The sequence below is a fragment of the Equus caballus genome, chromosome 9 (genome assembly GCF_041296265.1).
Source record: "Equus caballus isolate H_3958 breed thoroughbred chromosome 9, TB-T2T, whole genome shotgun sequence".
In the NCBI taxonomy this organism is placed as follows: domain Eukaryota; kingdom Metazoa; phylum Chordata; class Mammalia; order Perissodactyla; family Equidae; genus Equus; species Equus caballus.
In genome coordinates this window covers 68,039,288-68,161,183 of record NC_091692.1, presented here as the reverse complement: position 1 = coordinate 68,161,183, position 121,896 = coordinate 68,039,288, and the positions used below count along the sequence as shown (strand labels likewise).

Below are 121,896 nucleotides of genomic sequence, written 5' to 3'. Positions count from 1 at the left end.
GCAAGATTCATCAGAATAACATTATACCACATTAAACAACAGCCCACCAGAATGCAGAGTAAAATCCCACTTGACACTATAAAGAGAGTCAAAATCATCTGCCAGCATTTTGTTCCTGCGAGCTATGCATGCTATGTATTTCCTATTACCAAAAAAGGGAGTAAACTAGAAATTGAGTTCTAAAACAATACGTTCACTATTTGAGTATAACAAAAAGAATCTAGAATCTTCATATGCAAGTTTATTAAATCATCATGGTTTATTTAACAAGGTTATTTCTACATCAGATTGTGGTTTAAAAGCAGTAATATATGTGTGATATGAAGAGAATGATGTACAATCAATAAGAGTTTTATTAAGTCTCTCTTCCATGGACTTTCCCCATCTTCCTGCTTAGCAGTAAAAGGCATTTTTGGGTTTATATAAACACATTCTTTACAATTGCCTTCTTAACAGAAAACTAGTATATAAATAGCACTGGGCATTTAGTAAATAAATCACAGGCCAATAAGTTCAATTGGCAGTTGTGAAATGTAATGTGAAAGAGTTTTTGAAACCTTAAGACTGGGTGATCTGCAGTGTTTCCAACATGTCTTCGACTGCCTTAAGAGAGTATTTGGTTTCCTTCTTACTGCGACCTGCAAACTAATTTAAAAAAAATGCAATTAGACTCAATTTCAGTGGCAGCTTCAAAATCATAATCTTACCTTCACATTACTAATGAAAGTTAACGTTATCTATTTTATCACTAGCATGAAATCAAATATGTTCTTTCTCTTCAATAAACACAAAATATGAGTTTTAAGGACATTTTCACTAAGGTTTCATCTTTAGTTGAAGTGTACAAAAATTTCACTGCAAAATTGTCCAGGTTAAACACTTAAGTAGCATGATAATCTATAAAACCAAAGATTTGATTTTAAAACTATTCTAGGCCAGCCTGATGGCATAGTGGTTAAGTTCACATGCTCTACTTCGGCGGCCCAGGGTTCACAGGTTTGGATCCTGGGTGCAGACCTACACACTGCTCCATCAAGCCACGCTGTGGTGGCATCCCACATACAAAATAGAGGAAGACTGGCAATCTTCCTCAAGCAGAAAGAGGAAGATTGGCAACTGATGTTAGCTCAGGGCCAATCTTCCTCAGCAAAAAGAAAAAAAAAAAACCTATCCCCTACACACCAGAAAACTTTTATGAAATAAAAAGCACAATTTATAAATGAAATTTAGCTTATAGAACATGGACCATTTCTACTTGTCTGGTCTCTAAACAAACTTTTATAATTTCAAACAGAGGTAAAATATAAAGTATTTTTTATTAAACATTTTAAAGTTGCAAGATATAGCTACAATTATTTACAGTAGGTCACAATTTTAAAAAATTTTCCAGATTTATTAGCCAACTAGATAATATCATGTTTCTGCAGCAAAGAGCTGCCAAATAAAATTCTATGCTACATATTAAAATGATGTAAACATGTTTTAGAACATGCATCTCTTGTTTATTAAGTTGTCATTTACTTTATAAAACCAAACTGAAATTGGATTTTATCATGAAAACAAAATATAATGCACTAAATACTGTCTTTGTATATTTAAAAGCAAATTCATGGCATATTATAAACTCAATATAGTGAATACAATCAGTGAGGGAAACATTGTTGAATACCCCATGCTGATTTCAAAGTGAGTTTTATAATTAGACTAACAATTTCCAAGATTTATCAGTTTTGATTTAACACTACAGCGTTACTAGATAACTAAGAGTTCCATGTGGGGCTAGGGAAAGTTTATTATATCTATGTTACTCTTTTTCCCCTGGTTAAGGTATTGATTAATATTTGCAATTAGCAACACATAGTATTCTCAAGTTAACATCTAAGCACTCAATACATTTTCAAGTAACTGATCTTTCCTTCAAATACCAATGCTGTCTTAAGTACTTAGTACTTGATTTATGATGTGTTCCTTCTCTTTCTTAATTAACTTAATTTGGCAAACTTCTCGTGACCTGTTGAGACAGATTACATGATCAAGCACAGGTAACATCATTGCTTCAGGAACTGCTAACCTGCTTCTGACCTCTCTGGCTGCAGCTTACCATTATGATTACCCTACTTCCTAAAGCATCAGTTTCTGCGGTTGAATCTTGATTTGATAGAGTAATTAAAGGAGATTTCTATAGGAAGTGCCAAGGAAAGATTCTCATAGAAATCAAGATCACTTTGCCTTTCATAAGACACTACTAATTTAAGGAATTCAAATGTTACATATACAAGTCACAATTACAAAATATGGTAACAGCAACACCACATTCAAAACTTTGCTTTTTCATAATTTCCCATGGTGAGTAAAGGACGTGGGGTGTGCTTATTACTCACATTATCCTGCTAATAAATTCACTTTCACAAGGACAACCAAGAACAGAAAGCCTTTTCTTTTACCATGGCCTATCCAAAGTAAACAGGAATGGTCCTAATCAGATACTTAAAGGTCTAATTCTGAGAAAAAGCTTTGAAGGGCTGGGGGAGGGGGTACAAAATTGTATACTACCTAGTAACATTTACTCTACTTTTTTAAATAGCAAATAAAAATGAAAACTTTCCGTAAAGCTGAAGTCATAAGGATTTTAAAATACAGCACTTTTCTTGGTTTGTATCTAAACACATTAAAAATAATAATAAATATGAATGTGTAATTTTAAAAAATTTGCTAATCAAAAAATCACCTAAGATTGTGTCTCACTACTACTGACAACCAGTGCAATTTAGAATAAAACTAACTTATTTGTGTCAGAACAAATAAAAAGAAAGTTGGAAATATAAATCTATCACTTCAAATTTAGCCTGACATGCAATTATTTTGTCTATTCCAGAATTATATGGCAATTTAACTGATTAAGCCGGAATCCTATTTTTCCCTCAAATCATGATTTAATTTTCTATTTCCCAAAAGGATAGTAACAGAATCACCTCTGCAATCATAAATAACATATGGATCACTAGCACAGACAAATTTAACAGTGTACCAAAAAAGCATTTATCTGGAAAATTATTTGAGTAGGCTCACATTAAAGTTTTTCAAGAGCATTAATCAAACTTGCCTGCCTCTACTGAACATGCTAAACCAATTACCTAATTGAAGAGCAAATAGTAGCTATATTCTGTTTCATTATTAAGTAGAAACAAAGAAGGAAAAGCAGTTCTTAAAATCTCATTTTCTCTAATTTATAAATGCCTAGAAAAACATTACAATAAGGAACATTTATTATATACTTTATACATGTCTATATGCCTAGACATGAGTCACAAAGTTCTCAATTACATCCCAGAAATGTATCTAATTAATAAAATGTCAATTTCTGAAACTTATACTTTTCCACATTAATCACAAATTCTGCATTTTTGTTTTCATGGACTAGGTTTTGGTTAAGTAAACTCTTCCTTCATATTTCCCCATTGGATCTTAAAGAAAATACACCAGAAAGAACACTCAAATAATAAAAACTTATCAACTTCAAAGTCCAATGATTTATCCATTGTGATAACTGGGATGTAAGATAACTAAAATTTACCTTTATATAATTTACGGAAAATAATATGGGGGGATAACATAATAGGATGAATAAAATGAAATAATGGATAGATGAATCTCAGAAACATTATGCTGAGTGAAAGAAGCCAGGCACAAAAGAATACATAACCTATGATCTCATTTATATAAAGTTCTAGTATAGGCAAAACTAATTCATACCGATAAAAATCAAATCAGTGCTTGTCTGCAGTGCAAGGTAGTGTTGACTGCAAAGTGGCAGAAAGGAACTTTCTGGGGTGATGGAAATGCTGTATATCTTGAATGAGGTGGTGGTAAGAGGGGAGCATATATTTGTCAAAACTCAACTACACACTTAAAATGTGTGCACATTATTCTATAAATTATACCTCAATAAAGTGGATAAAAAGAGAAAAATAAACAAAAAGAGAAGGATGGGACTATGGAGGTATACAATAATGTAATAAATTGCTAAATGACCACATATTTCTCTCTCCATTGAGAGCTGAAGTACTGCATCCCCTACATCTGAAATGACCATGCGACTTGCTTTCCTCAATGAATATCAGCAACATGTGACACCACCAGTCTCAAAAAGCCCTTGCACACTGGAATTTGCTTGTTTGCTAATCTTGGAACCCTAAGACCACCACATGATTAAGTCCAAGTTAGTCTGCCAAATGACAGGCACAAGGCCCAGCACTCTCAGCTGACAGAAAGCCAACCGTCAGATATTTAAGTGAAGCCATCAACCACTAGCACGGGCAGAAATATAAATTAGACCAGTCGAGATTAGCAGAATTTCTCAACTGAGCCCAAGTCAAACAGCCTACCTACAGAATCAGAAGCAAGTCAGTCGTTATTTTAAACAACTAAGTTAGCAAAAGCCAATGGATATGAATATTTATGGAATCTAATTCACAGAAAGAGAATCCACAACCTCTGCTGAAAAAGCACAGAATACGAAAGCTTCAAAAACACCAAGAGATTTTATTTAAAATCTGTTACTGCTGTTTAGAGGCAAAATAAATTTTGTATGATGGGTGATTCCTAGTTGATGAGTACTGGAAGTTGCTATATAGAAACCTGACACGACAAACTGGGAAATGTGTTATCTTCCTGGAGTGGTATCCAAGGTGACAGAAACTGACAAAAATACCTAATACTAGTCTTTCCTTTAGAGTCAAGAAAAGAAGGGGGCCGGTCCCGTGGGCGAGTGGTTAAGTTCGCTTGCTCTGCTATGGCGCCCAGGGTTTCGCTGGCTCGGATCCTGGGCACGGACATGGCACCATTCATCAGGCCACACTGAGGCGGCGTCCCACGTGCCACAACTAGAAGGACCCACAACCAAAATGTACAACTATGTACTGGGGGGATTTGGGGAGAAAAAGCAGAAATCAAAAAAAAAGAAAGAAAGAAAAAAGAAGATGGGCAACAGTTGTTAGCTCAGGTGTCAATCTTTAAGGAAAAAAAAAGATTGGCAACAGTTGTTAGCTCAAGGTGCCCATCTGAAAAAAAAAAAAGAAACGCAAAGGCAAATCATATCTTCAGTAAAGATGTGCAAAACATCTCTGGGGACTATGGAGTTTACAGTGCAAAACTCAAAGACTGAAGAGCACAAGTGACGCTATAAGAGCTCTTTCCAAAGAACATTGATAAAATAAGTCTGTGAAAAGAGAATGGAGCTAATAAGATACAATAGAATTTTCTTTTTCTTTTTTTTTTTTAAAGAGGATGGCAAGAAGAGCAAATATTACTAAGAATAGGGTTTGGATCTGTCAACAATGGCTTAAAATACTGAAGTGATGAATTTATGTCAAATGGTATAGGGCATCTCAAAAGCAGGGAAGGGCATGTTTGCCTGGTCTTATATTTCTGAAGAGACAGAGAGAAAGGAAAAAAAAAACCCAAAACAAAACAAAACTGAATTTAGTTACCATTCAGAGTTTTAGGTCTGAAATGAAAAGAGCAACAAGTGAGGGTAGGACATCAATTGTTCACATGAGAAAATAACTGAGAGGGAGTTGGAAACTATAATTACAGCCTCAGATACATTTATAATCTGACATCTCCTTTTACAGGCAGTATATTGAAGCCATTAAGAGCACCAACTTTGGAGTCAGACTGCCTGGTTCTGAAAACAGCTCTGTCATTAACCAGTTTTGTCACACTGGGAAACTTATTTAATCTTTCCACGATTTAACTTCCTCATTTATAAAACAGGAAAAATACCTAGTTTATAATAAATTGTCTATAAATGTTTGCTATTATAACTCTTATCGTTGTTATAATTGCAATGAACATAGCAGGCATGACAAAGTGAACTTAGAGCACATGATCAGTAAACACAATATAATGTGTATTACTATGATTTAGTGAAAATTATGTACAAACTTCTTTAATCCTCAGAAAACTTTTATTGTGTCCATCTTTCAGATAAAAGCTAGGGCCAGAGATAGTATGTAATTTATCCAAGGTCACATAGCTAATAAATGTCACAGCCAAACTTGGAAGTCAAACAATATGGATCTAGCATCTGTGTTCTTCGTTTAACTACTACATAGTACCAGCTTCCATGGAATGGGACTCATGACAGAATATGGAGATGGACAGAAACACTCTGGATAGCCACATGGGGGGAAACTGACCTCTATCTCACATCAGACATAAAAATCAGTTCCAAATGGACTGTGGATCTAAATGCGAAAAGGAGAAGGAAAAAAATTCTACAGACACGTATGATTATCTTTATGACTATGAATAGCAAATGATTTCTTAAACAGAACACAAAAAGCACAAACCATGAAGGAAATGAATAATTAAATTGAACATACTTAACTTCAGACCTTTTATTTAGCAAAATCATTTGAGAATAAAAGCCAGTAAGGAGTTGAAGAGATATGCTTCACATATAATGAACAAAGGGCTCATAATCAGAAAATTAAAAAACAAACTAAAATGTCATAAACCAATGAAAAAGATAAACTTCATGAAAGAGGATATCCAAATGGCCAATAAAGACGAAAAAGTATTCAGCCTCAGTGTTCACCAGGCATCAGGGATATGCAAAATAAAACCCCTACACATACACCAGAATGACCATAATTACAAAACTGACAGAACCAAGTGTTAATGAAGATGTGGAGTTACAAGAACTCTCAAACACTGCTGTTGGGACTATAAACAAATAATTTGAAAAATAAGCTTTATCTATTAAATAAATATACATACGTCCTATGACCCCGTATTTCCACTCAAAGGTATACAATCTTCAGAAGTACACGTACATGTACACCAAAAGACTTGTCAGCAATATTCATTGTAGTATTATTCATAATAGCCCCAAACAGGAAATAATCCAAACACCTATCAACAAATGATTAAAACTGTAGTATGTTCATAGACTACAGTATGATGAAAATGAATGAACTACAGACATAAACCAGGATAAATCTCATAAACGTAATAGTGAAATAGGCCAGACAAAAATGAATCCAAACTGCATAATTCCTTAAAGTTCAAAAAAATGCCAAAATCATGTGATTATAAATCAATACTCTTGGGGAGGATAAAAGAAGTAGAAATTGAGAGGAGGTACCACGAGAGCTTTGGGGTGCTGGAATGTTTCTATTTATTGACCTGGATACATTTACCTTGTATAATTCACTGAAATGTACATTTATGACTCGAGTTCTTTCTTCTATGTATGCTATAATTTAATAAAAATTGATTTTAAATATAGTCATACCATTGCAAAAAATGCACTGTGAATAGCTGTTTCTCAAAAATACCTAAAAAACAATGATGTAGTTTGCATACCATTAGTTTTATATTATCCAAGTCTTATCTTTCTTTCTCTCTCTCTCTCTTTCAGCTTATTGTGTGGAACCCCATTACAGATCTGAGCTAAGTTGAACTGCATTTGCAGAAGCACAGCCTAGCTAATAGTTATAAATATTCTGACTTACATGCCAACAGAACTAACATTATTATACATAATAAAAATACATAAAAGTGACTTTAAATGATCATGGGACACTGAATTTTTTAACCTCCCCAACTTTCTCCAACCAGGAGTAAAAACACAAAGAAACAAACAGCACCAAAACCAAAATGACAGAAAACAAGCCCAAGGAAGACATCTTCAAAAAACACATTGCAAGCAATCCTCCAAAACCCAAGAATATGGGTAGCAGGACACATAAAAGATCAACAGCTATGTTGCAGGAGCAATAGGAAGTAAAAGAAGACAACCTACTACTCTACAAGCCACAGAAATGAGAAAAGTACGAACTGATGAATCTGCAAATGACCTGCAAAAACAGGTCAGTCTCAAAGGCTCCAAATGAAACACAAGCATAAAAAATTGCATGCTAATGTGACATTAAACAAGTCTAACAGTCTAGGGCTTCAGAATCTCTGAAATATCCATGAAACACCCTGTTCCAGAAGGAAAAAAACCTTATACTCTGAATGAAAACTACCAGAAACTGAAACCAAACTCAACAGGGTAGGAACACTGGAGAGATGGTTGAGAAAAGGAGGGGTGAGGAAGGTAGCGATGCCCAGAGGCAGCAAATCCCAGAAGAAAAAAAAACTAATAATAAAAAGCAACATTCAAAACTGAGACAACATCTCAAAATTCAAGATCTATAGAGCTCTAGGGGCAGAAGAGAGACTGAAACCAGAAAATCTTTCTGAACTAGACCTACTTCCCAGAAAGACTGGATATACAGACTGGACAGAGCCCAGGAAAACCATCTCATTTAAATGTGGGGAATAAGAAAAAGAATACGAACTAACCCCATAAAAAACTATTACGGAGAAAAAAGAAGAAAATAAAATATAGAAAAGGATTTGAAAGAAAATGAATGATACAGGAGCTGGGAAAGGATAGCCAATAAACTTGTAATTGGAGACCTGAAAAAGAAAACTTAGGCAACCAAACTAAGAAATATTTAAAACTGTAATCTTTTTTAAAATTTTTTTTTTTTGAGGGAGATTAGCCCTGAGCTAACTACTGCCAATCCTCCTCTTTTCACTGAGGAAGACTGGCCCTGAGCTAACATCCATGCCCATCTTCCTCTACTTTATATGTGGGACACCTACCACAGCATGGGTTGCCACACGGTGCCATGTCCACACCCAGGATCCGAACCGGCGAACCCTAGGCTGCCGAAGCAGAACGTGTACACTTAACTGCTGAGCCACCGTGAATGTGAAAGGAGAAGGAAAAAAACTGGCCCCAAAACTGTAATTCTAAAAGCAACTTTTCTCGAAATAAAAGAGGACTGAATCCAGATATTGAAAGGGTCTATTATGTATTTGGGAAAATTGACCTCAGAATAATCAACAAAACATACTGTGGCAAAACTACTGGACTTTAAAGATCAAGAAAAAATCCCTTTGGGAAATCAGACAAAAAGTCTGTCATTTATTAGAGAAAGAAAATCAAGATGGCATCAGACTTCTTAACAGCAATATTTTATCCTAGAAAAAAATGGAACAATACGTTTAAGATACTTAAGTAAATGTAAGCCAAAGTTTGTATAAAAAGCCAAATTTTTCTTCAAATATAAAGACTATAGATAGTAAATTATAAACATGCAAGATATAAGAAGATACACTTTTCCATGAGCCCTTCCTGAAGAATCTCCTAGAGATGAGCTTCAAAAAACTCAGAAATGAGTGAAGAAGTTTCACATAAGATCTGACATGTAAGGAGTATACAGGAACTTTGTTATATAAAGTCGGGTTAGTTTACTTTTAGGCTTTTCTTCCTCCTTTATTACTTGAGAGACCTCTGATTAAACTACAATCATATACTGAATCTGCTTCTGAAGTGCATCATGCAACTTGTTTATTCTTGCTGGACTTTTAGAATTACTTTTTATTTGCCAAATGCAAAACTACTGAGATTTCCAGATGATAAGGCTAATTTATGGGGTCATAATAGCAACAGACATCTTTTAGGAAAAAAAAAATGTGATCCTATAACTACAAGTTAATTCTATATGGTTAAAACAGATTTGATAAAGGCCCTAAGGCTAAAAGTCCAACGACAGACATCTGTCTTTGTAGTCTGTAGAAACAAAAACAACTAAGGAAAACATTAACTGACCTATATGATAATATACAATTATCAATACTAACCTGATAAGCTCTGTTGATCTGACTAGCTGCCCAACTAGCATATTTCATGTTGTCCTTTTTCATTTTTGCACTTGCTTTTGGATTAGAAGCAATATGACTTGCCGACTAAAAGCAAAAAGAAACATCAAAAACAAAATTATTTTTTTCTAGTCAAGATAATCAAAAACACATATGCAACAGTCAGTTTCAATGGGATGATAACAGTTTTAAAAATTGTACCAAAACAATTTTTAAAATAAAAATAAAGTTGAATGAAATTAGTATTTAGAGATGAAAATATATTTTAACATATAGAATAATCCAAAGTAATGTGAACAGAAACGATATCTTAAATAATATCTGAAATTATTTTGTAAGTTATCTACCAAGGCTCTTAAAGTAAAATTCCATTACCACTTAAGTACTTTAGAATATTACTGGTGTTATTTCTTGTTACTGAATTACTTCAGCTTTCCTGTCAGAACTATAGAATTATTGAATACTAATATAAGGAATTCCAAAAATAATTTAGTCCAACCCCTACCTTAACAGGTAAAAAGAAAATTTAAGTCCAATAGGAGTTATCTGACTTGACTAAAGCAAGTTAATGAAAGTCTTAGAAACAGAAAGAGATCCTCACTTTCAGTCTACTTTTCACCATACCAAGTATTTCCAAACTGTGTTCCATAGAACCAATTAGAGTCACTATAATTTGATCCACCTTCTCCTTTTCAAAAATGTATTTAAACAAGGGACTATTAATCTGAGATCCATGAAAGAATCTGTAAACCCCCAAAATCACATGCTAATTTTTAAGTGTGTATTTCTGGGGAGAGGAAGATATAACTTTTATCCTATTCTTAAATATATCTTATTCTTAAGAGGATCTGTCCATGTGACTCAAAAAAAAAAATGTTAAGGCTTTCTTCTATACCTAGCTTGTGTTACAGACTTTTCCCGTCTCCTCCTCTGTCAGTGAGGAATTTATATGCAAAATCTGATTCATGTATCTCTATGTCTTTAATGTCACCTTTTTGATATGAATTTCAGCAAATGCAGTGTTAAGAGTATGACTGAGTCAACTGCCTAGGCTGGAATCCACCTCAATCACTTAGTAGTTCTGTGTCCATCCTTGGACAAATTAATTAGACCTCTCTGTGTTGTAGTTTCACTTTCTATGAGAGGGTGGTAATAACAGTACCTTCTTAAATAGGTGATGTGAGAATTTAATGATTTAAAACAAAAAATAGAGGTCAGAACAATGCCTGGCATATAAAGTGCTATGTATAAACTATTATTAATCATTTACTTATTATAGATCTTTAAAATTAGTATTGTTAACTTATTTGGTAAAAAGAGACACTGCTACTATTACTGTATCTCCAAGCTATTACACTTGGCACTGGCAGAATCCAGGAAAAATTTCTTAAAATTCCTTTGAACTGTTTTCCAATTATATTGTGCCATTCCTCTTCCAAAAATTATTTCATTTACGCTTCTTCCAGCTTCCGTTTCTGTAATCAATTCTTTTTCACTGAGCCCCAACAAGACATTCATCCAAAAGTTCATGAAAAGACTAGGATAAATTAAAATTTCAAAGAAGTGGACTACTAAAAAAAGCTTACTTTTCCAGTCATTCTGATTGCAGAGAAGGGCTCATTTTATATATATTTTAAAGCTCAGCAAGTTCTTCCTATTTCCTATATTCTTGTTAATTGACTTTTCTAAATCAGTCATTTGGCATACATATACAACAGAAATATTCAATTACATGCTTCCCACAAACAATTTCCACTATTTTTCTATACCATAAAAAATGTTTTAATTTGACATCAGAGATTTTATTTCTAACACGTCTCTTATTGGCACAGTTTAAAAACATCTCATACAACTATAATTTAAGTAAGAAATACAATAATGTTGGGCATAAACCCAAGAATATCAAAACAATTAAGAAATATGTAATATGGTTTGTATCTGTTATTACTTAATTTTATAAGGGCAGATTTCAATTCTAATACATTAAAAGATATTTTGCAATGAAATGTTAAACAGCTAGGATATATTAACATTCAAAAATAAAAGTGCCTTACAACCTATAGCTCATAATTAGCTAGAGCAAAAAAAATCATATTCTTACCAATGAAATACAAATATAAGAGGCAAGTAATTGGATGGGATAGTTAATGGATTTTAAATGACAGATTTCGTAAAATAACATTAAACATACACTTCAACTCACCATGTAAAGCCCAAACAAAGCTCTCATATTTCTGTTGTTCAGTTTCAATGCCTGTGCAAAATACTTTCTTGAAAGTTCGAGGTTTTCAAGTCCACCTTGGGTATATTTAACCTGTTAAAAATTGCAGAGTGCTGAAACCTGTTTATTTTACTACTTTGAAATATAGCATGTTTCATCATGCTACAGGCATTAGTAATTGAAACAGATATTCTGTAAACAAATGCAAGATGTTAAAAGACTTCATCTTAAAATTGTTAAAACTAATCTAAATTTTAAAGCATAACCTTCTCCAAAAAACTATTCTGTTCTATGAACATTAAAATCATTGAGTAGTTTTTAAAACAAAAATGCTGCCAATATAAAGAAGTCAGTATAATTTCTATTTCAAGTGCCTTGCAAATGCTTCACAATTTTATATATTCTATTACTAGCCTTACAAATCTAGACTTAGATACTAAATTGCCCTTTTCAAAGTTGCACTGACACTCCTTAATGATAAAGTCCTTCCAACTTTACAGCATTCAATTGCACTGCTATTCTTAATAGTAAGCAAATAAAATAAATACTTTCTACTTCCCAAAACATTGACCTTAATACGAATTTCCTAGAATATGGATTTAAAAATCACAAACATTATAAACGTCTTGGAAACCAGTAAATGATGACAAGTGGGGAATAATTAATTCATAATTAGGAAAGAAAATAGTATAAAAAAATACAAAGAACTTCAGTTTTAAATACAAGCTTTTAATGGAGAAATCAGTAGTTCCATTACAGTATTAAAAATTTAAAACTTTTACTCCAAGTCAATTTACATCATATGTTTTAAATATTTATATATTTGCCGAACATTAAGGACCTATTTTTAGTTCCATAATAATACCCAACACCAACAACAAAAAAATCACATACAACTGTTTTTGAAAACACTTACTTCAGCATACTGCTGAGAGTATAAGTGGTTGTGTGGATTAGTCATCATAAGCTCCTCTAAACAAAAGGCTGCTTTAGCATAGCTGAAAAATATCAAGAGGAGAAATTAATTTTAAAAGTCACAAATTTTATCTTAGTTATACCTTAAGACAATTTAAAAACAATTTTAGTGACATCACATTTTATTCCCAAAATAATTTAAATAGTTTTATTAATAAAGTAGTTATCTTAAATACGAATTATGCTAATTTTTTTAATGAAATGAATAAACAAACAGAGGTCTAAATCCTAAAGCAGCCTATGAACAATCAATAGGTATTACATTTTTAAAACTGGGTCAGTATTATGACATCCAAACATTATTAACAACATAGGCTTTCAGACCTAGGATGAGGTTACATATAAAATAACTTCTGGTCCACTGATCATTTACTAAAATATTTAAATAGCTAAAGGGTAGGAAGGAAATAAATATTTTATTAAATACTCTCTATTCAGTAAAAATCCTTTACAGACATATATTTAACAACATATTCTATTAAAAAGACTTTTCATTACATAAGTTTACTGTCAAATACAAAATCATAATGAAGCTATAAATTTCCAAACTCATGAAAAATAGATCAACTTAGCGGTTTAGATACGCACTCTACTTAATTTAATCATGTTGTAGAGAAACAAAAATCTTGCTGAAAACCTGAAGACAAAAATGCTGCAAAAGGTTCTAGAAAAATGGCTTTACATCATGTGACTCTAATTCTCCTTAATGTATTTCCTATGTTTAAAGCATATGAATGTCCTCAGTATTTACAGAAAAGCCTAAGAACACAGGTGTTGTAAGATTTATTTCCAATGAGGAGGTGATAACAGTACCCAACAGAAAAAGGCTACCTAAGAGTTATTTTTGGCTTTTGTCACCAATATACAAAGGTACCTATCTTTACACTAATGTCTGATGTACTTACTTTTCAAAATATACATGTTGCAGTTTCACACATGTGTACTGACTACTAGTAGGTAACTTTTATTACCTACTTATTATGTATCATGCACTACTCTAGGTGTGTAATATGTGTTAACTCATTTAATCCTACCAAAGCACTAGGAAGAAGGAAATTCTCACCATTCTATAGTTGAGAACACTGAGGCACAGAGATGTAAACTGAAACTCAGGCTGTGCCACTCCAGATAGCCTACACTCTTAACCGCTAAGCATACTGCCTATATGCACTACACACCACAGTGAAAAATCATGGTGTTGACAGTAGTGATGAAGATGTGAATGGTAACATAAAAATGGGTACAGCAATCAAACCCAAAGGGCCCAAGGAACCAAAAACACCCTGCAGATTACCCAAAAACCACAGCATTTTAGATTTATGAATGACCTTATATACAGATTCTCAAAGATCATGCAGCTATGTAGCCCTTTTCATTTTTATATCCAAAATGTCACACTGGTTTTTGACATAGGACAAGTACATAATAAACGATTGAATAAATGATTGAATAAATATCTAGAACAAAAGCATTATGGCCACCTATTTATTTATTATTCCATAAGAGAAGGGAAAAGGGTCTCTACCTCAAAGACGCAACTTCATCAAAAAGACAGCTCCCGTGTAAATTCGTTCCCTTAACTAGGATGATGCCAAAAATTCAACATAATGCTAAGAATAAATATCCTTAGAGATTTAAATGGGTCGAGCACAACTGTGACTCTGGTTCATACAAGGCATAAAGTAAGATAAAACGGGCAGGTACAGTTTCTACTGAAAAATGAATGCCAAGATATTTTTCTCAGAAATGATTTAGCATCACATATAAGAAAGGGATCGCTTCCCCTCAATTTTACAAAGTATAAAATCAAACTAATTTTGTGGATAAAATATAGAATCAAATAAACTTAGAGCTGAAATGGGCAAGAGCTGGTCTAATGCAGTTTTTTCTGAGCCAGGGTCGCCCAAGTGTATTAAGCCATACGTAAAGTGATTTAAGTGATTATGTACTCAGTCCTCCCAAGGATGGTAGCATTCCAGATGCATAAAGAAGTAAAATTCATTATATACAATGACTCAATGAGACTAAGATTAGAGAAGTAAAAACAATTCGAATCTATGTAAAATAAATACTATTATTACATGGTAGAGTCAGTAACCAAATAAAGTTTTTGAAGTTCTTCTCTTCCTCCCAAAAGCATATGTATACGTTATAATATTTGTCCCTAGATTGCTTTATAAACATTATTTTTCCTGATAGGATTTTGATAATTTCATCTGTTATACAATTTTATAGCAAGACTGACCTACAAAAAGGAATCACAATCAAGATCACAATTAATTTACACTACTGGCTGCTCCTTGTGGATATAATATCTAGTTTTAACTACAAATCAAGTAAAAACAGTAAGTGTCTTTGTTTAAAAAACATATTTTTGTTTATAATATATACTCGTGGTGCTAATGGATAACTAATTTTTTATATTTAGAACAAATAAAGTGTCTCAATATGGTCAACTGGTGTAACATATACTACTGGAGTAACTAAAGAGAAACTAGAACTTATAAATCAGAAGGAATGTTAAGTAAAACTCAAACATAAAAAAATATGTGGCAGAATTCTATATCTCCTTTCTATAAAAGTACTGAGTATGCTTATATGAACATTCTACTGTGGACATTTATTTGGAGTAAAAATTCTAGATCTAGCATAGCAATACTGCCTGTGACCTATTATATTTAAAATAGCTTGTATCTATTCATATGCAGAAAAGAATGTCAAAATGTTAAATATGTCTAGCAATTCCTAAATTGCTACATTTCTGCCACTATGTCCCCCAAACTGTGCTAAACTGACATTCCACAATAATTTATCACTTCTGCCCAAAAAAATCCTTTCTATTATAACAACTTGCCCAAACAAATCAAATGAATTAAGAGATTCTGATTTTCATATCATTTCAAAAAAACCTAAAGATATTTATTTCCACTCACTCTAAATCTGAATATTCCTTCTGTGTGCTCAATTAGAAAAAATAAATGGTCACTTTTTTAGCTTTAAGACCAAAAAGAGTTTGTGATATAAGACAAAAAGGTAGCCTGAACACAATTACCATTGCCCCTGATAAGAGATTATTTTTTAGGTGCCTTTCTGTCTATACTTCTTGATTTTTGGGGATTTTTCAGTTCACTTCTCTTAAACGTACATTCAACCCTATCTCAATAAACTCTTTAGAGACTCAAAACAAAGCAAAACTGAATGTGGCCATTACAAGGTGAGGCAAATAATAATAATAATAAATTTAATGGTAGGTTAAAAATAAAATATAACCTATTTGAGAACTAATTAAAGAAATACTAGAAACACATGCAAAAAAGTAAAACAGAAAGAAACAGGAAAATAATTGACATATTTACATAGTTTTAGAGGACAGAAAACATAAAAGCAATAAAAATTGACATATCTGATTACCTAATATAAAGTTTCTACAAATCAAAAAATCAATATTAAAAAGACATAAACAAGGATATATTTTTGACAGGACAAAGGTTCATATCATTTATATAAAGAGTTCTTAAAAACTTTTCTAAAAGGTGTAACCAATTTTCACCTATCAAAATTTGCAAAGGTTAAAAAGAATGAGAGCACCCAGTGTCGTTAAAGGGACACTCTAATAATTGCTGCTGTGAGAGTAAACTGATATTATCTTTCTAGTGAACAATTAGGAACAATTTATCAAAACCACTAAAAATGTGCATATCATATAATCAAGGAATTCTACTTCTAAGATTTTAGCCCAAAGAAACAATTAAAGACAATCAGAACAGCATTATAGTGAACATGAAAAACAACCTTTATATTTCCCTAGGAAATTGGTGAAGAATACTAGGGCATATTATAAGATAAAATAATATAAAGCGATTAAAATCACGTTTTGGAATATTTATGGTGATAAGGAATTTTTGACAAAATATAAATAAGTGAAAAGCATAAACTACAAAAGATAATTCTATTTTAGGTTTCTGTTTAAGAGTTACTGAGGGAAAAAAATCAACTATGAACTGTAGTTAACTTAGGATGATATAACTACACATGATTTATGTCTTCATCTTTATTCTTTATTGGGTTTTTCAAATTTTCTGCATTAGGTATTACTTTAATTAAAACATTTTATTGATGATTTGAAATGTTTTAAAATGCTTTTAATCACATGACCTTCAAAAGGCATAGAAACATTTTAAATGACTGCCATTTTAGGGACAAAATAAAACTAATGTTAATTTTGTTACTGCACTCCAAAAATTCAGTTTCATGTTATTTACATTATATACTGCATATTTTATAAATGTTGACTTTCAAACTATGAAAAATGGAACCATTACCATTTAAACCAAACACACTACCACTCTCACATACATAAGAGAATCATGAGTATGTTTACATATGTGAACATATATCTATAGTGAATATGATTCAGGAAATAATTTCCTAATGAAAAACAAAGAGAATCTGACAGCCAGAGTATAGTAGAGAACTGAAGAATGGTTCCCAGAATACAGTACATACTCATTAAATGACAGCTACTACTTTTACTTTAGCTCCCACTTTTATTAGAATTATGCAGATAACTACCTTAATTCTCCATTTCACATTACATACACAGCCCTGGGCAAAGACAAGAAAGAAGTGTCTTCATTCTATTTTATTTCCTGTGTCAGCTATTTGTAGTATAAGAATGAAGTTAACTATTCATGCACTTTAAGAATATGTGCATGAGAATCTGATTCTATTCTCTCAAAAAGAAGGAAACAAACAACGTGATATACTTCAGATTCAGAAGAACTAAGCAGAAAAAAAAATCGTGCCTCTAGAGGGAGGTTGGCGTTAATGCTGTGATATTAGAAAACTTGCACTAAGACTGGGCTAATCCTCTCACACTGGGATTTCCTCCTGTCACTACAGCAATAAAAAAGCTAACAAAAACATTAAATATCCAATAAGCAAGTTCCTACAACATTCAACATTCTTGATTATTCTTGGTTTTTTACCCAGGCAACAGAATGCTTCTACTTTGGAAGAGTTGATTCTCTTAGTACTAAGGCTAATAAATGCATTCACTTGACAGAATTTTTAAACAGCAGGGAGTATAATACTCTTTGTATATAAGAAGAATTTAAACTCTAAAAATTCACAATTTTGATTCATTAAAAATAACCTTAGCTTTGCAAATGCAGGCCTTTCTAATTCCAAAGAATGCCATCCGTATTTGAAAGAAAAACTCATTTCCCAAACAAAACGACAAATGACTTAGTTAAAGCAATTCACCTATTATAACCAACAAATTGTGGATTTATTTGTCATTTGTTTACTTTTTTGTTCATTTAAAATGACATGTAATTCATATCTTCTCACCAATCCTTCAGAAACCATTATGCCTTCTTAACATATAGTGATGAAAACTGTACTCTAACAAAGTTTTATGTGCATCTAACAACTTACTCATGTTCATTGATATAAAGTTCTGCGAGTTCATGCCAGGCTTCTTGGTCTCCAACAAATCTGGTAAGAGGAAAGGGAAAAAAAATAAGCGTGTAGATATTCTGTAAATGAACAGCATGGAGGCGAAAAGGAAAATCAAATGCAAATTCCATTTTAATTAAAAAAGATTTATCAGAATAACAAAACACAATCCTCTTGTAAGACACTCACTGTTCCAGATACTCATTCAGCTCCCGAATGGCCTCCACATTTTTCCCCTGGGCTTTTCGAATGGCAATCTTACGCTTTCTTGCAGCCTATGGGTTGACATTAATAAAGGATTAGGCCTTCATGATTCCCTGGGTTTTTGTAAAGAAGGTAATTTGACTGTGCAAATTATTATCTCAATGCCAGTGAAATACCATTGTACCACTACTGCTTAGTGGGAGTTTATAAACATACTCCATGACATCCCACTGGGGAATTCAAACATTCCTCTAACAATCATATATGCTTTACTTTTGATGTACACAATGTATGCATCATTTCATTCAAATAAATAACCATCCAGATTCTGATAATTACAAGCCAGCAGGGAATCCTAATCTTTATCCAGCCTAAAGTCCTTTTACTCTGTTTCATTCATAAGATCTGTATCTTAAGAGATAGAAGGATAGTGGAGATTAGAAAAAAAATCTCACCATGGGCACTTGAATGTTATTATACAAATATGGCTTCTGAGAACTTTTTTCACAATTTTAAGAGAAAAATCTACCTATGAGTCTTTCAAAAGAATAACATAGGTCCTGAAAGACATATTTTATAATAATCAAAGCATTTAAAACTTGTATTTTAAAGATTTTTAAATGATAAATATAAAAATCAGTGCCATTTATTTATGTAGTCATCATTTACTCAGCATCTATTGTGTTCCAAGTACTGTGCTAGACAATGAAAATATAAGCATAAAAAAGGAATAGATAATTCCTTGCAGGAGCTCAGTCTCATGAGAGGAAGACATATCAAATAAAAAGACAATGATAGAGATATCTGGGGTGTTGTGGTAACATGGAGATCCTAACACAGGCTGCGGCAGAGTAGAGAGATGGAAGGGCAGGAAGCAAAGTGAGTCCCAGATGTGATACATGTACTGAAATAAAAAGGGCAAGCAGACATTAAGGAAGCAAGAGAGGAAATTATATGGAGGACACTGCATAGTAGGAGGAACACAAGAGCAAAAGCATAGGAGAGAGTAGCATTGTGTGTAATTACGACTATATGTTTGAGGGTGGAGTGAATAGTCAGGGACTGGAGAGCACTATATGAACTATTAAATTTACATCCCCTCCATCTCTGATTAATTCAAAGCTGAAGGATAAATAATAAAATACACTATAACTAGGGCCAGGTTAAGCTTAATAATTAGGAACATGATTATCATTGTTTTATATAATACACACTCCACAAGATGCAGACAAGAGAAGTAAAATGAATGAGGCCTCTTTATACTAACACAGCTACCTGTCTTGGGGTGGGAAAGGTGGAGGTTTTTGCTCTGAAAAAGTAAAAGTCAAAAAATCAGAGAGAATCAAGAGATTCCCCAATAAATAACAAGAGCAATATTTATAATAATAGTGATATTTTGGTAACAAAAAAATCACATGTATTAAAAACATATATCCTTGATTATTCATCTCAGGCTGAAGGCCTAACACAATGCCTGCCACATAGTTGGCATAGAAATAATTTTGGAATAATTTCACTAGGTAAAACAATGAAAGCACCATAATGAATTCAAAGCTTAATCTCAAGAGTTCAGAAGGAGGGGCCGGCCCCATGGTCAAGTGGTTAAGTTCATACGCTCTGCTGCAGCGGCCCAGAGTTTCGCCAGTTTGAATCCTGGGTGCGGACATGGCACTGCTCATCAGGCCACGCTGAGGTGGCTTCTCACAGGCCACAACTAGAAGGACCCACAACTAAGAATATACAACTATGTACTGGGGGGGCTTTGGGGAGAAAAAAGAAAAAAATAAAATCTTTAAAAATAATAATAAAATAAATAAAATATAAAAAAGAATTCAGAAGGAAAGTAAAAAGCTCTAAAAGTAACTCAATCCTTAAGCCTTCAGGAAGAATTACTAGATTTCAAATGTGAAAGCCTTATCCCAAGTCCTTCTCAAAACAGGTGAGGGATGAATTAATATATAATTAAGGAACTAATTTCTTTTAGACATATAATATCTGATTTCACCAATCCAACATCATTTGAAACAGAATTGTTTATTCCTTTCATTTTTCATGATACTACTTCTTCCAAAGGCAATACGGTAAAGCAGAGAGTCCAGGCTTTGAAATAAAAAAGACAAGAAACTGAACCCCAACTCTTGTCACTTACCAGCTTTCTAACCAAGGGCAAAATATTTAGCCTCTCCAAACCTCAGTAATACCATCAATCTCCAAGTATCAATGTAAAGCAACTGACACAATACATTGCCAACAGAGGGAAAACAGACTTCCAGGCACTCCTGCCTCCAAGGTTTATGCCGATGACCCTGGGAAATGTGGCATTCTGAAAGCATCTTCACCCTTAGCACAGAGGCAATTATATCTATAGTCATGTGCCACATAACAATATCTCAGTCAAGGATGGACTGCATACGTGATGGCAGTGTCATAAGATTAGCACCATATAGCCTACCTGTGTAGTAGGCGATACCATCTAGCTTTGTGTAAGTACACTTTATGACATTTGCACAAAGAAATCACCTAACAATGCATTTCTTAGAATGTCACCCTGTCATTAAGCAACACATAATTGTACTTTCCACGTTTTATGGCTTTAAGACTGGCTAAAAGAGAAATCCAAATGGCCCCTTATAGACTATGTATGAGGAGGTAGTAACTAAATCTTTACGTTTTAGGTAAATATTTTAGAGCAAGGTGACTAACATGAGCGTTGCCATATATTATTCTTTCATCAAATAGCAGTTTTATCTAATCTCCCCTCAGTACCTTCTGTCCTTCTGTAAATGTTTATCAAGTATCTGTTGTGAGCCACCATAGTGTTAGTGTTACTAAGAATTAAGACTGTTTCTGTTACTCTATCTGTAGAAAGCACTGTGGTAGACGTTGAGGGAAATAACAAAGCCAGATAAGACCTAGAACTAATAAAGACTAGTAGGGGAAGACTTTCACTTAATATGAAACAGTTAAGTTACTATATAGAAGACATCATAATTTCTTTTTCCAAAGCAACTTTAATGTATTATCTCAAAAAGATGAGAAAGCCCAGTTTCATCCTTTTCCTTAGTTATACTACTACAAAGATAGAGCAATATTTAATTACATATTATCTTAGACCTTGAAGTGAAATAATTTACTAAAAATAGTTCCAACTTAAACTGGTATAGAAGTACGATGTTTGACTCCTAATTCCAAGAAAACAAATTACAAGCTACTGATTTTTAACTTGGTATTAGAAATATACATGAAACTCAAACTTTTCTCAGAAACTTGATTTCATTTTTTCAATATATAGCTGTTTGAAAAATGAATACCTTTGAAACTGTGGTGAAATCTTATAATTGAAATAAGTACATGAGAAAGTCTTCAGGAAAAGAAAAATGGTACTATCTATAAAGGATTGTTTTATTAAAACAGATGGCAAGGCATTAGAATAGTTAAGACTAGAAAAGTATTCAAAACTTTCTGATTTTAACTCTTTTTATTGAGAATATCTAGATAAAATTAACAGAAGCTGTTTCTTTTTTTTTTTTGCTGGGGAAGATTAGCCCTAAGCTAACATCTGTCACCAATCTTCCTCTTTTTGCTGAGGAAGCCTGGCCCTGAGCAAACATCTGTGTCTAGACTCCTCTAATTTATATGTGGGACGCCTGTGACAGTATGCCTTGATAAGCAGGACATACATCTGCGCATGGGATCTGAACTGGCAAACCCTGGGATGCTGAAGCAGAGTGCATGAACTTAACTACCACACCACCAGGCCCGCCCCCACAAGCTGATTCTTACTTTTATTTTTTATAATAGGTAGGCTTGCAGCTCTGCCAAAACTTTTCCCTGAACTCTCTACATTCTGAGAATCCTCACAAAATAATGAATCCCTGCCATTCAGACACCAAAAATTAAAAAACCTAGGAAGTTTCCAAAGAAAATTTCCCTGGGGTGGGATAATATTAAAAGCAAAACTCTAAACCATTTCACAATATATACATATATTAAATCACCACATTGTGCAACATAAACTTTCACAATGTTGCTAGTCAATTACATCTCAATAAAGCTTGAGAAAACTCTACCCTTTAAGCAATAGATGTTAAGTATTACTATGGAGTATCAAAAGAGGCAAGCAGGGATCAGGGATTTATGACCAATGAATGCCTGGGACAAATGCTATCCAGAAACTGCACACTTCAGTATTGCATAATTTCCCAACTTAGCACAAATAATTTATTTAAAATGAATCAAGTTACTAACGTTCAATATTAAGCATTTCTGGATCTTATAAGTGACAATTGTACATTATGACTTTTATAAAATGTGCAGTTTTAATGAAATACTTGCCAAATAAGAGAACACCTTCAAGTATTTGTATTATGTGTTAATATAACAATTTCTCCTTTTATAAAAGGAAAAAACAAACTCAAACTGGTTTCTTCTTTTTAATTGGTTATATTGGTTCATGTAACTGAGAATTCTTTTTTTGGCTGGGAATGATTCACACTGAGCTAACATCTGTTGCCAATCTTCCTCTCTTTTTTTTCCCACAAAGCTCTAGTACTTAGATGTGTATTTTAGTTGTGAGTCCTTCCAGCTCTTCTATGAGCCACCGTCACAGCATGGCTACTGACAGACAAGTGGTCAAACTGGTTTTTGTTTAAAAATTCTAAAAATATTTCTCTTTTAGAAGGCACATGTATGGACATAATAACATAAGACATCAAAATACCGGATGTTATCTAAAGTTTCTCTTTACCTCTTCACTTAGTAAAAGGTAAGTCTGAGGGAAGTCATTATGCCAATATAGTAAACCAAAATGTTCTCAACATTAAAAAAAATTTTTTAACCAGGGTATTTTTCAAACAAATAATACTATACATTTGTAACAAATACTCTGCCCAATAACTGATACAAAACACTTGTTCAAAATCAGGATAAAGAGAGAGAGAGATATATTCTTATTCAGGTAGAAGGTAGAAAAAAGCAAAACCAAACAAAACAACTTCATAATTCCCTATATTAACCACAGAGATGATTTCTTTCATTTTTCATTCAGACAAATAAGATATAACTACCCCCCAAAACAAGTTACTATTTCATAAACTTCAAAATATCACAAAAACACTGAGCTCTGCTGGGCTTTCATGTAAGTACATAATATTCTTTCCTTCCAAATTTCAACTAACTTCTCTCTAATAAGATTTAAGTCAAATTTTGCCAAAGAGTTTTAAATCTATAAAAAAAAAAAAATATGGCTCATAATGAAATATTTGAAATAAAAAGATAAAACCTGGCTCTGTATGCATTTTTCCATTATTTCAAACTGAACTGATTTCGCCTTCTTTTAAAAGTTGGGGTAATATTGGTTTATAACATTATCTAAATTTCAGATGTACATCATCATAGTTCACTTCTGTATAGAATACATCATGTTCACCATCAAAAGTCTACTTGCCATAATTTTGCCTTTTAAAATAAACTTTAGATGATCTTCAGGACAATCAGCTAACTTACAGTGTTGGTTGGATCTTCTTGTAAAATTCGATCATATAGCTGAATAGCATCATCATATCTATTTAAAAAGAAAAAGAAACACCAGGAATCATCAGCTTAAAATTTAATGACAAATAATAAATACAGAAAAAGATTAAAGTGGCAAAGATTTGAATGCATTTACAACTGCATTCCAAGTGTCTTTTGATCTTCACATAACGGTAAAGGTTTGCTACAGTGTCAATTTTTTACGGAAAAAAAAATCATGTATAAGGTACTTATAGAAAAACTTACTTCAAAAATACACTGATTCAATTTGGCCTAAATACAAAGGTAAAAACTAGCAATAGAAAGAGATTATCTCTGTGATCCTAGTTATACATAGAATTACAGCCAATAAAACATAATAAAAAATTTAATTTTAACAAATACACTCACAAGGAAATGATCTATGCATTAATTCTCCTTTAATATTTACGACAGCTTTTCTTAGTTGTTTCAGTTCAATTTATTAAGCACCCATTAAGCATGCACACACAACACTTCTCTTTGCTGCATTACAATCTCATAAGGGAAACAGTTAACAAATTTATCAAGTGAAAAAATAATCAAATATGACAGCATACAACTAAGAAGCCAAAATTAACATTATGTGATAGTGAATCGAAGGGAGGGATACATCAGAAATAACATAAAGAACTTTACCTAACTATGTACTCTTATATACAATAATCTTGATTGGTATGCAAGTTAATTGCTGAGTGATTCTGAAATACCTTCCTACCCATATCAAAGACCCCCAACACCCTTCCACTCAGTTTCTCCACTTCTGGATATAAATCTACAGAGAAAGCAAAAATTAATATTTAAAAACTTTTACAGTAGTGTTTCTAAAACGAGGAACAACAAACAGATTCTTAAGATCCATTCATAAGTTCCCTATGAGAATTTTTTAATTTCATATTTTCCTCTTAATGATAGTCAACATCTTTTAACTGGACACTATCCCACAATCTTAGTGTCCAAGTCTGTACTTGTGATTACAATCACGCCAATAGGTAAGAATACTTTAACTGTAGTAAATAAAATAAAAATACTGAGAAAAATAAAAGCAGGCTTAGTTTGTAAATGTGTCCATATCATGTGAAGGCCAAATGTCATCACTGTACACTAAGTCAATCAGACTTAGCAGCAGTTCAAATAAAGAATATTAGTTTGGACATCAAATATATAGTAATACAGTAGGCATGCTAGCCTCACGATTATATGGTGAAACAGAAAATAAAATTATTAAATAATAATAAAGCAAAATAATAAAGTACACAAACAACAGCAAAATTAATGCTATAGAGCAGGGGTTCTCACAAGGCACTGTTACATGAGAATCACCTGGGAATGTTTTATATAACCTCTAGGAAACAGATCAGAAATGACAGAAGAAGATAGGAATCCATTCATTCATTTCATTAACATAATAATCTAAATTTTAATAGTTTTCTCATTTTGGTATTTTATAAAGAAACTTACATTGTTTTTATAGTTGTACAAAAATGATACACACAAGGCATTAATACTTAGTTTTATATTGGAATATATTTAAGATATACCAAAATAAAAAAATAGTAATTTATGTAAAAACTGAGTGTGATGGTTAATTTTATGCATCAACTTTACTGACCACGGGGTGCCCACATTAAACATTATTTCTGGTTATGTCAGAGTGCGCTTCCAGATAAGACTGGCACTTGAATTCATGGACTCACTAAAAGATACTGTCTTTCCCAATGAGAGTGGACATCATCCAATCCCCTGAGGTCCTGAATAGAATAAAGGCAGAGAAAGGAGTAATTCACCCTTTTTACTGCCTCACTGCAGAGCTGGGACATCTCATCTCACCTCCCCCTGCCCTCAGACTGGGATATACACCATTGGCTCCCTTTGTTCACATGCCTCTGGAAGTGGATCTGACTGAACTACAGCACCAGCTTTCCTGGGTCTCTAGCTTACAGATGGCAGATCCTGGGACTTCTTAGCCTCCATAATGGCGTAAGCCAAGTCTTCATAATAAATCTCCATTTATATCTTCTATTGGTTCTGTTTGTCTAGAGATTTCTAACTAATATACTGAAGGTCCACAAATATTTACCTTTAGACAGCAATTTCTCAAACCTACCTGTCTATTCACCTGCAGGGCTTTTTAAAGAAAGATCTAGATTCAACCCTTACAGACTGATCTCAGTATAGTGGGGACTAAGCAACTACATACTTTTTAAAATGCCACAGATCCTTCTAACTCACATAGTCATGTATGAGAATCAATGGTTAATGGTCCTATGTGATGAAGACATGTAATAGTTACTCTTTCAAAAAAAACCAGTAAAACCTTATTAGGTAAAATGATGAAGTAAGTTTCAATTAAAGAACAAGAGTTGAAGAAATAAAAGATCACTAGATTTCTTAGAAAACCTCAGATAATACTTAAGAATAAATTAACCATGTCAAATTACCATATCAATTTTTTGTATGGTTGGAAAGGGGTTAGAGGAAGAGTAACTACTAAAATGTGTGCTTTGCAAATTAATACCTCTCAAAACTTTACAAGATAATTTTAAAAATCATTCATGTTCGATGTGTTTTGCTAGTCATATATTTTTAAGATGGTCTAGGAATTCATACCACTTGAAATGAAACAAGAAGTGATATTAGAGTAGAATATTGATTCAGGAGCAATTCTTTGCAGATTTCTTCCATTCTGTCCTGATTCAAAATTATTCTCTGCTAACTTAAAATAACAATATTTTATCTATTTTTCTTTACCTATGCTCTTTGTTTACTTCCAGAGAGGATCCAAAGAGATGAAAAGATACAAACACAAACACAGAAGCCAAAAGCAAAGGAGTAAAGGGGTTGAAAAAAATTGCATAAATACATCCTGCTTGGAAAAAAAAGCTACTATAACTGAGGTACAAGTTAATTCTGTCTTACCTAAAACATCAAGTTAAAAAAGTAAGAAGTAATAAGCTGATTCTAAAATTCATACATAAATTCAAAGGACTCAGAATAGAGAAAATAACCTCGAAAAAAAAGTAAAAAGTTGAAGGACTTACACTTTTGAATTTCAGAACTTACTACAAAGCTACAATATAAATACAGTATAGAATCAATATGGTGTGGTATATGATAAATATATAGATCAATGGAATAGAACTGAAAGCCCAGAAATCAACACTCACATTTACATGCAACTGATTTTCAACAACGGTGCGAAAACAATTAAATGGGAAAGTATAGCCTTTTCAACAAATGGTGCCAGGACAAGTGGATATCCATGTGCAAAATAATCAAGTTGGACACCTACCTCACAACATAAAAAAATATCAACTCAAAATGGGTCAAAGATCTAAATGTAAAACTAAAACTATAAAAATCTTAAAACAAAAGGTATGTGTAATTTTTGTGACCTTGGATTAGGCAATGGGTTCTAGATATAATATCAAAAGTATAAGCAACAAAAGAAAAATGAACTGGACTTCACAAAAAAACAATCAAAATCTTTTATAATCAAAGGACACCTTTGAGCAAGTGAAAAGATAAAACACATAATGTGAGAAAGGTTTTGCAAAGCATATATCTGATAAGGGACTTGTATCTAGAGTATATATAAAGAACTCTTACAACTAAATATAAATAAACCAATTTACAAACAAAGAATATGAATATACATTTCTCCAACAAAGATATACAAATTGCCCACAATTTTAAGAAAAGATGCTCAAGATTTTTGGTTACTGATCCGGCATGTAAATACCTTGGAAGTCATCACTCACAACCTCATAAGACAAAAGCTGAACAAACTGAACAAACTGAACAAACCAACAACTCATCTTACATCCATCAGAGAATTAAAGTCTTAGGGTGTACTGCTGCCCCCAAAACTGAGAGACAGGTGAATACATACAATCACAACTTACCGGAGCACAAAACTCCACCAAAACCTGTTAGAACTAACCAACTCATGTAGTAAGGCTGCAGGATACAAAATCAATATACAAAATCACTTGTGTTTCAATACATTAATAATGAGCTATCAGAAAGAGAAATTAAGAAAACAATCTCATTTACAATTGCACCAAAAAAAATAAAATCCCCAGGAATAAATTTTACAGAGAAGTGAAAGCCCTGAACACCAAAAACTATTAAACATTGATAAAAGAAATTGAAGAAGACACAAATAAACGTAAGGATATTCTGTGCTGAAGAACTGGAAGAATAGTGGTAAAATGTTCATACTACTCAAAGCAATCTACTGATTCACTGCAACCCCTATCAAAATTTCAATGCATTTTTCACAGAAATAGAACAATCACAAAATTTGTATGGAACCACAAAAGACTCCAAATAGCCAACACAATCTTGAAAAGAACAGAGCTACAGGTATCATGCTTCCCAGTTTCAAACTATATTTCAAAGCTATAGTAATCAAAACAGTATGATATTGGCATAAAAACAGACACATTAAGAGAATGACATCAGCATCATGGCAGAATGAGCTCTTCCCTTAGTCTCTCCCGGCTAAGACAGAAGGAAAAGCACATTCATAAAACAACAGAGGACACTCATGAAACACAATACATGTCTGAGAGATCCACGCAGCCATATAGCTGAAGATGGGGGCACTGGACGTGCCATAGGAGACAGTGGAAGGAGATAAGAAGATCTCCTCTCCCGCCCCGAGTGGCAGCAGGGCAGCGATGTAGGGTGTGGGGCCACATGTGGTGGCCAACACGCAACTCTGACAGGAGAAGGGGGAAAAAGTAGTCCTCCGCAGAGACAGTCTTGCTCTCGGAGTTGCCTCACAGGCCACAGGAACACTGTAGACTGAGGCAGCTAAGCAACTGCAGGGGCGTCCCCACCAAGCCTAGCAGCCCAGGTAGGCAGACAATGAGTGTAGGGTGGGACTGCACAGGATTGTGCATGCGAAAGAAAGCACCCCACTCTCCTCCTACCTGGTGCAAGAGCTCAGCCAGTCAGCCAGAGCAGGGGATCCCACCAGAGCTCCTCAACCTATGTGTGTAATGCAGCGGTCAGCAGGCAAATGCAGATGGGCCGTGTTGGCATAGCTTATAATGGACAGGCACAGTTGCCAGGGGTCACAGTGGGTTCGGAAAACAAAGCTCCTACCCAATTCAGTGGGAGCAGGTGGAATCTGTGACCAAATACTACCACTATGCAATGGCACAAATGCACCCCATCAAACAGTATGAAATATATTAACACTCCAGACCTGAAAGAAAATGACAAGTAGAAGGAAATCAAGCCTGAAGCCACAGAAATTTAGAATCTAATGACACAGAATTCAAAACAGTTATCATAAAGAAACTCAACAAGTTACAAGAAAACTAACAAAGACAGTTCAATGAACTCAGGAATAAAATTAACGAACAGAGTGAACTCTTCAGAAAAGACACTGAAACTACAAAAATAATTCATAAGTATTGGAGATGAGAAACACAACGAATGAGACAAAGAAAAATCAGGAATCTTTAAAAAACAAAGCTGATATTGTGGAGGACAGAATTAGTAATTTAAGGACAGAAATATATAAGTGCTTCAGATGGAGGAGAAAAGACAACTAAGACTAAAAAGGAATGAAGAAATTCTCTGAAAAATAGCAAACTCAGTTACGAAATGCAACATAAGGAGTATAGTATTCCAGAGGGAGAAGGGAGGAAGAAAGGAGCAGAGAGCTTGTTCAAAGAAATAACAGCTGAGAATTTCACAAACTTGGTGAAGGAGCTGGAATTACAGGCAAATGAAGATAACAGAACTCCTACTTACATCAATGTAAAAAGACCTTCTCCAAGGCATATATTAGTAAAACACACAAAAGTCAATGACAAAGAAAAGATATTAAGGGCAGCAAGGTTGAAGAAAATAATGTACAAAGGAACCTCTCTCAGCCTTCCAGTCAATTTCTCAAAAGAAACCTTACAGGCTAGTAAAGCATGGAATGATATATTCAAAATTCTGAAAGACAAAAGCTTTCAGCCAAGAATACTCCAGTGAAACTATCCTTCAGATACGATGGACAAATAAAAACTTTGCCAGATAAACAAAAGCTGAGTGAGTTGATTGCTACAAGAACCCCCCGTACAAGAAATGATCAAAGCCCTCATACCTGAAAGAACCCCCCACCACAAGAAATGATCAAGGCCCTCATACCTGTAAAAAAGGAAAAGAAAGGGTTTACAAAGCCTTGAGCAAGGAGATAGACAAAATCAGAAAATTGCAGTTCTCTATCACAACATGTTAGCAAATATTTAATTATAACATTAAAGTTAACAGGGAAGAAAGCATCAAAAGTAACTACAATCCCTTCATTTTAATCACAAACTCACAACACAAAACAGAATAAACTGTGACAATACCTTAACAGGGAAGAGGAAAGGGATTGAAGCTGCGTAGACAAATAAGAGGCTATCAGAAAATGGACTATCTCATCTATGAGATCTTTCATACAAACCTCATGTAACCAATAAACAAAACATTAGAACAGAGACACAAATGATAAATACAGAGAAAAATGACAAAACCATCATAGAGAATCATCAAACTGAACTGGCAGTTGGAAATACACAGGTTGACAAACAAGTGAAATACAGAACTGGAAAACAAGTGATTAAATGGCAGTAGTAAGCCCTCATACATCAATAATCAATCTAAATGTAAATGGATTGAATTCTCTAATCAAAGGTCAGAGAAGGGCTGGACAGATTAAAAACAAGAAGCAACAATATGCTGCCTCCAGGAAACACATCTCAGCTCGAAAGACAAACACAGGCTCTGAGAGAAGAGATGGAAGACAATACTCCAAGCTAATGGCAAACAAAGGAAAGCAGGTGTTGCAATACTTACATCAGACAAACAGAATTCAAAATTAAAAAAGCAATGAGAGAAGAGAGGGGCAGTATATAATGATAAAAGGACACTCCACCAAGAGGACATAACACTTATAAATATACATGCACCTAACACCAGAGCACCAAAGTACATAATGCAACCATTAACAGACCTAAAAGGAGAAATTAACAGTAACACATAATAGTAGGGGACCTCAGCACCCCACTTACATCAATGGATAGATTATCCAGACAGAAAGTCAACAAGGAAATAAATGAAATTTACTTATGGAATTTAATGAAAAACTAGACTAGATGAACTTAATAGATACAACACTCCAACCACATCAGGAGAATACACATTCTACTCAAGGGCACATGGAACATTCTCGAAGACAGATCATATGTTGGGAAACAAGGAAAGTATCAATAAATTTAAGACAATTCATATCAAGCATCTTTTCCAACCGTAATGCTATGAAACTAGAAATCAACTACAAGGAAAAAGCTGGGAAAGAGACAAATATGTGGAGACTAAAAAACATGCTACTGAACCACCAATGGATCAATCAAGAAATTAAAGAAGAAATTAAAAAATATTTGAAGACAAACGAAAATGAAAATATACGATACCAAGTCACATGAGACACAGCAAAAGCAGTCTTAAGACGGAAATTCATGGCAATACAGGCCCACCTTAACAAACAAGAAAATCTCAAATAAGCAATCTTAAACTACACCTAAAAGAATGAGAAAAAGAAGAAGAAACAAAGCCTAAAGTCAGCAGAAGGAAGGAAATAATAAAAACTACAGCAGAAATAAATGAAATAGAAACCAAAAAAAAACAGTAGAAAGGATCAATGAAACGAAGAGCTGGTTCTTTGCAAAGAGAAACAAAACTGACAAACCGTTAACCAGACTAAGAAAAAAAGAGGGAAGGCTTAAATAAATAAAATTAGAAATTTCTCCTAGGAGAAATTACAAGAGATACCACAGAAACACAAAGGACTATAAGAGAATAGTATGAAAAACTATATGCTGGGCTGGCCCTGTGGCCGAATGGTTAAGTTCACGTGCTCCGCTGCAGTGACCCAGGGTTTCACCAGTTCGGATCCTGGGCATGGACATGGCACCACTCACCAGGCCACGCTGAGGCGGCATCTGGTGTACCACTGCTAGAAGGATCCACAACTAAAATATACAACTATATACTGGGGGGCATTTGGGGAGGAAAAGCAGAAAAAGTAAAACTATATACCAACGAAGTGGACAATCTAGAAGAAATGGATAAATTCTTAGACACACACAACTTTCCAACACTGAATCAATAAGAATAGAGAATCTGAACAGAACAATCACAAGTAAAGAGATTGAAACAATAATCAAAAACCTCCCCCAAAGTAAAAGTCCAGGACCAGATGGCTTCTCTGGAGAATTACACCAAACATTCAAGGAAGATTTAATACCTATACTTCTCAATCTATTCCAAAAATTGGAGAAGACAAAACACTTCCTAACACATCCTATGAGATCAACATCACCCTGATCTCAAAGCAAGATAAAGACAACACAAAAAAGGAAAATTACAGGCCAATATCGCTGATGAACATAGTTGCAAAAATCCTCAACAAAATATTGGCAAATCAAATACAACAATACATTAAAAGGAACATACATCATGATCAAGTGCGATTTATGCCACGGATGCAGGGATGGTTCAACATCCACAAATCAATCAATGTGATACACTACATTAACACAGTGAGGAATAAAAACCACATGATCATCTCAATAGATGCAAAGAAAGCATCTGACAAGATCCAACACCCATTTATGATAAAAACTCTCAATAAAATGGGTATAGAAGGAAAGTACCTCAACATAATAAAGGCCATATATCACAGACCCACAGCCAACATCACACTCAACAGGGAAAAACTGAAAGCCATCCCTCTGAGAACAGGAAGAAGACAAGAGTGCCCACTCTTACCACTCTTATTTAACATAGTACTGGAGGTTTGAGCCAGAGCAATTAGGTAAGAAAAAGAAATAAAAGGTATCCTAATAGGCAAGGAAGAAGTGAAACTCTAATTGTTTTAAAATGACATGATTCTAAATATAGAAAACCCTAAAGAATCCACTGGACAACTATGAGAAATAATCAACAACCATAGCAAAGTTGCAGGGTACAATATCAACTGATAAAAATAGTTGCATTTCTATAGTAACGAACTAACAGAAAGAGAACTCAAGAATACAATCCCATTGGGCCGGCCCAGTGGCCAGTGGTTAAGTTCGCACACTCTGCTTCAGTGGCCCAGGGTGCGCCGGTTTGGATCCTGGGTGTGGACATGGCACCACATGTCAAGCCATGCAGTGGTAAGTGTCCCAAATATAAGGTAAAGGAAGATGGGCATGGATGTTAGCTCAGGGTCAGTCTTCCTCAGCAAAAAGAGGAGGATTGGTGGCAGATGTTAGCTCAGGGCTAATCTTCCTCAAAAAAAAAAAAAAAAAAAAAAATAGAATTCAATACCATTTACAATCACAACAAAAAGAGTAAAATAACTAGGAATAAATTTAACCAAAGAGGTGAAAAACCTATACAATGAAAACTATAAGACATTATTGAAAGAAATCAATGATGACATAAAGAAATGGCATGATATTCCACACACATGGATTGGAAGAATAAACATAGTTAAAATGTTCATACTACCTAAAGCAATCTACAGATTCAAAGCAATTCCAAACACAATTCCAATGACATTCTTCACAGAAACAGAACAAAGAATTCTAAATTTCACATATGGCAACAAAAGACTCTGAATAGTTAAAACAACCCTGAGAATAAAGAACAAAGCTGGAGGCATCACAATCCCAAACTTCAGAAGATACTACAAAGCTATAGTAATCAAAACAGCACGGTACTGGTACAAAAGCAGACACACACATCAATGACACAGAATTGAAAGCCCAGAAATAAAACGACACATTCTTTGACAAAGGGAGCAAGAACATACAATGGAAAGTCTCTTCAATAAATGGTGTTGGGAAAACTGGACAGCCATGTGAAAAAGAATGTAAGTAGACCATTATCTTTCACCATACACAATAACTCAAAACGGATTAAATACTTGAAGGCAAGACGCGAAACCATAAAACTCCCAGAAGAAAATACAGGCAGTACACTCTTTGACATTGGTCTTAGAAGGATCTTTTCGAATACCATGTCTACTTGGGCAAGGGAAAACAAAATAAAAACTAAACAAATGGGACTTCATCAGACTAAAGAGCTTTTGCCAGGCAAAGGAAACCAGGAACAAAACAAAAAGACAAACAACCAACTGCGAAAAAATATTTGCAAATCATATATCCGACAAGGGGTTAATCTCCAAAATATATAAAGAACATACATGCAACTCAACAACAAAAAACAAACAACTCAATCAAAAAATGGGCAGAGGATATGAACAGACATTCATCCAAAGACGATATACAGATGGCCAACTGGCACATGAAAAGATGTTCAACATCACTAATCACTAGGGAAACGCAAATCAAAACTACAATGAGATATCACATTACACTTGTTGAATGGCTACAATTACCAAGACAAAAAATAACAAATGTTGGAGAGGATGTGGAGAAAAGGGAACAATCATACATTGCTGGTGGGAATGCAAGCTGATACAGCCACTATGGAAATGGAAATGGAGATTTCTCAAAAAATTAAAAACAGAAATATCACATGACCCAGCTATCCCACTACTGGGTATTTATCCAAAGAACCTGAAATCAACAATTCAATGAGACTTATGCACCACTATGTTCACTGCAGCATTATTCACAATGGCCAAGATATGGAAGCAACCCAGATGCCCGTCAACTGATGAATGGATAAAGACATGCTATATACACAATGGAATACTACTCAGCCATTTGCAACATTTGCAACAACATGGATGGACCTTGAGGGTATTATGCTAAGTGAAATAACCCAGACAGAGAAAGACAAACACTGTATGATTTCACTCACATGTAGAAGATAAACAAACACACGGACAAAGAAAACAGATTAGTGGTTACCAGAGGGGAAGGGGGTTAGGGGGTGGACATAAGGGGTAAAGGGGCACATACCTATGGTGACTGACAAATAATAATGTACGACTGAAATTTCACAATGTTATAAACTATTATGACCTCAATAAAATAAAAAAAAATAAAATTTTTAAAAACCAAACAGATCAATGGAACAGAACAGAGAGCCCAGAAATAAGCCCATGCATATATGGTCAATTAATTTACAACAAAGGAGCCAAGAACATAAAATGGGGTAAGGATAGCCTCTTCAATAAATGGTGTTGGCAAAACTGGACAGTCCCATGCAAAAGAATGAAACTGGACCACTGTCTTTACACCATACACAAAAATCAACTCAAAATGGATTAAAGACCTGAACGTTAAGACCTGAAACCATAAAGCTCCAAAACGAAAACATACGAGGTAAGCTCCTTGACTTCAGTCTAGGCGATGATTTTTTGGATTTGACACCAAAAGTAAAGGCAGTAAAAGCAAAAATAAACAAGTGAGACTACATCAAACTAAAAAGCTTCTGTATAGCAAAGGCAACCATAAACAAAATGAAAAGGCAACACAGAATGGGAGAAAATATTTGCAAATCTTCTATCTGATAAGGGGTTAATATCCAAAACATATAAAGAACTCATACAACTCAGCAAAAAACCAAACAATCTAAGTGAAAAACAGGCAGCGAAACTGCAAACACATTTTTCCAAAGAAGACATACAATGGCCAACAGGTACATGAAAAGGTGCTCAGCCTCACACATCATCAGGGAAATGCAAATCAAAACCACAATGAGATATCACCTCATATGTGTTAGAATGGTCACATCAAAAAGAGAAAATATAAGTGTTGGCAGGGACATAGAGAAAAGGGAACTCTTATGCACCGCTGGTGGGGATGTAAATTGGTACAGCCACTAAGGAAAACTGTATGGAGCTTCCTTAAAAGATTAAAAACAGAACTACCATTTGATCCAGCAATTCTACTTCTGGATATTTATCCAAAGGACACAAAATCACTATCTTGAAAAGATATGTGCACCCTCAAGTTCACTGCAGCATTATTACAACAGCCAAGACATGGAAGCCACCTAAGTGTCCATTGACAGATGAATGTAATGGGGGCCAGCTCAGTGGTGCAGTGGTTAAGTTCCCACATTTCATTTCCACAGCCCAGGGTTCATCAGTTCCGATTCCCAGGTGCGGACCTACCCACCACTTATCAAGCTGGTTTGGATCCCGGGAGCAGATCTACCCACTGCTTATCAAGCCATGCTGTGGCAGGTGTCCCACACATAAAACAGAGGAAGATGGGCATGGATGTTAGCTCAGGGCCAATCTTCCTCAGCAAAAAGAGGAGAATAGGCAGCAGATGGTAGCTCATGGCTAATATTCTTTAAAAAAAGGAAAAAAAGGAAGTTGTGATATACATACAATGGAATATTACTCTTCCATAAAAAAGGGAAATTCTGCCATTTATGACAACCTGGATGGACCATAAGGGCATTGTAATAAGTCAGACCAAAAAAGACAAATACTATATGATCTTACATGCAAAATCATAAAGAATCCGAACTCATACACAAAGAACAGATTGGCAGTTCCTAGAGGTGGAGGTGGGGGGTATGTGAAATGGGTGAAGGTGGTCAAAAGGTACAAACTTCTAGTTGAAAGAGAAATAAGTCCTGGAAATGTAATGTACAGCATGGTTACTATAGTTAAAAATACTGTGTCGTATATTTGAAAGTTGCTAAAAGAGTAGATCTTAAAAGTTGTAATCACAAGAAAAAAAAATTTTAACTGTGTGGTGATGGATGTTAACTTTATGTTGCAATCATTTCACAATATATACATATATCAAATCATTATGTTGTACACCTGAAACTAATAATGTTTTGTGTCAATTATATCTCAATAAAAAAGAAAGAACAATAACCTCTATACCTTGAGTGCCTGTGAAGGTAATATATCATTACTAATTCCCAAAACAACCCTGAGAAGTTGGTAATGTTCTCTTTTTACAAAGGAGTGAGGCCGAAAGGGCTTAAAGAAGTTAAATAATTTGCCAGATCAACAGGTAATAGATCCTAGCACCACAATTTGAAGCCAGTTCTCACTTCAAGCATGGTTCCATTTCACTAGACCAGAGATACTAAATGGATTAAACTCCTATGTCAAATCCTATTTACTGGGAAGTAGCAGGATTTATAGTGAGAAGCACTCTGACACTATTCCAAAGCTCAGTCGCAAAAGATCTTACAAAATTAATGATGCTCCTATGGGTATGGGAGGGCCTAAATGTAGGCCCCATGTCTGCCATTTTAAAACAGGATTACCCTGTTTACAAGATTCAGTTACCTTTCCATGGCTTCAAACCTCATTCCAGTTAGTCGCTTGACCCTGTGACTTCCGGGGAACTGTCTTCTCAACTCCTGAAGACAAAACTGAAAAAGTAATTGGTAAAAAAGACTTGAAGAGTAGTAATTACATTACATACACTAAATGAGCTAGATGGAATGCCTACATTGTTTTCAATGTATCTTTTTAATTTCATTAGTGTGATCTAATGACACAAAGTGAAATTAATCAGTAATGAACAATAGGGTAGAAGAATAATTCTGAAATTACAGAGAGGGTAAAAATCAGTTCTCAGAGACTAATTATGCTTTTAACTGGGAAAATGAGCAGATCATGGGTCCCCTAATAATTCTTCAAATCCTATTACCATATTACTCCTCTAAAAATTGCTTCCATAACGTGTTAGGCCCTACTTAAATGCCTGTAAACAGTTTCCTAGCCTTTTCTTCCTAACTACTGCATAAACATTCTCCTGATAAAAATTAAGTTCTTTCATAGTATTCTCAAGTCCCTAGCTAATACCATTAATTCTTTGTTTAATTTTGCCTTGTTGAAATCACATATTAATCAATCATGTTGTCAGCACACATGTCCTGATTTGGGGTCATAAAATACAGGCACAATATCTATGGAGGACCAATCTCCTTAATTCACCCATCAACTCAACCTAATAAATAATCAAATAGTAACTGAATACCTATCACGTCTACAGCAACATATGAGGAATTATAAAAGTCTTGGAAGTGCTAGAAATGGTAAGGATTATAAAAACGGTCCATTCTAGTGGCCCATAAGTGACCAAGAGATGCCTTTAACTAGTGAAGAAACTATTAACCAGTAACAAAATAAGTTTTAATACAATCTGGAAGTATAGCTTCAAAGTCTGTGATTGAATATTTGCCAGGCTAAGAAAAATATTCAAGTTAGTCAAAACTGAAGATAATATTAAGTTATTTCTTTGACATCATGCAAAACTCATACAACTTATCAGCTAAACTGTGCACAAATTCTGAACCATTAAAAAATAGTGTGCTGTAAAAAAATCATTTAATTTGATCTCCTGCTTTATCAATATTATTATCTAATTTGATCTCCTACTTTATCAAATGGCATTTGGCTATTTCAAAAAAAAACAATGCAAAATTTCCCTCAAGATATAAGCTGGTACCTCTGTGAATACTCAAAAGACTATGTGTGTCTCATAGGTTCTGAAGGTAATCCAAAAAGGTTTTGTGGAATATTTTTTACCACTGGCAGTACCACTGGAATTATATGTATAACCAGCTAACGCAATTACCCTGAAAAGGATAATGCTAACTCAGACATGCATGTGTTTTCCTGGTATTTCTACTTTCTGTTTTTGTGTAAGTCTTTTTGGCTTAAATGAGGAAGCAGCATGAAGTAGTACTTAAGAAATCAGGATAATAAGAACAATAGAACAAAAGAATAGAAACCTTTGTTTCTTGATTAATAAAGTAAATACAATGATAATATCAAAGACAAATCAAATTAAGAAATTATTGTGAAGATTAAATAAAGCATTTAGCATAGTGCCTAGCCAGTAAGTGTTCAAAATATACCATTATCATTCTTTTATTTTAAAAGCAGTATTAGTATTTTAAGTCATGTTCTGTACACGTTAGAATTTTCTAATAATTTAAGATATATAATTACAATATTGCAAAATAGTATTTAACATTATATACTATGAAAGTCATTCAACAACCCAAAAGATAAACTTGTTTTAAACTATCTGCTTCTTAGTGTAAACTCTATAATATAGCATAATTCACCTATTAAGTGGATAACCTTCACCAACTAATTTAACCTCTTCCGTAAAACTGGGATACTACCTAGTTCCCAGAATTACTAAAAAGATTTAAGAACACATTGTGTCCCAAAGTATCTAGTTAGTCTCACCCACTCTTAAGAGTAGCATTGAAAATGAGCTATAGAAAGCATTCAGTACAAGCCATATACTAATTCTTAACTGCTTACATATAATTCATGGAACAAATTAAATATAAAATAAAACATAATTAGTTTAAATACCTACCAATGCCAAGTCATCTCGACCATAGTCTAGGGCTGCAATCATCACCTGCTCATATATGATCCAAACTAGATATACATATAAAAAAAAACTCAATTTAATATAAAAATATCCCAACAGAAATTAAACAATGAATTCTTCTTGTTCTGTTATTTATACTTATAACTGAAAATTGATTTATTGTATTATATCTGGAATTAAGGAAAGAAAGCATCCTTATATGTTTTCAACAATGTAAAATATTTTAATATATTTTTACGTAAAAAAATTTCCAGTTATTTAACACCTTTACTGTTTTAAAAGATTCTTTATGAAATACATTTTCACGAGACCAGAACTGCAGCCACATGAGCTTTAAAATAAAAATGCCTATTTGGGGATTTGGGGGGTCGGCCCTGTGGCTGAGTGGTTAAGTTCACGCACTCTGCTTCGGTGGCCCAGGGTTTCGCAGGTTCGGATCCTGGGCATGGACCTAGTACCACTCATCAAGCCATGCTGAGGTGGCACTCCACATAGCACAACCAGAAGGATCTACAACTAGAATATACAACTATGTACTTGGAGGCTTTGGGGAGAAGAAAAAAAAGAGATTGGCAACAGATGTTAGCTCAGGTGCCAATCTTTAAAAAGAAAAAACTCTCATCGACTATTCCAGTTAAAAACTTTAAAAAAAAAAAAAGCCCATTTGATAGCTTCACTACTACCAGCCACAATAAATCCCTCTTAAAATAAAGTATCATTAAACTTCCTGAAAAGTTTTTAAAAAGGTGATAAATCACAGATAGACTGAAATGAACAGCAGAAAAGACGTTATAAAAGATAGTTTTAAAAAAAAAACTAAAAACCATATATGGAACATGTGCTGAGCAAGAATACGATAAATTAAATAAACTTACTATCGTCTCCAAGCTTAGAAGCATATTCATTAATTAATTCCTCTCCAACTTCCACAATTTGCTCACTATTTCGTGAGTTTTCTTCTCTCCATTTTCTCATTTTATCTCGCATTTCTGGAAAAAATAAGCTTGTTATTACACATATATAGTTGATCACTGTCAAAATATTGACAAGATGAAATCAACTTTTTAGGTAAAAAAAATAAACACACTAATACACAAGTCTATGGTATCTCAAAGTTCATAAAGGAAAAAGTCAATTTAAAAAGAGCAACAGATCCTTTAGAAGACTGACAATACATTACAACTGATATTATAACTATCTTAATTTAAAAGTAATGAATGGCTTGGGTCCATTACAAAGATCCTCTATCCCTTTTAACAGCAACGACAGATCTTAACTTTTTGGAGGTTACAGACAACAGTCAGAATTTGATAAAAGCTAGGGATTATTTTTCCAGAGAAATGCATAAAATTGTACATAGAAATCTCAAAAAATTCAAGATGCTCCTGAAGTTCATCCACTGACTCAAGAACATAAAATTTTCATAATCACGCTATCATATTAGGCTATCACACTGAAGGAATATTCATCACAACACTACTACAAGAGTACATATAATGTATAAAGATATACAACTATGCAAGGACATCAACAGCAAAAAAAATTAGAACAAAGGAAATCTTTTGATTATATATACAAGAAGGAATAAAATGAATAAAGTCAAGTCAAGTCAAAAGCATTAGCAAACAACAAACATCTTTGCATATTATAATACAATAGGGTACTCTGGAGCTTTTTAAAGAACAGCATTTTGGTAATAGCAGAAATAATAACTAGAAAAAAAGAGTACCTAATCCAGTAAACAAAAGAACCCTTTATAATAGTTAAGGTACAATCAACTGTCCAATTCACCAATTATACACATGCTCTCTTATTCCTACCTCTGAGAATCTTAAATATATAACTCATATGAAGTACCACCTTCTTCGTTCTATAGACACAGATGTTGAATAGATTCAAACAGTTGAATTAAATTGTGTTGAACAAATAAGTTAAATAAACAATATGCTAGCCCCCTAGAGAATAAAGAGAAGCACATGGGATCTTCACCACTTTTATATGCATCATCTGAGTTCCTACAGTTCGAAGTCTACAAAAGAAAACAAAAATCATGAAAATAAGATGGAAATGGACCCTAGCTGAATTTGAAAAATGGTCTTAGAAAATCATTACAAATTAACATACAGTTAATTTCTTCTCTGAAACCCAGAAATCAGTTTGACTCTCACTCTTCATAGGAAGTAACCTTGAACTGAATCTTAAAGGTTGAAGAAGAATTCAGTAGGCAAACAAAAAAGCAGGTTATTCCACACAGAAGGAACTCCTGGTAGTTAGAATTAGAAAGCAGAATGGAATCAGGAGATGAGAGGGTAGGAAGTAAGAAGAATGAGTTTCTAAAGGGTCTTATATTTCATACTAAAAAACAGAAGTTTATTTTTGAAGGTGCAGATAAACCAACCAAAAAACGTTAGCAAAAGGAAAGCAGTATGATTAGATATGCATGTTGGAAAAATCATTCTGGTCCAAGAAAACAAAAACACACAAATAACAAACAGAAGATAAACTGGAAAAGAGCAGAAAAGAAATCAGTCAGGGAGGATGTATAGCATAATGGAAAGAAGATGTACTTAGACTTAGTTTGAATCTGAACTCTGTTACATGACTTCCTACAACTCACCTAATCTGTGCTTAGTTTTCTGCACCTATGAATGGAGATAACAATACTCATAGTTCAGGGATGTCTAGCTAGAATTAAACAAAAATACATATAAAGTTCCCTCAGCAGAATATCTGGCACACAGTGGTGACTTAGTAAGCACTAGTTTCTTCAATGTCAACCAACAGTCTAAGGGAAATATATGCATCAAGCAATGGCAATAGATATAGAATAAGGGAAGGAATGAGAGGCAAAAATTATGTATGAACTATTTTACTTCTTTTTAAAAAACAGATTGGAGAGACTATGGAAGGATGGTGGCAGATATAACAGCAAAGTCAACAGTTATAAGATCGGCATAGTAGCATCATCTATGCAGAAGAAAGCTAATGGAAGCAAGTATTCACTGGAAAGCACCATGAGCCAATCTGAATAGCAACTGAAACAAGGAAGGGCTCTGCCCTCTCCAATCCCAGGCAAATGTATACAGACAGTAGTAAGTAGGACTGAAAAGGCTGAAGCAGTTGAATCTATGTGAATTCTCAAAATTGGCCAAGGCTCCTTCTAAGACAAGATTCCAAACTAAAGAGAGAGTGATGGAAATCGAATAAAAATTCAGCAGCCCAAGGACAACAGGATATGTAGCCAAGAAATCTCAGAAAGCAAAAACACTACACAGAAACAACAGAAGAGGGAGTGCTCTGAAGTTAAAAAAAAAAAAAAAAAAAAACTTTATACTGAATCCTACCTCATTTCAAAATTTCAGGAAAACTAATTTCACATAAAAATGAGCAATAAATGCACAACAGTATTCAGGTCAAGTTATCAAAAGCAAAAAGAGAACAAACAGTTGAATATCCTTGCAATACACACTGAAAGCATGCCAGAAAGACAAGCCCACAAAACAGATCAAAACTGTAACATTTTATTTCAAAGTAAGCTAAAAGACATTAAGAAAATGATATAAAACATAAAATAACAACATGCATCAGAATTAGAAGAACTGAGAAACGAGGTGACAGGACTCAGGACAGAATGAGAAATAAAAGGAAAATAACTTCAGAAACTAAAACTAACTAGAAGAAACATAGCACAAATAAACACAGAGTGAAAAAGAAAAAACATTTTTTCTTTCAGGTTTGAGATATAATTGACATACTGCATATATAATTTAATGGAGTACAACACAACTTGACTTACATATACTACAAAATGATCATCCCAATAAGTTTAGTTAACATCCATCACCACATATAGACACCCAAAAAAAAAGAAAAGAAAAAAATATATTTTTCCTTGTGATGAGAAATTTTAGGATCTACTCTCTTAGCAACTTTCAAATATACCATACAGAGGTGTTAACTATAGTCATCATGTTGTATATTACATCCCAAGTACTTATCTTATAGCTGGAAATTTGTACCTTTTGATTACATTCATCCAATTCCCCCACCCTCTACCCTTCACCTCTTGTAACCACAAATCTGATCTTTTTCTATGAGTTTGGTTTTCTGATTTTTTTTTCCAGATTTCACATATAAGTGGGATCATACAGTATTTCTCTTTGAAAAAAATTTTTTTTAATGAAGAGATAAAAAGGGATTGAAAAAATAATGATGAATATTGAAGACAGGCAAAGAATATCCAACATATGGATAAAAGGAGTCGCTGAAGAAAATCAAAGAAAAGCAACAGAACAAATTCTAAAACCTGTAATTCAAGAAAACGTTGCTGACACAGAAAGAAAATGTGAATTTACATACTGAAAGAACACACCATGTACCTGAGAATATTAACCCTGGATAACCAATATGAAGGCATATGCTAGTAAAATGAACGGAGGTTAAGGGGCAAAAAATCCTTTGAGCATCTAGGAAAAAAAGACTTCTAAGACAAAGAAGGTTAAAGGATTACTAAACTTTTCCACAATAATGTTTTATGCCAGAAGAAAATGGATTAACACAATTAAGATACTCAAGGAAAGAAGGTATGAGCCAAAGATTTTATATTCAGCAAAACTCAGTTCCAAGTATACAGGATTCCAAGTATACACAAATTGTGATCAACATGCAAGAACTTAGAGAATATTGTGCCAATATACTCTTCCTGAGGAATCTACTAGAGAAGGTTTCAAACAACCAAAATGGTTAGAAAGACACCAATCTAGACTTGTGGTGATCATTAATTATATAGTTACCTGTGGAACTAAAAACACATAATGGCTAAAAGAAAGAGAATATCTGTTTTATGCTCAGAAAATGCAGACATAATACAACAATTTTAAAAAATGGGTGAGAATAATAGCATATGCAACAAATTTGTTTTAATAACTTCAGTAATAATATTGGTGGTAACATTAGTACTGTTTTTCTAAGACTCTAGTAGTTGTAATAAAACAAATGAGTAATTATGAGATATTCTAGTTCTGTCATCTGTGTCCTTGAGAATCAGGAGTCTCTTGTAAAAGAAAGGAGCTACAGATGTAAAAGAAAAACAATTCAAATAAATCTTCTGTACTCCTGAATTTAAAAGCATCAATATGAATTCATTAGGTATTTTGTCCTTAAATATATACATACACATTTCCTTTTTTTGTTAGTGCCCTCGAGTAGATTCCTGCTCCTAGTGACCATGTGAATAGCAGAGGGGAATTCTGCCTGGTCTTTTTTGCACCAAACATCCTCTCACCTTCCGGTGCTCCATGAGACAATGCTCTGCTGCTATTCATAGGGTTTTCATGGCCGAATTTTTTGGAAGTGGGTGGCCAGGTCCTTCTTCCTAGTCTGTCTTGATCTAGAAGGCCCACTGAAACCTGTCCACCATGGGTGACCCTGCTGGTATTTGAAATACTGATGGAACAGCTTTCAGCATCACAGCAACAATATGGTCACCAGAGTATGACAACCAACAGATGGGTAGTGTGGTTCCCTGAACTGGAAAAAAACTACGTTGTAGCAGGGAGAGTACGGGACCTTAACCACTAGACCACCAGGGCTGGCACACACATTTTCTAGCTATGAGCAATTCAATAGTAATGAGCACACATAGCATGCAAATTGTGGTCTTAAAATACCATTTCTCACTAAAAGAAATCAAGACTTCTTAGAAAAATAGCTGATTCCAGGTATGGGACAAGAAATGTATGATGATCCTGGAACATCTTCTTATATCAGATATCAAGGAAGACTACTAGGGTCAGGTCAAAATGACCCAGGAGCCAAAGTGAAGAGTTCCCACTCATCAAAGAGGTAACAATTTTGGGGGCAGCCCCATGGCTGAGTGGTTGGATTCGCACGCTCTGCTTTGGTGCCCCAGGGTTTCGCTGGTTTGGATCCTGGGTGCTGACATGGCACTGCTCATCAGGCCATGCTGGGGCAGTGTCCCACGTGCCACGACTGGAAGTACCCATGATATCAACCCTGATATCAGTTTCCCCACATTAAACCCAGCATATATGGGGTTAAAACCAAAACACTCATTCCCTGCTGACTCTCTGGCTTCCTGGCTCCAGAATCCACTATCCTCCATGGAGACAAACACCATCAACGACAAGCACCTGGACTATCTCCTCCCTCGAAGAGATATGGGCTGGTGGGAAAGCTGCTGACCAGCAAGGTCACAAGCTCCCTCCTCTCTGTAAGTGTCTCAAGGCCAAAGACAAGCTGGTGGGAAAGCTCCGACCAGCAAGGCCATATGCTCCCCCTCCCCTACCTAAAACCCCAAATAAAAACCCTTCCTTTTAGCTTTTCGGGGAGTTTGGGATTTGAGCGTTAGCTGCCCTCTCTTCTTGCTCGGCGCTGTGCAAAAATAAAATTCCTACTTTCTTCCACCACACCCGGTGTCAGAGAATGGCTTGCTGCGCAATGGGTGAGCGAACTCACTTCAGGTTCAGTAACACCCACAACTAAAAATACACAACTATATACTGGGGGGCTTTGGGAGAAAAGGGAAAAGTAAAATCTTTAAAAAAAAAAAAAAAAAAGAGGGAACAATTTGAGTTTCAATACAATGCAATGTACTGAAACTCATGAAATATATTTAAATCCATGAATTCATAATGATGCAGAATAAAAAAGAATTGGTTACCTTCAGAGGATGAGAGGGGACCAATACCCTATTGAAAACAGGCAAAAAACATTGATTCCAACCTTCCCACATGTACCTCTATGTAACCAAATAACAGATGAAAGGAAGTGTTTCTTTATATTAGTGCTCCAACTAATAAACGAAAAAGAAATGATACAACTGGAATGTTACCATTTTGCAAACTCAATGAATTACTACAGGCAGTAAGCATCAATAGCTGCTAAAATAAGAAAAAGAGAGCCAGACGTTATGTGCCTTAGATAGCCTTGAAAAAAAGATATAACCTGAGACTATTCCAGTCTCTGAATCCAGCTGCCACTTTGCAAGAAATACAGGGGATAGAGGAACATGCTGAATCATACCATGAATATTCAATCAGGACAATGTAGACAGTGGCAAACTCAAATGGCCCAAGTTCAACAGGTAAATTTTAAAGAAAACAGAGATGGAACGGGAACCTATAGATCAAGAGATTTTAATAATTTATCAAACTTTATAAAAATTGGCAAGACTAACTTATAGTGTCTAAGGATAAATATTTGGAGAATAAAACCATATAAAATGCAAGAAGGTGATACTAGAAAAGTCAGGATAATAGTTACTGATGAGACGAGAGCGGGAGTTGTGAGTGGGATGAGGCAGGTGGAAGGAACTTCTGGGAGGAACTACAAAGCCCTATTTCTTGTCCTGGGTGGTGGTTTCAAGGGTGTTATTTTGTAATAGATAATTAAGCCATCCATTTGTTTTGTGTGACTTTTTCCGTTTTATTTTACAATAAAGATACTTAGAATGAAAGAACGGAGGGAGGAAGCAGAAAGAAAAAAAAGCAGGGAAGTCCATTAAAACAGAGGAAAGAAAACCTGTCTTTTACCAAATAAAACATTGGGAGGTTCAAAAACTTTTTAAGTTGAGTAGCAACATAATTTCTTTGAAATTCTGACACAAAAGTTTATTAACTAAACAGTTCTAAAATAAACAGCTTATGTTTGCTGGAAATGATCTCAAATCTCTCATAAAACTGTTACCGTATAACACTTTGTAATCTGAAAATCAACCAAACCCACGATGGGGACATATTTCCTGTGCCTGGCTAAAATACATGGCTCTTGACATGAAGAAGCCAAGAAATAAAGTTAAACTGCAAAAGCATTAGTCAACACAAATGCGTTTCAGACAATGGCAGCTTAAAAACACACAAAAAGATCCCATACAGCTCCAAGCTTTAGCCCATTAATTAAGTCATCGAATTTTATAGCTTGCATAAAGTTTTAACTACTTAAAAGAAGAATGTAATAGCAACAGTGTTATCCATTTAATCACTGATACAAAACTAATTTTGGAAAAAAATCAACAGAATTCTATTCATTTAGTGAACAGAAATCAGAAAAAAAAAAGAAGGGGCCATTGTATTTAAATCCAATGATGAATATCTGACTAAAAATATTCTCTTAAAACTGAGGTTAGTTAAGTAGGATTAAAACAATGCAGCAGTATAATGCCTATCTGTAAAGCTGTGGGGTTTACTGTTTAACCCTAGTGGCTTTATCTAATCTAAATTTTTATCCACAGTTCAGTAAACATACTTTTAAAAAGAATGTCTATTAGTAAGATCTGTTTCTACCCACAGAACATTTCTGACACCAAATGTAGGGGGAGGGGCAGTTTCTCCACACCAAGCAATTCTCCAACTCTCTGAACACCAACTTAGTGTCCAATAATTCGATTCAATTCAATTCTCTCACAAACTACCAGGAGTTAGCATCACACCCCACAGGTTAACAGGGCTCAGTTCCACAAGACTGCCCCCACTTAAGACACCAATTACAAGTCAGGGCCACCTGTACTTCTCATCAACTGGCTGTAAAGCTGGAGTTTCCCACAACTCCTCCTCAGGTTCTATACTTTGCTAAACTGGCTCACAGAACGCAGTAAAGTGCTTTACTTACTATTACTGGGTTATAAAGGATACAACCCAAGAACAGTCAGATGGAAGGGGGAAGCAGAGGAGCTGCCATGCCCTGTCTAGGCATGACATCCTCCCAGCACCTTGATATGTTCACCAACCTAGAAGCTCTCCAACTTCCGTAGTTTAGGGGCAAACAAAGGTTTCCTTCCGTAGGCATGACTGACTAAATCATGGGTGATTAGCTCAATCTCCAGGTGCTCTCCTCTCTCAGGACCTCTCAGGAGGTCCAGGGGTGGGACTGAAAGTTTGAACACTTAATCATGTTTTTTGGTCTTTCTGGTGACCAGCCCCGATCCTAAAGCTATCCAGTCACCAGTCATCTCATTAGCACACAAAAACACACCCTTATCACTCTAGAAAATCTTGTGTCAGGAATCTAGGACTAAGACCAAATATTATAACAAAAGATGTTGCTATCAACCTTACCACTCAGGAAATTACAAGGGTTTAGGAGCTCTGTGCAGGAACTGGGGATGAAGACCAAATATATATTCCTTATTATATCATAATATAACATTTATCTTTAGATCCACAACTTTAGTTTTCAAAACTCATTCAAACCATAGCCCATAACACACTTCACATACACTGTCTGAAGCTCACATTCTCTTTTAACCCGACATTAATTTAAAAGAAGAGCCTTGGGAATATAAATTACTTAGTGTTCTGTAGATCTGTTCCACAACACTGCACCCCTTACCCATATCCTAACACTCAAATTCAGAAATGCTAGCCCAGATGAATTAATAAAATGTACTGTTTGAACTGACGAATTATCATTTAACCTGTTAGACTGGGAATTCTCCACAGCAGCCTTTAAGAAGCAGAATTCCTGCCCATAAACTAGAGATTAAAAGAGCAAACTTCATTCCCATCCTCTTTTTTGTCAAATATCTCATTTACCAACAGTCTTCAATTTTTCATCAGTCTCTTCCTGATTCATATTCAAGATATTATTGAAATAACTTTCCAGGCCCAAAATGGAGCTGCTCCTGCCCAAGGTGCCACATCAGCAAACCAAAACTTATATGACTTTTTTGTCCCTGTAAATGCTCCACTTGACCAGGAATGTAGTACATCCAGTCAATCCCTAAACACCAAGCCGACTCTGGGCCTTCTCACCCCAAACAAAACTGACTATGTGGCCCCAGTCAATAAGATACTTTGTATTTGTGTCTTCCTTGTTTTTTATTCCTTACCCTATAAAAGCTTCTTGCCCTCTGCCACATTTTACAGTTCCCCCAAAGGAGACTGTCTACTTTATGAAGTATTAAATAAAATTTGTTTGTATTACCTAAATTGTCTTCTTTAATCATTTTTTTAACAGTATATTATTGGGAAATCTCTGATTTTCAAAACATTCTCCTTTCACCTATTAATATATCACCCATGACTTCTACTTAGTCATTCAAAAATATATTAATACATTATTTCTATAACATACGCTAAAAATATAAAGATAAAAAAATTATTACTTGTGTCTGAGAATTTGACAAGCTCACAGAAAAACTGTAAACAACTGCAAAATAATGTGATAAAAGCCAAGAAAGTGTTATGTTCAGAGCAGTAAGAAAGCAAGGTAAGAGAAAGATTAATGTCACCTGGCAGGGAGAAAAGGTTAAAGATGACATCTGTGATATATGAATTAAATCCTAAGGCTCAAAGGGAGTTTGTTAGATGAGGTTTAAAGCAAGAGAGCATAAGCCATGATAGAGGAATGAAAGTATCTGATGTGCTCAGGGTGGGAAATTGCCCAAACCATTGAGATTAGGGGAAAAGGGAGAAGGCAGGCAAGGTAGTTCTTCCCGGCCATTGCAGAATGGAGCTCAGGTTAATTCTTCATTGGTGTAACCTGAAAAAGGGTGGGGAATACACTTCTCTGTCAAAGAATACTCCCAAGGACCCCAAATAAAAACCTGAAGGATCACCCACCAGAAGAGGGAAAAGTAGGAGAGAAAAGCAGTTTTTCTAAAGACTAAATGGGGGGAAACAGAGCTCTTTTACCCAAATATTTCCTTACTTATCCATGCTCTAAAGTTTACAAGAAAATCAAATTAAGTATAATGTGTATTTCAAGGTATTCTTTAAGTAAGGTAAAAAATAAAAGTACAAGTATTATCTATATATTGTTATGCCTCCTTCAAAGATATTTTTAGTGTTAGATACACTTCGATTTTACCCCACAATTCTTTTCATTACCCAAAGGCTTTTCCTGTGTTTCAAATTTCCACAAGTTTTACATTTTCATCTTCTTTCTCCAGTTTCCTCTTCCTTGAGTTCAAATTCCAGCTCTTTCACTTTCTAGCTGTGTGATACTGGGTGAGTTAACCACTTTGTACTTTATTGTTCTCGTCTAAAAAATGGAGATGAAAATAGTAATAGCTATATCATACAGTTGTTGTCGTAATAAACATTATGAATTAATGTATGTGTTTAGAACAGTGCCTGGCACAATATGTGCTCAAAAAATTCTAGCTCTTATTAATATTCTACCCTCTATTTCCTTCCCTGTTCTCATATCCACTGTTAATTCTCTTTAGTTTCTGAACTGAGAGGCTCTGAAGTGTCTCACCAAGTCAAAAGTACATCCTATAAAATCAAATACTGTTTATCTTTTCCTAAGCCCTCCATCTCTGGCTTTGCTCTTCATATTTCATTTAGAGTAGGGATTTAAAGCAGTGGTCAATAAACCAGAGCCCCAGGGCCAAATATTGCAGCCACCTGTTTTGTACATGAAGTTTTATCAAAACACAGGCACACCTCTCCCCCAAGCCCGAAAAACAGGCACCCTTATTCACTTAGGTATCATCTATGGCTGTTTTTGTGCTACAATGGCAGAGCTGTATTCAGCAGTCCCCGCTTATTAACACGGTTTTGTTTTCCTCAGTTTCAGCTACCCACAGTCAACCATGGTCCAAAAATATTAAATGGAAAATTCCAGAAATAACCAATCATAAGTTTTAAATCATGTGCCATTCTGATTAGCGTGATGAAATCTCCTGCTGTCCTGCTCCATCCTGTCCAGGACATAAATCATCCCTTTGTCCAGGTGTCCAAGCTGTATATGCCACCCACCCATTAGTCACTTAGTAGGTGTCTAGATTATCAGATCGCCTGTCTCTGTATCGCAGTGCTTGTGTTCCAGTAAGCCTCATTTTACTAAATAACGGCCCCAAAGCACAAGAGTAGTGATGCTAGCAATTCAGATATGCCAAAGAGAAGTCATAAAGCACTTTCTTTAAGTGAAAAAGTGAAAGTTTTCGACTTAAGGAGAAAAAATAAAATTATATGCTGAGCTTGCTAAGATCCACAGTAAGAACAAATCTTCTATCCATGAAATTGTGAAGAAAAAGAAATTCATTTTTGCTGTCACACCTCAAATATGCATGTATAGGAAAAAACACAGTATATATAGGGTTTAGTACCATCTATGGTTTCAAGCATCTGCTGAAGGTCTTAAAACATATCCCCCATGGATGAATGGGGATTACAGTAGGTGAGACAGATCATATGTCATACAAAGCTAAAAATATTTACTATCTGGCCATTTAGGAAAAAAATGAAACAATTCCTGATTGAGAGCATAAATTCACATAAAGGGCACAGGATCTAGAGTCAGAGGACTTAGGTTTAAATTCCAATACTTCCACTTATCAGCATGGTGATCCTGGAACTGTCACTTAACACTTCTAACCTCAGCTATAAAATATAGAAGATCACAAGCCTGTCTTATAGAGCTGTGATGAAAGTTACACAAAGCAAAACCTAGACTCCCCAGATGTCACTCAGCTAATACAATGTTGCGGGTAGGGGTGGGGGGGTTATTTGTTTTTAATCTGATTTTGATTACCTTTAGGCAGGGCATGGACTCACTGGTTTTTCATTGGTACCACTATTGTCCTTTCACGCAATTTCACACATTATCCTCATCTGCTTGGCACCTGAGTTTAGGACTCCTAGGACTAGATAATTTATGTAGAGCACTCACAAAATATAAAGTGCTACAAAAATTTTAATTACCTTTATTTTAAGGAAAATCTCTAAGTGTTTCAGCTTCTGGCAAGAAATAAAGGCTCTTCCCTTACTCCTGCCTCAAAGGTGGCTTAAAACTTTTCAGCTTACTCTAAACCCTCCGAAAAAAAGCATGCTCCTCAGAGCCAAAGGCATTTATTATATGCTGTGTAAGGACGGAGCTCACGGCTGGCTTGAATATTTTATTAACAATTGTGCAAGCCCTGGGGATGAGCTAAAGGTCAAAGGTTAAAAGACTAGCTATGATTATTCTATTTATTCCTATGAGGCCTGGGTTTCACTGTGACGAGACAGAGGCCACTGGAAGTTGGAAAAACATCCTTCCTCAATTCCTATACTTTCCCTACTTCACTTTATTATATATTCTAAAATATCATTTAGAGATTCATTTACATGAACCAGCATACTCCCTTAAAAGGTCAATACTTCTGGGACAATAAATAAATTTTAAATTATTCATAGTCCTACAAATTTATCTGGTCGATTGGTTTCAGGATGTTGAAAACAGCTGTTCTGAGAGACAAGGCCATTTGATTTGAAAAAAGGAAGGATTAATTCATTTTAATGCACAAAAAACTCTAGCAGAAGTGTTTCTCAAACTGTGTATTGTGAACCATTAGTGGGGTGTGAAATCAATTTAGTGGACTTCTTCCAGCATTTAGGAGGAAAAAAATGAAACAGTATAAATAGAATAGACTGCATTGCTCATACTAAGAATAAGTACTTTTTAAATAAAACTTTGGTTTCACTTTATACACATGCTAAAACATATGTATGAGTATACTTAATTAAGCATGAGCTAACTTGCAACGGTTATTTCTGATTGTGGAAAAACAGTGCTGTAGGAAAGGGACATACTTTTTTAAAGCATAACTGCTAAGAACAACAGTCTTAACACAGTCACAAACATTATATAAAAATACAATAGCTGAACACAAAACAATGAACGTTGTTTGTGTATGAAAATGTAACTTTTGCAAACTAAGCAGCATTTCATCTGTAACACTTTCAACTATAATTACACAGTGGGCCCTGTCACACTCTGGATACTCCTACAAATACAATGTAAAATTATTTGTGACGTTAAACATTCAGAAATGCCTTAAAAACATTCATTTAAAAATCAGTAAAAATAAAAGTCTCTTGAAGAAAACGTTTTTCACCTTTGCTAAACCTCTACCTCAAACACAGAAAACCAAAGTCATCTTCTCTTCCTGACAAAGGTGGCTTCCCTTCCCAATGTTTACATTTCTGTTAATGCCACCTCAGGATTTCAATTCTGCCCAATGTTTCTGACTCCTCCTTCAGTATCTAAGTCCTGTGATTCTTCTAAAATATTTCTAAGATTTATACCTGCCACTCTTTTTCTACTCCTACTACCCAAGTCCAGGCTCTTATAATCCCATTTGGACAGAAAGCCTCACATCATGATTTAGATCTGACAAGGCATGAGCCAACTCAATGAGAAAAGCTCCTAAGCAAAGATTATCCTTTATGGGCTGGCCTGGTGGCGCTGCAGTTAAGTTCGCACATTCTGCTTCTTGGCCGCCTGGGGTTCGCCGGTTCGGATCCTGGGTGCAGACATGGCACCGCTTGGCAAAAGCCATGCTGTGGTAGGGGTCCCAGGTATAAAGCAGAGGAAGATGGGCACAGATGTTAGCTCAGGGCCAGTCTTCCTCAGCAAAAAGAGGAAGATTGGCAGTAGTTAGCTCAGAGCTAATCTTCCTCAAAAAAGATTAAAATATATATATATATATATATATTACCCATAGAGGAGGCCTACATTGGGCAGAAATGGCCACGCCGTAGGACCCCAAATTCTTAAGATACTCAATGATTCCTACTGCCCTCAATGATTCCTACTGCCTTTTGGGCAGTACAGTGTGATGACTGGAACCATAGCCTTTGGAGTTATTCATGTACTGAATGCCAGCCACATGCCAAGCCTATATGTGGGCAATGGGAGTAAAGTAAGAAACAAAATAAAATTCCTGGGGCTTACATTCTAGTAGGGTAGAAAGATGACAAACCACGTAACTTCACATAGTGATAATTCCTTTAAAGGAACTTAAAAGGCTATGTGATACAGTCGGGTTGGGGACGGAGGAGCCTCTGGAAAGGGCGGTCAGAGAAGGCTTCTCTGAGAAAGCAGTTTTTAAGCAGAGGAAAGAATGAGAAGGAGCCAGCCATAAAGAGCAAATGTTAAGTTACTGAGACAGAAACTAGTCTGGCATGTTCCAAGAACAAAAGAATGGCAGCCTGGGTGAATGAACTTAACTAGTTAATTACTGAGTGAGGAAGAGCAGTATAACAGCAGCTCAAATCACAACATTCCCTTTTGCTAGCTGTGGTATCCTGAACAAGCTGCTTCACCTCTTTAGTTTGCTTCTTCATCTGTAAAATGGGAATAAAACCTATCTCATAGGATATGTGTCAGAATTGAATGAGATTATACAAAATATTTAGTAAGCCATTTTCATTATTATTACCATTACTAAAGACACTACTATATCAAAGCTCATAAACAAACTTAATATACTAGCACTCACTAACTGAGCAAACAAGCATTTACCAAGAGCTTGTTTTCTGACTCTTACCACTATGCTGGTCAATGGAAGGATTGAGAAGATCTGTGTGTGTAAAGAATGTAAACAAGTAATTAAAACATTACTGGGTGAGATTAATAAGGTTCAGCAAAAACTCTCTTAACCATCATCCAGTTAAAACCAACTCAAAGAATTTCGTTCTGCAAAACATATTAATGATGCCCACAGCATTTTAGAAGCTCTAGGCTAACAGGCCGCATCAGCTAGCTCTTGGTTAATTGTTTCCATCAGGTGTTAGATTAAAAAAAGTTGGCTGTGTTTGTATGCAAACCAGTTCACGCCTGTTAAACTTAACGTAATTATACAGAGTAATTAAATATTACATAAGCCAAAGAAAACTTAAATGCAAAATACAGAATTATTTCCATGAAAAAAAAGCTGGATGCTTTGAAAAACTCTATAAAGATAAACAGGTTTGAAAAACTGCCGTCATATTAGGTAAAGTGACAATTAAAAACATAATGAGGGTCTGGCCTGGTGGTGTAGTGATTAAGTTTGTGCACTCAGCTTCAGTGGCCCTGGCTTCGCCAGTTCGGACCCCAGGTGTGGACCTACGCACCGCTCATCAAGCCATGCTGTGGCAGGCATGCCACATATAAAATAGAGGAAGATGGGCACGGATGTTAGCTCAGGGCCAATCTTCCTCAGCAAAAAGAGAAGGATTGGCAACAGATGTTAGCTTAGAGTCAATCTTCCTCAAAAAGAAAAAAAAATTACACACACACACACACATATACATATATATATAATGAGTGGGCCGGCTCAGTAGTGTAGTGGTTAAGTTCATGCTCTCTGCTTTGGCGGCCTGGGGTTCATTGGTTTGGATGCTGGGCACGGACCTATACACCGCTCACCAAGCCATGCTGTGAGGGCATCCTGCATACAAAATAGAGGAAGACTGGCACAGATGTTGGCTCAAGGCCAATCTTCCTCACCAAAAAGAATCTATAATGAGGAAAATAATAAAAATCTAAAAGACTTGCACAGTGAAGCTGCTACACAAGGATCTTTATATTCTTGTTCCATGTTAAAGAACACAAAACTGAAAAGGATTTAGTAAAGATGACAAGGAATTTCAATCAGGGGATCCCTATCAAAGAAAAGGCCCTGCCCCATATCACTATCTACATTTTAAATTTTAAGTTTAATGAAAAGAGTCACTAACTTTTATTTTTTAAATAGGAAAGTGGCTCCCATCTACAAAGTCCAAACTTAAGCTTCAAGGCACAAACTTTTCTAGCTCTTACTTTGCAAAAATGACCTTTACAGAACATATACATACTCATAAATACGAATCTTTAGTTTAGAAGTGAAATCTCAGGGTACATTCCATGAGATCTGGGACCTTGCCTGTCTTGTTCAGCACTGTATCCTCGAGAAATGGAACAGTGCCTGGTGCAAAGTACTCAAATATATGTTTATATAGGCTAACAGTTAAAGCTAGGTATGGATGAGATTGCCCACAGAAGATATTTAACCTTTTTTAGATCTCTTTGAGGCTGATGAGACTTTGGAATGATGTTTTCCTAGAAATATGGGCATTTTTACATACACACTCAATTTTGCATATAATTTCAGGGAATTCACAGACCACATAACACTTATGCCTGCATCAGTCAGGAGTCTATTGATCTGAGGTTTAATAACCACCAATAATAAAGAAGAGGGCTAAGGAAAGAACCATTGAGGGCACCAAAAATTAAGGAGCAAACGAATGTAGAGAACTTAGCAAAGAAAAGGTCTGAAAAGTAAGAGGAGAACCTTAATGTTATTAAGAAACCAAGAAAAGAATTTTTCATAGGGGAGTGATCTGCAATGACAAATGTAGTATAGATGTACAAAACACAAGCATTAGACCTGGCATTATGGCTGCCTAGAAACTTTACTGGAGTGACAGGGCATGGAAAGCAAGTTGTGGTTGTTTGAAAGACTGAATAAAAACAGAGGAAGTAGAAACAGTGAGCACAAAAAACTAAAATTCCCTCATTTTTAATAACTATCTTTCAACAAATTATTCATTTAGTGCCTATTATAGGCATGATGCTAGGCATCCTATCTGTATCCTGCCCAAATACCCTATTCTCAAGAAACTTGACTATACCCTCTTTACAACTCTCTTTCTCACCTTCAAACTCCTAATAACTCCTCTATATAATACCTCAATAACTTTCAACTGGCTGAATAAATAAATCATATATTCTATGTTTTTTTACAGAGCTCAACAGAGTCTAGGAGAATATTAGACTTACTATATAGGTCTTTTATGAACATGTGATAAATTTTCCTATCACAAGAATTACAGTATTCTTTGAACTAACCACTTCTATGACTTTAATTCATGATGCTAGTCAATGACATTCTTAAAGACATATGTCCAACTGACACTCCCCCAAAAATATAAACAAAAAACTATCCCTGAGAGTCCTCCCATCACCCTCTCACATCCTAAAAGTCTGTTACCATAAGTCTCTGAAAGAAAAACTAAAATATTCTTTTATTAAAAGTCCCCCAAAAGGCAATTTTAATTCTCAAAATGGCTCAACTCTCATTTTACAAATGAGCAAACTATAGCCTATTAGTTAAGTGAGTTGCCTAAGTCTATCTAAGATACTGAAGAAATTATCCCAACACTAGAAAAATGACTTATAGTCTTTTTGTGACAATTTGTTAATGTTTATTACTAATCTATTAACCATTCATTTAGTCGACAAATAATTACTGAGTTCCTTTCATATGTCAGGCACTAGAACAAGATAGGCCTGGTCACTCCCTCATTCTAGAAGAGACAAACTTTAAAACTTAAGACAATTGGGTAAGTGCTTCAATAGTATGAGAACACACAGAGGACCAGGGTAGGTTTTGTTGCTTGTTTTTGTTGTTGTTTTTTCTTTTTTTTAAATTTTGGTGAAAGGATGAGAAAGGAGTAGGGAGTAGGCTGGTCAAGGAAGGCTCTCTCAAGTATGTGACCTTTGAGGGGGAATTCTGAGAAATGATAAAGTACATTGGGAACAAGAGTGGGGCAATGAGGGAAGAACACTCCTAGAGGAAGGAATAGCATGTGTCCAGGCCTAACACAAGGACTATGGCAGGTTTAGGGAATTCAACAAAAGCCAGCACAGCCAGCTCACAGAGCGAGGGGGAGAAGAGCCTAAGATAAAGCTAGAGACATGGGCAGGAGCTACATGACCTTTTCATACAGTACTTAATTTAAAAGCACTTTAACATGTTTCTCTCTTGTTCCTCAACAAACTTTGTGAAGTAATTACTTATTTATTAATCCAAATCTAATGACATCACTCCTCTCTAGAATGCCCAGAGGGTAAGGTCCAAGTTACTTAGAACCCCTTGTCTGCTAATAGTTACACTCCTACTGGATTTTGTAGATGCTACTATCACCTAAGCAACCTATATTGAACACATCTTCAAAATAGCACTTTCTAAAAAGCATGAAATCTTTGAAACATTTTTTTTAAAGCATTAATAACAACAGCCACGTATCTACCATCCAGCTTAAGGTATACATCCTGACAAGTTTTTTAAAACTATGCATTTACAGGTCTGTCTTCTCCATGAGACTGTGAACTCCCTGAAGTTAGGGACTGTGTGTTACTTAACTTGATATCTAGCACTAAGCACTTAATACTTGTTTAACATAAAGGAATCTCCCAATACAGATAGAAACACCAAGGTTCACAGTGTGCCGCCTCAAAACCAATAATCAATCATTGAATTCAGTTAAATATTAAACAATTTAGCTTTTTCCATACATGTTTGCAACTTTGTAATACTGGATTTATTCACCATCAATCAATCAATATAATTTTCAGTCTACATGTTACCAGGCCATTTTTTAAACATTCGAAGAAGGTATTCATTGAACAAATAAGCTACTGAAGTATACTGTTAAATGCTGGGAACATGAATTTCAATTACACAAATTTTATGCCTTAGATAAACTCAAGACTTCTCTCTTAAGCATGCCTCTGGCTAAAGTCTTCGAGAGGGGAAACTCTCTCACAGAATTGGTCCAAAGTTTGGATGCTTCCAGATTTAAAAAAATAAACTCCACTTCAGATGAAACTAAGATGAGGGAAGGAAGTCAATCACACCTGAGTACACGCCCAAGATAACTAGTTTTTTTCCCCTTCAGAAAAGGAATTACTGGTGGGGAGTAACAAGGAAGTTGTGTTGTATGTGTACATGTGTTTTGAAGGGGTGTGGGACAGGGAATAATTAAAAAGGGAAGTAATCAAAAACTCGATTTTTAAGACAGAATCAAATGTAAAATGGCATGTAAAGAATCAGATTTGTTCATGAGTCTTCTACACACCTTTTCTACACAGAGTTGTAATCGTTACACAGCAGTTAATAAAAAGGCCTTACAGGCCTTGTAGTTCTTGGCCGCAAAGAAGCTTCAGCAGTCACCATCCCGCCTCCTCCGCACCGCCCAGCAACTCCAGGTCCCTCCTGCCTGCTAGCGGAAGCTGCCCTGGGCCGTTGGACTGGCGCGGAGCTAGGTCGGTGACTCAATCGAGGGGCACAAGCGGGAGGGAACACAGCGGACTCCAGTCGGTGGCCGGGCCAAAGAAGGGGTCAGCCTCAGCCACCACCTGAGGTCAGCCCGTCCAGTGAGAAGTTCATTGCCCGAAGAGAGACCAGAGAACCCAGCTCTCCGAGAGCAGCAGGTATTTCCGAATCGCTTGCTAGGGCTTTAGGTCTTCCCGCGCCCGTCCCGCCCGCAGTTACCTTCCCAAGTGACATCGTAAAGCTCTGAAACCTTCGCCATCTTCTCAGAACCTAGAGGCAGCGGGGTGAGAGGGCGGGGAGGCGCGGTCACGTGACCTGCAACCAGGAGGTGGAGAATTACGACACCATCTCTCATTGGCCGAGAGAGCGGAGGGGGCGGGACCCGCTGCGCACGTGCACGCGGCCCTGCGTAGGGCCTATCGGGGGAGGGGGCGGGGCGAGCTGGGCGGTGCGCACGGCGCGCCGGGAATTTGAGGACGCTCTGGCAGCTGGTCGGGCGGCTGAGTTCGCTTGGGGTGAGGTGTCTGTTTTGCCGTTTTACTTTTAACAAATGCTGGGTTTTTAATGTACGCCACTCCTGGTTTTTCATTTTTCTCCACATAGGTGTATTTATTCTCTTCCCACTCCATGGCCTGCTGCAGCGCAGCGTTCTGATCGAATCCCTTAATTGTCCGCAACTTTCCTTAGGGATTCGCTTTCCATTTCCTGTGTGTGTTCGACTAAATTGATAGACTCCAAAATTTGTCATTGAGTCTCTGGGGGACTAAGCAGGATTCTGCCTTTGCACATTATGTTCCCGTCGGCGAGGACTTCTTAATGCTCACTTGAATGCTTGGTGCCAACCTCTGCCCCTAGTTAGCGCTTCTCGTCGATCCCTGTCTGCCTGCCCCTCTGCGTTTGAAACTCCGTGAGAGCAGCCAGTATGTAAGTGCTTATAAATAAGTGAATAAATGAAATAATAAATGTACAAATGAGACCATCACAGCCTTATCCTTCGCTCCCCCTCTTAACCTCACTGGGGAGCCTCCTTTCCCACAAGGCTAATTGCCTTTGGACCTAGTCTAGAGCTAGGGAGAAATGTCTGGAGTAGAAGCAACAAATTTGAGCATATATTTAGTATTTGAAGCAATAACAACATAAAATTGTAAAGGGAGACTATGTAAAATGAGGAAAGAAGGCTAAAAATCCCTACATAACAGCTACAGTTAAGGGTCAGTGAAGAGGCAATCAAGATAGGAGAAAGGAGAAAAGAGAGCCATATCCCATCAAGCCAAGGGAGTAGACTTAAAAAAAAAGAAAGAAATTATCAATGGCACCTGCCACAGAGAGTTTACATAAGGACAGAAAAGACTAGTGAATTTATAAACTTGGATTAGATTCTGAATGAGCTTCGTTCTCTCCAGACGTTTGAAAAAGCCCTTCATTCAAAAAATTAAAAATCCTTCTCTCAGAAATTTACGTATTCTAATACTTAATAAAACAACCTTGTGTAATGGAAAGAACAAGAACTCATCAGACAGTTTTGAATCCAGGCTCTACTCTTTCGTAACTAGTTGACTTTCAGCATGTGTATCTCTCAACATCAGAGTTGTTTATGTGTAAAAAGAAGCTAATTATGTGACTATAAAAAGAAAATATCTACCTTGAGTTGTTGTCAAGATTAAAGGAGATACTGCATGACACTCTCATGGAGATACCAGTCCTGTGGCTGCCAATACTATTTATATGCTCCTGACTCCCAAATTCATAAATCGGGCACTCATTACTTCTACCCTGAAACTCAGTTCAGCTTTCTTAACATATTCATTTAGCTGGCTAATATGCATCTGAGAGTTAACATATCCCAAACAGAACTTTGGATTCCTGCCACCAGGCCCCCCAACTTGCTCTTCCCCATCACTTGATGAAACCATCCACCTAGTTGCACAAACTAAAATTCTACGAAGTATCCTTGAGTCCCTTCTTTGCCAACCATGCTGTATCCACTCTATCAGCAAATTCTGTATGGTACTTCCAAAACTTTCAGAAAATCCATCTATTTCTTTTCATCTCCACTGCTACTGCCTTAATCTAAGCCACAACCATCTCTCACCTGAATAACTGTAATAGCCTCCTAATCTCCTTACTTTCCTGCTATGTGAAATCTCTTTTCTGTACAGCAGCCCTACTGGTCTTAAAAAACACACACACAAAAGTCCTTTGCTTAAAGCTCTCAAATGGTTCCCTCTGTCAATAAAAATACTTTACCATGGTTTTTACAGGGTTTTACTCAATCTCTCTCCCTCCAATACCTCTTACCTCCTCTCCTACCATTCTATTTCTCTTCTGTAGACCCCAGCCATTCTCACCTACTTTCTGTTTCTCAAACATGCCGACCTCCTGTCTGCCTTGGGTCTGGCATTTGCCCAGCTGTTCCCTTTTCCTGAAACGCTCCCCTTCAGATCTTTAAGTGATTAAGTCTTCTTTTTGTTTTTCGTATCTCAGTATTGTTTACTTATTACATAAGTTCCTTGAGAGTATGGGCTTTGTCATACAAGAAACTAGCTGGAAATTAGAGCTGGAAACTAGAATAATTTCATTTTAGACTTCAAAGGTATTTATGATTTTAAGAACAATGTTTTTCAAACTTTTTTGCCTGCAATTCATATTAAGGAATACATATATTTGAAACTGAAAATTTATGAACTACCCTTACAATGTGTCTTGTCCTCTATATTTTCTATTCAAATTGAATCAATTCCATTTTATTTTCTAAAACTACTACTTGTGACCCACAAATTGGGTAATGACTCGTATTTTGAAAAGCATTGTTGGGCATTGTACGTGTTTCCTTTTTTTTTTTTTGAGGAAGATTAGCCCTGAGCTAACTACTGCCAATCCTCCTGTTTTTGCTGAGGAAGACTAGCCCTGAGCTAACATCCATGCCCATCTTCCTCCACTTTATACGTGGGACGCCTACCACAACATGGCTTTTGCCAAGTGGTGCCATATCCGCACCAAGGATCAGAACCGGTGAACCCCAGGCTGCCAAGAAGCGGAACGTGCGCACTTAACTGCTGCGCCATGGGGCCGGCCCTGTACGTGTTTTCTAATCTGAAGCCCCGAAATGAAATGATTTGCTTAAGTTCTTGCCACTAGTAGGTAACAAAGATGGGAAATTTATGTGGAGGCGATGAGTTGTTTAGATCATAGATCAGAGATGAAATATTTGCGGGAAAAATGTATTTAAGGGAAATTTCATCACCAGTAGTACTCTCTGAAGCAGGGAAAGTGAGTGTCTGTTTGTATATTACAACATTTCAGATGTCTTATAAAACTTGGTTCCTCAGGTACACTCAGGAAAAAACTATATGTCAGTGACAAAACTTCTGTATTCTTCTTTAACATTTTATAACATAATTTTCAATGTAAATAAAAAAGAAATATGCTCTATGGATAAAACCATAACTGTGAGAACATAAACGTCAATCATACATTCTGTAAATCCAACATTCTATAAAAATCTTCTCAAAGTTTTACCTCTCACCCTCTCACTACTTTGAAAAAAAAATTTTCATTCATGTATGTTATAAATATTTAATTGGTTTTCTCTGAACACTACCCAATATTGGTGACAAATATCAAGAAAATATCCAAGCAGCCAAATATTAGATTCTGCTGTGTCAGACACCATGGGAAGCACTATCTCATTTAATGATCTCAACAGCAAATAAGAAAGCCACGTGAATGTGCTCTATGATACACTTTTTTTTCCATATAAGACTATCTTATGATTTTTCTTTTTTTTCCTACAAGGTTATGTTTGGATAGTTACAATGATAATACATGATAATGAACAAGGGTCAGAGAGAAATAACTTTGAATAAACCCACATTTTCTTTGCGCTTATTAGATGGGATAAGCTTTGATTATTTATCAAGCTGGATTGGCCCACAGAGCACTTAGAGTGCTTCTCTTTTATGGTCAGGGTTTACTTAATTAAATTAATATCTTCAAACATTATGAAAGAAACTTCTTAAATTGAATAAACCTTATGGCATTTACAAAATGGACATTAACAGGACAGAGCATAATACCATTTTAATTGATTTTGTAATATTCAACATTATCATCAGATCATTTATTTAGAATCTACTGTCTTTTTGTTCTGTCTTAATCATAGTGAATTAAAGTATCCCACATTATGTAGCACAATTTATAACCTCTATTTACTCTGACAATTATCCATCAAAGTAAATTGGTCTCATTACAAATCTTATATAAAATTCACCATAGCTTTTAAGTCATGTTATTGTTTCTAATTAGTGAATTGTAACCATAATCCCTTTGTGGTTAAGGAAAAATATTATTTCATCTTCGTTCCATGTCAATAGATTTTCACTGTAACATGTTCACATTTGGAAGGAAGTTTTCCTTAGAGTTTTATTTACCAAAAGCCAGATTAACGTGAAGTTGTTTTAGGATCTTCTGAACATTGTTTTTTATTACATTTTTAAAAGAATATGTAATTTATTATGTTTACCCAAAACACAAGAGCCTGTGCCCCCTTTGCTGGCACAACTATAGCATTTAGACACTTCTGGTTTTTCCAAGTTTGCCGTCACTTGCAATATATGTTTTAAAATGTGCCAGCTGTTCATTTCACATCCAATTATATTATTTTACAAAGCAAAGAAGAGTCTCTGGGAAACATTTCCAGTGAGATCACTTTGGTCCTTTCACAGTAGAATTCACAAACTGATAATTACCCTTCTGTGCCATAGTTGTAACAGTGAAGAGGAAAGTACATCCAGAAAGAGTACACCCAGAATTTCTCCCACATGGGCAATAAATCAGAGCTAGTTCTTTTTGAGATTTATAACCATACTTAAGAGTCTGCTTTTTAAATGGTATTTATTTAATTTCCCCAAAGTGTGTATTCTGTTCTGATACACACATACATCTGTGCATATGTAACAGTCCTTGTGCAAAAATGTGTTTTCATAAACATCCCTTTTGAGTATCAAACATCCAGGAGTCCCTACATACTATTACTGTGACCTGATGGTCTCTGGAGCCCATCTAGACTATATTTTCTACAATAGAACTGTAACTAAATTCTTCCTTGAAAACTGTTCAAAAAAGTATTTATTCACAGTAAACAAATTGCATTATGGGTAAACTCATGCAAAAATATGCTGAATATTAACTTATAAATTTTTTATAATTACGTGTTATTCTGTTACAGATGTAATTTTCATTTTTCAACATCTCTTTCTTCAGTGGTTTGGTAGCATCACTCTAGCCACAAGTGACTAAGTTATTTGCTCAGACCTGTATTTCTGAGGTATCTTACGCTTGCCACCAGGCCACAAGGTCGTTTACTTTACTGGTAATCTTTTTCTTTCCATGGTCATGCTGACCACTCTTGGCCAAAATTGGCTTACAGGCCAGTAGCCACATTGGGCATAAGGTGTCCATCTCATCTTTCAGATCATAAATCATATGGTTTTTTGCATATAGGAGGGCTTATTTAGTCACTCCATGGATTTATTTGGGAAAAAGACTGGTTTCCTGGCAGAATGTCTATAAGAAAACTGCCCACCCCCTAAAATCCATTCCACCAACCCCATCCAGCAGTCACCACTTCATTCCTGCGGAAAAGGCACGATCTCAAATGTTTTTTTAACTTTATGTAACATGGTTTTTTAAATTGTACTTAAAATTATTTATCTTAAAACTATGAGGAAGGAGCAATGTAGGTGTACTCCAAAGCTTCCACTCGGTGCACATTGCTGCCACCTCACTAGAAATTCTTTCAGTGTTATAATAACTTCCTTCTGCTCTTTATGTTTCTATTACAGATTTCTTTTGCATCCTTTAATAATAGGCTTGAACATTGGTCCTGTGGATGGGGTGGGCGCAGGGACAGGCAGAGGGCGAATGATTTCAGTTGATGCAATTTTTCTAGCAATAGCAAGATTATGGAATATTAAACATAACCTAAGTCTAATCATAAGAAAACATCAGACAAACCCAAATTGAGAACCATTCTACAAAAATAACTGACTGGTACTCAGGGAGCGCAAGTGGTATTATATATTGCTAGGCAAAAGCTTAATCTTAAGCACCCATGGACAGATTCTAATGTCATATATGTGATGCAATCAAGAGTGTAGACTTAGTTATGAAAGAATCCCCAAAGTAGTTTGTATTAATTACAAATTGTACACACCATGTCACAGAGGATGTGGAGCTCCTTTACACTGTAGGTAACAGCAATGGATTCTTTGCCAACATACATATAGATTGCTCTCTCACAGAACTTGCTGGGTTTTAATCCCGGGTTACACATTCTAGCTATATAAATTAAGTAATTTGAGCAAGTTATTTTAACTTCCTTGAATCCTAGTTTCGCCATATGTAAAAGAGTGTAATAATACTTGCCGATTATAACAAGGATTACAAGTAATGAACATGAAATTTCTCACACCAGAATCTGGCATATGGCATAATAATACTCTCAGTATTATATACCATTATTGAGAATGTACTGTATACACACCCTGTACAAATTGCTCTTTGTAGATTATATACAACAACCTCAGTTTACAGCTGAAGGAGCAGTTAGGAAAGGTTAAATAACTTCTCCAAACACACTACGATATACTCCTTCACATAGTAGGTTCTTAGTAAATAGTAGCTGTGTCATTATGGTCCTCTGGCAAGCAAACGTTGAGATGGAGTTAGGAATGCAAGAGGTTTATTAGAGGGCACTCCATGTGAAAAATAAAAGGGGACGGAAGCAGGATTGGGTAGGGAAGTCTTTCAGACCACAATGCATATCTGATACCTGTGAAAGAAAAGAGAGTAGGAAGCAGGAGTGGCCAGAAAGAGCCTCACATCATGATTTAGATCTGACAAAGTATCAGCCAACTCGACAAGAAAAGCTCCAGAGCAAAGATTACACATTAGAGGAGACCTTCATTAGGCAGAAGTGGCCAGACCCTAGGAGCTCCCATGTTCAGTCATGGGCTGAGGGCTGCCTGAAAGGGCATGGCCTCAGCTCAGAAGCTGAGATAAATTCTGAAGGGTTTAATGACTAGAGACTGTCGGCTCCCTGCACTCCTTGCAGCTGCATAGCAAGTTCGTTCTTGAAAGGAGATTCTAGCAGTGCACCTCCATAACTGCCACGGTAGCCACTATTATTAGTCTTCCATTCTGAGTGTAATCTTCCATTTTTGATGAGCGGTAGGGGTTGTGTTCTTCTTAAATACTAGCTAGACTCAGAAGCTATTTGACGTATATAGCTCAAGAAATTATTTGACATAGCTATTTGACATATGGAAGTTAGATTTCAGCTCCACAGAATGTCTTTTTCTACTATATGATTAATAGCTCAGCAATGGTTTTCTTGTGTTGAAGAAAAGACATGGTAGAATATATATAACCCACAGAGGCTTGATAATTTGCTTGTTTTTTATGGGACACAAATCAAGAATTATTCATTCTTTTCTTGGGTTAGGAATTAGTGCTACTACCATTGATAAATTACCTAGAACTTCATATTTCTTTCTTTTTTCACTCAGATTCCAAATATATCCAAGTAATTTAGAAGCTTTAAACATCTTTCCAAGAATAACAGTATAACTCTGAAAAATGGCAGCGTTTCTAAAATTCTAGAACTCAAGATTTCCATGAAGTACTAGAAAATTCCAGAGACATTGCACTCAGAATGCCCTTTGATAATTCACTGGATAGCTGCCATACTATCATTGATCATTGCTTGTTTATAAACTTAAGCAAGGTCAAATTTTATCAGTACTTCCCCACCAAAAGATAGTTACAGGTCTGAAATATGAATGGTGCATAAATCCAAAGACCCTTACTGTCAACCTGCCCTTCTCCCTTCAGAATGCCAAGGCAGCCTTAGATAGCATTTGCTGTGCTGCACAGACACCCTTCGAGGAAAGCCATTGCAAATGGTCCACATTCTGGGCTGCCGTATGGAATGGTATAATGAAATTGGTATCTACTGAGAGGAGGGGGAGTATGTCCCAGACTCACATGAATAGCAAAGTTATTAAAGGATTATACCTTTCTTTCTTTTTTTGTTTTTTGAGGAAGATTAGCCCTGAGCTAACATCTGCTGCCAATTCTCTTTTTTGCTGATGAAGACTGAGCTAACATCTGTGCCCATCTTCTTCTACTTTAAATATGGGGTGCCTGCCACAGCATGGTTTGACAAGCAGTGCATATGTCTGCACCCAGGATCCGAACTGGTGAACCCCAGGCCACCAAAGTGGAACGTGCCGACTTAACTGCTGCACCACCAGGCTGGCCCAGGATTATACCTTTTAAAGAAAGAATTATAACAACAGAAGAGGAGTAGAGAACAAAGAAAACTTTGGCAATTATTTTCAGGGAGCACTTACATGGGACACAGTAACTATGAATCTCAGTACACAAATTCAGGTATGCAAGGACAAAATCTGCATTTCTATAAAACTCCATTTCTATTTGAGGTACCATTCTTGGAGGAAGAAAGAAATTTAATCTCAGTTTCTGGAGGCTCCTCTGCTATCCCAGGCATTAATCCTTTAGTTTGGGGAGAGTGGGTGATTCTGGCTAAATGACTCTTTATCAATGAATACAAAGTACTTTGATAACTTATCAACCAGTTGGTTGATAAATACCAGTTATATGTCAATCGTGCTTATGTAGTCTCGAGGCATTGGGAAGCCTACTTGTTCTTCTAGTTAGCAGTATAACCTTGTTTCTCTCACAAGTGCCTCCTGTGGCTCTTCTAACTAATTTTGGATCACATGGGAATTTGAGGTTTCAAACCTTCCTATGCATACCTTCCAGCCTTTTTTTTCCCTGGGTGCTCTCACCTCTTTGAGACACTGACTGGACATAGAACTTCTCTCCCTGGGAGCCATCAAACTCTGTTGTTGTCAGCTCCTCTTTCTCTCTATCCCTCCTACCTCTCGTCCCCAGCCCTGCGCGAGCAATATTTTGATCACAAGGGAAGTTCCCCCACATCCTCAATGCTTGATTCCCTAGGCACTGTCTTACTTGTGATTTATCCAGAGGTACCTGTGTATATACTCTTTGATGGGTTTTGAAAGCCAAAACCAGAGAGATGAGGTTCCTGCCTTCCCAGTTTTCTCCCATGATGCTCTCTCCCTCTGAAACTCTAATTCAGGATCTGGAGGCGAGTGAGGCAAGTTTCACACTCAGAGAGAGACAGAGAAAGAGAATATCACTTTTTACCTCAAAAATTTTATCCCACTACCCTGTCTCTAGAGAAATTAATATCTGCTCACTAAAGAACTGTTGTATCGGCTGGGACATGATTATTTCATCAAAGTTCAGCAGGCTCTAATTATAACTGTTTGCTCTAATTCCGTGATAATAAAGCAGTCCTTTGGTTTGCTTCTCCAGATACCTAGATACCTTGAAGGAGATACTTTGCTCACAAGGCCAATAGACCTTACTCATATTTTTTTAACTCTTTCCTAGAGAAGTCTTTGCCTGACTTCCCCAAATAGGGGTTAGGTGCCCTGCTCACATGCTCTAGTATTCTCTGCACTTCCCTCTCCCTAAAAGCACTTACCTACTGTGTTATAATCATTACTTATTTGTGTCTATCACTAGACTCTAAGCTCTATTTGACACCTGTGTGTCATTTTCACTCTCTGTCCCCAGAGACTCAGTAAGCACTTGTGGAAAGACAGGAGCTCCATTAGATCAGTGCTTACCAGTTGGGGCATTTTGAACCAGTAAAATTTCAAGGAAAAAGATGGGGGGAGCAATATAAGGTTGCCAACGTTTTATTTTGCTAAGTGAGGACATTAAAAGTAACGATTACAATTTTACTTCACACCATTTCATCTGAAAACTGCTATTTTATCACCAAAGGAGTTGTAAGGAGTCACTAAAGAACAGTCCCTGAAAAGGAGTAAGTTTAACTTCTTTACCAGAGACCAGTGACAGCTTCCACCTGAATTGGCACCACATGGCAGACACCTTTGAGAACATCTGATAACTTCTTAAATACCTTCCTCCTCGCAGATAAGTTAAGGCAATTTGAAACGGTAATTCACCTGTTTTCAAGGTGGCAACTTCTAGAGTTTTTTTTTAAAGAAACACTCCCAAATGGCTAGAACTTGTTTCCTATCCTTATTACCTATTTCTTTAAGGAAAAAAAAAAGTTACTGAACATCTTGGCACATGATTCTCAGCTGGGACTCATTATCTTCAAGATTTTTTACTCTTTCCCAGTAAATCTCTGAAGGAGTGAACATATTAGAAAGTAAGAACTACTGTAATTTTATTTTTAAAACATATTTGGGGAAGGGTTGCTGCAGTCTGATCTAAGAAGAAAAATAAAATTACAGTTGAAGTATCTCATGACGCAAAACATTTATGGCAAATTTATTTTGGATATAGCTCTTGTCTCATAAATTCAGGAAAATTCAATTTGGTTAAATTTTACACTAAAGCAGAGTAAATGCATTATTAGTGTTTCATTTCACAAATCACAAAAGTTCTTGATCTCATTGACAAAATAATGGATTTATAAAGAGCATTTTCATTGGAACTGGAGCAGAAAGTACTGTTATCTCTTCAAATAGATGTGATATCAACAAATGGCAAAGACGATAAAAAACACAGAAGCAATGTTCTTATTTTAAATTTCACTTATTTTTGGAACCAATGGGATAAATTACAGCAGCCTTTGGGAAAGCAGAGCCATTAAAATTAGGAGATGGAAAAGATGAGATCAATGATGATGTAATCTAGAACCTTGATGACACAGGAGACTCTCTTTAAGATCCTGCCTGCGTGCTGTGTCTGTTGTAATGCTTGAGGCTAGTAGAGATTTTTGAATCTTACTGGTGCCTTCACAAATCTATGCCGTCTCCCTTTTTTTATTTTACTTTGTATTGTAATTTCCTTGCTGTCCTTAGGAAGAAAAAGAAAGGAGGCCTTAATATTCTAGTTTTAGTACATTTTTTCTTACAACAGTAATACTGAAAGCAAAAGCATGTTATTTTCTGTTATCAAACAACTTTGCAGCTAAATTTCACAGCTAAAGTCCAACCTCTCAATAAAATAGTAGATCAAATAATATCCATATGCAGAAATAAAAAATAGAAATCACATTAATTACAGATCTCCATACACTGTAAGCTCTCAAGAGAAATTATGCTTTTTTTTTACATAGTGTTTTTGCCTCATCTTTGAAAATAAAAGAGTCTAGTACGTTTCACTCTGGTTTGAAATACACAATGTGTAAAATCAATTTTGTGAAAAATAATCTATTTTAATGTATTGATTGCCTCAATTATGATACTACCTAATATATTAATTTAAGGAATAATTAATTTAGTAGGCAAAATATACTGTTTATGATTGTTATCATTAAGCTAGCCTGATACAATATGAGTGTAGGGCATAAGAGGTCAGGTTTGCACTATATATTTTAAAAAATGTAAACTTGTCTTGCAGATTTTCATTTACCTCATAAATAGCTAATAACACCTTTAACCATTAATTTTGAACAAAAGTTTTACCATTGTAAAAATCTTAGGAAGTGAAAAATAAAATGATGGTGATATCAATTTTTCAGAAGTGTTAATAACAGTTACATATTTTTGAACTATCAGGAGCTAAATTTTGTTTATCACTTATGAAAGTAGTTATAACTGTTGGCATAATATCAAAGAGTAGATATTTTAGTGTCAACACAGACACAATTATCAACCTGAGCTGCATGCTAAGCACAATTAACTGAAAAACAAAAGTTCAACCAGAGTACACTGGTCTGATTTTGAGAATTCTCTAAAGTTTCAGATTACAGTCGCTTAAGAGTAGGTACATGAAGCTAACTTGATAGGCAATTTTTTTAAATGGGAAAAGGTAAAGAATTTTTCAACTTGAGGGAGGAAGAAAACTATGTATTACCCAATAAAATATTGAAACCCTTTTTGCCAAAAGACTCAGGTAGCTGAACTTCTGAAATATATCTTTGAATTACCAGTGGACAGACCTATGAGGAGACAGCTTTTCTGAAGAAGTTCTCTTGGGAATAGACCCCCAAATGAAATTATAGGCATGCAAATAATGATCTGAATAAATATATCACCCAAATATAAAGACAATGCCGTTTCTCACTGACAAAAGGAAACTATTGAATTAGTCGTTTTTTTCAATTGCAGCTAATATGCTAAAACTGTGATATTCCTTAGAATCCTAAAACTTTGACTTGATTTCTGTCTTTACCAGTTATTAATAATATGACCTTGCGTTGTCCTTAACTATTTCATTTGATAGGACATAATAATACCTACCTCAGAGGGTTATTAAGAAGATTAAATGTGAAAATGGCTGTGAAAGCATAGCACAATACCTGACATATAAATAAAATAAATTTTAAGTGGTTAAAAATAATCACTGTAATGAAGTCATCATTTCATGGACTAGTTCTCTTTCCTTTTCCATTCATCATTCAGCTCTATTACAGGATGATCTAACAAACTGTGTACTATTTCCTTGGTGATAGTTAAATAGAAGTCTGATTTAGATCTGAAAGTAATATCTCAGAAGAAGCAAAGATCATTTCTCTTTGTTGCATTTTTATCCACTGACTAATTCATCTACTTTAAATTAGTAAAATCTGTAGGAATTTGTCTTCCAGCACTGTGTCAGACAATGCTCCACTGTTATTCATGGCATTTTCATGGCCAATTTTTTCAGAAGTCAGTGGCCAGGTCCTTCTTCCTGGTCTGCCTTAGTCTGGAAGCTCTGTTGAAACCTATCCACCACGGTTGACCCTGCTGGTATTTGAAATATCAATGGCATAGCTTTCAGCATCACAGCAACACAGTATGACAACCATCAGACTAGTGGTATGGTTCCTTGACAGGAAAACGAACCTGGGCTGCAGAGTGAGAGTGTTGAATCTTAACCACTAGACCATTTGGTTACTTACAGAGGATATAAAATAGATGGGGCTGTAAGAATTGGTTTCACGTTGTTGAAAATATGTGTAATTTTTAATCCTTTAATAATAAGCAAAGCAACATAGCATGAAAACTTTTCCTGTGACACTTGGTCTACTCTCATACCACTAACAGCCTTAATGAAAATCTTCAAGTAACAGCTCACATCACCAGGGAATTGGCCTAAAATACTAGTCAATCATGGGAATGTCTCTAGGAGGGAAAATAGGACTAAGAAGTTTCCTGGAATTCCCCTGGTTTAGAATTCTAGTACAAAAAAAAAAAAAAATGTGAAAAAGAAATCAAGAATGAGAAGAGAGAAATACATTCTTTACACTTTTCACATTTCATCGCTTCATTACAAAAGTGATGTCTATCACTCAAATTTATTGAGTGTCCACTTTGGAGGAACTGGATTAAGAAGGGTACCAAACAAGTCCTTGTCAAGAAACCTGAGAAGGTAAAGCAAATGTGTTAGTCAATTTGCCTGTTTGTCAACCTCTCCTCTCTTCCCACAATCCCTGCTCAGTGAGCATAAGGTCACATGACAACCCCCCCCCCCACACACACACACACAGCCCTCAGCTGATTGGATTAATTGTAGGCTCCTGACTCAAGCTGAACCAATCAGATTCTGTCTTCCAAGCATTTGGAATTGGCGCTTAGAAATTCTAATCAGCAACTTTGGAACTTTTAGGGAGATGACATAAAGCTGGCCCTGGAGAGTTTGGGCTTGTATAAGTGAAGCACAGAAATCTGCCCCACTGAGAAAGAAAATAATGATTCAGACACATGGAAAGATGAAGATATAAGAGTCTCTGTGACCCTGGAGAGAGAGAATAGAGAGAATGAAGTCAACAGCCTTGGATCTTGAGTTTTTGAAATAGTATTTTATTCTTTAAGTCAATTCCCTGTCATTACTTAGCTAGTTTGAGTGAGTCTCTATTCCTTGCTACCAGTGACTTAAGATAGGAAGGGAGCTGTTCCCTAGACTCACTTTGAAAACAGTTTTGCAGAGATGCATTGTTATAGAGTTACTATTATTAACTCAGTAGAATGCTGTGTATGACAGTTTAGATCTTTTGTTTTTGTGTTTTAAAAGTTAGTATATATTTTATGTAAATTTAAAGATCTCAAAAGCATAAATTTAGTTAAGGCATTAACATAATTGAAAATAAGAGAAATATCATTTGACCATACTAAAAGAAACTATTACAAATAGTGTCCAGCTTTATATTTAAAAGTTCTTTTATAATATTTAAAGTCTACATACATAGGAAATGTCTGTCTTGACTGTCCATTTTCTAGTCTCTCTTACCCTTTGTTATAATCTTGTTTTTTCCCTTTTGTATTAATTTTAATTAGATTTTTATTTTTAGCAAATGTATGTACATAGTTTTTATTAATGCATTTTTTTATCTTTTATTTACTAAAAGAGTTATAATAATGTCAATCCTCCTCTCCCAAACCAAACACTGAATTCTTCTAAATACGTGTTTCCCATGGTATTTTCATATTTCTAAATAATATATTTTACTGCTATCTTACTGTAGCAATGTTATCCCACTGCTGCTTTTCCCCTCCCCCCATCCTTCCTGTATAGGGTTTACTTTATTCTAACCACCCAACTGTATTTTGTCACTGTAGGTCAAATAGAACAAATAGGACATTTTGCATAAATAGGACACTGTAACTACTCCTTGCTTTTGTACAACTCTTCATTTTTTCCTGGAATTAATCACTACCTAAAGTTTTCATTTGCCAGTTTTTATTAGTTTTTTATTTGCCTAAATTTACTCTGGTTTTTCAGTTCTGTTTTTCAAGTGCTCAATTATCAATTTCTTCTTCCTTTGCTTTTATTTTTCTTCTATCCCCCTGTTCCAATCTGGACTATTCTCTACATATTTCAGTTCCAGGGAATTTTCTTGTGTAATTCTTTAGAGGATTTCTTTCCTTCCATTTTCTTGTGTGAAAGTTGGATCTTTTGTTGGATCCTCTAAGTTCTTTACTTTTCATCTCTTGTTTCCCATATCTTTGATCTTTGCATTCTATTATCTGGGAAATTTCTTCAACGTTATCTTCCAAATCTCCTATTGAATTGTTCTTTTTGGCTATTTTAGTTTTCATTTCCAAAAGTTTTCCTTGTTCTCTGTTCTGTTTTTATAGCATGCTCTTCTTGTTTTATGCTTGCAATAATCACCTGTTATCTCTCTGAGAATATTCCTTAAAGTATGTTCTGCTCCTTTCAGTGTCTCTATTTCCTCCAGGTATTTTATTTTCTCTTTATAGTCTGTCTGTCTTTCTTGTTGAAGACTTTACTCAAATGTCTTGTGATACTTGGCTATCTATTATGTGTTTATGTATAGGGTGCCTCAACTATATGTGATGATTGGTGATGAACTTGCTTTTTTTTCTAATTAGGATCTCTCAAACACCAGTTTCAATAGGTCTTTTATTTGGGATCATTTGGTTCTCCAGAGAAGAATTCTCTTATTCTCCCACCTAGGAAGGGATATGCCTCAATGCCTGTGTTCCAGGAGCAGAGTAGAGAAGGGGTTAGAGTCCCACCAATCAGTATGAAAATTTGGACTTAATCCTTTTTTTTGGCTTCAGCCCCATTTCTTTTCCCATACCTCATGCTAACTAGCATGTCCTCATGCTAACCAGAGCCTCTTAGATGTAGTAGTTCATCTGGAAGCTAAAACATTAGTATCCTGCAGGGTGGGAGGTGGAGAGAAAATAGGGAAGGAATTACTTAGCTTAGGGATGTGGGGGAGTAGATAAAATCTGAGGATTTAGCCACTTTCAGCCTTTCTCCTGTTTTCAACATTGAGCTTCACTGCCAGCTACACAGTACCTTGTGCTTCCATATCCTTAATCTTTCCTGGTTTCTGTAGGGCAAATTAGACTAAAAAGGAAGAAGAAAGACAAAAAGCATGTTTCTCATGCATAACCTACTATTTAGGCGCCCAACTTATAGCTTCCTTGACTGAACTCCACTCTCCATCTGCTTTCCCTCTCAAAGAATTCTGTTGAAATCTTTCATCATCTTTATCTCCCTTCATTTTTCCTTTTTTGTTGTTGTTCTTTTTTTAAATTCCTTTGCTTACTTTACTGGGGCTTCAGGAGAATGAGGAAATAGAGGTATGTTTAATCAGAAGTTTTCTCCTCACTTCATGTAGTAAATTCAGACTCCCCTCTAAAAGACACTTCTGCTTATTGTTCTTGCTGGATCTTGATTTTATCCCCAGGATATAATACTTTAGGGATTTCAACATGAAAAAGTTAGCATGAAGAGTTTTCCTGAATTTACATAAAGAAACTTCAATTATCATGTCCTATAGTTTTCCTCACCAAAAAAACACGGGATTAGCCAACAGGAAAAATCACACCATAATAGTGGTAGCCACAGTTGGCAGAGTTGTGAATTTTTAGGCAATGAACACACTGGCTCAAGGCATGGAACAATGATTCAGTTAATTTTATCAAGCTGAGTGATGGAGCTTTAGGGACATCTCCAGAGGAGGAGAATACCATGTGTTTGCCACTGATCCTATAAAATGTACCTCTGCTCTTTAAACAGCAGCCTTAAAAATACAGTACAGAATTTTAGTTTATCATGGTCATTCTCCACCACTGGGAGTCATCTGAGCTTGTACACATTGGCCAAAGCTTTTAAAACAGTTTATCAGAGTATGAGGTAACTCCAGTTGTAAACTATATGCTAAGATAAGTATTCAGATTAGTTAGGAAGACAGCTTAGTCCAGTTTACTAAATAAGCCTGTCCTTTCTTCTTAGTTTCACCCTGCTTCTGCCACCATATCATAGATGCAGGCAGCCATTCTTAATGGTCCTTGAAAAGGCATTGTGCCACTGTGGCCTTAAGGCCCAAGTCATTCTGAAAAAAACGCTTACAAGTTATGCCATTCCACCATTTTTAGTTTTTCAAAGGACACTGAGTGATGATTCTGCTTAAAATGGTAAGGAATTAACTTTTTAATCACTGTAATAGAAAGAATTTCAGTGTGTTAATTTGATGGACCTACGTTTTAATTAAGATATTACAGCTACATAAAAGAAAAATACCTTAAGGCCTTCTCCAAGTTATGCATTTTCCCTGTAACTAACTATCGTGTATATTATGGGCTGAATTATGCCCCTGACTCCAAATTCATATATTGAAGCTCAACCTCCAGTACCGCAGAATATGACTGTATTTGGAGATAGGCCTTTTAAAGAGATAATTAAGTTAAAATAGGGTTGTTAGGGTGGAACCTAATCCAGTATGACTGGTGTCCTTACAAGAAGAGGAGATTAGGGCATAGAGGGAACCCCAAGTTAAGACAGGGAGAGATTGTAACCTGCAAGCCAAGGAGAGAGTCCTCAAAAGAAACAACCCTGCAGACACCTTGATCTTGGAGGTCAGCCTCCAGAATTGTGAGAAAATAAATTTCTGTTGTTTAAGCCACCCAGTCTGTGACATTTTGTTATGTCAGCCCTAGAAAACAAATATAGTGTTTAAGGCAAAAAAAAAGAAAAATGTAAGTCACTTGTGGCACGTGTTGTCCCAGGAAAATAAACATTCTTTCCTAGAAATTTCACTAATATCCAAAAGAGTATTTTCCAGAAACAGAAAAAGGTTGGTAATTTTATTAATTTAATATTGCACTTCAAATTATTCTTGATTGTGTGCATTTTAGTTTAAATTTTACTAACAGATAAGGTAGTAATGTTTTATACCTCATGAATAAAACTGCTACATAGTCATGCATTCAGTAGCACCATCAAAGCCTATGTTGGATTTGCTTTGTTTTTTTGTTTTACCAGACTAAATTTACTGGACTAAAAGCTCAAATATAGCTAATATGCTAGCCATTCTTTTGGCAATTTTTTGTATTTTACTGACTGTATATGTATAACACATATATATACAGTCAGTAAATTACAAAACACATGTATAGTCGGTAAATTACAAAGGTCTAGGTGGGAGATATAAATTTAGAAGTCACTGTCTTTGAAAAATAATGTAGTTTCTCATTTATATTTAAGGCAACTTGAATTTTTGAAACTGGTAGTTCTGATATATTACATTATTAATATTTAGGTTATTATTTGTTGATAAATCAATACAAATATATGAAAAGTATGAATAATTTACTGATATCGCCTTGCTCCAATTTATGACTCATAGGAAAGAAGACAAGTGTATTTTATTTAGCCTAAATATAACAAATGCCAAATATTATCTCCGTGAATATTGAAATACAATCTTCCTGTATATTATTTACTCCATCCAGGAAGATTATATTTGATGTAAATAATATAGAGTAAAAAGAATATTATCTTCTCATATTCCCATTAGTGGAATACCCTTACGAGGTGTGCTGGTTACTTTTTTCTTGGTTAAGAAAAACAGTAAAGAAGCTTGAAAAGTCTTATATGTATCTGAGTTATTTCTGCCACTTGGAAGAGTATTGTAGCACACTGGAACTGCTTGAGCTGGAAGTAAATTCTTCGGACTGAAAGGAGATATTCTAGAATCTACAAAGTCACTGTTTTATATGTATAAAAATAAAAATATGTACAAAAATAAAACAAAAAGGAGTTAATTTACTTTTAAAATAATGAACTCATAAGTCAAAGATAAAACATGAATCTAAGAAAAGTAGTATTAATAAATGAGCATAAGCTGTTTTCTGTAAATGGAATATATTCTGACTTCTCTCTTGTTCCTACTTTTGAGTTGTTTGTGCTCCTATCTAAGGACAACTCCTACACTTGTTCACTAGATTCCACACCCTTTCTTCAACTTAGGTTGTCATTTCCACAATTCTTCCCTCTCCTACTTCATCCTTGTTTCTCTTTCTCATGAATCCTAAGCGTAAAAACATGTGGTTTCTCCCATCAGATTTTTGTCACCCTTTTCCCCAGATATCTCTTATCAAGGACACAAATGACCTTCACTATTCTAAATCCAGTGGTTCATTTTCATTCCTCACCTTGCTTGACCTACAAGAAGCCTTTTGAACAGTGCCTTCCAGAACACTCACTCTCTTGGTTTTCCTCCTGCCCTATTGGCCACTTCTTCTCAAATTCCTTTATTTGATCCTCCATATCTCTTTGACCTGGCAACATTAGAATGCCCCAAAGCTGAGTCACTGAATATCTCTATAATCTCATCCAAATACATTGCTTTAAATGCCATCTATCTGCTGGTGACTTCTAACTTTGTATCCCCCTGCTAGATCTCTCCTCTGACTTCAGACTTATATGTCTGCCTATTTGACATCCTTAATTGGATGTCTAAAAAGCATTTCATTCTTAACATGATTAAAATTGAATTCCTGATATTCCATTCTTCAATCCCTATCCAAGCTGGTGTCGCCCATTGTCTCCCCTTCCTCAATAAGGGCAACACTGTCTTTTCAGGTGTTCAGACCAAAAAACCTTATAGTCTTTCTCTCATACCCCACATCCAATCTGTCAGCAAATCCTGTTGGCCTTGCCTTTGAAATATATCCAGCACTTAACCACTTCTCACCACATCTATCTCTCACTTGGATTATTGCAACTGCCTTTTTACTGGTTCCTACTTAACCCCTTGTTCTCTTATAGTCAATATAAAATCCAGAGTGGGCCCTTTAAAAGATAAGTTAGATCACATCATTTCTTGACTCAAAAATTTTCTAACAGCTTCTCTCTCATTCTAAATATAAAGCCTTACAACAACCTGCTACTCTAATACCTTCCTATTATTGCCTGTCAATCTCTCCTTCCCTCTGCTCCACCCATTAGCCTCCTTGTTCTGGCCTCTTGGTCGTGAAACTTGCTAGAAATGGTACCACCTCAAAGCTTTTGTACTTGCTTTTCATTCTGCTTTAAAGATCACTTCCCCATATCCTCCCACCTTCCCATGTGTCCCTCTTTCCCCTCAAGCCCAATTATTTCATGACTTGTGCCTTCCATTTCAGATCTTTGCTCTGATGCCACCTTCTTAGTGAGAGCTTCCCTGATGACACTATGTAGGATACTGTAACTCTCCCTCCACCCAACTCTTGGCAATTAGTATACCCCTTTCTGCTCTGTTATTTCATAGCACTTCTCACCATCTAATATGATGCACAATTTGCTCATTAGTTTTGTATTCTGTGTCACCCTTCATTAGAATGTGAGCCCAAAAAAGAGTGATTGTTGTCTGTTTTGTTCACTGTTGTAGCCTCATAGCATAGAAGAGTTACTGGCATATAATAGACCCTTAATAAATATTTTTAATAAATTAATATACACTAATATACTCTACTTTAACCTATTCTTAACTAGATTTTAAATAACCATAGTCTACTTTTATTTTGACAAGTTATAGCCAATTTATGTTGTGTTTTTGTGTCTGTTACCATAACCTATTCATAGATTTTCTTTTTAATCATAGGATAATAGATTTTCAGAGCTAGGATGGACCTTTTAAGGTGAAGAAAATTGCCTGGCTACCATGGACTGTTTATTGAACCTGTTTGGACCTTAGTTTCTTTATCTGTAATTGAATAAGTCAAAGTCACTTTGTAAATCCAGCTTATCTTTTAAATCAATATTCAATTTGTATACACAGTATTAGGAAGGTTCGTATTTAGTTTTCTGTCCGACATATTCAAAAGTCAGTCACTTTCACTGGACATATTAAAATCGTTTTCCATGAAGGAAAATTTCCTTCCAGTAGTTTGGGAGGTATAAAGAAGGAGAATGAGGGAGTGCAGACTGGATGTCTTTATGTTGCTAATAAAGTGGTAGTTGAGATCTTCACTTGAAAATGAGAAGGATAAGAATAGGAATAGGAATGGGCAGGCCAGCCCTGGTGGCCTAGTGGTTAAGTTCGGTGCACTCCACTTCCGTGGCCTGGGTTTGGTTCCTGAGCGCAGACCTACACCATTCATCAGTGGCCATGCTGTAACAGCAGCGCATATACAAAATAGAGGAAGACTGGCAACAGATGTTAGCTCAGGATGAATATTCCTCAGCAGAAAGAAGCTTGGCAACAGATGTTAGCTCAGGGCAAATCTTCCTCAGCAAAAAAAAAAAGAGGCATTTGGAAAGAATGGAAAAGATTTTAAATAATGACTGTGAACAGTGAGGTAGAGAATTTACTGAGTTACTTTTGTTAAATGTATATAAATCATTCAAATGATTTTTCCTGGGAAAAAATCTATAAAAACAGCAACAAGGAAATTATAACAGTTCTTTATAAGAAATACAAACAAAAATATTTTTTAAAGATTAAAAGAAATGGTACATTTAAGTAACTTTGATAGTACTGAAAGAATTTCATATTTTTTATTATTAACTATCTTCAGATTTCTAACATACTTTAGGTATCAAAAAATAAGGATACTGAGCCTTTAATGGTATAAAATCTTTCATATGTTTTGACTCTTATGGCTTTGGAAGGAATTGTACTTTCTGGGCCTTGGAAACAATTGTAGTTTCTTGAAATTCTAGTAAAAAATTCTCTTATCTGCCTATTCCCAGAATCTGAAGTTATGAACATTTAGTGCTCTGCTATTGTAATTCTTTCATTTGGTCATTTATCCAACAAGCAGTTTTTGAGAATCTCCTTCCTGTCGCATACTGCAAGGAATTGTAGGGAATAAAAAAATGTATAAATATATATACATATATGTTTTTTAAGATTGGCCTGAGGGTCCAGCCCTGTGGCCAAGTGGTTAAGTTTGCATGCTCTGCTTCAGCAGCCCAGGGTTTCACAGGTTCAGATCCTGAGCACAGACCTGGCACCACTCATCAAGCCCTGCTGAAGCAGCGTCCCACATAGCACAGCCAGCAGCACTCACAACTAGAATATACGAGTGTGTACTGGGGGACTTTGGGGAGAAGAAGAAGGGAGGGAAAAAAAAAGAAAGAAGATTAGCAACAGATGTTAGCTCAAGTACCAATCTTAAAAAAAAAACAGATTGGCCCTAATCTAACATCTGTTGCCAATCTTTTGTTTTTTCTTTTCCCCAAAGTCCCCCAGTACATCGTTGTATATTCTAGTTGTAGGTCCTTCTAGTTCTGCTATGTGAGGTGCTGCCTCAGCATGGCTTCATGAGCAGTGCTAGGTACATGCCCAGGATCCAAACCGGTGAAACTCTGTGCCACCGAAGTGGAGCATGTGGACTTAACCACTCGGCTACAGGGCTGGCCCCAAAAATCTATAAATTTTTTTTTTATGTGTTGTGCTAGTAATTTGAGAAGGGTTTTTTTCTGGACCTCCACTTAAATGTTTTCTTAAAGAACCCAGAAAAAAGTCCTTACTCCATCCTCATTCTCAATGTGCATTCAGTCTTCAAATAATATCAAATCTACCTGCTAAATTTCTCTATCATTTGTCTTTTCCATGTCTATTACCACTACCATGTTTACACCCTAGTAATTTCCCACCACAGATACCACAAGGGCCTCCAAACTAGTTTCTCTGTTTTAATCTTACCTCTCCAGTCATCTTTACATTGCAATTAGAATTGCCTTCTAAAATCCAAGTCTGACGTCATTCCCATGATTAAAATCTCCACAAACTCTTTGTATTCCAGCAATACAAAACCACTTGAATTTTCTCTCAAAGATAGTATTATCTATAAAAACATATACAATGTATATGTATTGTATATTGTATCTTGAATATGTTTTTCCTTCTGCTGCAGGGATCCTTCTTCCCCCTGCCCACATTTTATACCTAGCTAAATTCAACCTGTACTTCGATACTTAGTTCAGGCATCACGGAGGAACCCTTAAGCCCTTCCATGCCTACCCCTCTCTGAGTTAGAACTGTCTGAGCCTCTTGAGTGTTTCTATATCACTATGTAAACAACTCTAACATTCCATTTGTCATGCTAAGTTTTCAATAACAGTTGACTTGCCTATCTCCCACATTTATTTCTGGGCAACTTGAAGGCAAGAAATGTGTCTTTGAATTCTATTCTTGACAGCTCTTGCAGTGTCTAATGAACAGTAGACATTTTTAAATGTGAAATACTTTTCTCCTGGGAACTATTCCATACTGTTTCTCTGAGGGTAGTACTCAAACACATGGAACGTTTTGTCTCTATTATATCTATAGTCCTTAAAAATAACTTTAAGAAACTTTTCCTACATTTTTATAATTATAACTACAAAAATACATAACTATTTATAAAATATAAATGTATTTAAAATATAATGTATAAATATGTATTATGTATACAGTGTAGAACACTATAAAGACTTATGTAGGATGATAAAAGAAGTAGCAAAATATTTTCAGTAGGGGCTGGCCCCACGCTCCACTTTGGTGGCCTGGGTTTGTGGGTTTAGATCCTGGGCACAGACCTGCTCCAATCACTATCCACACTGTGGAGATGTCCCACATATGACAAAATAGAGGGGGATTGGCACAGATGTAAGTTCAGGGCTAATCTTCCTCAAGCAAAAGAAGAGGAGAATTCGCATCAGATGTTAGCTCAAGGTGTAGATATATACAGAACAATCCATCCAAAAACCATGGAATACACATTCCTTTCAAATGCATGTGGAACATTCTCCAGGATTGATCACATATTAGGCTACAAAACAAGTCTCAATAAACTGAAGACAATTGATATAACACTAAGCATCTTTTCTGACCACAATGGTGTGAAACTAGAAATCAACTACAGGAAGAGAATTGGAAAAGCCACAAATACATGGAGATTAAACAAAATGCTACTGAACAATGACTGGGTCAATAAATAAATCAAAGGAGAAATCAAAAAATATCTGGAGAGAAATGAAAATGAAAACACAACATGCCAAAATTGATGGGATACAGAAAAAGTGGTTCTAAGAGGGATGTTTATAGCAATACAGGCCTACCTCAACAAACAAACAAAAATCCCAAATAAATAATATAACAGTGCATGTAAAGGAACTGGAAAAAGAAGAACAAAGTGCAAAATCAGTAGAAGGAATCAAATAATAAAAATCAGAGCAGAAATAAATGAAATAGAGACTCAAAATAATAGAAAAAAATCAATGAAACTAAGAGCTGGCTCCATGAAAACATACACAAAGTTGACAAACTTTTAGCTAGACTTACCAAAAAAAATGACAGAAGGCTCAAATAAATAAAATCAGAAATGAAGGAGGAGAAATTACAACAGACACATCAGAAATACAAAAGATTATAAGAGAATGCTATGAAAACTGTAGGCCAACAAATTGGACAACCTAGAAGAAATGGATAAATTTGTAGAATTATACAACCTTCCAAAACTGAATCAAGAAGAAGTAGAGAATTTGAATAGACCAATCACCAGTAAGGGGATCGAAACAATAACCAAAAACATCCCAAAAAATAGAAGGCCAGAATCAGACAGCTTCCCTGGTGAATTCTACCAAACATTCAAAGAAGACTTAATACCTATCCTTCTCAAACTCTTCCAAAAAATTCAAGAGGAGGGGAAGCTTCCCAACTCATTCTATGAGGCCAATATTACCCTGATACCAAAACTAGACAAGGACAACACAAAAAATGAAAATTATAGGCCCATATCACTTATGAACATTGATGCAAAAATCCTCAACAAAATACTAGCAAATGGAATACAACAAATACATAAAAAGATCGTACACCATGATCAAGTGGTATTTATTCCAGGGATGCAGGAATGGTTCAACATCCACAAATCAATCAATGTGATACACCACATTAATGAAATGAAGAATAAAAATCCCATGAACATCTCAATAGATGCAGAAAAAGCAATTTACAAGATACAGCATCCATTTATGATAGAAACTGAATAAAATGGGTATAGAAGGAAAATACAACATAATAAAGACCGTATCTGACAAACCCACAGCTAATATCATACTCAACAGAGAAAAACTGAAAGCTATCCCTCTAAGAACGGGAACCAGACAAAATGCCCACTTTCACCGTCTTATTTAACATAGTATTGGAAGTCCTAGCCAGAGCAATCATGCGAGATAAAGACATAAAAGGAATCCAAATTGGAAAGGAAAAAGTGAAACTGTCACTATTTGCAGAGGACTTGATTTTATATATAGTAAACCCTAAAGAATCCACCAAAAGACTTTTAGAAGTAATACATGAATATGAGAAAGTTTCAGGATACAAAATCAACATACAAAAATCAGTGGCATTTCTATACACTAACAATGAAGTAGCAGAAAGAGAAATTAAGAATACAACCCCATTTACAAGTGCAACAAAAAGAATAAAATACCTAGGAATAAATTTAACCAAAGAGGTGAAAGACCTGTACACAGAAAACTATAAAACATTGTTGAAAGAAATTGAAGAAGACACAAGGAAATGGAAAGATATTCTGTGCTCTTGGATTAGAAGAATTAGCATAGTTAAAGTGTCTGTACTTCTTAAAGCAATCTAAAGATACAATGCAATCCCTATCAAAGTTCCAACAACATTTTTCACAGAAATAGAACAAAGAATCCTAAAATTTATATGGAACAACAAAAGACTCCAAATAGCCAAAGGAACCCTGAGAAAAAAGAACAAAGCTAAAGGCATCACGCTCACTGATTTCAAAATATACTAGAAACCTATAGTAATCAAAACAGCATGGTACTGGCACAAAAACAGACACGCAGATCAATGAAACAGAATCGAGAGCCAAGAAATAAACCCACACATCTATGGACAGCTAATTTTTGACGCAGGAGCCAAGAACATACAATGGAAAAAAGGAAAGTCTCTTCAATAAATGGCATTGGGAAAACTGGACAGCTACATGCGAAAGAATGAAAGTAGACCATTATCTTATACCACATAGATTAATGGATTAAAGACTTGAATATAAGACCTGAAACCATAAAACTTGTAGAAGTAAACATAGGCAGTATGCTCTCCGACATCGGTTTTAGCATATTTTAAATACCACGTCTGACCAGGGAAGGGAAACAATAGAAAAAATAAATGGGAATACATCAATCTAAAAAGCTTCTGCACAGCAAAGGAAACCATCAACAAAACAAAAAGACACCCTAACAATTGGGAGAAGATATTTGCAAACCATATATGATAAGGGGTTAATATTCCAAAATATATAAAGAATTCATACATCTCGACAACAAAAAAACAAACAACCCAATTAAAAAATAGGCAAAAGATCAGAACAGACATTTTTCCAAAGGAGATATACAGATGGCCAAAGGCACCTGAAAAGCTGTTCAATCTCACTAATTATTAGAGAAATGCAAATCAGAACTGCAATGAGATATCACCTCATGTTCGTCAGAATGGCTATAATTAACAAGACAAGAAATAGCAAGTTTTGGAGAGGATGTGGAAAAAAGGGAATCCTCATACACTGCTGGTGGGAAAGCAAACTGGTACAGCCACTATGGAAAACGTATGGAGATGCCTCAAAAAATTAGGAATGAACTGCCATACCATCCAGCTGTTGCACTACTGGATATTTATCCAAAGAACATGAAAACACGAATGTGTAAAGTTATAGGCACCCCTATGTTCATTGCAGTATTATTCACAATAGTCAAGACTTGGAAACAACCTGAGTGCCCATCAAGGGATGAATGGATAAAGAAGATGTGATATATATACACAATGAAACACTACTCAGCCATAAAAAAAGATGAAAATGAAATTTTGCCATTTCCAACAATGTGGATGAACCTTGAGGGTACTACGCTGAGCAAAATAAGTCAGAGGGAGAAAGTCAAATACCATATGATCTCATTCATAAATAGAAGATAAAAACAACAACAACAACAAACAAACACATAGATACAGAGATTAGATTGGTGGTTACCAGAGGGGAAATGGGAAAGGAGGAGGGCAAAAGGGGTGCCTGGGCACAAGTGTGTGGTGATGGATGGTAATTACTCTTTGTGTGGTGAATATAGTGTAATCTACACAGAAGTCGAAATATAGTGATGTATACCTGAAATTTATATGACGTTATAAACCAGTATTACCTCAATAAAAAAATAAATATCACCTTGATCAGTAAAACATGGGACTTCCCATTTTGTCACATTTTTACCAACAAAAAAAAAATACTAAAAATGTATTTTGGTTCAGATGTTTTTCGGTACCTGTATACTGTACATGTGGAAATTATGATCAAAGATGAGAATATGTGCATTAAACTACAGAAAATAAAAGGAGAAAAGCAGAAAGAAAGAAAATAAATGTATAACATGGACGTAATCCTTTTGAAACTCATAGGATTATTAATGAGGGGTAGCCAAGATAATGTAGATAAAGCACTTATCTTAATGCCAAGCACATAATAAATGCTCAAGAGATGTTCAGACATTAAAGGCTAATTCATATTTGAGCATGAATTCTACATTTAATGTGTGCTTAGTCTTTCAGTGTCACAGTTAGTGATATTATAAATATTATTAACATGAAAATTAAAATGACTTGTTTAAAACATGATTGAATTACTTTTGGTTTTTCTTACCCTAAAGGACAGTGGATGTATATTCTGTCAGAATTACAAAGAAAAGTTGTTTTCACAGCTCAGATTCACCAGATTGTAATCTTACCCTGCCGAGAAAGGCCTGGCTAACCTAAAAGCTATTCCTCAGCGCCAAAACATGATTATTACTTTAAATTATTTTACAGGTTGGAAATGGCTTTTGTGAAATTCCTTCTACATAAGTAAGAAAAGGAGTAAGAATGCCTGCTTTATGAACTAGCCTTGTTTGTGAGGAATAAGAAGACAGTTGACCCTTTCATGTTCTCATGTGTCCTATCATACGTGTAGGGAGGGTTCAACTGTGTGGAAAATCTTGGAGGTCAATATCTGGGCTTTCACCATCTCTTCTTCCAAAGGAGTGAAAACATTTCTATGGAATCATGGAAAGGAAGGATATAATTGTTGAACATACACACTAAAAAGTAAACACAGCTTTACCTTATATTTTATTTTTGACTTGGAGAAACCCAAATTTATTGTCTGCACTAGTGTTATACAACCACAGATTACTTTATTGATCAGTCACAGACTGAGTTGTCATTTGCCTAGTGTAAAGGGCTTGTTCCTTTTAGTACAAGAATTCTTAGGAAAGGAGAAGAACCAGGCAATAGCAAGTGACACACCAAATATTTCTTTCCTGTTACAAGTTTTGCTTTAAAACTAAGTAATTATGTGACTTTGCTATTTGCTTTCCCTAGGACAATAGTTTCCTGACATTTTAGAACAGTGATTTAGAATGCTTCCAAATGGGTTTGATATTGCATGTTGTTAAAAGAATCAGCTGGTCTAGACTGGAGTTTATTTTTCAAGTATACGGTAATGATCTGCTGTATTCCAGACAGAAGGGCATGTGTGCCCATCTCAAAGCAAGAATAGTTGGATACCAGGAAGGAGCCATACTACCTATGCTATTGTGGTGGGGATGAGGGAATGAAGAGGAGAAAAGATTCATCAGGACTTCATTCCCTAGCTCGAGGAATGTATGAAGTAAAGATATCTGGATCAATAAACAGCTATGTACTTGGTATGCTTCTGCCTCGGAGTAGTCATAAAGGCCAGGAGACCAGCCTTGAAATCAAGAACCTGGGTTCAAGCCCCACCAATGCCACTTACCTTAGATAAACATACCAGTTTTTCTGAGTTTTCTCATTTGTAAAATTCTCATCTCATCCTAATCTCAGCTCATAGTTTCATGGTAAAGGTATAAAAGTGACATTCAAAATATTTTGTAAACTAAAAACCACTATAATATTACTCTCTTGCTCAAATGCAAAAACTTAGAAATAATTACCATAGTCATTTTTAATAACATTCAAAGAAAGAAAAAGGGCCATATTGGTTTTTTGTTTTTGGGTTTTTTTATCCATAGTCTAAATGACTGCAAATCTATTTCTTTGAAATATGTATCAATATTTTCTGAGTTATGTGGTTGATGTTATGAATCTATAGCTTCTAACATTGTTATTTTCCCTCCTTGTGGTTATAAGCACTTAAAACCTAGTCCACTGGCATCAGGCCAGTCTCCCTGGGCCTTGAAAATAATTGTTAGTGGCTTGTGATGACTTCAGCTAGTTCCTTAAGAAACATAAGAGTGAAGAATTGGAATTTACAAATTAGAAATCTCTCAGTTTAGAAAAATATCTATTTTCTCATGTATGTTAGTGCCATCTTTGGTTTTTCATCCACTTGTAGCCACCTGGATGAATCAGATCACGAAGACAGATTAAAAGTAACACTTCAATCTAATCATTAGGATAGTTGAGATATTCTTTTTATGTTATTTTTCATTCTTAATATATTTAATAAACATCTTTCTATATTTTTTATTTTTCTGCATAATTATAGTTTATTTCTTTTCGCTTCTTATTTGAATCCTACAAGAATATCCTAAGATACACTCACTAGTCTTTAAAAACATTATTCCCTTTGGGCATCCTGGAGGAAAAGTTTTCTGAGTTGCTTTAAATGTTAGCTTCCAAGTGCCGTTATATTCTATTGCTGATTTCATTTGGAATATAAAATTCATAATTTTGTGTTCAACTTCTAAGTGAATGCTTTTTAAGTTTTGCTATATTTTTTAAAGTACTGCTATCAGAGCATTTCTGTTGACCTCATAAAGCAATGACCCTTTTCACTGAATTAAGAACTCTTTAAGTAGAGCTCTTCTGAATTTACAAAATGTTATCTTAAGAAGATCCTTTACCAATCTCTTAGAGCAGGAAACTACTTTTTAACTACCATGTTATTATATCCTGGGCATACAAAATGCCATATTTTTATTGCATAGTCAAGTGGATTTTAAAATTTAATTAGTGAAATGTAATTAAATGAGAGTGCATGGCTTCTATTAATGTTTTGGATAACTAATGAATGAGATCTTCTTAGATGAACGTTTTTGTTTTTATTATGCCTTATTAAAATGGTTAATGGTTAACTATAAGACACATTGAATATTTCATTCACATTAAGTGTCTCAAGTAATTTCATTTTATTTTGGTAAATGTGGCCAATGTCTATGCAAGCTTTTAGTTTTTATTTCCTATTTCATAAACATCGTAATCATAGTTTATTTCAGTATTCTTACATTTCTTTTTTCTCTTTTCTCCATTATTTTATTCCCCATGTAGAAATTCTAAGATAGAGGGCTGGCCCAGTGGCATAGTGGTTAAGTTTGTGCACTATGCTTCTGCAGCCCAGGATTGTGAGTTTGATCCCAGGCATGGACCTACACACCACTCATCAAGCCATGCTGTGGCGGCATCCTACATACAAAATGGAGGAACATTGGCATAGATGTTAGCTCAGGACCAATCTTCCTTAAGCAAAAAATAAATAAATAAATAAATAAATAAATAAAAGAGGCAGATTGGCAATAGATGTTAGTTAGCCCAGGGCCAATCTTCCTCACGAAAACAAAAAGAAATTCAAGAGAATTGAAAAGAAAAGAAAAGAAAAACAAGAAGAAAGGATGCTTTACTCTTAACTTTCTCTAAATGATGACATTGGTCATAAACCTTAAATAATTTAATCAAAAGCACCATGAATAATAATATCATAAGAGGTGTTGCAGGTATTACACAGATTTAGAAATTTTAAGTAAAAACTAATATAGCTGATAAATGGCAAGACCAATACTCAAATCCAGGTCTTCAGAGTCCTAGACCTATACTTCAATTCCCTCTTTGACCTTTCAAAAAAGAACTCTTATTCTTTTCTTATCACATATGTAATACATGTTCATTTGTAAACCTTAGAAATTAGAAAGGTAAAAAGAAGAAAATAAAGGAGAGTAACTCATAACCACTGTTATCATCAACTGTATATATACCCTTCTCAATCTGTGCTGCCCAATATAGTAGCCACCAGCCACATGTGGTATTTAAATTAAAATTAAATTAAAAATTCAGTTCCTCATTTGCACTAGCCACACTTCAAGTGCTCAACAGCCACAAGTGGCTAGAGACTACTGTATTAGACAACAGAGATACAGAACATTTCCTTCGTCATAGAAAATTCATGAGAGTGTACTGTAAATTTAGACTTTTTATGCATGAAGTGCATACACACACATGCACAGAGAGGTTTAAATACACTTGTAAATTCATATTAAAAATATAAATGGGTCATACTGTATATATATTTGTGATCTGACTTTTTTCACTGAACAAACATCAACATTTCCCATGTTAATATATGTAATCTGCATAATCGTTTTAGAGCATAAATTGTTCATTGTAGCTATATACCATAATATATTTAATCAAGCTCTTATTTTTGTTCTTTTAGATGATTACCATTATTTTAATGTGATACACAATGCTACGATGAACATCCCTGTATCTGCAACTTTATGCTTTTACCTGATTATTTCCTTAGGATGAATCTCCAGAAGGGGATTTTTTAGATGGAAAAGGTATGCACAATTTTAAGGTGTTTCCTATAAAGACCAAATTGACCTCCAGAAAAAAATGTAACAATATACATCTTCACTAGTAGTGGGAGAACTCACCTGTTACTCCCTTCCCTAACTAACATAGGTGTTTATTTGCTTTTTAAATTCATGAAGACTTAATTTACCTTATTCTTGGTCCATCAGTCTTCTCAGAAGTTTTATATTTAAAAAGGAGGATACCAACTAAATTGTGTGGAGAAAAGAGTCTGAACTTAATCTGTAAAAAGTTAAAATGAGTTTAAAATTATATATGCATATAAAATTATACATTATATATGAAATAATATGAATTATATATAAATTTTTATATAATTACATAAATAAAACTAGATGTAAAAGTATATGAAATTATAAATCTTTACATGTCAACATTTATAATTAGGAATAGCTTTCACTTAATATTTTAATAGGCATGTTATTATTTTCTGCAAAACATCTTAATTATGACAAATTTGCCACTACACAGACCATTTTGAAACCACAATAATACATTCCAGGATGTGTTATGCTGGGAAATTGCCATTCTGGGAAGAATGAAGTCACTTGGCCTTTAGGTTGGTGCGTCAGAATATGCTCAAGGAAAGTAATATTTAATCAGATGGTATGTGTTACAATAGCCACTTAATTATAATTCATTAAATTTTAGTTTCAGTAACATCTGTTTATTCCATGAGATTTTTTATACATTGTGTTCTCTAAATGAAGGATTTTACTAGTCATTAAGTTTATTTTCTTTAAAGTACTGAAACTAAAATATATACCATAAGCTATAAAACAAACCAGAAACAAAACTTTTTCCTAACTGTGGTAGAATCTGATTAGCTGGTTACAGTTCCCATGCTTGGTGACTGATGACCTCCTCCCTCTTAGCTTATACATTCTCAGATGCCATGTTGTATACCCATCCTATCACATCACCATAGGCAGTGCTACTTCAATGTAATACATTAACTTAGATTAGTTTCCCGGATGATCTAATCATCACTTGAAACCCTGAGGGAATGGAATACAAGACAGGTAAATATTGGTAAGAAAATATCTAAGAGCTATTAAAGGGCAGAGCTCTATAGTAGGAGTGGAGTTATTAGGGTGGGGGAGGCGGGGGCTGGGTGAAAAAAAAAGACAGATTAGCATTTTTACATTAAACTCGCCCACTTTGTGGGATTTAGGTTGAAAAACATTGTAGTTTTGTTGACATTTAGCTTGGGAAGTTTTGGGGAGGAGGTGAGACTTGGGGGAGCTTTGATACAGAAAGGAAAGTGTATCTGGTAGGAAGTAAAATATGAAGAGGGAGGGCATTCTAGGAATGTAGATTAAAAGGTATGTTCAAGGGGCCGCCTGGTGCCATAGTGGTTAAGTTCGCATGCTCCGCCTCAGTGGCCTGGGTTCAGAGGATCAGAGCTGGGCGCAGACCTAGCACCATTTATCCAAACCATGCTGTGGTAGGTGTCCCACATATAAAATAGAGGAAGATGGGCACAGATGTTAGTTCAGGGCTAATCTTCCTCAAAAAAAAAGGTATGCTCAATACATTTGGGGCTGCAACCCAGTCACAGTCTTAATTAATGAAATTATTTAGATCACTGATATGTTAATTCCTAGAACTTAAGATGCAAGTCAACACTTTACCAAAATAGAATAGTTGTTTGGAGACATAAATTACAGCTGAATCGTTCTCATTGATGATAAGAGGCTTAATCTCTAGAGTTGTCTTCTGATATATATCAGTAGCAATTTGTTAGACGAATTATAAAGGATTCCAGAAACTGTAGTTATTGATTCAACGTATATTTTTAAAAGCCTCTATACAATAAATGATTAGTAGCAATCTTATGAGGTAGAAGGTATACATTACCTTTCAGGGCACAGGTTTAAAATTTATCATTCCTTTGACTTATGGTTTATATTATTGTTTTTCTTCCACTTGTGCTAATCCATTATCTAAGTATAGACTATGAAGCAACCCTGGAACGCTGAGTAATTTTTCCATGTGCACTTAATTAGTGTGATTTCTAGAAGTTCCCACAAGTAAATGTGATGTGCTTTTAAGTAAAGCAATCTTTCAGAGGGAGAAAGTCATGGCAACATGCAATTGAGAATAATTGGAATATGATTTTGTGTTTCGTGTTCTTAGAATAATGATGCCATAAGTATAAGATGAGAACATTAACATTAGATTCAGAACATAAAGAGGGTATACTGCCCCTCCCAATAATAAGGCACTTAGAGAAATTTTTAGTTTATAAAAGTTTAATACTTGAGAACCTCAAATAAATTCTCCTCTCAAGCTCTTTTTTAAAAATTAAGTTAATAATGTGCTTGATAAACCTCCTTTGGGAAAAGAAACTTTATCTGTAATTTAAAATTCTGCAATCTCACAATTTTTTAAAAATATATTTCTAAGAAACTAGCATTACAGAAACTTTCGTTCCTCTAAAAAGAATTGTAAATAATTGAGAAAAATTTAACCCCTTTTAATCTAGCTTACCAATTTTGGATTGGCAGTAAATTTCTTCGTGATACTGAGTAATTCAAGTAGATAGAAAGACCAGAGATGCAAATACTTTGTGTGTGTATATGTTGAGGGAGAGGTGATTAGAAAAGGGATAACCTTAAAAATCTTCAGAGAGGAGATGAGGCCTAACCACAATTTTAAACAATGAATGAGAGGTTGTTATGTAGATGCTAATAAAAACTAGTAAATACTGAGCTCTTACTATGTGTTAGACCTTGTTCTAAGTGCTGTACATGTATTAACTACTTTAATACTCAGGATTCTATGAGGTAGGAAGTATTATTCTCTTCATTTTACAGATAAGACAACTAGGGCATCTGGCTCAAAGACTCTCAGCTAGTAGACAGCGAAAACAAAAGTCGATCCCAGTAAATCTGACTGAGTCTCTATTCGAAGCAGGGGAAACGGCCTCCAGTCTCTCCCTCCTTTAAACCTATCGTGTGGAGAATGGTAAAATTAATTAAAGTTCCTCATCTCTACCTCGCTTGACCCCTCATTTATACTTTTCACAATCCTTCATTTTCTACAACACTCAATACTTTTCAATCTATTTTCTTTTAAAACTGTCATGTACAGATAAACTAAAACTCCTTCAGAACTTCAGGAAAAAATGGTTTTCCTCCTCAGGAACCCTTTTCTTTCTACAAAGCTCTTATAAATCAAAAGAATTCCTGTTTCATAACTGCTGTCACTGAAATAGGCAGAACCCTGATTCCGTCTTTTCCTTGCCTTCATGCTATAGCAACGCTAATCCTCCCTGAGACAATGAAGGCCTCTAGCTGAGGGAGTAGGGCACAAGTAGAAAGGTGGGAGAACAAAAGAGTGTTTATAGAATTCTAAATATTAAAAACTCAAGATAATTTCAGATTGTGTTTAGTACTAAGCTGAAAAAAATGTGGGTGAGGAGAAGGAGAGCCAATGGGAAAAGAGACTTTAGGAAGGTGGTCAGGGAAAGCCTCTGAGCGGGTGCTCTTTGCTCCTTGAACCAAGGTTGAGGGTAAGCAAGCACAGGGAAACAGCTTCAGGAAAAGCAGAGCAGTCCAGGAACAAGACTAATGGCCTGAAAAGAGCAGACTTTAGTTCCTCCGAGGAAGGGAAAGAAAACCAGAATAGCTATGAGCGATGGAGACAGGATGGGAAGAACTGGAAAGAAATCTTCAGGCAGGGCCTTTGAGACCATGGTAAGGAATTTGAATTTTTTTCCAAAAGAAAGGGAAGCCACTGAGGAAATTTAACCAGAAAAAAGGCACAATCTTGTTCACATTTTTAAAATATAATGCTGTGGAGAATAGATTCTAAAATGGACATGTGACATCCAAGTGGAGATGTAAAAGACAGTTCGAGTTTGGGCGAGTGGTCTATGCTAGAGATGTTGTGTAAAGCCCTGTAAGTGGGTACGATCACCCAGTGATACACCCTAGACAGAGAAAAGAAGAAGATCCATGAATAATTCCTTTAGCTATCTAAATTTAAGAGCTTGAGCAGAGAAGGAGAGGCTAATGTGGTCCAAGCAAAACTTAGACTCTCTCCTGCCAGACAAGATTTAGTTGTCAAAAAGCATGGAATGTTGATGCCTATAACATTTGAGCTTTCATGCTCATCTAATCTATTATTATTAAATGAGATTGTCAGTATGACATTTTAATTTGAGTTTGTGTTTTTGTCTTGTAAAAATATGAGCAAATATGGATTGGACTGAATTAATGGTATTAGCAGTCAAATTTTGGCCATAAAAATCAGTATATATTAAGGAATGTAATTACGTATCAAAGAGGGAGGACTATAGTATATACTCAATGCCTTTTTTTTTTAAAGATTGGCACCTGAGCTAACATATGTTACCAATATTCTTTTTTTTTTCTTTCCTTTTTCTTCTCCCCAAAACCCCCCAGTACATAGTTGTATATTCTACTTGTGAGTGCCTCTGGTTGTGCTATGTGGGACACCACCTTAACATGCCCTGACGAGTAGTGCCATGTCTGCACCCAGGATCCCAACCGGCGAAACCCTGGGCCGCCGAGGTGGAGTGTGTGATCTTAACCACTCAGCCCTGGGGCCGGCCTAATGCCTCAATGCCTTTTTAAATGTCCAAATCTTGAAAATGATGTTTCTGACATTAAAGACATCTATTATATTGGGCAGAAGTTAATAAGAATTGCAGTTATTCTTGGTATAATATAATAATATTTTATATCCTAGGAGAAGATATAAACTGTCCACAATATAACCACAGTCTTTCTATAAAGATACTATGTACTCTGTCTGGTTGTCCAATTAGCCCAGTCCACCCAAACTTTAACAGATTTTCCCTTAAGCTAAATTTTATTACTTTTGACAAGTTTGTTGTTTTAGAGTTAGACTTAATGTGGGATAAAGTGTATCATAGAAAACACAAGGACACAAACAGCAAAAGTAGTTTTGTTTGATGCATAAATATCAGCATAGAAAAAGCAATATATTTATCCTGTCTTATTTTTTGAATTTCAATATCAAATTAAGCTCGATAAAAAGTTCCAAGTTTTCTTCAGGCAAAATTTTTTGTTTTCTTAGGCAGCAGTTTTCACTTAATACAAAATAACTCTGTGGCAAATGCCCAGATTTTATATTAACACGTGTAATTTTCCAGGAGAAATGTCAAATCCTATTGCTGGCCCTTTAATATGGATTGATTGGATGCAGTGTCAGAGTTCTATTAAGAACATCTGAAATGAAGAATGCCTAGAAAAGTGGGTGCATCACTGGTAACATTAATATTTTGTTTCAAGGGAGGGACTGATTTTTGCTAAAGCTGCACATTTCTCTGGGCTTGAATACATTGGATAGAATTTCAGACTGAGTGATGAAATACAAACACTTGCATTCAGATTCTTTGTTATTTTACACATGTATACATAGCTGTCGAGGGAGTTTCTGGTTCCTTGTGATATTCATTAGCTTTGGGGGTCTCTTAAATCATCCAGCTGTAACATATAGCAATAGATGTGTACATTCAATTCCAACACCTTCAGGTCATCCTGCATCTCCCATGGGTCACATTTGTCAAAGTTAGTCTGTGAGGCTTTTGGACCTGGAGTCTTGTCTTCTTCAGTGCTAAATTAACAACCGTATTGTTTTTACTGTTCCTGATTACATTTTAATTTTATACCAGCGGATTATTTCTCCTTTTCATTTTCATAAAATTTTCCAAGACTGAATCATATATTTAAAAAGGCCAATGATATTTACCTTTTAAAGTCATAAACAGAAATCACAATTATTTTCACTATAAATTGACCTTGAATCTGATTTTTAGCCATTATGGTCACAATTTAATATATACTCTCCTACAACTTACAATTAATCTTTCTTTATCTCTTCTCTTTTTCATCAGGGTCACAGATGAGGAAGTTGGGTTCTCATTTTATAGACATGAAACATTAGGGCATTTTTAAAAATATATCTGCCTATGTGCTACACTGCCTCTTTTCTTATTTTTCTACCTATGAAATTCCTTATATTTCCTTATTTTCCGTATGGATTGCTACAATATTTTCTATGATGCCTGCTTGATTATTCATTATTCAAATACTTATTAAGCATCTACTATGTGCCAAACACTGCACTAGACACTGGGGATTGCAGCAAGAATTGTAAACAAGTTAGACTGACTTCCTCTTCGTGTGGAGCTTGTGAATTCATGGGGGAAACAGACAGATGTTCAATTACATTCGACGATAGTAAGTGCTAGGATGGTGGAAGTACAAGTTCTAAGCGAACACATGGAGGGACTTCTCCCTTAAACAATCTCTTCCCCTTCCTTTGGGATCACATTTCCTCTATGTAATTCTACTTTATCTTTCAGGAACTTTCAGTAGCTCTACTATATCACTTACTAAGTACCCACCATTTCTTTTCCATAATAACTTTGCTTTTTATGCATAATTTTATTTTCATTATACCCAAAGTATAACATGTTAGTCTTTTAAAGTCACTTTTCCTGTAAGCATACTGGGCTTTTCTGTATGCAGATTCATTAATGTGGAACACTTTTCCTCTGCACCAACTGCCAAGTAACCTGGATGCTCTGTCATTGTTCAAATGTCTTCATAAGGGACTGATGCTTATAATAATTTTTCCTTGGACTCTGAGCAGCTAGAGTCTAAAATATCATGAGATACCAATGATCTAGAGGTGAGCATAAAGATCAGTCTCACCAAGGACTCGCTGCACATTCTGAACCATTATGTCTGATGTTCTTCATTATTTACCATCAATATATGCCCATTTGTGGCCCACGAGGCAGAGACACAATGCTTATGTTTATCCTTACGACTTCTTTATCTCAGAGCACTGGGGAAATGAATAGGTATTTCAGATTGTGTAATAGTCCTTCAGGGTAATTTTTTTTTTAAAAAAAACTGCCATTTAACAAACCGTTTTCTGTAACAAGCTCTTTTACAAACATTTTCGTAGGAACTATGCCATTTAGGTATTTTTATTCATGTATTTTAGAAAAAGAAAGGTTCAAAAAGATTTATAGTTTCTCACCCAGCTAGTAAGGGACAGAAAGTACCCAGGTTATGAGTCCTGGTTCCTGGGCTCTTTTGCATTATACCATATTATCTTCCTGCTTTAAGCAGTCTCAGATTTGTCCAGGCCCTAAGACCACTGGAACCAAGGCTTGCAATGTATCAGGTGCCCCTTTTCCTTAATGGCTGGGATATTTAATTAGTATTTTACCTACTTAAAGTCAGAATACCCAAAATGCAACCTTGGATACCTGTATTATGACTGAATCGTGGTAAATTCCTTAACTTCCATCATGGATTTTAATCAACAGCCTAGCCTGTTAGTCCTTCTTTTTGGTGCGTCCTCTTCATTCTCACTCCCTTAGGACCACTTACCTGACTCTAACCCTGACTAATGATTATATCAACACATACATGACACAAGCCACCATTCCCCACCTTCCATATTAGACTCTGAATACCACTGAATCCTTCCAGGCCCAAGTTGCCATGTTCAGTGTAATTTTGATTCTTGTCACCTTCCCTTGGGACCCATCCTGCAGCTAGCCCTAGCTCCAGCTGCATTTATCCTGGTCTTGCTCTCTATTTCTCCCTGACCCACTAATCAAAGAATAACACTACCACTACCAAGCTTATCTAGGTTTTAACTGGAAATAAAAAAGGAAATGAATGTCTTCACACTTTATTTTGTTGTTCACATTTTTCTTATTTAGTTTTTTTACTTCTTTCTCCACTTTCAAATGGCTCCTCCTTTCACATTTCCAACAAATTTGTGTTTCTGAAGCTTTCCTTCCATTAGATCATGCATGTAACATCTTTAGACTTTCCGGTTACCTAAATGTTCCTAAGTCTTATGTGCAGAGTCCACTATCATTTGATCAGAACTTAATATACCCAAGTCAAACGGGTATATTCCCTACCTTCTCCTACCCCTGCCTGCTTCAAAACCTTTTCTCATTTCATTCCACTTACCATGAATACCCTCTCTTATTCTCTCCTCTACTTATCTAATTTCACCCATCATTTAAAGTCCCAGTTTTATCTCCACTCAGAAGTCCATCTCTCTGTGATCAGCAAACACTAATCTCCCAATATAGAATTTATAGTCTGCGCTACTTAAGACATACAGCTTCTTAAAACATGTATTGGACCAAATGATTTTCCAGGCTAAGACTCTTCAATGGCTTACCATTACATTTAGATCAAAATCCAATCTCCATACCATTGGCTTCAAGGCCAGGTATAATCAGGCCCCTGTAGGCCCTGGTCTGCCTCCTCTTTGTCAAGCCCTAATTGTTTGGTTCTTTCATTAAGAAATGAAATGAGGATTCAGAACTCCAAGAGAAGTCAGTCAAAAGGTTTTCACCAAAATTCCTTTTATTATTTCTATCCAAGCTAATATTGAATAATAATGAAATTTTACCCACACAGTTCCTCAGTCCTCAGCTGGTAAGGTTTCTTTCTTTATTTCAGAATTCTGGACAGTTGCAATTGCTATTCCTATCCTACTTTTCCCCTGTCTTAAAAGAGGAAGATAAATAAGATTCATCTATCGTTAAGGTCTGTGAACATAGTTGGTAACTTCTTCCAAAGGCGAGGTGGAGTACAGCCTTACACATTCTTTTATAACTCAGATGAATGGTAGTATTGATATCCAATTACAATGTTTCTTATTTGAGACACTGAGAGGTGGGCTTTCATCATTTTCTAACTTAATAAAAACACAAATCAGCAAGGATATGTACTTTTTTTGACAGAGAGTGGGATATAAGAACCTTATAAAACAACACATACTTAAGTATTAGTTCTTTATCATAACTTTTATAAACTCTCTCTTACAATGCAGTGATTGGATTTTGTACTACTTGCACTACTGTGTTCTAAGAACCAAGGTCAGTTTTTCAATCCCATAACTTCCTAAATTAAGAAGGAGACTTAATATGGCAAATACTGAAAAGTCCCCATCAGCAAACAGGATATGCCAAGGGTCTTTTGCCATGTCTCTGGTCCCTTACTGTATTTACCTGCACTGGCTTCCTTTCTGTCACTCAAGAGGGCCAAGCTATTTCCTACCTCGGGTCTTACATGTCTGCCCAGAACATACTTCCTTTCACCTCTTTTCATGGCTGATTTTTCTTTTCTTTTATGTATATCACCTTCTCAAATGGACCTTCACTGACTGCCCAATCTAAAAGAGGTTTCTTCTTTAATCTCTGTTTTAGCAACCTGATAATTTCTTTTACAGAACTTTTCACAACTTCTAATGATTCTGCTTATTTACTTATTTGCTTTTTAAAAATTTCTTTCTCACTGAACTCTAAGGCCACATGAAGGCTGATTGTGTCTGTTTTGTTAACTGTTGGATACCCAGTGCCTACTGCAGTGCCTGGCACAGAGTTCACAATTAATAAATATTTCTTAAATTAATACTTCCCATTTTTCAATTTTAACTTCAATAGTTATTTTTTTGTGCCTATGTCTTCATTCCTTGATTATACTGTAATATCTTTAAGGAGAGAGATAGCATTTTAAACTTCTTAATCGAGTTTTAAATGCTTTTTGAATGATATGATTTATTTGTTTGTCAGAATTGCAGTCTTTCAAATTATCTTTTAAATCAGTATTTCATTAAAATTTTGGTTAATATCTTTGGGAGCACCTTAAAAATTAAATTTAACTGGCAGGGGAAGATCTAGGTGAGAGCTTGGAGCTCACACAATTTAGGAGGAACTTCTGAAAAAAAAGATACCAATTAGGTAGTGGTCCTTAGGAGAGACCTGTTTGAGTGAAGGGAGCCTAAAACTTAAGCTTCATATAGCTCCACAATAAATCTGTCTCTGATAATTGGACTGAAATCTTGATTGCAACGTGTTTCTTCTTGCATTTATGTCCAGCATTTGCAAGACGTAATATTTGAGCCACATTCAACTCACAGATTATTCTGTCTGACCCTTGATATAGCTCCACCCTTTCTCCCCACCCCCATCCCTTCTGTTTACTGCGTTCAGCTAAATGCCAATTAGATATTAATATGAGAAGCCAACCTCACCACAACAGCTGTTAATACACTGATACTAATCCAATGATGTCAGTAGTTATGTTGGCATTACTCTAGCTTCACATTGGCCTAAAAATATAATTCTTCCTCTCTTTCTATAATTTTTTACAAAGTCCCAAGCTTTCTATTTTTTCTCCTTTAACTGTCACTCTACATCAGGAATTGGCATCTGTTTTATTGACAATAGTAACTATTTTTTTCTGCCTATTTTTTTCTCCTGGGATTTGAATTTTTAAAGAGGAAGGGTAAGAAAAATGCATAGCAAACACTACATTGCCCATGTGACTTTTATTTCCCAGCTACTCTATTTCAATGCTTGAAAGCAGTTTCAGTTTTACTGATGAGGCAATAAAGTTAAGTGAAAAAAATGGGAATATACTAAATATGTCATTAAGAATTAGAGTTTCTCAAATAAAGTTTCCTTGCAACAGCAGAAGGGCAGTCCTCTGCCCTGCTGCCCATATTTTAGGCCAGTGAATTATTGGCTTTCATAAGTGAGCTGGAGTTCAGTGGGTCTGGACACGATCTGCCAGCTGTGAGGCAATGTTTAGGTTAAAAGATCTGTCTCAGAGATTGGGAATGCTGAAACATGGGTAAAGAAAATAAATGTCTTGAGGGACATTCACTTATAGAGAGCATATTTATCCCATATGAATACCTTACCAGCCTGGAGAAATCCAGAGATTTAACCTCTGAGGCAGCAGTTGAAGCAGAGAGTAATGAGAGTGATGACAACAAAATGGAGAAGGGAGGGGGAGAACTGAGGTGCTCAAGGGACCATGACATTTGTTTTTTTGAGAGGAGTCCTTAGGTAAGAAACTACAGAGTAGGGTTTGATAATGGATTCAACATTTAGTCAGTACCTACTACATGCCAGGTACTGTGCTCAACAATAGAAATGTAGCAATGACTAGGACAGAAGCATACAGTATAGTAGGAAAGAAACACACTTAAAGTGTGCTATATTAGGGGCTTATACCATATAGTAGTCACACAAAGGAATAATTAACTTTTTATTGGGGGCCAGAGAAGTGGCAGACACTGTTGACTGCTGACTTAGTTGAGTTCTTGCAAAAGCAGACCCCAAGACAATGATTTTGGTGTGATCCTAGGAAGCACTGTGGGGAAGTAAGACACTGAAGGGAGGAGAGTCAATGAACAGTGGATGAATGAGTGGACTACCACTGTGGGCAAGTAGGGCTTCATTCTACTGGTGACCCTCTGGGAGACTCTGTGGAATATACCGCAGAAATGTTCCCTTAATTGGGGGAAGCTGAAGTATTTACCCATCACGTTCTATCCTCATTAGTTGACGATTCCTTCTGGTACAGCAAGCTCCCATAGGCAGAGAGCACTCTTGAGCAGAGTGAAACAGAAAGCCGTGGGTATGTGAGGAAACTCTGCAGGAGTCCTTCAGACTAGGCCTATAGGGTACCGTTGGGGCATCAATAGTGTCTGCTAGAATTGTCTATTCAACAGCTATTCTCACTTCTATTCCTCGTTAATAGAATTCTGATTTTGTTCAGGTATTTGAATGCCTGAGAACCAATGGGCCCCTCTCCAGCCCCAGAGAGTGAATGTTGATTAGTGTAAACCAGTCGTAATTATTCCATTTCTCTTGTCAGTGATCTTTCTAAGCATGAAACACTAGCCAATAGGATGTAACGAGATGTTTGCTAGGAGCCTTCTGGGAATTTTTTTCTCAACTTTAAAATAGGATAGAGGCAGGGATTCATCTCTTTTCTGCTGTTTGATGTGGATTTGTGAGGATGTGATGCTTAGAGCTGTAGCAGCCATCTTGCAGCCATGATTAAAAAGCCTGAAAACAAGATCCAACATGTTGAGGATGGCAGAGGGAAAAGAAGAAAAATACCAGGTCCTTGACAATTTCTTTGAGCTGCTGAAATTATAAATTTGGAACCACCTGCCTCTGGACTTATTAAAAAGTGAAATAATAAGGCTCAGTTTACTAACTGAATGAGGGGCACATGGCTGAGGAAGAGGTTGAGGCTAACTTGCTATATTGGTTGGATGTGGATGGTAGATGATGGCTCATCAACTGTTTACTTGTTCTCTCAACAAACTTAATTAATGTCTTCTACATGAATAGATATAATACAAACATTTGCTTGACTTTAAATATTGATTGTTACCTGGAACCACCCCCTCTCCTTTTCTAGAGTTGTAACATAGAATAGAACGGCTTCCTGGATCACAGTGGACTTAATCGTGTCTTTTGGACTGTGCCTTCAGATGTTGTTGTTGAGTTAGTTTCTGCAGTTCCCACACCAATTCTAGCTTCTACTCCTCCATGCTAGCTAGCATAGTTGAGGTCTCAGGGAAATTTGCTCCAAGACTTGCCCTGCAGAGTCAAGTATGCATTTGGAGCAGGATATGAAGTCTCCAGGGAGGGAGTAAATGTCACCATGTTTTTAAGGACTAGACTTCCTGGAGTCTGAATGTAGGATGTACAAGTTTTAGGTTGCAAAGGCTGGAATTCTAAACCTATATCTTTTTGAGGACTGTTATTTTCTAGAAAAGAAATAAACTTGAATATTCGTGGGAGAAATCCTATAGAGAATGGAAGCGTCTCTTGGGGGAGGACCATGGGAGGGGAGAGAGAACAACAACACATCGAATCTCAAGTCCTGAGGTTCAGATCCCAGGGCTCCATCTCCCAGGGCTTGGACAATTCCATAGCCAAGCAAGGGCCTGGACTATGGCGCAGGGGTAGAACCACTATGAGGGGCATAGTGCTACTGCCAAGAAACCATGTCACCCCCACAGAATCTAGGTTGCACTAGAACCTGAGGGCCAACTCACCTGGAAAGGCTGCCCATCCAGTAGGAACACATGTGCTTATCTTCCTAAATTTGGTAAGTATGATACATATTTTTAATACAGTTTAATACGTGTTTTTTAAGCTGTCTATAAAAGTTTGAACTTTATTCTTATTCTTGATAGTTTTCCAATATCTGATAATTTTCTTCCTTGGAGGTAAGGCAGAGTCAGAAAATGCAGAGCTTACATGTGGGATAATTAGAGTGTAGGAAGAAGAAGAACTATTTTTCATTTGTTCATTCAGAAAGTGTTTATTGGGGTCAGCCCCATGGCCGAGTGGTTAAATTTTTGGCACTGCACTTTGGCGGTCGGGGGTTCAAGGGTTCAGATCCCAGGTGTGGACCTACTCCACTCATCTGCCATGCTGTGGAGGCATCCCACATACAAAACGGAGGAAGACTGGCACAGATGTTAGCTCAGGCTAATCTTCCTCACAAACAACAACAACAAATTTTAAGTATTTATTAACACTGACTATGTGTCAGCCGTTAGTCTAACTGCTGGGGATACTAGAATGAACAAGGCAGGGAAGTACCCTACCTTCATGGAACTTATATTCTAGTGGAAGAAACAGACAATAAACAATATAATTTCAGAATGTGATATGTGCTGGAGTGGAAATAAACAGGGTGAAGTTTTAAATAGAAACTGGGGTAGAAGGGCAGGACAGAGTCAAGGGACTATTTTAGATAGAGTGGTCAGAGAAGGTTCTCAGTAGAGGTACAATCTGCAGCCTTGGTAAGACCTGAGGCTGGAGATTATGCATTAGAATTAGTTTGGATTTTATTGTAAAGTACAGCAGAATATCATTAAAAATTTTAGACAAGAGAGTGTTGTGCTCTTATTTACATTTTTAAAAAGTCATTTATTTGGGGACAAGAGTTGAAGTAAAAAATAATCTGTTAGGACTTTATTGCTAGAAGAAATAGACAATACTGGAAGAATTGCTGTAGTCTGAGTATCAGATGGATCTTAAGTTAATCAATTCATTAAACAGAAATAATTGAGAGCCACTGGAAAATACGAAAAAAAAGGTTATTCCTTCATCTTAATGAGATAAACCTTACCTCAAGTAAAATTTCAATATCGCATGTACAATAAAAAGTTAAGAATACCTACCAATGCTAGTTCTATTCAACAGAAAAGATCCAAAAGTATAAGAATAGAAAAAGAAGAAATAAAACTCTCATTATATAAAAATGATGTGATTGTCTTAATAGGAAAATCCAAGGACTTCTGTAAACAAACTATATGACTGATAATAAAAAATCAGCAAGGTTGCTAGACTCAAGATCAATTCACAGAAATTGGTTGGGAAACCTATTGCATACCAAAAAAGAGTAGAAAAAAGTTATAGTAATTTTTTAAATATGTTTTTACAATAGGTTAAATTTTATGAGGAATCTAGGAATTAAATTTTTTAAAGATGTGAAAAATTTTATGGGGAAAACTGTAAAATGCTATTAACAATTTCCTATACAAATGGGATATACCAAGTTCATGAATAAGACGACTCTCTTTTGTAAACATTTCATTCTCCCCAAGTGTATCTGGAGTATTCATTGAAACTCTGATCAAAATCCCAACAGGGTTTTGTTCATTTTAGAAAGCTGAAAAAGTAATTTATGTAGAAGAGCAAAAATAAAGAATAATCAGGATAATTTTAAGGGACGACTGGTGGGAGGAGGGAAAGAAGAGACTTTCCTTACAAAGCATCAAAACTTATTTTAAAGTTACAGCAATGAAGACAGTGTGATACTGACACAGAAACAAGCAAATAGACCAATGGAACAGAACTGATATCCTCAAAACTCAATATATTCACCAGTGGCATTATAAACTTGAAAAAAGCGTGGGCTACTCAATAAATTGTGCTGGGACAAATGAATATTCACATGGAAAAATAAAATAAGATCATGTTCTTATGTGTAAAGATAAAACCCAAGTTGATTAAAGAGCTAAATATGAGAAGCAAAACTTTTGGAAGAAAATAATTGAGTATCTTATGACTCAGGTTTAGATAAGGATTTCTTAGACAAGACTCAAAAAGCACAAGTCTGGGGAATAAACTGACAATTTTTACATTAAACTGGAAATTTGCTATACAATAAAAGCCAATGAAAGTAAAAGATGAGCCAAAGCCTGGGATAAGATATTTTCAATGCATATAATCAACCAAAGATTTAGTGGCTAAAATATATAAAGAATCTCTTCAAATCAGTGAGAAAAATAAAAAGCAATAAAAAAATTAGCAAAGAAAACCACTAGGTAAATCTTAGCTTGAAAGGCCAACAAATTTATGAAAAGATGTTCTATTTCACTAGTAATCAAGAAAATACAAATTAAAACAGTAATGAAATACCATTTACTCCCATTAAATTGGCAAAAATGAAAAAGTGACAATGATTAGTATGGAAGAGGAATATCAGGAACTCTCATACACTGCAGATAGGAGGGTAAATTATATAAAATAATGTTGGAGAAAAATTTGGCAATATCTGAGAAAGTTCAGGATGTGTAAGACCCAGCAATTCCTTGCAAGGTATATCATAAAGAAATTCTTGTCTGTGGGCACAAGAAAGTGTGCATAAGAATGTTCAAAGCAACATTGTCTGAAATAGTGAAAAACTGCAAATAACATAAATTTTTAGCAATAAAAAATGGATAAATAAACAGGTATGTTCACAATATAGATCATTCACAAAATAAATTTAAACACATTATAGATCTGTTTAAATGAGTTAGCTTGGGTCACATGTTTCAGCCTGGATGAATCTCAACGTGTAATTTGAATGAAGAAGGCAAGATGCAAAAGAATTTACATGCATATAACTTTTAAAATTTGCAAAAAATAATACAATTTTTAAAAATACTTGAGGGGCTGGCCCAGTGGCGCAGTGGTTAAGTGTGCACTTTCCACTTCAGCAGCCCTGGGTTCGCTGGTTTGGATCCTGGGTGCGGACATGGCACCACTTGGCAAGCTATGCTGTGGTAGGCGTCCCACATATAAAGTAGAGGAATATGGGCCCGGATGTTAGCTCAGGGCCAGTCTTCCTCAGCAAAAAGAGGAGGATTGGCAGCAGTTAGCTCAGGGCTAATCTTCCTCGGAAAAAAAAAAAAATACTTACCTATATAGCAAAAGTAAAAGAGCATGCATGAGAATGATAAAGAGCAAAGTCAGAATAGTAGTTATTTGTATAGTAGTTGTAGAAAGAGGATTAAAATTTGGAAGGATAAACAGGGAGCTTGAATTTATATTTAACGTTTTATTTCTTTTAAACAAAAAATCTTAAGCAAAATAGGAAAATATTTAAGCAAGCTAAGACATGGTTCTGGTGTGTATAATATTCCTTATTGTTTTTTATGTTTGAAATTTGTATTTTACAGGCATGTTCTATTTATAGTAGTTGCTAATTCAAGTACCTAGTAGTGCCAGTCAGGGGATGTACATGCAAGAGGCCTTCCAAAGGGGCTCTAACACTTGAGATCCATGTCCCCTCCAAAGAGGGCAGCTGCTACCCAGCTCTAGGTATCTATTACCAAGCAAGAACTCAGACCTTGTGTTGCCAGACCTGATTTTTCCAGAGAAATCAATAATCTGGATTTTTTTAAAGAAATATGAAATGTCTTGATTTTTTAAAATTGGCAACTAATTCAAATTAACTAAACAAAGCAAAATGAAACTCTATGAGGATCCAAACCAAAAGAAAAAAAAATACCTGTGCATTGGGTTCAGCCCACAGGTTACTAGTCTGCCACCACTCCACTGTAGGATCTTCTATCATAATCTCTTTGTGTGGCAAATGTAGGCAAAATATTGTAAAGTCTTTTATTGTGGAGGACATTATTCAAGTGGAGAAGGTGAAAATGTTCCAGGGCTCTGTAGGAAAAGTGTACTAACCAGACTCCCTGCAGCCCTGCAGAGAAGAGTTTTGGCTGTGCTAAGGGTGATTCTTAGCTTCTTATATACTTTACAGTCTGCAAATCCTTCACTGTGAGGACCTCTAAAGAGAAGCCAGAGTTTTCCATTGACTCCAAGGCTGTGTCAGCAAATGCCAGACCCAGCAGCCTCTTTATATTGTATGTTAAGGCTCCAAACAGCTGTAAATAGTTTGTGCCAAGATCCCTACAAGTGTGACAAACATACAGCATTCTACATACCCCAGGAGGCCAATTAAAACTAGGAGACCACAGATCACAGTCTCTGAATATAGTCTATAACCACACCTCTCAGGGCTGTTGGCCATGATGTTTTTTTCCTATTCTCTCTTCATCAGAGATGAAGCCTTGGATTGAAGATTATTTATCCATGGGTTTTGGTTTAATATTTAGCAGAGTGTTTTGAACTGAATATCTCCTAAAAAGAAACCATTGTCTGGATGTGTAGTCCATACATTTTCTTATCAATGTATTCATGAGCGTGAATTACATAACTTCTTATAGGTTACCCAGTCCATTCAAGAGTTGGGCCAATATTTCTTTGAATAGAAACTGCAATTGTTAAAACCTCCTCAAAAGTGCTGAAAAGTTCTTATGTTGTAGAAGTCATTTATGAAAATTTGTGAAAAATTTGGGGATAAATTGTGCATCTTAATTTACAAGCTTTCAGACCAGAAAATCAGTCCCTCTTAAAGGAACTTGATTCCATTTCTATAGTGACACATCTCAAATATTTTTCAATTTTTTATCACAATATTCTTATGTCTTTGGACCAGATTCATATGATAACATATTGTAATATAGTATTAACTACATGGGATTGGAACAGCCAAATGGGGATAAAATAATCATATGATCTTGTCATGAATATTTGTATCTCTGCCAGCTGCTGTGATACCTCAGACACGATTGGTGTAAATGGACACTCGCAACAAACTGGGAGACTTCTGGTGGGCATTATAGCAAAGGCAGCAGTGGGTAAAAGAGAATGAAGAGTAGTGATGTAGAACTCCTGCCCAGTGGAAAACAAAATAAAAATAAAATAAATACAGAACTTAAGGATGAACCTAACAAATGGTTTGTACTCTCTGAATAGACATTTTCATATTTTGCTATTATTCACAATGAAAATTAATCAAATTCCTTTAATTTCTTAAAGTAAAAAACCAAGTCCTCAAATAGACTAATTGCCTTATTTCTAAATGAGTATGGTTTCTCATTCTTTTGTTTTACACACAGTTTTCACCTACATTTCCATCTATTTAACATTCACTGCTGAGTAATTCTCTTGTAGATCAGCTATATGCAGAACTTCAAAAATAAGATAGTTGGAAAATAACTTACATAATTAGAAAAAACTTTTTTCTCTCGGATATATATGTAATTCACACTAGACAGGCATTATTGTCCAATCTATTTTTAAAAACTCATAAAACAAGCAAAAACATCTGTACTTAATGTTGAAAGACTGTGGATAAACTTATAGAGTATAGTTATGAATGAAAACATTAACCTGGATCATTCAGAGAAAATGAACAAACCACCACTGAGGAAAATGGCCTGTCAACACACACTAAATTTCCTTATACAATTGTATAGACCTGTCCTTTATGTTGTTGTTTAGAAGCAAAAGCAAATAAAAAGTCCTGGCCTCCTTTTGCTATTTATTGCAATGACAAAGAACTAACAGAGTAGTAATAAGTCAGCTGTACGTTGTTAGTCAAGCTTTATTACAGAGGAGTCTTGGAACTCAGTCACCCTTTCGTTTGCCTTGTCAGTACCTTTGCACTCTTATGCCTTGCAAACAAAACTACAATTTTGTTTGGATAGCAATCCTCCAGCATGAGGCCGAGGGGATAATTTCTTATTAGCCTCCATGAGTCATAGGAATCTCATTCTTTATTGGCCTACAGGTGAGCATGCAACCCCGTTCAGGAAAATGAGACATAAGGAGAATCTTCTTGGAAAAACAAAGTTTGTTTTCTACTTATTCCCTTCCTTCCTACATGAGGAGAATCTCCTTGGAAAACTAAAGTCTCTTTTCTGCTTGTTCCCTTCCTTCCTGCTTTGAATACTCTCATGTAATGTTGTAGCCATCTTATGATTATGGATAGGGGTTGGGGGCGCAGAAACCAAAAGAATTCCAGAAACATTGACTAACACCCTGACATTGTTGAGCCTCTGAGGGGACTGCCTATCTCCAGATTTCTTGCTAAGTGAGAAAACAAACTTCTGTATGTTTTGACCACTCTAACTTGACCTAAAACTTAGAGCTAAAAACATTTTAACTAATACATTCAGCGTGAAAAATTATGCTAAAAAGAAAACAAGAAACAATAAATAGCAAATGTTGAGTAAGTCACTATGTGCCAAGCCCTATTATTATCATTCAGGTTTCTCATTTATGCCTCACAACAATCCTATAAGATATACACTATCGTCATCTTCATTTATCAGTAAGGATGGTGAGGTGTAGAAAGGTTAGGGATATGGTAAGAGGTAGAATTTGGTTCTTAACCACTAGACCCCAGCTGGCTTGTTTGACAGAATTGCCATTTAGAGATTTTTATAGATCACCTTTTAAAAAATTACTTTTATTTGAATTCAGGTAAATAAAATGATTATAGATGAAACTGTCAAATAAAAATGTTCTCAGGTAATGAAATCTAATGGAAGAAGTAAAATGAGGTCTCCTGCAGTTGTTCTCACTCCAGTCTGTGTCTGTTCTTCATTGCTGCTAATATGATGCTGTGATTGTACATGTTTTTGGATCCAGTGTTTCATAATTTTTTGGCAGAGTAGTGTCTTGTACTCAATAGCACTAAATCTTAGTAAAGCACAGGTACAGAACCTTTCACACATCTAGCATGTAAGCGAAAAAGCTATTAATTTAACACAAAATGATACCAAGTTATTGCAAGTACAATTTAATAGTAAGGCTGAAAAAACTGGCAAATCATTAAGATTACCACTACCAATGTTCAATCAATGGATTTTCATTTTCCTTATGTCTAGAAACCAGGAAGCAAGGTAAAGGCTTTTTCAATACCAAGCATATAAATAGCAACCACCACCAATAGGGGGGAAAATTGCATACTTGGGATATAGAAATTTGGTACCAAAACCGATTTCCTATGTGTTTCCAATAAGTAATTACAAGAAAGTCAAAATTTAAAGACATGACACAGAGTCACATATTGAGCACTCATTCATGCATACACTTTTGAATGCATTAGCCAATATATTTCTATCATGAACATACAACTTACAAACTGTAGTTCTTAATGATTCATTTCCTATGTTCAATTCCTTTTGACTTTCCGCAGAGTGTTTGCTTTTAAATTGCATTAAATTCTTGCGTCATTTGTGTTTAGACCCCATACTTCCATCAGTATGTTGATAATAAGATATATTTACAGAATAGCTTTTATTTCATTTTGGCTTAAAGATTTCTTCTTTATAGAACTGGGCTTATTAAAATAATTCATTTTCTTTTATTAAAATATCTTAGAAAAAAGACAGACAGAACCAAGATGGAAGGGACTGTGTCTCCTTATAAAAATATTGATAAAGCAATCATACTAGAGGGTAACTTACCTCTTTTAGAATGTATATTAATTTTTGGCAAAATTTTAAAAATATCCCGGAATACCAAAATCAAACTCATTAATATCTTGAAATGGCAGCTCCAATAATTCTAAGCATATGGACAGTTTTTAATTGATTTATCTATTCAGAAGGGGTATAGGCAAAATTTGAAGTAGGTCAAATTTGTCCTCTTTCCTCCCCTGTAAGGTTTGGATTTTTTTGTAATGTAGTGGAAAACCTGTAATCACTTTGGTCGTTTGGGCAAGTTCCGTAGCATATCTGAGTCTGTTTTTCTCATTAAAAATAAAAAGGGGTTCTACAGCCTCAGAGTTTTAGTTATGAGTGCTTGAGCTGATGCTTGTGAAACAATTTTATAAAACGTTAAACTTTCTAAACTTTTTTATCTGTTCCCCCTACATCATCAAAACTTACTCATTACCTGTCATTGTTTAGGGAACCACTGAGGCTAGCTATCATCTGTCATAGTTATTTCTGTTGTAAGTTATTTTAGCAAAAGGAAAGAAGAACTGATGATGTTAATACTGTGAAGTCCAAATTTGCCAGCCTTCCAGGGTATTCAAACAGATTTGCTCAGCTCTCTGTTCTATAGACACTGGGAAATTCAGAATCCTCTGCAATTTCCCAGGTGTTTCTTAGGATGGTGGGGGCATGGGAGAGGCTTGCAGATCCAGTCATCTCTCATACCCAATCTCCGTTCATGGCCTTGTTGCTGTGACCTTTGTTTGCGTGTATCCTTAACCCCCTGTTCTTTTCCCAGAGCTCCACTAACAATAGACTGTTTGGTCAGCAGCCAATTTTTAATTAAACAAACTGTTTGGGGAGGAGGAATATGCCCAACAAAGAAAAGGAAAAAGTAAAATTAATCATTAGAAGATTGTTTTAAACTGTTCTGTTTCTCTATCTTTGGATATTTCTCAGTCATTCCTCTTCTACTACTCCGCCTCTCCTCTCTGTCCAGGCAGGACCCCCAAACCTCCAGTCTGTACTCCTACACTCAACAAATTGAAAGTCTGTTAATATATTATGCAAAGCAATTTTTCTTATTTTATTCCCCCTTCAGTTTTATTCTTCCAGACTATGTCTAAGGACCTTGCCATCAATTAAAAATACTGATATGTTCATTAAGGTGTTTTCCTAACCGGAACAGTGTAGAGAACTAAGCAGAAGCATTGAAATTAGAGTTTACCTTTGAAATGGCTTGAAGCACTATGCAAATTGCTTCCGTGTATTATTTTATTTAACCTTCACATTGACCTTGTGAGATGGTACTATCATTATCCTAATTTTACAAGTGAGGAACCTGAGGCCAAATCTATATTTGTTTCTGTTCTTTTAATATTTTGTTAAAGACAAAGCATTTCATATAAGCTAGATTTAAATAATTTTCTGATCTAAAAGAGTGAGCTGAGGTCCTATCGAATCAAAAACAAAAATAATCAGTCCTGCTGATGGAAAATAATTGGAATAAAATTTTGGTTTGTGTGTGTGTATGGGTAGCTTTCTCTACCCTTCATTGATTTCATACGTATACTATAATTAGCCTTGGGCCAATGTTTATCCACTGATTATGTACTTGATATTATCACTTATTTGGCTATTTATACTTATTCCTGATAGTTTTTATTCAATTGTGGATTGCCACAGCTTTGGAAGAAATTGACTTGTCTACTTTTGTATCTCACAGGAATTCATGAGTCTTTGTCAAATATGCACAATTAGTTTACAATAGTGCCAACATTGTTGCTTCTTTTTTTCTTTTTGGCATTCTCAAATTATTTGGTTTTTTGTTTATTATTTTAAAAATATTTGGGAAAATTCAACATGATTTTGTGGCATGATGACAGAGAATTGGGAATGTTATGTTCTGATCTTGTTACTCTCCCAAAATTCCTAAGAGATCTTGGGCAATTTTTGAAATTTCTCTCAGTCTCTGAAACTTCATTTTAAATTGGGGAAAATGCCTAGCTCCATAAAGATACAGAATACATTAAGTAAGAGAAGATTTTAAAGGGCTTGATTTAATGGGATTTTACAATATGTAAATTTAAAAAACATTTTGTATATAATAGTACGTGTTTTACTTGTGAATTACTGCCTCTAAATACTCTATTAAACTTAATTAAGAGGATTTTAATTTACTGTAAGTAATCTTAGAAGAAAATTCTAATAATCAAAAATGAAGAAATTTTTTCTTTTTATCAGTTCTTCATACACATAATTTATAGAGCTAAATTGTTCTACAAAGATCATAAAAACTCTATTATGAAAAACAGTACTTTTAGACAATATATTTATTTACTTCCATAGCTCTAAAAATATATGGTTGTGATGTTATTTTTGTTTTTTTCAGATGAATGTGGTTCTCTTTCCTCTCTCTATCCCATCATACACACAATTGCTTCCCATCCCTTGTCCTTCTCCTATAGTTAAAGCACACTTTTAGTTAGATCATTGTTTAGTATTCATATTAGCATAATTTTATAATGCTATTCAAAGCTGTGCCATTGAAAAAACTTTGCTTTACTACTAATCTTTACATTTTCCCTAGAGTTAATAATTGCCGCATTTTTTCTTCATTTTAATTTTTAATGTATTTATCATAAATTTAAATTCAAACCTTGAGTTCTCTGCCACTTATCTGAATTTCCACTTAAGAGTTCAGATACTTCAGATATTCTATTAATTTCATCTTCTTGGAAAAAACACTCCTGGAGTCTTCTGACTTACCCTTATCTGGACTATTTATGCCTCTGGGGTTGATTTCTTTTACCTCTCCTTTTTCCAAGTCTCCTCTTTCCTTCATTTTCACGGAGCTCTCCTCCAACAGCTTCCTGGCAAAGGTACATGGGAGGAAACTTTTTGAGAACTTGCATACCTAAAAATGTCTGTTTTCTGTTCTCCCACTGTATTAATAGTTCATATGATGATATAATTCTCCATTTGAAGTCATTTTGCCCAGAATTTTGCAGGCATTGATTGCTTCATTATCTATCTCCCAGTGTTTATGTTGAGAATTCCAAAGCCTTTCTGATTCTTGCCCTTTTATTTGTGACCTGTTCTTTTGTCTCTGGAGCTTGTTGGATCTTTCCTTTATGTCTAGTTTTCTGAATTTCACTGAGATTTGCTTTGATGTGAGTCTGTTTTCATTTGTTGTGCTGGGTGCTTTATAAGCCCTTTTTCTCTGGGAAGGATGTTCTCCTCCTCTCTATTTTCCTACTCTCTCTTTCTTGAACTCTGGAAAGGCTAAGTGGTGAAATCCCCAGTCTCTGAAGTCAGACTGCCTGGTATTGAATCCTAGACTTTCTATTCGTTAGCAGTGTGACAATTTTTTTGTGCCTCAGTTTTCCAACTAGGGTAGTGGAAATAATAAAAGTGCCTGCATCATAAGCTCTTATGATTAGTAAGTGATTTAGTATGTAGAATGCTTGTATGCACATCGTAAGTGCCGTATAATTGTTTCTGATCTTCTGGAGTGTTGATCTAATGTTCATTCTTTTTCTCCCCTAACAGCCATTTTTTTGTCCTTTTGCTACACTCTCTGGAAGATTTTTTCAACTATATATTCCATCTGTTTTTTTTTTACCTGCTTCCATATTTTTAATTTCCAAGAGCTCTTGCTTGTCTCGTTTGCACTCTCTTCTCACCCCCTGAGTATATTAACAATTGTTTGTCAAGTTTTCTTCTTATTACATAGCCTCTGTTTCCTCCAAAGTGTTGCTTTTTCTTTCTTTCTTTCTTTTTTGTTGTTTGTTTTCCATGTTAAAGCTGTTCCTCAAATGTCCTATAATCCTGATTATCAACTCATGTTTAAGGATAGAGGACTGAAGCACTGATTGGAAGATTTGAGTATAAGGGATAATTATCAAATATGGGTTTGACAGTAGGATAATTTGGCTAGGACATTTTGTTGATGAGTTTCCAATTTCAGAATCTATAGCTATTTAGGTGTCTTTGGAGACAACCATTTTCTCCAGTGTCTTCCCTGGAGAATAAAGCTGTGGCTTCCAGTGTTTTGGGAGCCAAGTGGACAGAGAGGACTAGACATCTCAGCATCCTGCTTTCACTGAGGTACTCTTCACTCAACAAGTGTTCAGTGTCTGCCTGTCCAAAGTCATGTATTATACTTTCCAAGCAAGAAACCTCCAGAGTTCTATTGGAGAGGGGCATTCTGGAAGCTGCATAGAGGGGACATACCATGTCCTCAGAGGATGCACTGACATTATAGGGGATTCTGTGAAATAAACTAAGTTTATTCTTTACTGTTGCCACTGCAGGCTTGGGATTTAGCTTTGTCAAGTATGCTAACTCAGTAACACTCTTCCATCCACTTTCCAGCTCCCAAAATTTTGTGCTATTTTTCCTCTTCTGTTTTCCACCATCTTTTTGGGTTCATTTCTGTAAAAAAAAAAAAAAATCCTTTTCTGGTTTTTCTTGATGGGTTTAGGAGGGAATAAAATTGGATGTGTATATGTTCAATCATCCATTTTTCACCTGGAAGTTGCAAAACAAAGATTGCCAATCTGTCTAGATCCACTGGAGATAGAGATTTTTCTTCAACTCCTCAGAGAAACCTCAGGAAAACTGGGAGACTGGATACAGGGTTTGTCCCCCCATAGTGGTGCCACCTACTCAAGTTGTCAAACTGAATAATTTCTGTGACTCTCTATATTTAGAAGATTAGTCCTTGACACCTAAACCTTTTATACTGCATAAGTTTATACACTTTAGTGAATGGGAGGAAAGAAGGGGCAACTTAATCATTGGCTCACCTTCTCAATTTCTTATGGACCATTTGTTTTGCTACAAAACAAGTAGGAGAATGGAGATTCTGGCTGTGGGAAGTTAAAAAGAAAATTCAGTTAAGCACAGACAAGTAGAGAAATGAATGGAGTCCTGGTGGCAGTGAGTCCCAACTCCGGTTAAGTTCCTCCTTGATTTCTTATATTTGTATCCTCTCTAGTTACATTTACCAATAAATTATAATTTGTTCCCCCCAAAATCATTTGGTTTGGGGTTCTGTCTCTTACTACGGAAAGAGTCCTGATTAATGCACTGAAGAATCAACAGTGTTTCCCAGTACTAAGAACACAGGGATGAGTTTCATCACATAGCTAGCATAGAATTTTTTAATTTCCTAAGAAATTATAGATGTTTTATTTTCACTTCAATATTTTGCTCTTAGGGAAAAAAGACCCTGAATACAAAGAATAGTTACTGGGATTATCTGAAAAACACATATAAAGAAAGACCCTTTCTATCTCAACTTTTCTTCCCTTATTCAAATCCCAGTGAATTTAATTTAGTTAATGGAGTTTCACGAGGTTAAATTTTTCTAGAACTCTTTCTTAAAATTTTAGTGTCTGCTTTTCCTTATCTCCTGGAAGATGTCAAAATAATTAGACGTTAAATTATTAAATTCGGAATTAGTACTCAACCGATAAGGCTCATCCTACATATTGAAGTGGGTGACTAGGATGGATAATATCTATCCTCCTAAATATATATATTCTTATGCACTATTACTTTTGAGATTCAGGAACCCTTATGCCTATAATAAGCACCAATTTCTGATAATAAAATTGTTCTTATATAATGGCATAAATCTGAAACTATTTTGGGATAGAAGGGTGAAGTACCAAGGGTTATGTCTCCTTGGTCTGAACAAATTGACATTCACTATCTTGAAGGCTCTATCTATTTTCAGTTTTTTAGAACTTGGCACTGAACTGTAATGTAATAGCCACAGCACACATAACTGCCTATGCAGCACCATCTCAGCCTACATCATTACTTATCTTACCTTATCTTTACCTTTTCAACACTTAAAATATAGGCTAACTTTGTCTTTTCTCACCTCTGTCTCCTTTCTCTTCTTATGCTCTTGATTCTTATGAAGAGCTTTCTATTTATAATCGGTTACAAGATCCCCTAACCTAGATCTTGATCATATACAGTTTCACCAAATTTAGTCATTTAAAGTTTCTTGTAAGGTATTTAGAATAGCAACCTCAAAGGGAAGGACTAAATCTTCAATAAAAAAAATCAAATTAAAATATTAAATATCATCAATTTAATCCTTCCCTAAAAGTGGGACAATACAATTTCACAATGAGTGAAGATAAAAGCCACTTGTGTTCACCTGGAAAGATAGTAGAATTAGCTAGAGAACTCCCTATTCCTCAAGCAATCATGACTGTTGAAGGTTGCCATCATTCAGCCTCTAACATGCATCCCTTTCATCATCTCATCTCTCTCTGCTTATGCTCCAGGCCAATGTGTTCAATTTTATACAGGAAAAGGGCCATGATACATATAAGCATACCAGAGGGGTTACTTTTTATCCCATGCAAAAAATATGTTCACAGTTCAAAGCTAGGTGTCCTTAGGTACTTTCACTTCCACTCTCCTCACTATTGGAGAAGGGGGAGTCAATGATTTAAGTAATCAGTTTCTGTGGATTACTCCTATTCATGTCTTGTTCCTATAGCCACCCTATGGCATGTCAGTTGAGAAACCTGAGTTGGTGTTTTTAGGTGCAATAAAGCTCACCCTTCATTTTTTTAAGTTTATCTTCAAGGAAGTCAGAACATCTGGAAGGCCATCGATGTCTTCACCTTCAAGCTCCTCAAAGTTATCAGTCTCATCACCAAATGGTATTTAATAGACACCATTATGTCACTGACACTTCAGCTTCTGATACAGGAGCAAAGGGAATTGGAGTGGATATACAGCAATCTATCCAGCAAAGCTGCAGTTGTATAAACATGATGTAACACAGGCAAAAAAAAAAATCTTTGGATTGATAAGGTATATACATGTTTTTTCCCCCTTTCACTGATTGTAACGACTGACTTTTCTGTCTCTGAAAGGAAATAAACTGGTAAAAGCTTGTGTATGCCACTTATAGAATGTGTTTGTGCGGGAGAATTTGCCCTTTCCATATGGTTTAAATTATTGGCAAAGTAAAGCTAAACAAGTGCAGTTTGAAAGCATGGTGAGAATGACTTCCATTTTGGATATTTATAGCTGTCCACAGCTATCAATGTTTTTATCTTAAAATTATTAGGGCAATTATAGGCCAGGAGGTGTGTGCTGAGCTTGAAAATATAACCAAGAATGATTCATATACTAAAGACTATATACAAAAGTAGCTTCTCCAAACAAGAAGAGTGATTCTTTGCATTTTATTTTATCCAAGGATCTTGATATAGTTTTTTCCCTGGAGAAATTCCCCATCTCTTTTCCATTATTTTGATGTTTTTCCTATTTTTGAAAATGAAATTATACAAGAAAATTAAATAAAATATACAAATATAAAAAAGGAGGCAGTTTTTGCAAGTGATGTGGTTTTTTTATGTAGAAGGCTCAATAAAAGCAAGTTAAAATAATAGGAAACGATTAAAATTCAGTAAGCATACTAATTAAAAAAATAAGCAAAGAAATCATTAACTTTCCTACACACACCAAAAAAAGTCGTTTGAAATTATACAGAAAGAAAAGATCCAATTTACAATAGAAATCAACAATTAAAAAATCTAGGGATAAACTTTTTTGAAAAACAAAGAAAAAAATTAAAATTCTACTGAAGATATCAATATGTAGGAAGACGTGACATTTTCTTTTGTAGAAAAACTCATTATTGTAATGATATCAGTTATCTCTAATTTAATCTATGAATTCCTCTGATCCAATTAGAAAACTGATTTTGTGAAATGCAAAAAATTATTCAAAATTTTGTGTGGCAGATGATTGGATACATCAGATTATTGAGAAAAATATGAAAGAAAAGAGTAACAAAGTGAGACAGCTCTGCTAAATATTAAAAGATATTATAAAGTTAAATTAATTAAAATAGTATGATACTGGAACAGGAATAAAAAGATGAATAGAATAGATCAGAAAATCTAAAAATGGATGCAAGTACATTTGAGAATTTGGTATAATTTGTGGAGGAAAGACTGATTAGTCAATAAATAGTGTTGGGACAACTGGCTAGCCATTTGGAAAATAATTAAGCTAGATTCCTACCTCACTCATTACACTAAAATAAATTCCAGATGGATCAAAAAAAATGTAAACTAAAACCATAAAAGTAGTTTTAAAAAAGCTCAGATGACTGTTTTTAATAAAATTGGAAAAGGAAAGGCTTTTAAAAAATGACACAAGACCTGGAATTCAAAAGGAAAAGACTGATAATTTTGACTACGTAGAAATGAAAGTTTTCTCTATATTTAAAAACATCAATAAAGCCAAAAGATAGAAACTAGGCAAAATGAACATGACAAATATGGTAGACAAACAGCTAGTTTCTTTAATACATTTTTAAAACTCTGAATTTGAAGATCCATAAAAAACAAATGAAAACTCAATAGCAGAAGGGACAAAGGACTCAAAGTGGCTGGCCTCAGAAAAAGAAACACTAATTATGAAACCTATGAGGAGATGCTCAACCTCACTAATTACTTTTAAAAATGGAAACTAAAAGAGAGCAATACGCATTTCAATAAAAATAAACAGATTAAAATTTGATAGTATTAAATACTAAAATTTCTATGCACATATAGACAAAGATAAAAAAACGATATTGTTGGTGAAGATTGTTAGAAGGAGAATAAATTAGTGTACTTTTTTGAAAGGCAATTTGGCATTATTTATCAAAATATATAAATTTCCATTGATCTATCAATTATGCTCTAGCCATTTAAGCAACAAATACACTCACATAAACATTCAAAGATACATGTACAAGCGGAGTTTATATTCAACCAGTAGACAAAGTTACAGCTATACTGGTTGTTAAAACACGGAAACCTCTCTAGAGGTAAATGGTTGCTCCACTGAGCTCCTTGGGTTCCTCACCCAATACCTCAGCCACCTTTACTTCTGCAGTGGGCCTCTTCATGACCCTGCAACAAAGGATTATTGCCTGGTCCAGCAGGGTCTGCTAGAATCTTCCCCCAGCACTAAAGTTGGGATCCATTTTTATTGGTTGGTGCCCATGACATAAAACATTATTAAATATTTTCAATGTCACTTCTGTGAATAGAGTGTTCACTGCAATTTGTAGAAAAATATCAAATACCCATTAATAGGAGATCAATTACATAATTTGTGGTAGAACAATATCGTGAAATATTATGACACAATTTTAAAAAAAGAGCTAAATGTATATGTAATGATATGGAGAAATATCTACAATATATTGTTAAATTTAAAAGCCTTGTTGTAAAACATTATGTATGCTTCTGTTTATATATATGATAAGAAATATTTTTAGTATGCATAGAAAATGTCAGGAAGGATACACACCAAAGAGTGTACTGGGTAGTGGGAGTCTGGAGGTAACAGGGGACTCTTACTTTTTATTTGTATACTTCTATACTATACATAATTCTTTTACTTCCTTTTACAAATGAACCAAATTGCTTATAAAATAACAATGTTTTTTAATGATATGAAAATTTTTACTGTATCACAGATATTTTGAGTCCCATTATTTCAGGAGTCTTGAAATTTCATTCCATGGACCTCTTGCAGTCTAGTGAAGCCTATGAAACATTTCTCACAATAATGTTTTCAGGTGCCTAAAGTAAAATACATAGTAGTACAAAGGCAACCAATTATATTGGAATACAGTTATCAAAATATTAAAAATAAAACAAATTTGTGATATAGTAATAGAAATGTTTTGATTATTGACACATTTGATAACAATATCCAGGAGCAGGTATAATAACTAATATAATTTCAAAGAAGTAGTAAGCATAAATGATAGTTTGAGATATCTGCAACAATTATAATGTGACATGAATATGAGTCCCCGATATCATTAATACTGCTGTGGTTTGTCATTTACATTCATAATTGGAGGAAATGCTAAATTTTAGCTGGCTGTTAATAAAAATAAAGATACAATCTTCCGTATCCTAGCTTACAGATCCTCTGAATTCTATGGGCTACTTGGGAGACCATGTATTCCAGATTAAGAAACTCTGCCTATTATATATAAGTTTGAAAATATTAGTCACTCATTTGGAACAAATTTCATGTCATTTAATGTAGCTGTGTGGTCCCCTTGTTTAAAGAGAGCCATACACAGCTGTGAGGCAAAGAGAATGGAGTCCTCAAAAATGAGTCCCATATCATTGTCTTTTTAAACAGAGGCTTACTGTAATAGTTTATATGAAATTAGCTCAACTTTTCAAAGTAAGTGCATCTACAATATTTCTTTTCTCTCTCTACTTTTCCTGTTCCCTTCGTCCCCTATCTGGACATTGGCTTTCTTTTCTTTTTTCTTCACTCTAGCATTTCCCTTCTAGCTGCTCTGCTCTCTAGTCTTTCCACATTTTTAGATTGTCTTTTAGCTTGTTTTAATTCCAGCTCTTGATCTTGGTTTCAATCATGGTTATAATTAACTACTTATAAATCAAGATGTTAACTCTTATCCATTATAAGGCATGCAATTTGAGGTAGTATTTCAGTAATAGGGATGGATTTGTATTGATCCATTCACACGACAACAGAGTCCCCACTGTGACTAATGATACAAAAAGTCAAGGGGACTGGGATTAGTGGTTATAGTGTCAGTGGTTACAGAATAGATCAAATTTAACAATCCTACATAGGAACCTTGGATTGACCCTGTATTTTGACATAATGCTTTCTAATCTGTGACTTAAAAAAATATTGCTGT

General features: G+C 35.3%; 1 protein-coding gene across 2 annotated transcripts; it reads right to left on the bottom strand.

The window, feature by feature from the left end:
* Positions 1-234: 234 nt before the first annotated feature.
* On the bottom strand, positions 235-59,649 carry EMC2 (ER membrane protein complex subunit 2). Of its 2 annotated transcripts, XM_005613252.4 has the most exons (12): positions 59,516-59,637; positions 50,331-50,484; positions 40,359-40,472; positions 39,466-39,530; positions 37,410-37,495; positions 24,089-24,146; positions 18,569-18,654; positions 18,359-18,418; positions 12,861-12,942; positions 11,927-12,037; positions 9,706-9,810; positions 235-645 (listed from the first exon to the last, which is right to left on the bottom strand). In XM_005613252.4, the coding sequence occupies exons 3-12, from the start codon at positions 40,468-40,470 to the stop codon at positions 559-561; spliced, it is 852 nt and encodes a 283-aa protein (XP_005613309.1). In that variant the 5' UTR covers positions 40,471-40,472; positions 50,331-50,484; positions 59,516-59,637; the 3' UTR covers positions 235-558. The 2 variants fall into 2 exon arrangements, with proteins under 2 accessions (XP_005613309.1, XP_001495024.5); XM_001494974.6 differs by lacking the exon at positions 50,331-50,484 and having other exon boundaries at positions 59,516-59,649.
* Between the last annotated feature and the right edge of the window lie 62,247 nt (positions 59,650-121,896).

Coding starts and splice junctions, on each gene's coding strand:
- EMC2 (XM_001494974.6), bottom strand. CDS start 59,555: ATGGCGAAGGTTTCAGAGCTTTACGATGTCACTTGGGAAG. Junction 12,943..18,358: donor CTTTATATCAATGAACATGA/GTAAGTTGTTAG, acceptor GATATTTTTCAG/CTATGCTAAAGCAGCCTTTT. Junction 12,038..12,860: donor ACTCTCAGCAGTATGCTGAA/GTAAGTGTTTTC, acceptor AATTTTTAACAG/GTTAAATATACCCAAGGTGG.